This window comes from Panicum virgatum, chromosome 8K, assembly GCF_016808335.1.
Source record: "Panicum virgatum strain AP13 chromosome 8K, P.virgatum_v5, whole genome shotgun sequence".
Lineage (NCBI taxonomy): Eukaryota > Viridiplantae > Streptophyta > Magnoliopsida > Poales > Poaceae > Panicum > Panicum virgatum.
The window spans coordinates 12,729,121-12,873,299 of NC_053143.1; the positions used below are offsets into that span (position 1 = coordinate 12,729,121).

General features: G+C 44.8%; 7 protein-coding genes, 1 long non-coding RNA gene and 1 pseudogene across 9 annotated transcripts; 4 read left to right on the top strand and 5 right to left on the bottom strand.

Annotated features, from left to right (window-relative positions):
* Positions 1-11,708: 11,708 nt before the first annotated feature.
* Positions 11,709-14,329, top strand: LOC120645458. The gene is made up of 8 exons (XM_039922240.1): positions 11,709-11,782; positions 12,263-12,318; positions 12,405-12,563; positions 12,790-13,034; positions 13,123-13,335; positions 13,415-13,507; positions 13,778-13,882; positions 13,967-14,329. The coding sequence occupies exons 1-8, from the start codon at positions 11,709-11,711 to the stop codon at positions 14,327-14,329; spliced, it is 1,308 nt and encodes a 435-aa protein (XP_039778174.1).
* A 14,232-nt stretch (positions 14,330-28,561) lies between these two features.
* On the bottom strand, positions 28,562-43,928 carry LOC120643969 (synaptotagmin-5-like). Its single transcript, XM_039920483.1, has 13 exons — positions 43,513-43,928; positions 40,409-40,513; positions 40,265-40,315; positions 39,969-40,089; positions 38,455-38,576; positions 37,647-37,748; positions 37,493-37,567; positions 37,275-37,354; positions 37,051-37,201; positions 36,756-36,986; positions 29,864-30,136; positions 29,665-29,778; positions 28,562-29,136 (listed from the first exon to the last, which is right to left on the bottom strand). The coding sequence occupies exons 1-13, from the start codon at positions 43,615-43,617 to the stop codon at positions 28,978-28,980; spliced, it is 1,689 nt and encodes a 562-aa protein (XP_039776417.1). The 5' UTR covers positions 43,618-43,928; the 3' UTR covers positions 28,562-28,977.
* A 5,582-nt stretch (positions 43,929-49,510) lies between these two features.
* On the bottom strand, positions 49,511-52,323 carry LOC120643970. 2 transcript variants are annotated; one of them, XR_005663262.1, is made up of 3 exons: positions 52,066-52,323; positions 50,500-50,712; positions 49,511-50,401 (listed from the first exon to the last, which is right to left on the bottom strand). It is a non-coding gene; the product is annotated as an uncharacterized LOC120643970 (long non-coding RNA). The 2 variants fall into 2 exon arrangements; XR_005663263.1 differs by having other exon boundaries at positions 50,500-50,639; positions 52,066-52,322.
* A 3,551-nt stretch (positions 52,324-55,874) lies between these two features.
* LOC120645459 lies at positions 55,875-60,326 on the bottom strand (annotated as a pseudogene).
* A 9,513-nt stretch (positions 60,327-69,839) lies between these two features.
* On the top strand, positions 69,840-70,412 carry LOC120645460 (nascent polypeptide-associated complex subunit alpha, muscle-specific form-like). The gene has a single exon (XM_039922241.1). The coding sequence runs from the start codon at positions 69,840-69,842 to the stop codon at positions 70,410-70,412; it is 573 nt and encodes a 190-aa protein (XP_039778175.1).
* A 3,896-nt stretch (positions 70,413-74,308) lies between these two features.
* Positions 74,309-76,811, bottom strand: LOC120645461 (protein NRT1/ PTR FAMILY 1.1-like). The gene is made up of 5 exons (XM_039922242.1): positions 76,754-76,811; positions 76,133-76,350; positions 75,474-76,030; positions 74,735-75,389; positions 74,309-74,338 (listed from the first exon to the last, which is right to left on the bottom strand). The coding sequence occupies exons 1-5, from the start codon at positions 76,809-76,811 to the stop codon at positions 74,309-74,311; spliced, it is 1,518 nt and encodes a 505-aa protein (XP_039778176.1).
* Positions 76,812-86,319: 9,508 nt separating this feature from the next.
* Positions 86,320-87,393, top strand: LOC120646172 (21.9 kDa heat shock protein-like). Its single transcript, XM_039922864.1, has one exon. It carries the CDS (start codon positions 86,504-86,506, stop codon positions 87,128-87,130), a length of 627 nt encoding a protein of 208 aa, XP_039778798.1. The 5' UTR covers positions 86,320-86,503; the 3' UTR covers positions 87,131-87,393.
* A 20,323-nt stretch (positions 87,394-107,716) lies between these two features.
* LOC120645463 (histone-lysine N-methyltransferase ATXR5-like) lies at positions 107,717-111,268 on the bottom strand. The gene is made up of 4 exons (XM_039922243.1): positions 111,125-111,268; positions 110,844-111,054; positions 110,537-110,629; positions 107,717-107,760 (listed from the first exon to the last, which is right to left on the bottom strand). Exons 1-4 carry the CDS (start codon positions 111,266-111,268, stop codon positions 107,717-107,719), a joined length of 492 nt encoding a protein of 163 aa, XP_039778177.1.
* A 12,451-nt stretch (positions 111,269-123,719) lies between these two features.
* LOC120643971 (AP-2 complex subunit sigma-like) lies at positions 123,720-127,074 on the top strand. The gene is made up of 6 exons (XM_039920485.1): positions 123,720-123,907; positions 124,013-124,111; positions 124,198-124,248; positions 125,721-125,894; positions 126,203-126,262; positions 126,768-127,074. Exons 1-6 carry the CDS (start codon positions 123,905-123,907, stop codon positions 126,807-126,809), a joined length of 429 nt encoding a protein of 142 aa, XP_039776419.1. The 5' UTR covers positions 123,720-123,904; the 3' UTR covers positions 126,810-127,074.
* The last annotated feature ends 17,105 nt before the right edge of the window (positions 127,075-144,179 follow it).

Below are 144,179 nucleotides of genomic sequence, written 5' to 3' on the forward strand. Positions count from 1 at the left end.
GCTGACTGCACCTTTTGTCCCGGTTGGTGTTACCAACCGGGACAAAAAGTCATCTTTTCTCCCGGTTGCCAGACCCGGGACAAAAGAGCACCCCATTTTGTAGTAGTGTAGTTAAGCGTGTTGCACTATCAGCTAGTTAATAAATTCGAGTTCTAATAAATTCCGGCTTTGATATTTCTATTTTTTTTGCAAGAATATTGAATTAAATATTCTGTAGCTAAATGGCAATTAATGGATCTTATGCAACTATGGTGCACCGTTAAACTCCATGCCCATGGGACTGCAACTAGTGCTAGTGCACCCGTTAAACTCGAATCCGCCTGCAATTCATGCTGGGCCTCTTGCATTGTCTTGTAGAAACTGAAATTCAACTGATTAATTATTTGAAATTGAATATATTCTAAATTTTCTTATATTCAAATTAGAGCCAAGTCTGTAATTGTTATTTAGTTGGACAATTCTATAGATTATTTTGATGTCCAGAATCCTATTAACTGAGCGATGTCTATGGACTCTGAAACTCTTTGCTCTAATTATTTGGTGCTTCAATGTAAAAGACCGTTGATTGAGCCAGGCCTTTGTTTGATGTACTACTACTGTTGTGCCCAGCAAGATACAGAAGGTGCAAGTCTGTCTCAAATGTGCTTGTGATGCTGCTAGTGGAGGAAGTGTAGACTGTACAGATGCAGGTCATTTGGAAATGAACACCTTTTTTATACTATTAAGATCTTTTAGAGAAGAGTACATACACTTTATTTGTCTGCTCATGCTGACCCAAATGTCAGTGTAATTCGCTATAAAGACTATGAAATGGGCCTGATGATTGGTATGAAAATGAATTGGGCTTGATATTTGTATGAGAATGATATGGGCCTATTTGTGTTCTTAGATGCATTTTGTAGGCGGGTCAAAAAGTTGTACGGGCCAGACTGGTCAAGAAGTTGCATTTTCATAGGATAAAAATTGGAAGGGGAAAATGACAAACCAGAGGAGCCAGAATCAAGAGATGGAGGTGTAGTAGAATGTAGAAGAAAACGATGGGAAGAAAGTACAGTGAAGTAAGCTTACCACAAAAGCTAGAAGGGGAACGAATGGGGAGAGGGAGGAAGGAAGGCGGAAGGCGGAAGGCGGACCCGGGACGGTAGCCGAGGGAACCTTCTAATGAGCTGGAAATAAACACGGAACTCCGCACTATAGCGACCTTTCTCACATTGCTACGGTGCAAAAGGCTATCTCGAGGCAACTTCCGCATCTTCCTCTCCCTCACCGAGGCACGCGCAGAGCGAGCCAGTCGGCGGCGCCGGCGGGCTGCCCCGCAGGGTGTGCTCGGCAATGTGGAGCAAGCCTGGCAGTGGTGCGTGGATCCGGTGGCTGGGGGTGAGCTTTGCGATGTGACACTACTAAAAAACACACCTTAGGTCTACCAAAAATATCGGTACAAAAATGAATCGATACCCATGCTAACATGGGTACCCTTTCATCTTTCTACCGGTATATTTAGGGTGGAAGAACCTATAAATAAGCCTTAGGTATCGTTGAGATCTGTATATTTTTCTTGCTGGGATGTAATCCTTGTAGACGGATTTCCTTTGTAGTGGATCCCGATGTTGTTGGCTGAAATAACGCTGATAACTTGGTTCACGACCTTTGAGTTTCTTATTATTTACCGTACTGCCCCTGTCTCTGCTTATTTAACCGCTCGGGTAGATCTAGGTTTAGTACGCTTCCTTAGCCTTCTCCGCCGCTGCCAGACTCATCTTCTCTTGCCTCCGAGTGCCACGAGAAACTAGCCACCGCTAGCCCCTAAACCCTAAACCCTAAACCCTAGCCCCCGAGCGTGAAGTAAGGACATCAAATCAAACCGAGGCTCGGGGGCTATTCCATATGGAGTGCAAGTACATTGCGCACCATATCAAAAGAAGAAATTCGGGGCTAGAGCACCTCATAGCCTCGTTGCAGCCAGGGAAGTACTCGGAAGACTACTCGAGGCGCTCAAAGGACTCCAAGCCTGAGCAATGAATTCCAGAATCACTCGAAAGCACTCGATGGACATCTTCAGAAGTACTCAACGCCTGCAAGACTTGACTACGAAGAACTCGGGGGCTTATCAGACCTAGGGCAGCAGGACTGCTCACGGGCGCTGCCCCATGTCTGACACTGAGTTCTTAGAATTCGGTGGGATCCAAACACGGCCTAATTTGTACGACTACTTTGTGCATGCTGCGTGCCTATACGTTAGGTTATACATCACAAGCTAGTGTAGTGTGTATACCTATAAGCCATTTTGACTCTTCTCTATCTTTAAATATAGACCGGCAGTAAACTTGTCGGCTTCTGTTAAAAAATGCCTTTTTGACATCGATCTCTATCGTGTAGTTCAGTATACTTGGATTATGATGTCAGTTTTGTCATGCATAGTTTTTCTTAGCAGTGCACGATTATGGATTGCACTTAAAACATTAAGCAGATGTGCGTGTGTAAATTCAGGAGTCGGAATAAATTAAATCGGTGCTTCGTAAATTCCACGGCCAGCAATGATTGAGGCAACCTTTGTACATGCACCAGATTGACGTCGATTCTTGGTCCTTTGCACAAGATCGGCGGTGCAAGATTAGCTGATTCCGGCAATGTTTGATCTCTCAGACTGCTGGCTGCTGCTTCAAAGGCTCTCGGCGGAAATGTGTGTTCTTTCTCACGAGGAGCCGCACTTTCCCATCTCGTCCTTCTCGCTCTCCGGCCACACCCACAATGAGGAAACGGGCGGAGAAATAAACAATTCTCAGGAGGTACCTTATTTTTCGCATTAGGCGACACATGAAAAAACGATTCAGCGCAATGAGATCGGATGCATGATATGGAGTTTGTTCGCTCAACTCGTTTGGAGGTTACACTGCACCCATGAGGAATCACCCACTAGTACAGAACTGTCCTTTAGTCCCGGTTGCCAACGGCATTTATCCCGGTTTTCCAATCGGGATTGAGCATCCGGGACAAATGTGATTTGTCTATTTGTCCCGGCAGCTCACGACCCGGGACCAATGCTATTTTTTCAAAAAAAAAAAAGAATCCCGCAGGCCCGACCTCGCCCACACGCCAGCTCTCACCTTTCCAAATCTCTCGATGACAAAATCATTCACGAAACAAATCACAATCCAAATCCACAAACAAATCATTCATATAATCTATCCCAAATCATTCACATAATTTCAATCCCGGAATCATTGAAGAAAAAAGAAAGAAAACAAAGAGGGCTACTATGATTGAATCAATCCCAAACTTCATCTTCTCCACGCACGCCGTAGCCCAGCACCGCCTCCGCGAGTCGCCGCTCGCCGCGGCCCTATGCCGTGGCCGCCGTGCGCTCCTCGATGCGGTCCTGAGTCGCCGCCGCGGCCGCTGCTCGCTGCGGCCCCGCGTCGCCGCCGCCTTGCGCCGCGGGAGTAGCTCGCCGCGACCCGAGCCGCCCCCGCCGCCCGCATGCCTAGCTCGCCACTAGCTTGTGCCGCGGGCGCACCTCGCCGTGGCCTGATGCGCCACCACTCGCCGCGGCTCGATCCGGCACAGGTCCGGCCGGCCGCGCCCCTCCTTGGCCCGGATCGACCTCATCCTCCCCAAGCTAGAAGAGAGAGGGAGAGGGGAGGGAAGAAGATAAGGCAGGCGATGAATGGTTGGTTGGCAGAACTCGAGAGGAGAGAGATAAAATAGATGGAGACCAGTCTTTTTGTCCCGGTGATTGGCTGGACCCGAGACAGATGCACTTCTTTTGTCCCGGTTGGTGGCTCCAACCGGGACAAAAGGTGCATGTCTCGATTAGAGCCACCAACCGGGATAAAAGGGGTGCATGTCTCGGTTAGAGCTAGGGCTGGAAAAAAAGCTCGTTAAGATGGCTCGGTGGCTCGTTTCAAAATTGCTCCCATTACGTTCGTTCTTTTTTTTAAATAAAGATTAGTTGATTTGGAACAAAAGTCAATTTTGGCAGGCTCGGCTCGGCTCGGCTCGTTATGCTCGATTTGAAGTTGCATATCAAACAACGCGGGAGACTATAATAAATACGAATATATTGATTTCGAAGAAAGCTCGAAAAAAGTCGAGGCTCGGCTCAATTCCACCCCTAGTTAGAGCCACCACCCTTCGCTGGCCCGGCTAGCCGTTGGACCCGGGATAAAAGCTATCTTTTGTCCCGGGCCCAAAGTCAGCCGGGACAAATGGCCTGAAACAAAGACATGTTCTGTAGTAGTGACCAATATTAAAATAATGGGCTAATAAGACGTTTAGCGGTTAGTTTTCTAGAGTTTAAGATAAGGCTATAGCGGGATATAGCTTCCGCTAACTTTATTTAACAGTTTTGCAAATTACATAATTAAGTTTAGAATTTATATATTCAAAATTTCAAATCAAACAGATACAGGTCACAAAGTTTATCACATCATGCATTGAAATATGTCTAGAATTTCATTCCCTCGTTACTAATGAAATACTAAGTTTTGTAAGTGATGAAGTTCAATACTGTTGAAGATAGCAATGTATATTTGTAAGAAGCTTCTAGAAGATTAAAGAGTATGCATGAACCACGATTGACATGCTTCATGTTAAAATATGGAATACATTGGAAAATAGATATTTGTGTGATTAGATAAGTATGAGAAAAATTCTAGAGTTAGATATTTTGTAGGAAGTGTCTAGAAGATGGACACATAGAAAAACCATATAAGCCATGGATTCCTATTAATAGAGGTGCTCCCCTCCCCTCTTGTCATACTATAACATATTAGCATATGAGATCTCAATTAGAAGATGGTATGGTTGTTATATAAAGTAGTAGTGTTATATTAATAAGGTGGCCACATAAAGAGTGTAAGAGTCTTGTGTTGTACTAAATTATAGTGAAAATTGTAACATGCAAAAGATAACTACGCCACACTTTATTTTGCCTGTCCAGACAAAACAATGTAGATATCTTTCAAACATCTTACCATGTTTCTAACTACAACAATACCACAGTAACTATATGTATTATAATCGCAAAGACATGTGTGCCAGTAACGGGTTCATATAGCGCGCCTTGGCACGGCATTTATGAAGTAGTACTCCTATTTATGAAGTAGTACTCCCCAAATCTGTTGATTTGAAGGTGCCCAAGAGAGAGAGAATGGGGGAAACCCATGCTTGAAGGTGCCCATTAATACCAAATTATTGAAGTGGAGGGACACATCTTTTGTGATCTTTTGCGATTAATATCAAACCATTAATACCAAATCTTTTGTGATCGTTGTGACACATGTTCATCCATGATGAATTGAAGAGCGGTAATTAATGTAATTTAATTTGACAATGACATTTGTGCGTGATAATGACCCCTTACACTGGACAATAATTACCCCGATATGTAATTTGACTCCATTTGATTTTATTCATCTTTTACCTTTACAAGGTTGCGTTGAGTATCAGTTTTTAAAGTGACCCATAGCATGTTTTACTACTCTACTCTCTTTTTCTGCTTTATTAGAGCTTTATTATCCTTTTTCCATCCTCTCCATTTTTTCCCCAATCAGACCAATCAGACCTCAACCTTAGACAGAGAAGATGGTTGGAGTTGATCAAAGACTATGATTTGGAAATTCATTACCACCCTGGAAAGGCTAATGTGGTGGCTGATGCGCTCAGTCGTAAAGCATATTGCCATCACTTAGTCACACAAGCCCCAGAGCTGAGTGAAGAAATGAGGAAGTTGAACCTAAGGGTTGTACGCCGCTCTTGCAACTATAACCTTAGTGTCCATCCTGTCCTGGATGACCAGATAAAGGAAGCTCAGATGGAGGATAAAAGATTGGTATGGATTAAAGATCGCAACAGTGAAGGCAAAGCCCTAGATTTCAGAGTAGATAAAGATGGAGTCTTGTGGTTCAAGAAGGGATTATGTGTGCCTAAGCAAGGTCATTTCCGCAGGACCATCTTGGATGAAGCCCATAACTCAGCCTATTCCATTCACCCTGGCACTACAAAAATGTACCTAGACCTTAAGGAGAAGTATTGGTGGAATGGTATGAAGGGGGATATCGCTCGATTTGTCGCTCATTGTGATGTGTGTAATAGGGTTAAGGCAGAGCATCAGAAGCCCAGTGGATTACTCCAGCCGTTGCCGATCCCAGTATGGAAGTGGGATGAAGTTAGTATGGATTTTATCACCGGTTTACCAAGAACCCAGAGTGGTCATGACTCAGTTTGGGTAATTGTTGATCGACTCACTAAAGTGGCTCACTTCATCCCAGTGCGTACCACTTATGGAGGTGATAGATTAGCCAAATTATATATTGAGCGTATTGTGAAGCTGCATGGAGTACCTAAGAGGATTGTGTCAGATAGAGGAACCCAGTTCACTTCGAGATTCTGGAGCAGGTTACATGAAGCACTTGGTACAAAGTTGGACTTCAGTTCAGCCTATCATCCTCAGACTGATGGCCAGACCGAAAGAGTTAATCAGATCCTTGAAGATATGCTAAGAGCCTGTGTTCTTACTTATGGCAAAAATTGGGAAGACAGTTTGCCATATGCAGAGTTCTCTTACAACAACAGCTACCAGTCAAGCTTAAAGATGTCGCCGTTTGAAGCCCTCTACGGGAGGAAGTGTCGCACACCTCTCATGTGGACCGAAGTCGGTGACCGCATTATTGAGGGCCCAGATTTTATTAAAGAAGCAGAAGACAAGATAGCAGAAATCAGAGAGAATCTAAAGGCAGCTCAATCCCGCCAGAAAAGTTATGCCGATAAAAGAAGACGTACTCTCACCTTCGAAGTTGGAGACTATGTGTACCTTAAAGTTTCCCCAATTCAAGGCACACGCAGATTCCTGGTACGAGGGAAGTTGGCCCCACGTTACATTGGACCTTTCCCAATTATCAAGAAAGTGGGAGCGGTAGCCTATAAACTTCAGTTGCCAGCAGAGATGTCAGATGTACACGATGTATTTCATGTGTCCCAACTCAGAAAGTGCCTGCGAGTACCAGAAGAACAAGTGGCCCCAGAGACAATCGACCTGCAGGATGATCTCAGATATCAAGAGGTACCAGTAAAAATTCCGGACACTGTGACGCGAAGGACCCGCAACTCAGAAGTCAGGATTTGTCGAGTTCAGTGGAGCAGGCATTCGGAAGCAGAAGCAACTTGGGAGAGAGAAGACGCACTCCGAGCCGAGTTTCCCAGTCTCTTTAGTGGTGAAGCTGAATCTCGGGGACGAGATTCAACCTAAGTGGGGTAGGTTTGTAACATCCCAGTTTTCATAACGATTAAGGGGGAGTGTTGAAATTTATAATGCAAACTTCTAGAAGGTTCTATAAAAATAAGGATAAACCATGGCATAATTTTGGTCACCATGACAAGGTTCTAGAATGTTCCACAAGAATCATAAGAAGACAAGAAGCTTGGATATTTTCTTGTCATGGTAAAATTTAGAATTTTCTAGAATTAGATATTTGTAGGGAACTTAGATATTTGTAGGGAACCTCCTAGAGTGTGACAAGTGTCACTCATCCAAGAGGGTATGGGTGCCTATATAAGGAGGGTGCCACCCCTTGCCATGCCATACTACTCCACCCCATCCCACACACATCCAAGGGCATGGTAGAAGTGAGCATAGGTAGAGTGTGCTAGGTGTGTTCCTTTGTTGCTTCAATAAGGTAAGCGTCTTTATCAGTGTTAGTCTCCCGGTTAAATTTAAGTACTTAGTGTATAAGTTGTGATCCATCGAAGGTTGGCTCTGCCACCCGGGATCACAAAAGGGTCTGGGCTTCATCGAAGGTTGGCTCTGCCACCCGGAAGCCAGCTTCATCTGTTGGTAGGCTCTGCCTCCCGGAAGCAAAAGACGGCTCTGCCGTCAAAAGGACCCGGTACACTAAGTAACTAGAAGCTGACCGACTCTGAAGTGAGTTGGTGTAGATCCTCAACTTAGTAGGGCCGCCTCAAATTCCAACAATCACTAAAATAAAACTTATGTTGCAATTAAACTAGCAACGTAAAATAATACTAACGTTATATGAGGTGTTACATAACTACTAGGTAAACTATTTTATACTCTTGTCTTGCATTAGTACATTCGTTCCCTCCAGTAACCATCATACGCATGCTTACACCTACGACAAAAATCATCTCGTTTCCATATAAGTCTCTCAAGTCACCGTACCATGCCATAATTCCCAGACAATCATGACAGCGCCTACCTCCTTTGCCATAACTTCATCATTCCCTGGAAGCCACAGAGTACCCACACCATTGACCATGAAAAGACCCGTCATGGCAGCACTCACCTCGCTAAAAATCGGGGTCGCCACGCACAGTGCCGGCCGAGATTTTTTCCGCCGAACCGCCTCACCCGCTCGCTCTCACTCGCGCACGCGCGACATGCCGGCCCCACGATGGGACCGCGCACTGCCGCCGGCATCACGCCGTGTCGCCCACTCCCGCGTCCCTACCTCCACTACAACCAAAGGTGTGGTCCATGACGGATTCTGGGTGACGGTTCTAAGAAACGTCACTATATGATATAATATGTGACGATTCTCTAGTTACTGTCATGGATTAGGGATAGGCTCATTTTGCCTCCACCAATGGGCCTTTGTTTTGTGACAGAATTTTTGTGACCGTCGTAACATGCAGCATAAAACGTCATGAATTGGCTGAAATAATTGTGATGAATATAATTCGTCATTTTGTAGTGCTGTCATGCAAAAAAACGGGCCCAATAATCAGTTATGGGCCAACCAGGACAACCTTGGCCCATGTATGCTGAGTATAAATCTCAAAAAAACTGGCTATAGTGCGCCAAGGATGGTTCGAACCCAGAACCTTGAGGTTCTCGCACTGACTTTTTAGCACCACGCTACTGCTTCAGTTTTGATTGAAGTGGATACATTTTTATAATAACTAATACGTAGGTTTTTGTACTCAACTCGGGGCTGGGCAAAAATCTATTGCACCCCCAAATCATCCCGTGCGTCCGCCACTATTCCGTCGCAAATCCAATCGAGCGCGCGAGCGCTAGCGAGCTTCTCGGCGATCGATTAGACCGCGAGAACGTGCGTGGGCCATACAGGTGCTTTTTTTTCCCCTTTCGTTTTCCTTTTGCACACGTGAAGCGTCTCTTCCCGGATTAACCGGCTTCGTTTTCCTTTTCCATACCTTCTTTATATTGTGTTTCCAATATGGTCTTCTAACAAATATTTCATACAATAATTTGTATAGCGAATTTATGCATCAAAGTTGTGTGAGAAATGTTTCCGATAATATTCATGTGGAAGTTACGTTTAAAACTATCCTTAGGTAAGTAGGGTAAAAAATTATGCGTAAAAGTTGTACGTGTCATCGAAGTTGTGCTAAAAAAGCTATCACACAAAAAGTTGATTGGAAAAAATTATAGGTAAAAGTTATGTATATTGTAAAAGATGTGCTGAAAAGTTATCATAACTAGTTACACTGAAAAAATACCATCTTATATCTGATATCTATCTAGAAGAAGTTATACGTGCATATATCTAAAAGTAGGAAGTCGTGTAGAAGGAAACTTTCCAAAAAAAAAGACAAATCGCATGCTGTCTGATCGAGCGCTAGCAAGGCTCCTGGCGCGCGCACGCCGATTAGCACAGCCCCTATTCCGTCGTCCGAGCAGCCACCCCCGACGGCAAATCGAGCTGCGCCGCTGGCCGCCCCCGACGGTGAATCGAGCTTCGCCGCTGGCCGCCCCCGACGGCGAATCGAGCTTCTGAACTGTTGTCCTTCTGAAACAAAACTGAAACCAACTTGCTGAATTATGTCAGCCATTCATGCATTCAGAGACAAAGTCACATTTAAGCAGACAATTTATATTGTAGGAAATTGTGAACTAAATTTCCTTGCAGAGGTGCTGGATAAGGCGACCAGCTGAGGTGCTGACTGATAGGCCGTGGCACCCTTTTTCTTTTTCTTTTACAAATTTTCATCCTTTTTTGGATAAATTTCGTGGAAAAACAAATTCATATCCATTTAAAATCTCTAATAATTAAGTAGATCAAATTAAAAGTAAATGCAATTCAACCATATATAGTTTGTGGCATAATGTTTGAAAATATCTTATACTTACAATGCAAGTAGGGTTGAAAACGGTCGGAAAAAATCCCGTCCCGTCCCATACTGTATTCCCATTTAGTCCCGTTCATTTTTGTATTTCTCAGTATTTCCGGAAAAATACAGTAACGGTATGGAAAATGGGACGGGGTTTCCGGGAACGGGAACAGAAACTGCTGAGCTATAAAGAAATATTGTAATATCAGTATGCACAAGCCATGGAGCTTGGTGATCGAACTTTGAAATTGTGCTTGTCAGCTTGTGTCATTGTGTGACTTGTGTGATTTTATCTTAAATTGTATTGTGAATTGTGATTGATATTCTGGTTAACTTTTCGGTTACCGCCCGTTTCCGTTGAGTTTCCGGTAAACTATAATGGTAACGGAAACAGTTTAGGGTGTTTCCCGCCCGTTCCCGTTCGTTTTCATCCCTAAATGCAAGAGAAATTGATGGTGTAAAAAAGTATTAGTATTTTCGTGGAAACATTTTCCTTCTATCATTTTCCTTCTATCATATTTTAATTATTTCAACTTTTATAATATAGATAGATATAGATATGCCCATTATAACGAAGTATTGAATTATACATATACAAATACTGTGAACAAAATGTACCCATGTACAAGTATTTTTTTTTTACCAATTTACGGTGTCACAAATAATATTATGTAGTCTAGCACAATGCTGTTCTAGAAGTTTCAGATGTGCCCCCCAATGCAAAACATGCGCGGCAAGCCAAAACATTCGCAACCGCGAGTCTAACCCCAATTTTCGACCCACTGGCGCGAAGCCTAAAAAAGCCCATGGTAAACTTGACCAAACTACCCAGCCACGATTCTCATATTCACGATCCTGCTGCATATCGACATGCACCCTTGCGAAGGTTACCTTAGTAATTTTCCATGGTAGCCACCAAATATCAGGGTCTCCCCCCGCCACCCCCTGCATAGAGCCAGGAAATCCCCCAAATCCATCTCAAACCCTAGGCTTGTCCTCCATTCGGCCGCCACCTCCTTCCTCATCTCCTCTGCCTTCCGCGGCGCCGTCGAACCTCTACTGCACCAGCGCACCACATCATCACCGAATCACATCGAGCAGACGCAAGTTCTCGTGATGCCAATTACAGGTGGACCGAGGAATGGCCACAGACGCAAGTTTGTAGGTACTGGGCTTCCTAACCTTTCTAGCTTTTGACTATTACTTATTGCTGTGCATGTGCTTCTTGGTAAAATATTCCGTGATTCTGTGCATGTGCGTCAGTAAGTCCAGTCTAGAGAGCATGAGTTCTCGAATATTCCTGTGTCAATTTGGTATTATCTGTCAATTTGCTAAGCTTCCTGTGCTGTTTGACAGATTATTTGTAAGCTTGTGGTTGCACAACATTAAATCGTGTGATGTTAATTTATTTTGCTAAGAACTGAAGTCCTGTTCAACGAATAGTAATTTGTCTATCATATTTTCACTTCACTTAGAAATGAATCTGTATGAAGCGTTGCGTCTACAACAATGTATGCGGAATGGTTCAAGGCTGCAACAGCTTGGACTTCCTGTTCCAGCCACCATGCTTGGAGAAAATGGAGGCATTCCTCCTTACAAGAATTTGCCAAAGCGTAGTAATGGCCAAGACTCTGATTCTGATTACGATCCTGACCAGTGTGAAGGCGATTTGTGTGCTGCTAACAAAGCTAAGGTGCTAATTCCTCTATCTTGTGAGGGCTTAACATGTTACTTGTTTGCTAATGCAATTTAATTCTGTGCAAGCCTTGTTGATCGATCTATGTTTGCATTTATTTGTAGGAAGCATTGAAGGTCTCAAACAAGACTTGCAAGGAAACCAGTAGCAAAAGTTCTGCTGACATGCAGGGGCGGAGCCAGAAAGTCATTTTTTCCATTGTTAGGGGGGGCCAACCATACAAATTTATATAAAAATTTAACCAAAATTTAAATTTCTAGTGTAAATTTTTGGATCATAGGGGGGGCCAGGCCCCTGCCCGCCCCCCCCCCCCTCCCTCCGCCCCTGCTGACATGGCTCCTGGTGGGGTGAAGCCTCGGCCTAAGAAGACAGTTGTTGCAGATCAGCAAACAACTGGAGGACTAAAAGGCCTAAGAGAAGCTTGGCAGCAAGTGACATTCCTGTGCCAACTCCAACTCCATCCGTTTCTCGTGCCAGGCAAGATGAAGAAAATGTTGGCAACTTTGATGACCACCTACATCCCTTTGTTCAAGGCAAGTTCTACAACCATGCTTGTTACCAATTTTATGTTTGCTTTGACTGGATGATTAGCACATTTTTACTGTCTGCCTATTTTTAGATGATAGTTTTGACCAGCTTAACAGCAACATCTCTGTTGTCAATGGAAGTGATGGCATTGACAACCAGCAATGTAATGGTACTTCCCTACCTGATGGGCACAACCTGGTGGCTATCGAAGTAGATCATTCTGCCCAACCTGATGCCAATGACACTGAAGGCATGTTTTTGCACTCCATTCCTGTTATCCATATTCTTTGAGTTCCATAGTGTTTGTTTGATGCATCCAAAATATGTCATGTTAATTGAATGTGCTGTGCTATATAGTAATAGTGTCTTTTCACTTTAATAACCTGATTATCTTGTCAAGTAGCCTTTTCATTATCACCATGGATCCAAGTTGTTTTCATCTGACTAGTTCCTATTTTGTGTACATGCACAACCAGAAGAGGAGCCATGCATAAGGGGGTCTAATATGGGAAAAGCTCTCGAAAGGTTGTCACGGGCTCGGCGTGGCAAACTGGCAGTAGTCATTACTGAAGGGAAGAAAAGGCCAGTAGTACCTCTTGTTGCGGCAAAGTTTGCAACTGAATGCAATATTGCAGTGAGGAACGATATTCCTATATTGAAGAACTGGAAGGAATACAAGAAGCAACCTGGGCTCCTAAGAATATTGATGGGGAGACTTAAGGTAAGTGCATACTCAATTCCTTTGCACCTTGAATGTTTCTTTATTTAAAAATATTGAAGTTCATGTGAATGCTCTTTCATTTGAATAGATAAAGTTTGATATCGATATTAATGCTGCTCCTGTTAAAAAGGCTTGCTATGAGATGATGAAATCCGCAGTTCGCCAACAACGTTACAAGCTGAAGAAAAAGTACTTTAATCCTTACCCACTCCACTTAGTCACCAAAACTTCTCCTGTCAAGTCTATGACTGATACACAGTGGAATGATCTTGTGGAATTCTGGAAGACTCCCCAAAAAATTGTATGTTCTATGCTGAAAGCCTGAAAGTCAATATATTGCCTTCAAAGTTTATTTGACATGTATGCTGTTCTTGGTGTAGGAAGCTTGCGAAACAAACAAAACCAACCGAGGCAACATTAAGTACCATCAAACAACTGGCTCTCGCAGCTACGAGGTCCACTTGGAAAATTTGGTAAGTTACATATGTCATTGTGCAACCATATAGTGTGATGAAGTAGTCAATATTTCAGTTGCACATGTTTTTTTCAAATTTTAGCAAATGAAAAAATCAATATGATCATAAGGCCATGATCTGTTTCCAATTTATGCAGAATATTACTACATCTTGCACATATAATGAATGCCCTTTATGATGAAGTGCACGTGCATGTTGTTTCTTCATTTTCTCTTCTATGAAGTGTTGTGAACATGTGAGTTAACTGCACCTATGTATTGTTTCCAGGGAGACAAGTACAAAGATCAGGAACTTGATGCACTGGATTTATTCAAGGAGTGCCACTACAGCAACAAAAAAAATGGCTATACAGTTGTTGTCCAGTCTGCTATTGTAAGAAAGTTTTCAAACAAAGCTTATTGCAATGCTAACTTTTTACTATATCTAATAAACTATATTTGTTGCCTACACTGCTAGACTCAAATGGAAACCAGGATCGCCGAACCTGCAGAAGAACAAGAAACAAGGTCTGTGACAGAGGTCGTGGCAGGCGTGCTTGCTCAGAACACTAAGAAGAACACATTTCTGCAAAATGTGGGGATCCACAACAACCAACCTACATCTGGTGAACAAAACCTTCAAGCTGAACTATTGGCACAAAGGGAAAATGCTGAGCTTCGATTGCTGGTCAACTCTCAGCGAGAACAGATGCATGAGTTGTCCACGAAGCTACAAGAAACAGAGCAAGCAAGGACTAGGGACCGTGTAGAGATGGCAAAGAAGCAAGCAGAGACTGATGCAAAACTTGAACTTGTGTTAAGTATGCTTCAGCGGCATTAGTCTACGGGGTAAGCTGGTCTCGGTCTCTTAGAAATATAGTTTCTGTGAAGCTATGCTAGCTAAGATGGAACCTATCTTTTGCGACTTCATTTGTTTTGCGGTTGCTGCCCTGTTGAGGTCATCCTTTTGCTGCTGCAAACTGCATGCATTCTGTGTTTCAACAGAATGCAAGCATTTTGCTGTTACTCCAGGGCTGGAGGGGTTGAAGTGTCTAGTGCAAACTGTGATTTGCTTGTGGACAAGAACTTGTGTTGTATCTGATGTGCAATTTGAAATCTGATGTGCTATTTGATCAGAACATATGTTTATGTTTATTTGCTGAATGTTGTATTTGAATCTGTCATGTTGACAAATCTGGGATGATTGTGCTTTTCTACTGTGGGTTGGGCTTCGTAGATGGGCTGTATTTATTTTCCTGGGCTGAAATGATCAGGCGAAAAATTATGGGCCATTTATTGTTGGCTGAATATTAAAGGCTGTTGTTATATGGATCCAAAAATTAATATGCCAAATTTAGCCTGCTACATTCTTGGGTTGGATTTGCTTTTATTGCTTGCATTAACTTGGCCCAAAGGAATAAAGACCGAAAGCTGTAGATAGGCCATATTTGGGCTGCCATGTAAATGGGCTCCATCTTAGTTGGCAAACACATCAGCAGGTTGTGACAATCAATTTCGTCACAAACCATCGGGCTTGAGTTGGGCCTGGGTCATGCAAAGTGGGCTTGAAGGATTTTATGACGATAGAAGAACATCATAGATAGCTGCGAATCTATGACATTTTTAGAGATTCGTCATCCCAGTTGATCTATGACGCGAGATACATGACAGTTTCAAATTTCGTCATAGATTCTGTTTTATGACAGTTTTTGGGATATTGTGACGAATTGTTTCTGTCATGTATCTCAACTATTCTTGTAGTGCTCGCCCACGCCGCTGCAGCGCCCTCGCCGGCTTTGCCGCCTCGGCGCTCACGCCTTCAGTGCTGCCACTGTTCGCGTTGACGGCGAGCTACCGCAGCCCACGCCGTCGCCGTCCTTGCGCGACGCCGCTGCTGCTCTCCTCGCCTATAAAAGGAGCAAGGCCGTGACGAGCCCCGTCACCAGCCCAAGCGCACCGAGCCGCTTCGCTCCACCAGCTGAACCACTCCTCCCGAGCCCAACTCACTCACGAAACGAAGCTCCAATAATTGATCCTCTTCCTCGAGCTGTTCCACGCCAAGGTGAGATGGCAGGCAGCTCCCCCGACCATTAACTCCACTAATAAAGGCCCAAAACACCCCCAGGCCGTGAGCACTTAATCCAAATCATTCTACCAATCAATACTGTAAACTCAAAATCTCCTTCATATCAACTCCTTTTCACGTAACTCTTTTTCCTCCTATTTTCATCTCCATTTGAGCTTATTGCTTGCTTGTGTTTGTTTGCCGGTTGTGCCGTTCTCGCCCGTAGATCACGGAGTGACCGAGGAGGAGCCCGCCAAGGAGCCAGAAGACCCGTACCACGAGCAGGAAGCCGCCGCCGACGACGCGTACGCAAGCGAAGGCAAGTTTCATCGACCCCTACGTGAGCGGTTGCATCCATGTGAGGACGTTTAGCTGTAGCCTGGGTCTAGGATCGATTACATATACCAGTACTTGAGTGATTGAGTGTGCTCATGCATGCATCTGAGTAGTCATGCATATCCAGAACTGAGAATATGATACGAAGGGATCTGGCTGAGGCCAGGGCAGCTGGGTATGCTGGAGCCGGCGCTACCATGGTGGTAGACTGGCAGGTGAGTGCTACCGTGGTGGTAGGCTCGAGTTGACATGTTGAGGGATGGTTGCTGCCCTGGTGAACCATAAGGACCGAGTTGTTTTGACATCTCACCTAGCTTGCTTTAGTACGACCACAGGTTCCGGTATGGGCCGGACTTAGCCTAATCCCACTGGTTAGCCTGACGGTCGCAGGGATGGTTTACGGGTATAGACCATTGGGGTCAGGGCCCGAGGGTTTGTGCGGCCGGGCTGGGGCGTGACCACGGCTGGGTGTCGGCTATGTCGGTTGTCCGTTCGGGCAGCCGAGCGTGTGGGTACAGTGTACGACCTCTGCAGAGTGTATAATCCATTCGAATGGTCCGTGTCCACGGTATGGACAGGCTACGGTGTGGTCCTGACAACTAGTGAGCTACCTATTGTGAGTTGTGTCGGGAAGAGTTGCATACCATTAGCTGCATTATTAGTAGAATGTGCTTATTATGCGTCGTGCATGTCATTTCCCCTCCCGTAGGGTGAGGTGGAGCTTGCTGAGTACTTTTGTACTCACCCCTGTTGATCTTTCTCCAGAGGATCCTGACTTTGTGCCAGAAGACTACGAGTAGATCGTGTCCGCACCCAAGCTGATCGAGTGGAGCCGTGATGGATGAAGAGCTAGTCCTTCATGTCGCTATGCTAGTTGTTATCCTATGGTTGTTCTGTGTAGCTTTGTGTTGTCACTTTACTCCTCATGTACGTGTTAAATAAAGCTCTGTATGACTCTGGACTCCACTTGATGTAACATGTATTATGCCGGAGACCTTATTCGGTAATTAATACATGGTTTAGCCTTGATCTTCGGGTCGGGGCGCTTCAGGTGGTATCAGAGCCATGCTTGGCTGTAGGACGCGAACCGGTAGTAAACGATGACCGTAGGAGCCGTAGGATGGTCAATCCTTGAAAATATATTACTCCTTAAACTTTGTCCTTGTTATGCTAACCCTACCCTTGAAAATCAGATGGCGGATGACTGGACCACCACCTACTGCATCAACGAAGATGGATTCCCCAGAGTGCTTTATGCTGCCACAGTGCGACTTGGTATTCCGGAACGACCGGAGTACATGGGTCGCGAGTTCATGGAGCATGGCACCGAAAGCTGTGAGGTCACCATCCATATTGGCGCCAGTGATAAGTACTTAGAGATGCAACCCTGGAGCGTCACCGCCACCGGAGCCCGTATGCCTGACACCATTCAACTTGCAGCTCGCAAGGCGCTGCGGTACCTGTGCCAGATGTTTGAATGGCACTTGGGTTCCACTCCCATGAAGTACTTTCCACCGCTGGACCGTAGCCGTCCTGCTTGGGCGGCGAGGATCCGCAACCTGGAGAGCCCCACAGGGACAGAGAAGAACCCCACAGTTGTCGCTATGTCTGGCTATTTGCTTAGCCTCGACGATTTGTGCGACCAACTGCATCAGCGTGTGAGAGATTTAATCCAGCGTGCTGAGGAAGCGGAGTCCCGTTGGCGTAGGACTAAACTGGCCGTAGCCCAGGCAGAAGCCCGAGCAGCCGGAGTTGAAAGCCGCCTTGCCATGGCCGAAGAGAACCTTAGGGAGCAGGCAGATCGCCACAGTCAGCTCCTTAGGGGTGTCTACCTAGTGGACCGTGCCAAGCGCAAGGAACGCCATCCCAGGACTGCCGCGGAGCTGCCAATCCTAGAGGGAATTCTGCTATGTTCCTCGTCCCAACCACGCAGGAGGATTTGTGAATCAGTGCCGCCCACGCCTCCCGCATCTCCCCGAGATCCCGGAAACAGTGACCCCGAAGACCGTGTTTTAGGGTTCAGTAGTCGAGTCGTCCCGGCCGACCCTTAAAAGTCGAGCCGCATTATTGTAATCCGTCATGTCATGTACCCCTGCTTGTTTGAATGAATGCTTGTTTGGTGCTTGAATGATTTGTTTGTGTGCATTGTGCGGTACAAAATATTTTATATATACAAATATACCCCAGCATTATGCTAGGGGAGTCACCTAATCTTGCCCTCCTTGACCGTAGATGTCTCGTCGCTCGAGCCGAGTCCAGGGACTCCATGCTCAGGAAGACGGTGACGAGGTCAACCCGAGAAACCAAGCCCCTCTGAATGTAGCCTCGGAAGCACTAGAAAATGGACAACTACCGCCGCTACCTCCCCGTGCCCCAGCACCCATTGACATGGCAGCCATACTGCAGCAGCAGAACCAACTCCTTCAAGTTCTTGTGACCACTCTCACAGCTCAAGCTCAAGGCAATCTTGGCAACAATAGACCTGCAATGCATCATAATGGCAATGGCAGTAGAATTGCAGATTTCAACCGCCTGCAGCCACCTAAGTTTGGAGGATCTGATAACCCGATGGAGGCAGATGATTGGCTACGAGAAATTGAAATGAAGCTTGAAGTGGTCCATGCAGATGATAGAGATAAGGTTTTGCTCGTAGTACAGCAGTTAAAGGGACCAGCCCTTGCTTGGTGGCAGAGTTACCGGGAAATAAATGAAAACGCTAATGAGATGGTATGGGCTGACTTTGTCAAGATCTTCAGAGAACATCACATTCCCAGCAGTGTTATGAAGCTCAAGAGGGATGAGTTCAGAAAGCTTCGTCAAGGTGGTATGACTGTGATAGAGTATCTTCATAAGTTCACAGAGTTGTCTCGTTATGCACCAGAGGATATCAATGATGACGAGAAGAAGCAAGAAGCCTTTCTTGGTGGGCTTAACCCTGAAATCAGGACCTTGGTTGAAGTCACCACCCACAGTGACTTTAATGCTATGGTCAACAGGGCCATCACCACTGAGAGGAACAGAAAGGCAGAACTCAGTGAACGCAAACGTCGGTTTGAAAGCAAGAAGCCCCAGCAGTTGGAGAAGTTCCAGAGGACCCAGTATCCGGCTCACTCAGGTCCAAGGAGCCAGGGTGCCTTTTCATTCAAAGCGCAGCCCGGTTCTTTCCAGAAGCCCACTCAGTCAGCTCCTGTTATGAAGACCCAGAGTACCTTCCGCACCCAACAGACTGGCGGAAGTCAAGTAACCAATGTGAAGACCTGTTTCCACTGCCGCGAAGCCGGACACTACAAGGCCAACTGTCCGTATCTCAATCAACCCGCTCCTTCTGTTTTCTCCAACTCTGTTCAAGGACCAAAGCAGCCAACTGGAGCCAACCGTGCAACACCAGCTAAGAGCCAGCAACAGTCCTTCGGCAAGGCAAAAGTGAATCATGTGAATGCTGAAGAAGCAGAGGATGCACCAGGAGTGATTCTCGGTGAGTTTCTGGTCCAATCAGCTCTAGCCTCAGTGCTTTTTGATTCTGGAGCATCGCATTCCTTTATATCCTCCCACTTTGTGGAAAAGCATGATATACCTACTATAGCCCTTAAGAGGCCACTAATGACCCGTTCCCCTGGAGGTCATATACCTTGCCACTTAGGTGTTTTAGATATCCCTATAAACCTAAGTGGGGTAGTATTCCTTGCCGACCTAGTAGTCCTTACTTCCAAAGGGATAGATGTCATACTCGGTATGGACTGGCTCACCAAGCACCGCGGAAACATAGCCTGTGCTGAGAGAGCAGTGACAGTCACCAACCGCCAAGGGTTAACAGTCACATGCCAAATCCAGCCTAGCCTGTCAGACTCCATGGTGAACCACATCCAAGCAGAATCCCCAGAAGATGTGCCAGTAGTTCGGGAATTCGCAGATGTGTTCCCAGATGAATTACCCGGTATGCCTCCAGAAAGAGATGTAGAGTTCACTATTGACTTAGTCCCTGGAACTAAGCCTATAGCAAAGAATGCCTATCGGTTAGCAGCCCCAGAGCTTGCCGAGTTGAAGAAGCAGCTTGAAGAGCTTCAACAAAAGGGATTTATTAGACCCGCTGCTTCTCCTTGGGGAGCCCCAGTGCTCTTTGTGAAGAAGAAAGATGGAAGCATGAGACTTTGTGTGGACTACCGTGATCTGAATGCAGTCACCATCAAGAACAAGTACCCTCTGCCTCGGATTGATGACCTGTTTGATCAGCTGAAGGGAGCTAAGTTCTTCTCCAAGATAGATCTAAGGTCAGGTTATCATCAGCTCAGAGTTCGACAAGAGGACATATCTAAGACAGCCTTTAGGACCCGTTATGGCCAGTATGAGTTCACAGTGATGCCTTTTGGTCTGACCAATGCCCCTGCCTTTTTCATGACCCTCATGAATAAGGTGTTTATGGAGGAGTTAGATCGGTTTGTTGTGGTATTCATAGACGACATACTGGTCTACTCTAAGAGTGCTGAGGAGCATGGACAACATCTCAGAATTGTGCTGGGAAAGCTCAGAAAACACCAGTTGTATGCCAAGTTTAGCAAGTGTGAATTCTGGCTGCAGAGAGTCAGTTTTCTGGGTCATGTCTTAACAGCTGAAGGTGTTGAAGTGGACCCAGAAAAGGTCAAGGCAGTATCAGAATGGAAGCAGCCAACCTCAGCCTCGGAGATCAGGAGTTTCTTGGGATTAGCCGGCTATTACCGAAGATTCATCGAAGGTTTCTCTAAGATAGCCCGGCCTATGACTGAGTTACTTCGGAAGGACACGAAGTTTGTTTGGTCTGAAGCTTGCGAGAGAAATTTTCAAGAGTTGAAGAGGCGACTAACTTCTGCCCCAGTGCTAGTCTTGCCAGATAATCAGAAGAGCTTTGTCGTTTATTGCGACGCATCCCGACAAGGATTGGGTTGTGTGCTTATGCAAGAAGGAAGAGTTGTAGCTTATGCCTCAAGACAGTTGAGAGCACATGAGCAGAACTACCCCACCCATGACTTGGAGTTAGCTGCAGTGGTGCATGCCCTCAAGATTTGGAGACATTATCTGATTGGGAATAAGTGTGAAATCTACACGGATCACAAGAGCCTGAAGTATATTTTCACCCAATCAGACCTCAACCTTAGACAGAGAAGATGGTTGGAGTTGATCAAAGACTATGATTTGGAAATTCATTACCACCCTGGAAAGGCTAATGTGGTGGCTGATGCGCTCAGTCGTAAAGCATATTGCCATCACTTAGTCACACAAGCCCCAGAGCTGAGTGAAGAAATGAGGAAGTTGAACCTAAGGGTTGTACGCCACTCTTGCAACTATAACCTTAGTGTCCATCCTGTCCTGGATGACCAGATAAAGGAAGCTCAGATGGAGGATAAAAGATTGGTATGGATTAAAGATCGCAACAGTGAAGGCAAAGCCCCAGATTTCAGAGTAGATAAAGATGGAGTCTTGTGGTTCAAGAAGGGATTATGTGTGCCTAAGCAAGGTCATTTCCGTAGGACCATCTTGGATGAAGCCCATAACTCAGCCTATTCCATTCACCCTGGCACTACAAAAATGTACCTAGACCTTAAGGAGAAGTATTGGTGGAATGGTATGAAGGGGGATATCGCTCGATTTGTCGCTCATTGTGATGTGTGTAATAGGGTTAAGGCAGAGCATCAGAAGCCCAGTGGATTACTCCAGCCGTTGCCGATCCCAGTATGGAAGTGGGATGAAGTTAGTATGGATTTTATCACCGGTTTACCAAGAACCCAGAGTGGTCATGACTCAGTTTGGGTAATTGTTGATCGACTCACTAAAGTGGCTCACTTCATCCCAGTGCGTACCACTTATGGAGGTGATAGATTAGCCAAATTATATATTGAGCGTATTGTGAAGCTGCATGGAGTACCTAAGAGGATTGTGTCAGATAGAGGAACCCAGTTCACTTCGAGATTCTGGAGCAGGTTACATGAAGCACTTGGTACAAAGTTGGACTTCAGTTCAGCCTATCATCCTCAGACTGATGGCCAGACCGAAAGAGTTAATCAGATCCTTGAAGATATGCTAAGAGCCTGTGTTCTTACTTATGGCAAAAATTGGGAAGACAATTTGCCATATGCAGAGTTCTCTTACAACAACAGCTACCAGTCAAGCTTAAAGATGTCGCCGTTTGAAGCCCTCTACGGGAGGAAGTGTCGCACACCTCTCATGTGGACCGAAGTCGGTGACCGCATTATTGAGGGCCCAGATTTTATTAAAGAAGCAGAAGACAAGATAGCAGAAATCAGAGAGAATCTAAAGGCAGCTCAATCCCGCCAGAAAAGTTATGCCGATAAAAGAAGACGTACTCTCACCTTCGAAGTTGGAGACTATGTGTACCTTAAAGTTTCCCCAATTCGCGGCACACGCAGATTCCTGGTACGAGGGAAGTTGGCCCCACGTTACATTGGACCTTTCCCAATTATCAAGAAAGTGGGAGCGGTAGCCTATAAACTTCAGTTGCCAGCAGAGATGTCAGATGTACACGATGTATTTCATGTGTCCCAACTCAGAAAGTGCCTGCGAGTACCAGAAGAACAAGTGGCCCCAGAGACAATCGACCTGCAGGATGATCTCAGATATCAAGAGGTACCAGTAAAAATTCTGGACACTGTGACACGAAGGACCCGCAACTCAGAAGTCAGGATTTGCCGAGTTCAGTGGAGCAGGCATTCGGAAGCAGAAGCAACTTGGGAGAGAGAAGACGCACTCCGAGCCGAGTTTCCCAGTCTCTTTAGTGGTGAAGCTGAATCTCGGGGACGAGATTCAACCTAAGTGGGGTAGGTTTGTAACATCCCAGTTTTCATAACGATTAAGGGGGAGTGTTGAAATTTATAATGCAAACTTCTAGAAGGTTCTATAAAAATAAGGATAAACCATGGCATAATTTTGGTCACCATGACAAGGTTCTAGAATGTTCCACAAGAATCATAAGAAGACAAGAAGCTTGGATATTTTCTTGTCATGGTAAAATTTAGAATTTTCTAGAATTAGATATTTGTAGGGAACTTAGATATTTGTAGGGAACCTCCTAGAGTGTGACAAGTGTCACTCATCCAAGAGGGTATGGGTGCCTATATAAGGAGGGTGCCACCCCTTGCCATGCCATACTACTCCACCCCATCCCACACACATCCAAGGGCATGGTAGAAGTGAGCATAGGTAGAGTGTGCTAGGTGTGTTCCTTTGTTGCTTCAATAAGGTAAGCGTCTTTATCAGTGTTAGTCTCCCGGTTAAATTTAAGTACTTAGTGTATAAGTTGTGATCCATCGAAGGTTGGCTCTGCCACCCGGGATCACAAAAGGGTCTGGGCTTCATCGAAGGTTGGCTCTGCCACCCGGAAGCCAGCTTCATCTGTTGGTAGGCTCTGCCTCCCGGAAGCAAAAGACGGCTCTGCCGTCAAAAGGACCCGGTACACTAAGTAACTAGAAGCTGACCGACTCTGAAGTGAGTTGGTGTAGATCCTCAACTTAGTAGGGCCGCCTCAAATTCCAACAATCACTAAAATAAAACTTATGTTGCAATTAAACTAGCAACGTAAAATAATACTAACGTTATATGAGGTGTTACATAACTACTAGGTAAACTATTTTATACTCTTGCCTTGCATTAGTACATTCGTTCCCTCCAGTAACCATCATACGCATGCTTACACCTACGACAAAAATCATCTCGTTTCCATATAAGTCTCTCAAGTCACCGTACCATGCCATAATTCCCAGACAATCATGACAGCGCCTACCTCCTTTGCCATAACTTCATCATTCCCTGGAAGCCACAGAGTACCCACACCATTGACCATGAAAAGACCCGTCATGGCAGCACTCACCTCGCTAAAAATCGGGGTCGCCACGCACAGTGCCGGCCGAGATTTTTTCCGCCGAACCGCCTCACCCGCTCGCTCTCACTCGCGCACGCGCGACATGCCGGCCCCACGATGGGACCGCGCACTGCCGCCGGCATCACGCCGTGTCGCCCACTCCCGCGTCCCTACCTCGCCCACGCCGCTGCAGCGCCCTCGCCGGCTTTGCCGCCTCGGCGCTCACGCCTTCAGTGCTGCCACTGTTCGCGTTGACGGCGAGCTACCGCAGCCCACGCCGTCGCCGTCCTTGCGCGACGCCGCTGCTGCTCTCCTCGCCTATAAAAGGAGCAAGGCCGTGACGAGCCCCGTCACCAGCCCAAGCGCACCGAGCCGCTTCGCTCCACCAGCTGAACCACTCCTCCCGAGCCCAACTCACTCACGAAACGAAGCTCCAATAATTGATCCTCTTCCTCGAGCTGTTCCACGCCAAGGTGAGATGGCAGGCAGCTCCCCCGACCATTAACTCCACTAATAAAGGCCCAAAACACCCCCAGGCCGTGAGCACTTAATCCAAATCATTCTACCAATCAATACTGTAAACTCAAAATCTCCTTCATATCAACTCCTTTTCACGTAACTCTTTTTCCTCCTATTTTCATCTCCATTTGAGCTTATTGCTTGCTTGTGTTTGTTTGCCGGTTGTGCCGTTCTCGCCCGTAGATCACGGAGTGACCGAGGAGGAGCCCGCCAAGGAGCCAGAAGACCCGTACCACGAGCAGGAAGCCGCCGCCGACGACGCGTACGCAAGCGAAGGCAAGTTTCATCGACCCCTACGTGAGCGGTTGCATCCATGTGAGGACGTTTAGCTGTAGCCTGGGTCTAGGATCGATTACATATACCAGTACTTGAGTGATTGAGTGTGCTCATGCATGCATCTGAGTAGTCATGCATATCCAGAACTGAGAATATGATACGAAGGGATCTGGCTGAGGCCAGGGCAGCTGGGTATGCTGGAGCCGGCGCTACCATGGTGGTAGACTGGCAGGTGAGTGCTACCGTGGTGGTAGGCTCGAGTTGACATGTTGAGGGATGGTTGCTGCCCTGGTGAACCATAAGGACCGAGTTGTTTTGACATCTCACCTAGCTTGCTTTAGTACGACCACAGGTTCCGGTATGGGCCGGACTTAGCCTAATCCCACTGGTTAGCCTGACGGTCGCAGGGATGGTTTACGGGTATAGACCATTGGGGTCAGGGCCCGAGGGTTTGTGCGGCCGGGCTGGGGCGTGACCACGGCTGGGTGTCGGCTATGTCGGTTGTCCGTTCGGGCAGCCGAGCGTGTGGGTACAGTGTACGACCTCTGCAGAGTGTATAATCCATTCGAATGGTCCGTGTCCACGGTATGGACAGGCTACGGTGTGGTCCTGACAACTAGTGAGCTACCTATTGTGAGTTGTGTCGGGAAGAGTTGCATACCATTAGCTGCATTATTAGTAGAATGTGCTTATTATGCGTCGTGCATGTCATTTCCCCTCCCGTAGGGTGAGGTGGAGCTTGCTGAGTACTTTTGTACTCACCCCTGTTGATCTTTCTCCAGAGGATCCTGACTTTGTGCCAGAAGACTACGAGTAGATCGTGTCCGCACCCAAGCTGATCGAGTGGAGCCGTGATGGATGAAGAGCTAGTCCTGCATGTCGCTATGCTAGTTGTTATCCTATGGTTGTTCTGTGTAGCTTTGTGTTGTCACTTTACTCCTCATGTACGTGTTAAATAAAGCTCTGTATGACTCTGGACTCCACTTGATGTAACATGTATTATGCCGGAGACCTTATTCGGTAATTAATACATGGTTTAGCCTTGATCTTCGGGTCGGGGCGCTTCAAATGGGTCGAATAATCCTCCTTCTGGAATGCAGCATGCGAGTCATGAATTCATGACAATGCTTTTCTTATTAGGCTGACCACCATGGATGGTTTTCCTTTTACTATAAAAGTCAGAAAATGCAATTAAAGTGTCAGAGCCTTTGTTTGACAAAACATAATGCAGTAGTCCAAATTCTAATAAAACCCATGCTTGATAAGTGCAAATAAAGATGAGTTTTAAATATCAAAATAATTTAAAAATTTATTTGTTTGCTGTGTATCAGAGATAAACATAGAATAAACAAAGATGAAGGGGCATGGCAAAAGCTTTGTACGGAAGAAGAATCGAAGTTCTTGCAAGCTATCTAGCTAATGAAGCACGCCTGTAAATTACTGTAGATAACAATCATAAATTATTTTATGTATAATGGATGGCATGCCTTTGGCGTGAAATTTATTCTAAGCATTGAACAAAAAAAAACACATGAATCACCCAATACTAAGTTTTGTAAATGATGAAGTTCAATACTGTTGAAGATAGCAATGCATATTTGTAAAAAGCTTCTAGAAGATTAAAGAGTATGTATGAACCATGGTTGCCATGCTTCATGGTAAAATATGGAATACTTTGGAAAATAGATATTTGTGTGATTAGATAAGTATAAGAAAAATTCTAGAGTTAGATATTTTGTAGGAAGTGTTTAGAAGATGGACACGTGGAAAAACCATATAAGCCATGGAGTCCTATTAATAGGGGTGCTCCCCTCCCCTCTTGTCATACTATAACATATTAGCATATGAGATCTCAATTAGAAGATGGTATGGTTGTCATATAAAGTAGTAGTGTTATATTAATAAGGTGGCCACATAAAGAGTGTAAGAGTTTTGTGTTGTACTAAGTTATGGTGAAATTTTTTTCTCTTAGTGAACTCTTCTACCTCCTCTTGGACTCTTCTACCTCTGGCTCTTCTTTCCTCTCTTCCTCTTCGCCCCCTCTGACGTGGGGGTGGGGGTAGTGGCTGACGTGGGGGTGGGTCAAGACTTGGCGAAGATGAATTGCCGTGAGGATAGCCTTGAACTCACGGCCAGAACATTCTCTTGCATGCCGAACATCTTGCAAAATAATTCCTCTGGCTCTTCCTTGTGTCTAACCAGTTGCAAAAAACACTAGAGCATTTGTTAATCTATTCAATCCAGTGGCAATCTTGACAAGGTAGTTGCAGCTGACTGTAAAATAGTCCGTTAAAGTTGGCACAAATTTTCTATAACGTTCCATTTCATAAGACTCAATTGAATCACATGTAGCATAGGCGAAGACAAAGCGAGTTGCGTAATGATCAAGTGGAACACTCATGAAGCATCGTGAATTATCCAACACAATATCATCTTCAATCAGGTCAATAGCATCACATTCACTATAGAAATTGATAGACAACACAGAAAATGACTCATGTATCCTAAGAACCGTAGGCCCCAAGCAAAAAGAACATTCACGTTGTGCTCACGACCCTGAACAAACTCAGATGAGGTTATAATCAAGGTTTTGTTACCAGATCATAGGATGACTTTAGATTTAATCACACAGCCAGTGCAATAGGCATCGAGATCTGTATTATCCCTAATAAGGACAAACGAGTGCATACATCTATCAAGAGCTTCTTCAGCAACAGGTTGCATATTCTTTTCCTGAAAAATTGTTTATATTTAATTACATAGGAGATTCAAAGGCACAACATATCAGATCTACATGATTCAATACATCAACACGGGCAACCATATAACCGAACGAATCGCACCAAGCATAAAGTTAAAGGACACAGCATATAAGATCTACATGATTCAAAATATTTTTTAGAAAGGACCAGCATGCAAAAACGACAAAACCAGGGGGTTCCGTGTAAGATTCCAGGGGTTTTATTGGAAAAGGGATGGTCAGAGGTCTCGTGGACTGAGTTCACCATGGACCGTGAGAGTGGTCAGAGGTTTCGTGTGGCTCGTTTGGGTTATGCGCACGCCAAATGGCGCTCGCGACGCGACAGCACAGCCTGGGCAATGGCGCAGGGCGATGGTGGCGCCGGCGCATAGCTATAAGGCGCGCTCCAGCCATGGCAAGGCTACGCGCGTGTGTGAGCTGCCAGTGTGCGGTGGCAAGGTCCCTACAAGAAAACTCGGCACGAAGGCCAGCGCACAGATAGGACGGTGGCGTCTAAACTATTGTGGGTTCATTGGCGAGACAAACCTGCGCCGGACAGCAAGAAAAGGCTGCACGACGCTCACTGAGGACTTACGGGCGTTCTAAGCGGCGCAGGACGAGTTGAGGCAGCGGCTCGACTTGGGCTCGATGTAGGCGAAGAAGAGCCGCGACAGGGTACAAAGCTTCGGCGACGTCCCCCGGCGCGGTGACAGCTCGACTTGGGCTCGATGTAGGTGAAGAAGAGCCGAGACAGGGTACAAAGCTTCGGCGACGTCCTCCGGCGCGACGATGGCTCGACTTGGGCCCGATGTAGGCGAAGAAGAGCCGCGATAGGGTACAAAGCTTCGGCGACATCCTCCGGCGTGGACTTGGTGAAGAGCAAGTAGAGCACGGCTGGGGGCGACACCTTCCTTTCCCTCGGACGGCCTCCTTCGAGGAGGGAGGACTGGGAGATGTGGGGATTTATGGTGGCGGGGGATGGGTAGGGGAAGGAGGCGAGGCAACATAAACCCTAGGCGGGCTTATATAAAGGTGTGTGAGGGTTTTGTTTTTGCCGAACAGAAATGCCCCTGAAGAGACTGCCTGGGCTGTTTTCTTTGCTTCTGGGCTATGTATGCGTGTTGTGGGTTCTGGCCCAGTACTCTTTCCATTCACTAACTCAATTATCATGACACGAAGCTCTACATTTCTGCAGCATTGATCTTGTTGTTAATTGTGGGACATATCGCTTCAAGTGCATTGCAAACTGTTGATAAAATTCTGCCTAATGCGTAAACGATTTTTTCACACATTTTTGGCAATGCTACTCCATCCCCTTCAAGACTAAAATTCTGCATAATGCACAAACAATTTCTGCCTAATGCATAACCAGGAACAAAATCAAACGTAAGAACTAACTTTTGCGCACATTTTTTTTTAATACGCACAAAAGCAGCATACAAGGCTTAGTTCATTGACACCACATTTAACAACTGACTATGCTAAGGATCAGTCTACATAAATGAACATTGGATCTAACACAAGTCACCCGTGTCAAGTACTACTTCTCATCGGGTTCATGCATCTCCATCGTCTAGGGGAAACTATAGAAGGTCGATCTGTTCTTTGATTTTAACCGTGTGGCTCCAAGTTTGTGGATTTGCTGTACAGGCCCATCGTAGGGGATGATGTGTTTATCTTCCTTTCCATTTAAGGTATATTCATATTTCACTGGTCCCGTTCACGATCACGGTAGATTGGCTGTGGCATCCACTTAAAGTGCAAGTTCAGCTTTCCAGATTTGGAACCTTGCAAGACAAAGGTATCTTGGAACTGGCCTTCCAGTAGAACTCTTGTGAGGGTCAAGATGCACCTCCCTACGTAATCCTGCAACATAAACAGGTAATATTAGAACATGAGAATTACAGGACCAAGCACCAAGTTTGAGATCCAACGAGCAATTATATTCCATCTAAACAGGTAAGTCAGCGATTTCACATTCAACTGTACAATGAGCACCACGGAATGAAAAATCAGTAGCAATAGGTCTTCGACTAGTACAATCAGTCACTGTTTATCTAAAAAAGTATAATCGGTCAGTAAAGCACTAAACTGGCCATTTGTTGCATATTTGACAGAATATTTGAAGGATTAATCAAAGAAAAACTAAGCAAGGTTAACAAGACAGAATCTGCATAAACAGCAATAAATATGTCAAGTAGTCTCTACAGTGTTTTTCTGACTTGGAAAACCAGGATATTTATCTAGTTTAGAACACCAAAAACAAACATCATTACCCTTAAATGTAAAAAAGATGAACACAGGGCAAATTGGCAAAAACATATTAAAACCATAAAGAATCAAGGCAGGGAGTTCAAGTGATACAAAAAATATGAAAGATGAGATCGAGTGCACCTTTCCAAATGTATCATGGTCCCATAGTTCCACCATGAGCAAATCATGCAGTGCATCTTCTACCACAAAATCAAATGTCTGGTTCCATATTGGATATAGCGTGTCTGTCACAACCTGCAAGGATATTACACTGTGTCACTGTGTCAAGGTGGAAAAGTATATGGACAAGCAGAACTCTCAGATGGAGAAAGATAATAACCCTTGTCTTCTTTTTAGTTTCTCCCTTCTTTAAGTACAGGACAACAAATGGGTCAGCCTTGCCACCAATGTCCATTGGTGGCAAGTCCTCTGCAGATATAACTGTTACAGAAAAAACTCCTCTCATAATAACATTTTTCCTCTGGTTAATATCATATCCATTAGATTCAGTCTTGAGAACTTTCTCCAAAGAAGTCAGTTGAATCTGATTAGCAAAAGGATTGGAAACCCCTTCATGTTTAGCGTAAGGGTAGTAGAGAAGCTCCAGGTGAACCTGAGAATAAGCAAACATGCAAAATCATTAGCTTCCCTGCAAGAAAAAATTGAGAATGCCACTGTTACGTCTTATCAAAGTTTTATTCAAAGTTCAATAACTATATAAAAAGAAAGAACATATATATTACTGAAACTACAATTCTATTTATTTTCCATTTATCACGGCTATATCCAACAATGTTGTTTCTGTTGGCACTCCCTCACCCACACACAACATCCTCTTGCTTGCAGGTGGAGGAAGAAGATGAGAGGAAGGACTCAGGAAGAGCACACGAAGTGGAGCTGCTTAATCTGTGAGCTGCAGCTGCTATCTCCTTTTATAAACACAAGTAGTCAAGGTGAGCATTTACAAGATAAGGCGCTATACTGTTATGCAGCCTCTACCACTACTAGCTGCAGCCTTGACTGAGCCGGAGCAAGAGCCCCTACCGGCGTAGAACCTAGACAAGCTAGAGCATGGGTAATTATCTAATAATTCTTTTCCTAATTGCACTGCTCTTGCTTGATCTCCTCAACTCCAATCTTGGTCCTCAACTCTGTAAGTCGAACGCGCCCAAGTGGCTTGGTGAGGATGTCCCCGAGCTGTCGAGCTGTTTCGACATACTCAAGCTTGATCTGTCCACCGTCGACGCAATCACGGATGAAGTGATACTTGGTGTCGATGTGCTTGCTCCGGTCGTGGTGGACGGGGTTCTTTGCTAAGGCGATGGCGGACTGGTTGTCCACCATCAGGACGGGTGCCCGAGCTTCTTCTCCGGTGAGCTCTGCTAGCAGCCGCCCCAGCCAAACTCCCTGGCAACATGCCGTCGCCGCCACAATGTACTCTGCCTCGCAATTGCTCAGCGCGACGACCTTCTGTTTCATCGATTGCCAGGAGATCGGACACGCTTCAAGGAAGAAGAGCACACCAGTCGTGCTCCTTCGTCCATCAACGTTACCCGCCATGTCGCTATCGCTGAACCCAATCAGCTCCAGCTCTCCTCTGCTCCTCCTTGGGTAGACGAGCCCGTAGTCGCGCGTCCCTGCCACATAGCGGAGCAGATGCTTGACCGCGGCGAGGTGATCCTTCCGCGACTCCGCCATGATCCGGCTCACGTACCCCACATCGAACCTGATGTCGGCCGCGTGTGCGTGAGGTAACGCAGTGCGCCGACGATGCTCCGGTAGCTCGTGGCATCCACCAAGGGGGCAGTGCTGTCCTTTGACAGCTTCACCTTCTCCTCCATGGGCGTCTGGCACGCCCTGCACTCGCCCAATCCGCTCCGCTCTAGCAGCTTCCTCGCGTAGGCGCTCTGGCGGAGCGTGATGGCATTCCCGGTCTGCTCCACCTCAATGCCGAGGTAGTAGGTGAGCAGACCGAGGTCTGACATGTGGAACATTGACTTCATCTTCTCCTTGAACGCGTCGATGTCCCGCTGCTCAGCTCCGGTGACGATGAGGTCGTCGACATACACGCCGACGATCACCAGGCCTCCCTTCGACCGCCGTGTGTAGAGGGCGTGCTCGGTGGCGCACTTAGTGAAGCCGAGCGATGCGAGGCTGGCGTCGAGCTTGATGTTCCACGCGCGTGGTGCCTGACGCAGCCCATACAGGGCCTTGCGCAGGCGGAGCACCCTGTGCTCCTCGCCGGTGATGACAAATCCCGGCGGCTGCTGCACGCACACCTCCTCGGCGAGCTCTCCGTTGAGGAATGCCGATTTCACGTCCAGGTGATAGACCTTCCAGCACCTCACTACCGCCAGCGCCAACAGCAAGCGCACGGACTCCATGCGCGCCACCGGCGCAAACACTTTCTCGAAGTCGATGCCCTCACGCTGCACGAATCCCTTAGCGACAAACCGCGCCTTGTGCCGCACCACCTCGCCGCGCTTGTTCTGCTTCACCTTGAACACCCACTTGAGCCCAATCGGCCGGCAACCGGCCGGCGGATCCACCAGCTCCCAGGTACGATTCTCCTCCACCGCCGCCATCATGCCTCCTTCTCTGCTGCGGCGAAGCTTGGCGGTTCCTCTGCGCTGCCCAGATGCAGCTCGAGGTCGTCCAGCTCGCGAGCCGCCAGCCCTGGCGGACTCGTGCCGATGAGGTCGTCCACCATGAGAAATCGAAGGGGCTCGCCGGAGTAATCGGCGTCGATGTTCGAGGAGGCGCTCGGCGGAGGCGTGACGAAGCGAATCGACGAAGCGGTGCTCGTTGCGGCGGAGATCGGAGTCCCCTGCCCCACTCTCGAGGGTGTCACCTGCGCCTCGCTCGAGGGTGTCACCTGTGCCGCTCTCGAGGGTGCCCCCTGCGCCTCGCTCGAGGGTGCCCCCTGTGCCGCTCTCGAGGGTGTCCCCTGCGACTCGCTCGAGGGTGCCCCCTATGTCGCACTCGAGAGTGTCCCCTGCGATTCGCTCGAGGGTGTTGCTTCCCCTTCGTCGTGAGCCAGCTCCCCCGCACCGAAGTACACCATGTACTCGACGGTGAAAGAGCTGCTCAGGCCGCCTGGCGTCGCTTCCCCAACGCCAGACTCCCAGCCCCAGCACGCCGCCTCGTCGAAGACGACGTCGCGGGACACGACCACCTTGCTGCTGGCCGGGTCGTAGAGCCGATAAGCCTTGCTCCCGCGCTCGTACCCTAGGATCACCATGGGAGTGCTCCTGTCTTCCAGCTTGGCGAGGTTGGGCTTCGTCTTCTTCACATGCCCGATGCAGCCGAATGTCCTGATGAAGGACACGTCCGGCTTCCTCCCGTGCCAAGTCTCGAATGGCGTCGTGCCCTTCAGGCTCTTGGTGGGCGCGCGGTTCAGGATGAACACCGCCATGCTCACCAACTCGCCCCAGAACGCCGCCGACATCTTCTTGGCCTTCAGCAAGCTCCTAGCCATGCCGACCACCGTCTGATTCCTCCTCTCCACGACGCCGTTCTGCTACGGCGAGTACGGCGCCGTGAGGTGGCGTTCAACGCCCTGTCCCGCGCAGTAGAGGCCGACTCGACCGAGGTGAACTCGCCGCCGCGATCCGTCCGCAGCACGCGCAGCATCTTCCCCGTCTCCGTCTCCACCTGCGCCTGGAACTCCTTGATCACCGCTGGCGCCTCATCCTTGCTCGACAGCAGGTGCAGCCACATGCAACGGCTGCAGTCGTCCACCAGGAGCAAAAAATAGCATTGTCCGCCGTGCGTTGCCGGCGTGATTGGCCCGCAGAGGTCGCCGTGGACGAGCTCGAGGGTGTTGCCAGCGCGGTAGCTCGCCTTCTTCGGGAACGGCAGCCTCCTCTGCTTCCCGGCAAGGCAGCTGTCGCACAGCTCGCCGGCATGCTCGATCAGTGGCAGCCCTCGCACCATGCCTTGCCGCGCCATTCTGGCCAGAGCATCGAAGCTCAAATGGCCGAAGCGCGCGTGCCAGCACCACGCCGCATCGTCGCATCCGGAGCACGCCGCCGTCAATCAGCACCTGGCAGCCTCGTTCGTGGAGCTGGCCAATGCTGACGATATTGCTCCGGAGCTTGGGGATGTAGTACACATCCGTCAGCGCCTTGTGCTCGCCATTCTTGCACTAGAACACGACCGTGCCACGCCCCTGGATGTCGACGCCGGAGTTGTCCCTGAACTTTACGGTGCCGACGACTCCGGTGTCGAGCTCGGAGAAGACCGCGCAGTTCCCGGTCATGTGGTTGCTCGCGCCGGTGTCGAGGTACCACATCTCCTCTACCTCCACCTCTGCTCGCCCGAGGTTGACCCGCGAGCGCGACTCGTCGAGCTCGACGTGCCCGCCGCGGTCCTCTGCCTCGATGTTGATGGCGCAGATCTGCGCCATGAGCAGCGCAGGCTCTTCCTCGTCATCCTGGGCGAGATGCGCCCGCTCCTGGCGCCGCGGCTCCTTGCAGTCGCGGGCCCAGTGCCCGATCTTGCCGCAATTGCGGCAACGATCCTTGTCGGTGGCACGATCTCCGCCGTCCTTGCCGGCGCCCTCCGCCTTCCGCCGTGGCTTGCCGTGCCGCCTGCCGCGCGCGCCGCCTCCGCCGCCGCTGCGCGAAATAGAGCCCTCCCCCTGCTTCCTCTCGCGCAGGCGCGCTGCCCACTGCTCCTCCGTGAGCAGTAGCTGGCCGCCGGCAGTCATGCGGGTGGGGGCCTCCGCGCGGTCCTCGACCTCCTTGAGCCGCCCGATGACGTCCTCGATCGAGGCGTGCTCATGTCGAGCAGTGTCTCGATTGAGCGCAATCTGCGCGAACCGGGGCGGCACGACCCACAGGTACTTGGCCACCGCCTCCTCCTCGCCGATGTCGACGCCGACCTACGCTAGCTAGCTCACCAGAGAAGTGAGCCTCAGCGCGAAGTCCTCGATGGCTTCGCCATCGCGGAACGCGATAGCCTCGTACTCCTGCCTGAGCTGCTGCGCCTTCGCCTTGCGCACGCGGTCGCCGCCTAGCCGCATCGTCTCCAGGCTTTCCCATGCCTCCTTGGCGGAGTCCTTGGCGCCGAGCGAGACGACGTACTCTGCCGGCACGGACTTGAGGATAGCCTCCATGGCCGACTGGTCATCTTCTTCGTCGGCGGTGCCCACAATCACCGCCGCCCACATGCGCCTCGCCTTGAGCATCACCTTCATCAGCACCACCCACTCGGCGTAGTTCGTGCACGTGAGCATGGGGTACTGCGAGCCGCCGACGTCCCGCACCGTCTTCTTCACGACGTACGTCGTCTGGCGCCCACGGCCACGCTCCTGAGAACGCCCGCACACATGCTCACGATCCAGAGAAGCCATGGCCACCAAGCTCGAACACTCAAGCTCTGAATACCACTTGTTGGCACTCCCTCAAACACAACACCCTCTTGCTTGCAGGTGGAGGGAAAAGATGAGAGGAATAAGGACTCTGGAAGAGCACACGAAGTGGAGCTGCTTAATCTGTGAGCTGCAACTGCTCTCTCCTTTTATAGACACAAGTAGTCAAGGTGAGCATTTACAAAGTAAGGCGCTATAGTGTTATGCAGCCTCTACCACTACTAGCTACTGCTGCTACTACTAGTCACTACTGCTACCATGCTGCCAATTGCAGCTGCTACTATACACAATAGTATTTGCCGCCCAACATTGAAGAGGCAGCCTTGACTGAGCAGGAGCAAGAGCCCCTACCGGCGTAGAACCTAGACAAGCTAGAGCATGAGTAATTATCTAACAGTTTCATCCCATGATCTTGGAACATTGTGACCCAAGCTAGCCTTAGTATTTTAGCACATGGCGCTAATATCTCCATCATGTTAGCGGAAAAAATGGAGTTTTAAAGGCTAGTTGCACTTGGTAGTGTGATAGGACTGTTAGTATGAATTGGCCTTGGTCCATCGTAGGACTGTTTTTGGCATTTTGATGGCCTTGTTCACTTGCTTATATAGCTCCCTATAAACCATTACAATGCAAGTCTAGGTGCCTAAACTAGTTAAGTGTGCCACTCCACCCAATCATCATAAAGTATCTTCCTATCTTAGCATATCAGTGCAGTCTAGAAACCTTTGAAGATGCATATAACATCGAACACATGTACAAAGCCTAAGTGACAACACTATTTTTAGTGTGCATAACAGTCAAAACACTTTGCCTAGTTTGAAGGTGGCTGTAAGGATCCAAACTCCAAAGGGGCCCTACTAGCCCAGCAAGCCCTATGGGCCAAGAAGGGCCCAGGCGGCTGCCTCCTACCTTGAAGAGTATGTTAGGGTTTAGGAAGAGTCTAGAAATTAGATTACTTACGAGTCAAGTCGAGTCTCCTCTATTTAATAGAGGCCCCATGTATCCAATTAAATCAAGAAAGAAGGGAAGGGGTTAACCCTAAAGCTCTCAGCCTTCAGCTCCTCCTCCCCCTCCTGTGCGCTTCTCTCCTTGCGCAGCTGCCACAATGGCCGCTGACCATCCCTCTCTCCCTCCTCTCAAGTAAAGTCCCTAATAGTGGCGTCATAAGGAGATTGTAAACAAAGCTGGTGGTGGCCTCGACAATCTCAGCCTGTCTACCCATCTCAGAAGCTTTCAGGTAAGTGCTAGCCAAAAGTTCGACTGGATTCGGGAGTACTATCATCATTTGTCCAGTTTTGAAATGGAAAGGTAATATACTAAGTAGGAGCAGTGTTGTTTTGTAAATCTTATGGCGACTGGTGATGGAGGATCCCGACGGCGGCGCGGGTGTCCTGGCGGGCGGGCGGAGTCCAGGGGCGGTGCTCCTGGTGGAAGATCCCGGCGCAGATCCGCACCAGTCGGGAGGTGGCGGAAATTGCAGCAAATATTAACGGATCGAAGATGAAGAAGCTCCGATGTTCAAGAACGAAGAACACGAGGAGAGCTTCAATGGAGATCCGAAAAAGAAGGTGCAAGTGCAACACCAGGATTTCGAATTACGAAGAGGAGGAAGTCCTAACCCTAATTGTGGCTGTGATACCATGTTATGAATAGCACTTGTATTCATTATGAGGGCTCTAGGCCCGAATATATACATGTACAGGTATTAGGAAATATGCACAAAACCCCTTATACAACGGGGAAACTACAAAAGATACATATACATCTAACAGCGCCTAGTATATCCATTCATTGAGAACTCACATATAAGTAACCTGTATCAAAACTAGGAAAAGATATGATAAATTCATGAACTGACCTGACCACGAGGTTTTTTGTCCCGTTGAATTTCCAAGTCCTTCACAAGATCTAACCATAAATCCTTCACTTTTCCTGGCTGTAGATCGGCTAAGTCTACCCGAACACAACCAATGATCTCTGATGGTTGGAGCCCTTCGTCATCATAGATTTTTATAGTCAGGTGCTGTGTAGATATGTCCTCGACCTCAAATTCATAGTGCTCATTCCAGATGGGGTTCAAATCATTGTTCTGCAGAAGAAAAAAGTCAGGATGCCATTCATCTGCCTTAAATAAGACAAATCAATCCACTTACAATTGTTTTGCTTTTTTTTGTTTTCTCGTGCAATGGACGTATGTATAACACAGCGAAAGGGTCCGACTTTCCCACGAGATCCTTGTTCTTCAGGTCCCTAGCTTCCACAAGTTTCACTTCTAATACCCCAACAGGTCTCAGCTCCAAATCACTGAAAAAATGGGTACTCTGAATAATCTGAAGACAAACATACATACTTCCAGATTATTTGTGATGTGAATTACCTATAGTCTCCAGGTACAATTGGAACAATAATGCGATTCGGCCATGTCAGTGTATCCTCAATAGTATCACGTATTGTCCCCTGAATTGATCAACAAATATATTTGGCAATGTTAGTATATCCTGAATAGTGTTACGTATTGTCCCTTGAATTGTTCAATGAATGTAATTTGTGCAGAATTATATACTAAAATGATAGCAGACGACATATTAAAACAACCTCAATTGCATCAGAGATTCCTGGAATAGCAGTCATTTCGCCGCCAATAACCTTGAGGGTAAATTCCACCTTGCTCTGCACTCAAACTAATGCCAATCATGCAATCTACTAGAGTCATTTCTAAGAGGATTACATCTGAAAGAAATGGTGCTACCTTATCCCTTAAAGAACAGCAAACAGCTCCAAAACACGGGAATTCAGCCACCAGAGGTTTGAATACAAGGCGAAGTACTCCTGTGAATCCAATATTTTTCACCTAAACATGGAAAAATTCTCAAGCATATACTTGGTACTCTATATAATTATACCATGATCAAAAAATGTTTTCCACAGAACGTCAAGCATAGCCCAACTGCGCATCTCAGACAATTGTGACAACATTTTCACTTGCATGAACCGCAAATGGAAACCAAATGTAATATGCGAAGACTAGAGAAGAAACCGAACAAGAGGCACCAACAAAACAAAACAGCCATTCTGATCAATTAGAGCACCACATATGTTTTTAGTTTTCAGATCACGTTTGTATGAGCACAACTGTTTCCTGCTTTTTTTCACAGGAACTGTAGGTCCGTGGCAAAAGAAAAAACAAACATGAAGAACTACATGTCATTGCATTAAGAAGAATGTGTTAAAGAGGACTTCAGTGCATTTGCATCCATTACAAAAAATGACTACCGTTACCTCTAAGTAGCTAACTTCTACTGACTTCAAGGGCCACCAAACCTTTGGCCGGTCTGTGTAAAAAATAACCACAGCACGTAAACCTTTAGCTAACATTGAGTTTTAAGGGGGTGTCAAGTATATCAAGGCCCATCTATATTGGAGGCCCATATGGCCCATGAGGACTCTGTACATATCTATCTCCCCTAGCGGGACATCTCAGACTCTGAAATCCTAAGGTTAGTAACAGAAAGGACCATAATTATGTACCCTTCTCATGCTATATCTACTGTAAATACCTGTACAGGAAGAGAAATTCCAAGTGTTGTTTGGATGTCAAGTACTATATTGGGATTGCCATCCCATTGCAACTCAAGTTCCATGGTGATTGCAGAATCATCACTCTCCAAGATTTCAACTCCTGAAAAATATCATCTGTCAGTAATCAAGAAAGAAAATTGAGGAATATCTCCTGCTGCTAAAACTGGTAATACAGACTACAGAGAAATATCCAGATTGACGAGCAGAAATAATTATCTAACACAACCAGACAATAGGTAGGACCACAGAAAAAAAAGCAATAAAACATTTCAATATTGATATTTGATATGTTCCTGAGAGTAGTCGATTTTTTGTTTATGTAAACCATCTCTCATATTGGTCCCCGTATGAGAGATGGCAGTTGTATGGGGACTATTTTTCTCTCTCTAGTTCAATGACACGCAGCTCTCATGCGCTTGTTCCTGAGAGCACCGTCTCAGTCTCAGTCTCAGTCTCTCAGAAGTATCAAAATAGCTGTAGAGAATGTGGCTGTCATATGCATGGATACAAAAACACTCGATCATCGGGGGAAAAGACTGTCCCCATGGCTTTGCACTAAGAAGCTGATCTTCCTGGCTTGATCAAACAGGCCCCGAAGGCCGGCTGCCTGGACGTGGCACATGCCCAGGACATGTGGGCCAAAGTAGTTACACGTATAACTCAGAACGGCCGATGAGGAACCTTTTTTTTTTAATCCAGACCCATTTAATTTCCTCCCATGGGGAGTTCTCTGACCTGCTGGATGCAAGTCAGGTGCTTTAACCACTAGGCTAGAGGCCTTTCACACATTCAATGACACATGCTGGTGTAGGGAATAGGGAATAGTGATTGAAAGGGGCTTTTGAAGGAGGGTGGTGTGACCGGTCAATGGTAGCCTACTGGAGGAAGGAGGCAGAGGATGAGGTACTGTTCACATAAACAGTATTGGTAGGCAGGGGACAGGGTGAGGTAAACCTGTTTCTTTTGCTTGATTGATAATGCCTCGTTGCCTCCTTGGTTTTTGTATCTATAGCAAAGGGGGGTAAGTGAATGAAGAAGGGTAAAACCCAGACTCGTGATACCATCTAGAGTAGAGAGATAGAAAGAGATGGGAAACACGACACACCCTTAGGGTTGGATCACCATTAATTATATAGCCATACATGCTTGGGTTGCAAGTCATGTACAACAACTATATGTCCCTATTTCCCTAATATATATGAAACGATGCTTGGCCAATTGTCCAGAGGTCTGATTGACAAATAATACTTGACTTAAAGCATTCTTATATATTTGTCAAAATGTAGAGTATTGATTAAGAAAACAGGTCAGTCTATCTGCTCCAGCTTACTGCTTACAGTTCAAAAAATAATTAAAAATAGGTACTGGACAAAGAAGATAGTTTGTACAATAGTACATACAAGAAAGCACGAGTACTAAACCGAAGGCCACAGATAAAAATTAAAAACAATGAAAAAAATCCATAGTTCTGTAAAGACTAAAGAGGTCATACCAGTAAACTGAGGGGCAACAGTACCAAGCGTCAACTTTGAGAAATGGAGGGAAGCCAAAATGAATGACTTGTACTGCTCAAAAACAGGTTCCACGGAAGCTTTAATCAGCTCTGATGCAGCCTACAACAATCACATTTGCCTTCATTATGCCTTCCATTACCAATAACTAAATTCATTCAAGAGTTAAATAATTCAGCTGACATCAAAAGTGTGGAATTGAAGAACATAAAGGTTAGTACAGATTTGAAAAATCAGAGCACCCATTGTGACTGATAGATCCTGTAAAAGTTGGTACCTCATTGACAAATGGAAAGATTTTTACTAACTCTTGGTTCAGCCATTTCAGCTGTACAGATTAAAAATCAGAGTATCAGTATCAATAAGCATCAATAGTACTGAAGAACATAAAGGTTGGCAGCAAGAATTAGTAAAAACTCAACTTCTGCTTTTGTGTGAATGAAACCCATGATGGATAGAACTCAGGTGGGATGAGTTTCCTCAAATCCTGTACATTCAACTTTGAGAAAGATGCAACTATAGCAGCCTGTGGAAATAAATTAAATCAGGCATAAAATATATATGGCAGTTTCTAAAACATGCATGGTAATGGTAAGAATAAGTGGATAGCAGTACTCCATTCATCCTCACATTAGTATTTTCTAGGAAGACATATTTGTAAAGAAACAACAGTTATGGCGTTATTCTAGGATTCCAATATAAAATCCTACATCATCAGTGTTAATTAAGTAGGAGTAATGGGTAAAAAGTGCCAAAAGGTAATTAATAAAAAGAAAATTGATAGCATGGCTAAATGACTGCTGACTGCCTTTTGAGGCATAGCACCAATGCTTGTGCAGAAAATGAGAACTTAATGCAGGGGTAGAATCGAAAATATAATTAGTTCTTAATATGTGTGCATGAGGCATTGGCAACACTAAATTAAGAGCAATGTGAAAAACAAATATACAAAGGTAACATAAAGTGACTGCTTGACATAATGAGCACGATATATGCCATTAACTTCGTAGGTGACAAAAAATTCAGTTAAGCATGAAACCACTAAGACAGAGATGTTTGAAGCTTTTCTTTCAGAGGGGCAATCAAAGACCCATGAAAAACAGCTCTGTCACACAATAACATACATAAGTAACTTCTCAACATTCAGATGTCCCCAAGATTTAACATATACAGAAAGGGTCAGCCTGGCACAGTGGTAAAGTATCTCTAATTGTGGCCTGGAGGTCTGATTCAAAGTAGCCTCCTTGCAAAACTAAGCAAAATTCCATTCCCTGGGCCCCACCTTGTGTGGGAGGTTCAACACTAGGAACGCGCTTTGTTTCAGTTGTATTGATATAAATCACTGAAAATATGCAACACAGAGGTGTATTCCATGATCAATCTTGCAACAAATCTCATATTGTCAATTCAGGCAATCTTTTTAGATACTAATGGCCAATGATAAATGATTTTGAGTTGGCATATAGTCCAGGATAACTTAGATATGAAATTTGAAGACGTTAATGCTAGCATTTTAGATGCTGGCTATGGATTACTCCAAGAATGCACAGCTGAATTTTTCTAATTAGTACAAAACATAGTTTACAATGTATTATTTTCTTAGGACTTGTTCTGTTCTGTTCAGAATACATGAGCGATGACCTCATGACAAGTATTTTGTGCACTTGAGGAATTTGAAATGATTTCAAGATTTCTAGACAACATATTCCTTCTTTGGATGTTCAGTTAAGTAGATAATTTCTACATTTGTTTCGCAATGAGCTAAGCAATCATATGTTTTCTGCAAATTTTGGGCCCACCCATTGCTTGTAGATTGAGTTTGAAACCATTCATTGAATCCGAATACAATTTTTTTTGGCATAATGCTATGTGTTCTGTGTTCCGCTTAAATAAGAGGTAATTTCAGAAGGTGCATTCAGGTGATAAAAGAAACAATAGATCTAAATAAAATCCATCTCATTGAAATTCATGTAATGGAGAAAAGGATGACATATGCATTTGTTGAACAATCTTTTGTCAGGGTTCATTTGCCAACTATAGTATCCAAATCCATGCCAAAAGCGATGAAGATTCCTCTTGAAAATCCAACTTATTCCACAGGTACGGGACATGTATACATATTGCATACTAAGCCTAAGCCATATAGTCTACAGAGCATCCTCATACATTTTTCTCAGGAAAGAATAATAATCAAATTCTTGATTTTACATGAGGCATTAGTTTTCTTAGGCGTCGGTGCGTAAACACAATTATCATTGAAATATGACACAAACATGTCTATGTGCACATCTAATTTCCTGAGATTAGCACAATAGACTACTCGACATGCATAATTTCAGCTGCCATAACAAGCAACGTTAGAACCATTAATTATCACTTTAAGAAAGAGAATATCCAAGTGGAAATGTGCATACTTGATTACTTGGTTTGAAAATGAGAACATGGGCTACAGAAAATGGTGGAATCATCAAACCTTTCAGGTAACACTCAAAACCAGCTAAACTTTTTGGGTGCTCAAAGAGCACAAACCACTGCGGCAGTAAGGCGTCTATTAGGCCCAAACAAACATTGTACTTTTACATTAGTTTACAGTTCAGACATTGATGTTATTCTTTTTTTCCTTAGTTTTTGTACCCAAATTTTCAACCATAATGTTAAAGTTTCATATATTTTTCTCCATAATTTAAGTTTTTCAGTGGTGAACAAAAATCTTAACGTGGTCTAATTTTTTTCAAGAAAAAGGATATTTCAAATCCTGACGAGGGCAGGCCACGTGTACTTTTTTAGCATATGGACAATAACACTTGATATAGGCCATGCGAACAAACAGGCAAACCAAAGAAGCCTACTGCATCTAAACATACAATCCATTTGTTTGTTTTTTCGTCCATGCAAGCAAACCAAGCATATTACAAGGGGCAAAAGGAGATAAACAAACTTCAAAACAAAATAAAATCATATTCACCACGGTTACATTCTAATAGCTGTGTCCAATCCTTTACCAGTGATCATGTAACTTTTTTCAGCACGACAACCCCTCTGTTCTACTCAATCAAAAGTACGGGTTGTTTGTATTTTCTCTCTATTAATATAAAATACACAACTATCTGCATGTTCAAGGAAAGAAAACTGAAAGTGCAATTAATCACAACATAAGGGTCAGAATCACGTGGAGCTGAAAAGACAATCAGTATCATCAACCCACAGTGCAGTACAAGAAAACAATAAAGACCAATCGACCTCTCAAAGAGCAGCTGATTGCATGATTCCACCATGCCGGCGAATTTCATGAAAGAGACTCCCAATTGGGAACGGTAAGCAAAGTTTTGCCAATCCTAGCAATAATTATATGCATATACAGATGCCCCAGAGAGACAGCTCCTCAGAAAGGCACCTCCAGAAATCCAGGAACCACATCACCAGCCGACACCCACGAAATCGAACCGAACCGAACCAAATTAGCGCTCGCAACGCAACGATGAATCGGAGAACGACGGCGGGGGGAAATGGATCGCGGGCTCGTACCAGCTCGCGGCGCTGCTCCGCGCGGGCGTTCTCGAGGCGCGCGAACGCCATCACCACGGCCACGCCCACCACCAGGCCCAGGAAAGCGCCGAATAGAAACGCCATGGCGCAGGCGCCGCCCTCCTCCGCGGGGCGGAGACAATGGCGGTGCTTATGTCAGATTGTTATTAGGCCTATCTATCCCAACAGCTTAGCGAAGGGGAGGGATTGCGCTTGCGCGGATGCAGGAAGGAGGGGCGCGAGCGGTGGTGAATCGGCTCGTGCCCGCGCGAGGTCAGCGACGGCGGCGGCGTTGCGATTGCGAGCTGGAATCGGGAAGCGGGGGAAGGGGAGGGAGGCCGCGGATGGCCGGACGGGGGCCGCCGGGGCGCGGGGGAGGCAACGAGAGGCCAGCGGCCAGCCTCGGCTCGTCTTCCTTTTCCTCTTTTTGATTTCCCGGATTATTTATTTGCCATTAGGTTTGCGTAAGGATGAGGGTGTCGGTGAAGCCGAGCGCACGTGGCACGTTGGGACGGTATGGGGATTTCGCGTTTATTATTTGCCGCTTTAGTTCGTTGCTTCCATGCTTGAAGGCTAAGGAATATGTACAAAATGAAAATCCAAATATCCGTGTAAAAGTAGCAAAATATGTTGCTAACTCCTTTTCAAATTGTAATTCGTTTGACTTTGTTTACTGAAACCTTCACCACTCGTCTTATTCAAAAAATCGTGCACAATTTCATATTTTTGTTTTGATTTGCTTGATTAATAAATATTTTTTAAATAACTTAAATTTAATTATATTTGTATAATTTTTTCTGAATAAGACGAGTCAAACTTATGGAAGAAAAGTCAAACGAACTATAATTTGGAATAGAGAGAGTAAAATACTAATTAAATTATTTTAAAAAAATTGTGAAACACAATACAGACGCATACGTTCACGCATACTCTACCCTATGAACATAAGCATGCAACCCTACCCCTATGAACACCTCCGAGAAACTGAGCCGACAGATACTCGAAATTAACTGAAGCCGGCAGATACTATCCAGCACGTCACCTAGCACTCAAAGAATAGTGCTAGTTAAATCTTGAAATAAATCAAAAAAATGCAAGCGTCAGTGTCAAATCGAGAACTTAACCTTGGTGAGCATGTTCCACCACAAGGAGCCTTACCAGTTGAGCAAGATTTTTGCACGCTTTTTGGTTAATTAACTTCTAATTGGAGAGGGTGAAAATACAAAGTGAAACCCGGCCAAAACCGATCTCCACGTGAAAACCTTCACCGAGCAAAAACAACCCCCAGCGTGAAAACCACTTTTCTACTCTTATTTTGGGGCTTGAAAATGGATCTCTACTTATTTTAAAAAAAAGGATCTCTAATCTCAAATTTCGTGTCCAAACCATGCATTTGCTTATGGTGTTTGCACAATCTTACCGTTAGTTAACAGTTTTGACACGTGAAGTGATTTAGTACCTCCACTTTGTAGATGCAGACTGCAGAGCAACAGCCTCCTATACCTTCTACCGCACCACTTGTAGACCCATCATCAAATTAAATTGGATATGAGATATTATCATGTACAGAAAACTTCTGAATTTTATGTAAGCTGAGAAGACTAAGGGGGCGACATAATTAGTTTGCCATGGCAGTGGCTTAGTGGGCCTCTTTCCCGGATGGCCTCCGGAACAGGAGTGGTTCTCTGACTTTGAAAATCTTAAGTCCTGGTCACTTTTCCAACATCAGGTATTTTCTGAAGGGGCATTGGTTACCTCTGCAGGCAGGACTTCTTCAGGCGGGGCTAGGGGCAGATCGGGGGGGGGGGGGGGGGGGGGGGGGATTCTCTGCACCGCACCTCTGGGGCGACACCGCCTAGGATGCCAACGCGTGACCAATCAAGTCACGCTCATCTGTGCATTGTTAGGAGCCGCCGCACACGCACCGTACAGGCTGAGCCGAGGGGAGCCCTTGTGTCCCGAGCCGCTACGTTTGGAAGCCGTTGCAGAAACAATCAAATCAAGCCACGATCTTTTTGCTCAGCGGACGTCGTGCTCGTGCTGCTCGAGTCTAACCAGATCTAGCTGCAGTTGCAAATTACAGACCGTAGTTTCAGTTGGATTTAGTGTTTACCTTTTCTTCCTAGGAAACATGCTAAACTGATCGAGTTAGCATCTATATGCAACTTCACACTACAATACTGCATGCCTGCTCTGCTATTAGGATTTTATTCTAAACATTAGAATATGTTTTCGTTCTGTATTCCCACACCGTGGACCTCAGTCTCGTATTTTTTCCTGGCCTTCGATAGTCCAATTCGTGGCACAAAGTATCTTCGAAAGTATTGGTGTTCACCTAAATTTTAACACACTGAAATTTGAGGGTAAGTATTCGCCAAGCTCCGGAAAGTCAACCAAGCGTGCCAGTCAATTTGACCTGTAATTGATAAGGGATGAAACAAAGTCAAATTCGAAAGCGTTTCGGCTGATATTCCGAATATCGGATTTTTTTCATTTTTATATTTAAAAAAAAATTCAAAAATATATGGCGGTTTCGAAAAATTTCAAAACTATACCCCTGTCGCCCCCTGCCTGGGCGTCAGGGGGCCTGTCGCCCACTGGATGGGCGACAGGACCTAAATGTAAAAAAAATTACATTTAGGTCCTGGCACCCGGGACGCATTAAACAGCAAACTTGTAAAATCGATATAAAATCGTAGAAAAATCAGAAAAATACAAACTCAACTGTTCTGGATTCTATGAAACAAGATCTACAACTTTTGTTATATAAAGTTTTTCATTTGATCAATGTATCTTGCTCTATTTTAAATACTATTTTAATGCACTTTTATTTAAATCTCAAGATCCATCCTTTGGATGCATGTCATCTTTGGCCAGAGTGTTGCATATGGTAAGCATAGGCTTGTACAAAATTGGTAGATCCAGAAAACATTTCTAGAATAAGTTTTTAAATTAAATCTTGCAATATGTCTAGTTCAAATGGGTTATTTATCCATGCTGCTATACTGAGTTTTAGAAGCCATAACTTTTACAGTACCATTATTTTATTTCCTAAGAGTTATAAAAAAAGTTTGGTAAATTTTAGATAAGCACAACTAGACCAAATGAATTATTTCAAATTTTTCTAGGTACAAGAACTATTTTTCTTGATTTAGTGCATTTACCTTAGTCATAATTCATTTGGTCTAGTTGTGCTTATCTAAAATTTACCAAACTTTTTTTATAACTCTTAGGAAATAAAATAATGGTACTGTAAAAGTTATGGCTTCTAAAACTCAGTATAGCAGCATGGATAAATAACCCATTTGAACTAGACATATTGCAAGATTTAATTTAAAAACTTATTCTAGAAATGTTTTCTGGATCTACCAATTTTGTACAAGCCTATGCTTACCATATGCAACACTCTGGCCAAAGATGACATGCATCCAAAGGATGGATCTTGAGATTTAAATAAAAGTGCATTAAACTAGTATTTAAAATAGAGCAAGATACATTGATCAAATGAAAAACTTTATATAACAAAAGTTGTAGATCTTGTTTCATAGAATCCAGAACAGTTGAGTTTGTATTTTTCCGATTTTTCTATAATTTTATATCGATTTTACAAGTTTGCTGTTTAATGTGTCCCGGGTGCCAGGACCTAAATGTATTTTTTTTACATTTAGGTCCTGTCGCCCATCCAGTGGGCGACAGGCCCCCTGTCGCCCAGGCAGGGGGCGACAGGGGTATAGTTTTGAAATTTTTCGAAACCGCCATATATTTTTGAAATTTTAATTTTTTTTAAATACAAAAATGAAAAAAAAGCCCCGAATATCTCTCACACAGACGTACCGGCAGACTCTGCCGATACAAAAGACGACAAAAGAATATGGAATGCAAGCTTGTGGTAAACAAACGCGTCGGCAGAATCAGCCGATGCAGAAAACGACAAGATCAGCTTGGGGTAGCCGATTGCACGTGTATAACAAGATCTAAACTACGAATGTGTAACTCAAATGATGCAAACTTAAAACAGATCTAAACCGGCTTTTAAGATAACAAAGTGTTATTATAAACTTAAAGCCGATCTAATATGCTTCTAAGCAGATAGATGTGATAATGACCAAAAACATAGAAAAAATTTATAAATCTAGACGAGAAAACAGGGATGCGCCCGAGATCAAAGCCTTGATAAACTCGATAACTTTTGAATAAATTTGAATGAAGCCACAACAGTACGCCTGGTAGCTAAAGCTCAAATATACTCGGTAAAATAAAAATTCACCAGCAAACCAAGTCACTCGAATGTGAGACGTCATTGATCAACTTGAAAGAACTCGTCGAAAAAAAAGAAAGACCAAGTCACCAAAAAAGTGCAAAGGAATTGTAAAGTGTTTGTTGTATTGGATGTATATTAAGTTTTTTCGGTCCCGTACAACTGATATTTATAGTCTACGCTAACAAGTTCTAACCGATCACAGCAAGCATATTACTTGACTAAAAAAAGACTTTCTAAAAATAAACTATTTAAATATTACAACCAAATTATCAAAATCCTTGTAGAGCTTGGATTTCCTTTTCTTCCTCTGATTCATTGGCAACCTCTTCATCGGCCGATCACCAAAACCGCGTGGATCAGCATCTTCACGGAATATTCATTCTACCTCATCGGCTGCACTTCATCGGCCGATTCTGATTCTGTGCACCTTTTAGTTTCTTTCAAATCGGCCACTTTCCCTTCTCAAAATCACCTTTCTTGACACGTGTCAAAAAACAATGTTAATAATTAGCTTGACCGCTCAAAATTGTTGCGGAAACCATGGACAACTAGCATGACTCATGAGCATCCACAAGTGCTGGCTTCATCGCTCAGGCTCGGCTCTGCGGAACGGCGGAAGCTGTCGAGCTGTGTGATTGTGTAACCGATGACAGAATCGCGCCAAGCTTGTGCAGATGGGCGGACCTGCTTTCCGATTGGACAAGCAGGACACGCGTCATCATCCTGGGCGGTGTCGCACCAGAGGCACGGTGCGGCACCGCCGCAGAGGACTTTTTTCCGGGGGGTTCTCAAAACCTCTCCAAACATTATGGATACTGAGATTTATACATGATGATAAATTAAAAATGCATAAATAATTGTGAGAAGTTTTTAGAAGATTAGAGAGTATACATGAACTATGATTACCATGCTTTATGATGAAATATAGAATACTCTAGAAATTAGATATTTGTATGATTTGATTGGTATGAGGAAAATTCTAAAATTAATTTATAAAAAAAATATGTAGAGGATGAACACATGCCAAAATCATATGAGCCATGAAGTCCTATAAATAGGGGTGCTTTCCTCCCATCTTGGCATACCGTGGCATAAGAGGTCTCAAATAAGAGATAGCAAGATTGTTATGGTATGGTAGCTACATAGTGCAAGGGTCTTGTGTTATATTAAGTTATAGTGAATAAAAAGTTAAGTTCTCTTATAGAGTTAGTTAGAGTTGTCAATTTTCTCCACACATGGTATTTACAAAACCGCTAAATAGGTTAGATAGATTATAGCCCACTATAGCCTTTCTTAACCTCTATAAACAGCAACCGCTAAATGCCTTAGTTTGCTATTTTAAATATTGGTCAGATCTAATTCCATCAAACCCAACAGGTTGATGGTGGCAACGTCGTCAAGGCCCCTTTCAAGACGTGAGCACCCACCAACCTATTCCCACCAAACCATACTCAATTAGAGCACAAAAAAACTGAGTTTAAACAAAAAAAACTGCATACAAGATGCATGTCTACAGTGCAGCAGTGATGAAACCTGCTGGGATTTGCTCCCGATCTTTCGATGAGAGTGGGGGATAACTCGATTTGAGGAGGATCGACGTTGTGCTACCCAACTACAACACCACAAGGGCCGTGCTGCGCCTTAGCGACAGTTACACCGCCTCCAATTTGTGTTGTTCTTGCTGTGCCAAGAACAACCTTGAACCTGCAAGCAAATCGAAGAATAAGCAAGAATAAGTAGACAAGCAAACAGCACACAGATCTTGCCCAAAGGATGAATCTGATACACACAAGTTTGGGGTTCTGAATCAAGCAAACGGGTGGTCTAATCGACACACGCGCTCACCAGGAAGTAGCAGAAGCTAAACTTACAACAAAACAGAACCCAAGTGTTTTCTGGTGGCTGCTACTTGTTTATATAGGTGGGAGAGCTGCCAGGGGGTGCTGAGATCAAAACCCTAACTTAAAATGGGCCCCTAGTGGGAGGTACAAGTGACTCAGCCCATGTCTGGAAGTCTGACTGTCATTTTGGCGATTAATCTTAGCTCCGGATGAATCTGATGATGAGGTTTGATCCATCTGAAAGTAGACCTCAAGAGCTTCTCAACGAGTACTCATTTACCTCAATCAACCTTCCGAAGTGAAGAGTTATGCTCGATGGAAACTTCTGCTGTGTGGGACGTCCGAAACGGGATGAACAGCTCCGTCCGCTCCTCCTCTATTTCTGCTACGCGAAAGGTCCAAAACGGAATAAAGAGGTCCATTCGCCGCTCCTCCATTGTTGCTACACGAAAGGTCGGAAACAGAATGAGCAGCTCTGTTTGCTCCGCAAATGATGTCGTGGTCGAATTCAGTCCATGCAGATGACCTTCCATTCTTATCCTCTCCATCATTCCTAAGAAAAACAAGAGCACACACGTTTCCATTGTCTAAATATAATGGACAAGAACATAAGAATGAATTTACCTGAGAATTAAGCATGTAAGCTTGGTCACTAGTCATATAAGCTTGCTGTCCATTAGGTGTGGTTGTATCTATTGCAGGGATGTCCACATCAAGCAGCAACCTCCTCTATGGTCATGGGATTGACAGTTGCATCTAACTCCGCGTCGCTGAGAGTGGGTCTAGCCTAGAAAATGAGAATTGATTCTTCTTCTTGATATAGTTAAAAAAACAAATCAAAGTTGAGAAAAGTTGTCACTATTTGAGAGTGAGTCTCATTAGTACCTAACCCAGGCTGATCCTGTAGTATTGCTTCATCACCTGCAGATTGTGTCATTGGAGGCTGCATTACTGTACGCCCCCTGACCAGTGATTAGCATGCCAATGGCGCCTCCTGCATTCACAATTGGACATCCTGACATCCCCTGCATTGCAACAATGTCCATGTGATGATTGGAGATATTCACTCCATTCTGTATTGGTCCATGTTATGTTTGCCTTCAAAAGAAAAAACAAATATACAGAAGGCATAAGACAAGGCTGGTAAATTCAATCCAACGAAGAAACAAAGTGGCACACAAACAAGATTGAAATGAAACTGTTGGGTGAAAGATCAGAGAAGCGTTTCATGGCCATCTGGATACCAGTGAACAAGCTCTCTGGATTAGGAAATCCGACACCAATTATGACAGCATCATCCATAACTGGAGCAAAGTTCAGAGACTGCACGTTCCTGAGTGCTGGAACACTGAGTATGGCAACGTCTATGTGCCGGTGCTTGTGTAGCACAACGCTGATTGGGCACTCGACCCGCACGTACAGCCTATCATCCGCGGCCAGATTGATATCCTGAACGACATGGCTGCCGGTGAGGACAATAGTTCCAGCATTGTTGCTCCTGATGACAAACCCTATTCCAAAGCTGAAACTTGGTTTCCTGTTGTTCAATATGCGAACCCCCAGTGCGAAACGAAGACTACCGGTAAGGCGGTACGAATCTTCCTCAGGAGGACCTGGACCACATTGTTCCTTACGTCCCTCACGAACTCCTCAACCTGCAGATTGGGGTTTATCTTGGACATTCTACTAAAACAAGACCTGTTAGAATGAATTGAACTCTGTGAAACTCCGAGAGAACAGGTCGTGGGGAGAGTCTCACGACTATCGCGATCTGATCAAGGTGCCTAACCAATTTGGTTAGGGTCCCCCGTCGCCCAGTGCTAAAATAAAAGGCAGGGGCCCGAGCTATCAAAGGTCACGACCACCACCAAACTTCATGATAAACCCAGACCCCTCTACATACTCAGTCCCAACCCGATCCGAGGACAGGAAGTCCGTCGCCATCGCCACTGCAGGAATGACGCTCGGCGTTCCGCAAGTTTTCAGCACGACTGCATCGAGCAGGCACGGGGACTTCATTGATGCCTTTATCAAGCAATCTCGTGACCATCAATGGTAATGCATCTACCATAGCTCTTAGGTTTAGGTGTTCTAGTGTGTGGATTACCGATCTACTCATGTCCTAGTTCATGCACATCTCACATTTGGTATCTAGAGCCAAATGTTAAGCAGTCTAGTTCTCACCCTAATCAGTCATGATAGATGCAAATGCTCGTGTTTTAGTATAAGATTAGACCCAAGTTTATGCAATTCGTTCATGATCAATGATGTTTATGTCTTGGTTAATGATAATTAAGCGTATTTGAGCCTCTGTCAATCCAATTGCTAATGTCCATGGCTCAAACTAGGATTATACTACCTCTGAGCCCGGACTAGAACGCAATCGACGCAAATCACCCTAATCTCGAATCGACCCCAAAATCCCGAGCGTCAAGATGATTTGAGGTTTACCCGTGATGTGCCTCGCCGGGACTAATGGAGGCTTCTACACCGACAAGATAGCCGACTCGCCACCACCAACGCGTGCGCGCAGCACAGCTTCACTCCAGGCCGCGCGCAAGGCATCGCACAAAGCCCTTGGCTGCACGCGCTCGCCGGCGAAGGCACCCACCCGGCGAAGGCACCCGCGGCGGCGCGAAAACGCCGGCGCAGTTAATCACCGCCCGCTCTGTCTCACGCGAGAAAAACAGAGGCGAAATGGGTAGGGTTTGGGACGGCCGGCAGAGAAGGGATCAGGCAGGGTGATTGTGAATCGTCCGATGGGACGGACGACTGAGATTAGTTTGGCAAAAGGAGAGATGGGCTAGGCCGGCGAGTCCGATGGGCCTGTGGGCCAAGCTTGGCTTGCACACAGTTTTGGGCCGCGGCTCCATTAATGGGCCGTTTCTAGGCCTAGGCTGAACCTAAGCTAACCTCGGCCCGCGGCCGTTTATTACCTTTTCTTTTATTGTTCCAGGTGCAATTCATGTATTAGTGTATTATTCCATATTTATGATGTAATTTGCACTATTCGAAATTATAGTAAATGTCCAAAATTATGTTAAGTAATTATGGTGTTATTTTAGCTGCATATGTTATATCTCTGATTAAAATTGATATTTTAATCAGTGATTTTTTTTTGTAAATTTTCATTCAATTGTTGTTTAATGTTTTACCTTTATGTTCCTCCGTGCAAACTTATGTTTGATGCCATATTTTTTAATGAATTTTGCACCTTTTAAATAATGTTAATGTCCAAATTTCATTTTATTGTTTCCACTGCTTGTTTATGGTCTATCTCTAATTATAATGGAACCAACCAGAAATTATAGTTAGAGATTCTCATGTTAATTTAAATTGTTTTTATTCCAGTGGAATTTTAAGATCAATAGTTGCACATGAGTTGTTTACGAATTTTTGCAGTATTGCTGAATAATGTTGGATGTCCATAATTATGCAATTTTTTTGTCTCTAATTAAAATGGAAACAACGAGAAATTTTAATCAGTGACTCTAATTAGTGACTCTTATGTATGTTTTTGCTGTCATGTTCGGCTCATGATTATAATTCTGACCAACATTGTTTTATAATCACGTGTCATTAAAGTTATTGGGCTAAGGTATAAGTTCTAAAGCTTCCGCTATATAATTAAGATTTATTCTCCGATTAATTTGATTAGAGAATTTTATGTGGCATGCGTTTGTCTTTCAGGCCAAAGTTGATTGACAAATATTTTCCACAAAATTATGATATTGTTTTATTTTATTTTTTGCCCAACGGTGATACATAGATTAACTCATGCACTATTATGATATACTTTATGGTTCTAACATTGATCCCTTGTGTGTAATCCTCATCAAGGAACTTATTAATGACAAGTATGGGGCCTACAAGGATGAGGGAATACTTCAAGGAAAAGATGAATACCGCAACACTGGAGAGACACCCATATGTTGTTTTCTTGGTAAAAGTGGGCATTTTATTTCAAATTACTCGAAAAGAAAGGAATTAAAGAGAAGATATTAGGAAACTGAGGATGAGCCTATAGGACTAGGTCATTATTTTCAAATCATGATTTTATTTTTTAGCTTATGTACTCTTTACCATATAAAGCTTAATTTCTGTTTCCTTGATGATGACGATGATTCTTATTGTAATTTTTAATTTAATTTAAGCATTATGTTTTAAGTTATTATGGTTGTGATCATGCCCAAGACATGACAATACACACGTGTAATCCTTGTTGGACTATTAAAGTTTATGAAAGTACCTATTAGACTATATTAGCCAACTCTGGATATGGTTAGTTTAGGATTGATTTTAATCGCGGGATAACCTTCCTTATCTCTAGGAGAGGCTACTTGCCCTCCAAGCCATGCACTCCTATATATACCGCCCAAGGGGCTCAATGCAATACATCGACCACATTATACGCATCCTACTTTACTACATGGTATCACGAGTTAGGGTTTCGACCTAGGCTTCCGCTTCCGCAGCCCCCGCCGCGCCACCCTTGGGGAGATCCATCTCCGCCGGAGGTAGCGCCCTCGTAGGATGCCCGGCGGATCCCTCTAATCCGCCGTGCCTGTCGCCGTCAAGCACAGCAAGGAGACCTACCTTGCCGCCAGGATCCGTTGCTGCTGCCACCTCCGCGCGGGTGGCTGCCGTAGGGCGCGCAGATGGGGGCCGCCGGGCGCAGCGCCGTGGGAGCTGCCGAGCGCGTGGATGGGGCCGCCCCCTCCGCACGGGTGGGCGCCACCCGCATCCAGGGCCGCTCCGCCCACGTCGGTCCCCACATCCGTTCGGGCGGCTGCCACGCTTGGCACCACCATGGGCGACCACCGCCTCGGCTGCTGCCGCTAGGCGCCGCCGTGGGCGACCTCTTCCTCCGCGGAGGAGCCGTCGGGCGCTGCCCACTACCTCCGTGCGGGTGGCCGCCGTCGGGTGCTGCTGGATTGCCCTGCTCTTTCTGTCTCTCTCTCGTTGCGTTGCGGGAGGAGATAAGGGTGAGGGTGAGAGGGGCTAATCGCTAGGTGCACCCATGTTGTACTCATGGTCCTCCTGCTGCTGCTATTTTTCTTTTCCCGATCTAAGATCGGTTTGCGTCGCCTTGCAGTTCGTCGCCGTTCATCGTCGACACTCCCGAAGGACGAGGTTGTTGCTGCGCCCTCCAGACTGTAGTGACGACGTTCGTGATCAACCCACCCTACCGGTGTTGTCGCCTTTTAAAGCAGTGGCGCCACTCACCGCCGGGCTTCGTCAAGCAGGCGCTCATTCCACCTTCGCGCCTCCGGCCGTTCTCGCGCGGACATCGCCGCCGATGTTCCTGAAGGAAGACGTCGTCGCGCACCCCTGATCTGAGCGCGACACTTGCTGCAACCTGCACCGTCGCCACCCGTGTCCTGAGTGTGACCTAAGTCGCAAACCGCTCCGTCTACCATCATCATCCGCCGCACCGTCCTGCTGCTGTCTTCGGCAAGAAGTTGATGAGTTTGTGTACTCGAACACCTCGACGACGCTTCGACCCGCACCCCTTCCACGGATTCGACCACGTCCACCTCGACTTCGGCTACTACGGCACTAAAGGGCTATCATCTGCATGAGTCTCCAGTCAAACTTTCGCACTGGCATTCCGACTGCAGGGGGGATACGTCTCCATTATTCTCCAGTCTGACTGTTCGTATTGCTACCGCTACAACTGCGGGGGATGTTAGAGTATATTAGGCAACTATGGATATGGTTAGTTTAGGATTGATTGTAATTCCGGGATAACCTTCCTTATCTCTAGGAGAGACTACTTGCCCTCCAAGCCATGTACTCCTATATATACCGCCCAAGGGGCTCAATGCAATACATCAACCACATTATACGCATCCTACTTTCCTGGTACCTAATCTAAAAGCAAACAATTAATGAGATCTTGTCAAATGCTACTCAAAGCACCTTTGTGATATAAAATAAAGTTCTGTTTCGTGTAATGCATGTTGACTCTATAATAGCCCTAAGACAGCCTCACCAAAATTAGAGATCATAGAAAATTCAAGTGAGGCTGTTATGGTTGCCATTTGCCAAACCATTCAAATATCAACACTAATGTTGCTGGGTAAGCAAAGCATAATACAACTGCAAAAGCTGACACACGATTCAGGCCTATGTCAAAACTCATAACCAGTAAAAGGAACACAATATTTCTCCCAGATTCAAACCGGGCAAATACAAGATGCAACCTTCATCCTTCTAAACAGTGGTCACCTCCAAAAACAAGTCACAAGAAAGATCACCTAGGCCTTTTTCTTAGATGATTTCTTGAAAGGTTTCTTCTGGGGCTTGAGCTTATCACATTTCGAGGACATCTCTGTGTCTTTCCTTCTTTGCTTTTCCTTCTTCACCTTGTACATTGGGATTGCCTGCTTACAAAAATGTTCACAGATGCTTTTAGCCAACAAAACAGAACAAGCAGTGCCAATGATGGTGGGCAAAACACAATTTAATGTACTCCATTGAGTCCTGGAACTTGCCTCGCCAACATCAACCTGCTGTTTCCCCATCCCCTTCCCTTCAGCAACTAGGAGAAACTGCAGAACGATGATTCAGCTAGCGCACAAATTCAGCCTACAAAGGCAGACTCAGATATCAAAGCCATTAAGATATAAAAACCTTTCTATGTTTGCCAGGATGCTTTGGAGGTTTCTCGCCAGGCAACTTTTCAAACTTCCCACCACTTGCTGTTGCAGATGAAGCCATGCCAGCAACATTATCAATATCCTCTTTTTTAGATTTTTTGGGAAGATCAGCTTTAGTTCCTGTGATGGGCAAGGACTTTGCAGCAAGTTGTATACGACTGCACACAAGATATATTGGAGAGCTGTTAGATGACTATACGAAAAGAAATTCATAGGAGGCAGGGGTAAGCAGTAGGTGAGTGAAGGATTACAACCTTGGCAAAGCACCGACTTTTGCAGCTTTCTTTAAGTTATCTAGTCTGTTTTTTCCTTGCTTTTCTACCCGCTTCTTCTGCATTCTTTCTGTGAAAGTATCAACAAGGTTTAAGATACATGCACATCTGGAAAAAGAATCATTAATAATAAGAAAATGTTTGTCAGATTTAGGTCCTAAACTTGTAAAGCATTGCGTATGAAAAATGCTGCAAAATTTGCTGGACAGAGCCAACTAACTTATAGCAGATGAATATGATAGCTGCAATACTGGATCAGGGAGAGACTAGTTAACAGTCAACAGGATTGTTGACGAAAAGTTCATGAAGACAAACTACTAACCATCATTGGGGATTGTGAGACCAAGGAGCTTGACTTTCCGTCCCATAAAGTAACTGTATTGAAGCTGGCCAAAATCATCAAAAGCTAACTTATCATCATCATCAGATTCAACATCTTCAGGACGGCACCAGCGTGGCTTGGGCACAGGCCACCTACAGTGTTTCAATGAAATAATTCATATATCCAAAACTTAACTTCAGCCTAATAAATAGCAACATGGATTGGAATACCAACCTGTTAACCTTATCTTTGACATCTCTAGGCATTTTTCAGAAACAAGCACCAGAGGCATTGCCAATATCTCCACCAGATTCACTGTCAGATTATGCTTCAGCAAGCTTCTTAAAATACTCCAAAAAAGAACAATGCTAAAATACTGACATGAACAATGTTAATACCTTCTTGTGGCAAACGATGCTAGAATCTTGCAGATCTCTCCCCATAACAGGAAAGGAGTTCCTATTCTCGTGTCATAGAAGTTCATGCCAATAACATTGGCATCAAGATTAACAAGAGGGCCTCCAATCCCAGCCTAGCAAGTTCACATAAATAAGTTGTGACTTATATTCAAAACATTGCTAGCTAATTCATTCCAAGGCAACTATATCTTTATTCAAAAACATGAAGCAATATCTTGTTTTTGAAATTTAAAGCTTTGACAATTGATTAATCCAATATTATCTAGGTTTTATCGAACGATACCTTTAGATTCATATTCCAAAGTACTTTACCATGAATATATTTTAATTGTAAGCAAAATAATGACGGGAATTTGCAGTCAAAGCTCTCTATTAGACAATAAAAATTACACCTAATAAAAAAACAGAGTTATGAAAATAAAAGAAGGCAATACCTTAGTGATTTTACATGTGGAACGCGCGAGGAACTCACAGTCAAGTGTGCCCGACCAAGGAACTAGACAACCACTAGCAGCCATTAACGTGCCAGTTTTGAAGCGACGCCCTACAGCCACTACATCATCAATTGACTCCGAATCAAAGCTCATATTTAATGGACGACGAGCACGGTACTCGACACTGACTAGAGCAATGTTGTAATGTAGATTACAATGCTCTAATTTCCCTTGTTTGCATTCATTCTTAAGCAACACTCCAATCTGCAAATAATACAGTGATCAGACTTAAACAGCACCTTAGAAGAACATCAGGCACAAATCAATGAACACCAACCCTCAAGTTATCAACAATCTTGTTCTCATCACCAGAATCTCTAACCAAGCTCGCTGATGTCAAAATCATTGCAGATCCATTCCATTCAATAAAAAAAACCAGTGCATGCAAAAAACCTTTTCCCTCCTGCATGCCATGATTCTGGTTACCAGCTAGTTGTAATCGAAACAGAGATGATTTAGTAAATGTCACATCGTTGTACACTCACCATTGAATGAAGCCAGTGCGACAACATTACGATCTATGGTAGCAGCTCTTTTGCCCAATTTACTCCAGACACCTTTACCATGTAAGTCACCGAAACATTTTTCAAAAGAATTAACCAAGATCATGCCAGCTGGATAAATACATTGTAGAATAAGTTGTTAGTGGTACATGAGAGCTGTAAAAGATCAGCAAATTTTAGAAGCACAGACTCACCTCCTGACATGGAGGAAGGTAAAATTGGGTAACCCATGGAGTCTAAATCTAACTGTTCCTGGTTGAGAAAATCTCCATGTACTGGTGCAACAAGGTCAAGTGATTAGCACTGACATACTATACACAGAAAGTAAATTCACTCTGCGCATAAAGATAGCATGTAACATTAGTTATATCATGATAACAGCCTGAGCAACAATTAGCATTAGAAGTCAGCGTGCATTACACATAGTGTATGTATGTTAACTAATAAGATCCAACAATATGAGAGTATAAATGAAAGGGCCGGACTAGTTTATTATGTACATTAGTAAATGCTAAACTTGGACAGCTTCTAAATAGGTAACGAACTGCAACAATTTGCATAGTAATACAATGTTAAGCAGTTTTGAGGAGTGTCTCTGTGCTCACATTCTGGATGGCCGTTAGATTTCTCACCTATGGGTCTTGCTTCAGGCCTGCAGAACATAAGAATGAGTAGTTGACTACTAATCAAAAAGTAGAATTATGGATCAAACCAGTGCACTTATACGCAAAATGGTGCCAAAAACTATGTGGGTTATTGCATACACATGTCGTGTGGATTATTGCATACACATGTTGTGTTGCCATGCAAAAGGGCTTACATTATAAGCTCTTTTAGGAGAAGAGCTAAGGTAGAGTAGAGTATCAACGGCATGCATTAGATAGACATACCTGTAAACCTTCATTTTTTTTATTGTGCAAGATCAGTCTTCTTTTTCACGAATGTCAAGAGAGTTGTGCCCCATGGTAGAAAATTGGCTCTTTTATTGGTCAAAAAAAGGTTCATGCCAACCATATTCCCATCAACAGAAAGATGCGGCCCACCTTCCCAAGGCTAATAAACAAAACAAGCAACACAGTTTACATTTGAACAAAATGAAGTTGTACAGAACAAGAGTTAAATTTACAAGAAATCATTTCTGTTGCCTCCATGCATAACAGAAATAGAATGAAATGGTCGTATCATCATGCAAGTGTACCTCTGAGATTTTAGAACAAAGATCTTTATCATCCTCAGATACCCTTGAATCGCCATTCAATTCTACAATCTTGACCACTATATTGCCAGAGGTGTCACGCCCTACAGCTAATACCTCACCATGGGGCAGACTTTCCAGTGCACTTTGGAAAGGTCCAACCTGAACATCACGGACACCAGAGACTTGGACAACAGCAAAGTCATTATCCAAATCACATGCAGATATATACCCATCATACAGTTCGGTGCCGTCAAGGCGCACTTGAATCTAAAAAATGACAAAGCAAGAAATGAGCACACAATGATCAGAAGTTAACAGATTAGTAATGGATGACCGTCAGCACCAACCTTTAAGTCATTATGGTGTTCGGTCGTAGCACTAAGAGCTCTAGACAGAGTTGCAGTCAAAAACTTTGTAAGAAACTGGTGTTCCATAGCTATGCCTGAGCATGAAAATAAGATTCTGTCTCCTACAGAAGATCGCAAGTTAAATCAGTTATAACTGGTGTCATTTCAATACGTACTTGTTAGAAAACTGAGAAGACTAAGCGTATATAATCACCATTGAACAAAATAATAGAAGAGACACTTTTAGACAAATATGATTTATGCCGATCACTGAGTCCAGTCCAAACATCTTGCTTACAGTCCGAAAGGTCACCTAGTTTAAGAAAATAAAGCATTAAGGCAGCTGTGAATAATCATATAAACTGTGAAAACGCCAGGGTGTAGCAGAAAAGAGGAAAAGATCTAGCAGACCTGAGATCACTCATTCTTGAAGGCATAACTGTTCTTACGAAAGCTGCTAGGTAGATCACCACCGCACCTCTTAGTTTTCCGCATATTTCTCAAGACTAAAGCAGAACTTTATTTTAGAAATAAAAACAAACGGGCAAAATGTGGGGGTCATAAGCAATGGAGCAACAATATAAAACTATAACCGAGCAACTAATCAGGAATGCGAACAATGGCTTTATGTCCGGGTTGCCTGAAACACCAAGAAGGTAGCCAAAAAGCATAATTTCTTCTTAGCAGTAGCAGAGCTTGCATCTAAATTGCGCATGTCCAACAAGTAGATAGATTAATTGTTCATAAATCATAGGTGTCACTGTACATGTCTTATGGAGTTTACAAAAAACGTGTGTGACATGATGTTCTGCCACTGTTAGCTCAACTATCAGCTATAGCATGGAGTGCTGTCATGACAAGGACAGTGCAATGTTACATGCCTATTCCTTAGGTTGTGTCAAGGGCCAAGTATGTTCCCCAAACATACATTTATGATATCATCTTGGAGCAGATGCTGTTGCCACAAACACAACAGAAAGAAAAGAGTTCACTTACCTCGTATTTTTTTTGGGGGGGGGGGGGGGGGGGGGTTGCAGGTTAGTCACTAGTCAAACCTAGCTCCACCTTCCAATTGGAAGGTATGAAACATGTTCTCTTCTACCACTTAGATCGGGCATAAAAGCACCAAAGAAGCAGTCAAGCTCTTTATAATTACAAAAAGGAACACTATGGAACTAATCTGGAACTGCACAATATTCCATGTTATACTTTAAGGCTGTGTTTAGTTTGTGAAAAAGTGTGTTTTGGTACTGTAACACATTTCGTTGTTATTAGACAATTAATGTCCAATCATGAACTAATTAGGCTTAAAAGCTTTATCTCATATGAATCAGTTATACTGTGTAATTAGTTATTTTTTCAACTACATTTAATGCTCCATGTATGTGTTTGAAGATTTAATGTGACGGATACTGTAGAAACTTTTTTTTTGCCAACTAAACAGGGCCTAAGATAACTTGGTGGTATTTTTTTCAGAATTCCACGTGTTGCTGTTACTCTAGTAGCGCTGCTCTCGTTGATTAGAAATGGTAATAGATTCTTTTAAGGGGGTTTCTAAAGAAGACGAAGACGAAGAGTACACGACCAAGAAAAAGAACACCACTACAACCTCATACCACAAGAGGTTGGGCACAAAACTGGACCCTCATCCACCTCAAGAACATCAGATCTAGGGTTTAAGGTGCCTGAAGTCATACGAGAGGGATGCAGTACCTGGTTCCGGCCTTAGAAGGCGCGAAGCAGGGCGCCGCGGCAATCCTTGCAAGATCGCCCGGCTGTTGCTGGCGAGAAATTTCGAGATTTGACATCGAATTCGCAGGTCTCACCTCTTTTGACATTAAATTCGCAAGCCTTTCAAAATATAACACTGGATGTGCGAATTCTTTTGAAACAAGAGATTTCGACTCTTTTTCTCGATTTAGCGAATTTTGTTGATGTTTTCATTTTCCTGAGCACATGAAGTCTCCATTTTACCCCTGATCCGGATCGAATCCTTCTCTCCCGTGCGCTCTCTCTCTCTGCTTCTCCAATTCATCCAGTTCATCCCGCCACCCCTGCAGGCGTGCAGGCTGCTCGCCGCGGAGCGCCGCCCGCGGCTGGAGCACCGGCGCCGGCAGGAGGGCCGCGGCGCCCTCGTGGCGGGCTCGAGCGGGCAGGCCGCGGCGCCACTGCGCCGGGCGGTCCGGCCGCGGCGTTCCTGCCATGATCTCTCCGGCGGCGGCTAGCTTGGAGTGGGCGCTCCGGCGACGGGGGGCCTGCAGCGGGCGGGCTTTCCGGCAATGGGGACAGATCAAGAGGCAGACTGAGCACAGGAGAGAAGAACGAGACTGCAGAAAACATTCGATCCAATCCTTTCTAAAGACAGGAGCTGCTAGGCGCCGGGCGGCAAGCCGCCCTGCTCGTCCCCTCCCCTGGTCGTGGAACACATCGTCCGGTTCGAGCTGCTGGAGGCCATGCCGAGGCACACCGTGAGGCACGCCAGTGAGGTTCGAGCTCCTTGATGTTCTTCAGCTTGGGCGCCCAGCACAGGACCCGACGAGCAAAACAGGGAAATTGAAATATTTGCCACCCTTACCAGTATTCGTCGTTCAGTTGCCACTCTTATATTGGAGCTAACAAATTTGCCACGGTTTTAGATGTCTAATTTTTGCCATTTTGACCTCGTGACAGGCCACTTCAGCATGCCAGCATCACCAAGCTATGGGAAAAGACACGGCTGCCCCTTCCAGGGAAATACCCTGCCACTCACTGACAGATAGGTCCCACCTGTCAGCTCCTTCTCCCAGCTCTAGCATGTTCCCTGGACCATGGGATGGAGGGCCGATGCCCGTCGGGCCTCCTCGGCGGAGGACCGGCGAGCCCACGTGCTCTGCCCCGGCCTGCTCGCCACCTCCGACGACCACCGGCGCTGCAGCTCGTGCCCACTCAGCAGCTTCTTCTGCAGGTGGAGCGTCAAGTCCCTGTTGACCCAACTCTTCACTGCTAGAAAACTGGACATTAGTACTGGACAAGAACCCCTAGTTAGTACCGGTTTCCTGCCCGGTACCGGCCGATCGGTACATTTAGTACCGGTCGGTCTGACCGGTACCAAATGACATAATCTAGTACCGGTCACTAACACCGACCGGTACTAAAGATATTTTTGTAAAAAAAAATCAAATTGCTTCTCCGGTTCCTCATCCTTTCTCTCTCCTCTTTTTTTTCTTTCCACCATCGTGCTCCATATTTCTTCTCTGTTTTCAAGAACAGACTTCTGTTCTTCACAAACAGAGAAAAAGCAGTGGGAAGAAAAGAAGTCTGCTCGTGAAGAAAAAAAATAAGCAGAAAGGAAGGAGTGAGGAGCCGGAAAAGCTTCACTTAAGTTACAACATTAAAGTCAAGATTACAAAGACAAAAAATTATAATAAAAATTATACAACACAAGAGATTCAATAAGAAGAGATTCAACATTCAGCTGATACCTAAAAATGAAAAAAAAATCATGAGCCGGGCGGTGGTGCAGGCCGTAAGCCCTCGCCCTGCCGTAGAGAGCCGGCGCCGGGGCGTCCGCTGCCGCTGCTGACCGCGCCCGCTTGTGGCTCTGCCACCGTGGGCCGGCCGCGCCCGTCGGAATACCTCCGCCACCCCGCCTCGAGCCGCTCCCTCCGGCGTGCCCTCTGACGTAGGCGCCGGGCCGCGCCACTGGCGCGAGGCTCCACAGCCGAGGCCTGGCCGCGCGGCCCGCGAGCCTCCGCCGCCGGGGCCGGACCGCACCCGCCGGTGCGGGGCTCCGCCGCCCAAGCCGCGCAGCGCCGTCCCTGTGCCTCCGCCATTGGGACCGGGTCGCGTGCGCCTCCGCCGCCACGGCAGGGCAGCGCCACCCCCTGCCTCCACCGCCGGGGCCGAGCAGCACCAGTGCACGCGCGCATCTCCGCCGCCATGCCGTGGCCGGCCGGGGGGCGCCACGCCTCATATCTACCCCTGGACGAGAGAGGAGAGAAGGGAGAAGGAAAGAGCAAGAGAAGAAAGAAGAGATGAGGAAAAAATGGAGAAGGGAAGGGAATAGATAAGGCTGGTGCTCGCCGCTCGTCCATTCTGATATTTTTCCGCGTTGTCAGGTTAATACCGGACGGAGGCTCTGTTCGGTACTAATAGAATATTTTTTGTACCGGGTAGTGTCTCTACTCGGTATTAAATATTTTGGGTGTTATTTAGTACCGGCTGGAACCACCAGCCGGTACTAAATGGTTATCTCTCGACGTCAGTAGTGTTTTTTAGTATCGATTCGTTGTTCTAGTCGGTACTAAATAGTCCTATGGGTACTGTGTTGCAGAACCGGTACTAAATGCACTTTTTAGTACCGGGTAAAAGACAACCGATACTAACTAACAAGGATGAATGTGCTGTTTTCTGGTAGTGGCTGTTGCCGCCATTGGTCGCTAGTCACGGCATGGATTTGAATCACTGCAGTCTGCAGCTGCCCGAGAATTAACTATGCAACGAATTTGAACACTATTCTTCTCGGGCTAATCAAAGCTTTGAATCGAAGCTCTTAGTAGCAATGGATAATTTTTAAATTCCATCAGACCAACGCCCCGGGACCGGTCCATAGAGGTGACGGAGTGGCTGGCGCTGGAGGAGCTGTTCTCGAACCCGCACCCTCCGGGGTTGCCGCCGGCACTGCCCTTGCAGAGCGCGGACGCCGTCTTCAGGTTCGCCACGATGTCTGCCATGGCCGGCCAGTTCTTGCCCTCCAGCTAGGCGCAGTGCACCGCTGTGTAGACCATCAACTCGGCCTCGTGCTTCGCAGGCTCCAGGGCGCGCGGGTCCAGCACCTGGCAGCTCGCCGATGAAGATACACTACTACAAAAAAGAATTTGTAGCAACGCCTCGTTTTTTAGGGGCGGATCAAAAAGTCACCCACCTCTATAAATGGAGCGAGAGTACTGTAGAAATGTTCCGCCCCTAAAGATGACATCTGTACGGCGGCTAACAACCTCTGCCGCCCCTGAAAATGGGAGCCATTTTCTAGGGCGGGTGGTGGGGTCAGCCGCCCCTACAAACAATTATTTTTAGGGGCGGCTCACCCCCCACCCGCCCCTGAAAATGTCATTTTTAGGGAATGACATTTTCAGGGGCGGGTGGGGGTGAGCCGCCCCTAGAAATAACTACTTGTAGGGGCGGCTGACCCCCCACCTGCCCCTAAAAGAGTATATAAAAATCTGGGTGCTTCTTCTTCCTCCCGACCCTCCATTATTGTCTCGGGAGAGGTGCTCCCCAAGATAAAAAAAGGAAAAAAGGGGCGGGAGAGATTTTCAACTCGATTTTCTTGAAGTTTGGGGCCCAAGGAGGTAGGTTGACGCTAATATCTTGTCTTTCCTAAACTCTTTTGTTAGATTTGTGGCTCAAATGGTGCTCTCTTTCCCTCTAACTAGCTCTAGATCTTTATGGTGTGGATTAGCCATTTTAGACACCATTTGCCTCAAACTTTTGGATGTAGTTGTGCTATTTTAGATGGAGAACAAGATTATCTAATCATTAGTATTGGATCTACATTTTGTAGCCTCATTTCTAAGTAAAGTACTCACTAGATCTATAGAGGAGAGAGAAGAAGATTTGTTTTTTCCCCTATTTTCACTCACATGCATGATAGTTTTTTTGCAAGAAATTGTGTTACAATAATATGTTTGGTTTTATTTTCTTATTTAGTACTATCTAAATTACATTTTATTAATATCTACACTTATAGATTAGTATGTATATTTGCAATGTCATTTATGGTTATTATACTTTGGAGAAATGAATTTATGTTTTTTCTAATTATTTACGTAAGTAGTTGCTTTTTTAATTCATTTGAATTATTTGTTACTGTTCAAAGATGGATAGGACATGGATGTACACTGTAAAAAGGACAGACGCCTATTTTCGTGCAGAGCTTAACAAATTCATTCAAGTTGCCGAGAACAATGCAAGAAATAAGAAGACACAGCTGATGCATTGCCCATGCAATGACTGCCAGAATTTGAGAGTATTCAGCGACCCAACTACAATCAGATCGCATGTGATTGTGGGAGATTTTGTCAAGGATTACACGGTCTGGAAGAAACATGGCGAGACGGATGCTCCACCTCAGACGGATAATCCACTTGTTGAAATCGTACAAGGCGAGGATTTTAACAGATTGGTTTATTCTTATTTTCATGGCGACGGAGATGATGACGGTGTCGACGACAATGATGATGATGCTGATGATGATGGTGGTGGTGGTATTGGTGGATCCCATGGAGATGACGTCGACTGTCCCATGGATGGTGATAGTAGTGATGATGAACTTGACGATGGTGATTTTCTCGACCAGTTGTTGCGCCACACTAAAGCGGAGATATTGGTTGCTATTGCCCGGGGGTTAGCAAACTTCGAGACGTTTTTCTTGAGCCTCTGATGCAAGAGATTTTCTCAGCCAGTTGTTGCGCCACACTAAAGTGTAACTGATAATGTACAACTTGCCTACATGGCTGTGTCTGAAGAGGAAGTATCTTTTGCTATCCGTGCTTATACAGGGCCCCAAGCATCCTGGCATTGATATAGACGTTTTTCTTGAGCCTCTGATGCAAGAGATGGAAACTTTATGGAAGGAGGGTATCGATATATATGATGGTTTTGCACGACAGCCCTTTAATCTTAGAGCTATTATATTCGTCACTATCCATGATTATCAGGCATTGTTTGTCCTGTCAGGACAGATCAAAGGAAGGACGGGATGCACGGTGTGCGTGGATGACACCGTATCGTCTGTCCTTGAGGGTTCTCGGAAGGTAGTTTACCTTGGATATAGACGTTTCTTGGTTGAGGGGCATAGGTACCGAAGTAAGAAGTTCTATAATCATTTTGATGGCAACCCTGAATTCCGTTCTACTCCAAAAAGACGAGACGGGCATTATGTTTTCAATATGGTCCGAAACGTGAAGATCATTTATGGGAAGAAGAAGGAAGATGGGAAGAAGAGAAAGAGAGATAAGGCACCTATCAAAGGCGTACCATTCAAGAAACATTCCATTTTCTACAAGTACTTGCTGTATTGGGCAAATCTTGAGGTCCGCCATGCAATCGATGGTATGCACAATGTGTTTGGTAACACAATTGGGCTCCTCCTGGAGACATCTGCCAAAACAAGGGATACGTACAAGTCACGACAGGACTTGGTAGCCATGAAGATAAGAAAAGATCTTCACCCTGTTGAAAAAGGGAATGGTAGATACGAACTTCCCCTAGCTAGCTACAACTTGACACGTGATGAGAAAAAGGCAATGTGCGAGAGCTTAAGAGGGATCAGAGTCCCTAGTCGTTTCACGTCCAACATAAGGAAACTAGTGTCGATGAAAGATTTGTCACTATGCGGCTATAACTGTCATGATTGTCATGTGTTGCTGACGTTGTTTCTCCCGATTGCAATCAGAGCAATCAAGCTAGTATATGTAAGGATGGTAATCACTCGGTTGTGTTACTTCTTCAATAGGATTTCACAAAAGGTGATAGATGAAGACGAGTTGCAGGATCTCAAAGAATTCATTGCAGAAACTATGGCATAGCTCGAGATGTGCTTCCCACCGGGGTTTTTTGACATAACCGAACACCTAATGATTCACATGGTCGACCAGATACGGGCACTTGGTTCACTTTACCTTAATGAAATGTGGACGTATGAGCGTTTTATGTCCATCCTCAACTGATACGTACTGAATCGTGCTCATCCTGAGGGGTCCATGATAGAGGGATACAGTACCGAGGAAGTCATTGAGTCTTGCCTAGGTTACCTAAAGGATAACGTGTCCCTTGGTTTGCCAATTCCATGCTTTTTGGGGAGGTTGGAAGGTGTGGGCACGGTTGGGAGAAAAATCTTCATCAACAAAGATTTCAAAGGTGTGCAACAAGCACATTATAGCATCTTGCAGCACCTCACGATAATGACACCTTTAGTCAATCAACACTTGAGCATGATTCGTGCAGAAAGTAATGGTCGCTCGGCTGATTGGATCATGAGAGAACACAAGCGTCGACTGACTGCATGGTTGAAGGACCTACATCTACCAGATGGGGAGTCCGTGGAGGAACAAACAATCAAAAGATTGGCAGCGGGTCCATCTAGCCAGGTCACATCATGGCAAGAGTACGATATTAATGGATATCTATTCTATACTGTCGCTAAGGACAAGAAGACCGTGTCCCAGAACAGTGGTGTTCGTATTGAAGCCTTAGACGAGAGAACAGGACAAAATACAACATATTTTGGTGTCATAGAAGATATATGGGAAGTGCACTATAGTTCCAATATACAAATCCCGGTCTTTCGGTGTCGTTGGGTCAAACATCCGAAAGGTGTTGAGGTGGATGGATATGGACTCACGATTGTAGACCTCAACAATATTGGATATAAAGACGACCAATGGGTACTTGCTTCATAAGTCGCACAGGTACTCTACGTAGCTGATCCCGCAAAGAAGACAAAACACGTTGTTGTCCCTGGAAAACAAGATATCATAGGAGTTGAGGGAATCGATGATGTGGAAGAATACAATCAGTATGATCAAATGAACCTCTTCACAGTCCTTCCACAGAAGATTAAAATTATAGAAGCGGGCATCAGAAAAGATGAGAAGCCTTGGGTGTGCAAAGATGGTGAATCGAGAGTTGTTACCGCTTAAATATATCGTGCATTCCTGTATTAATGTGCGAAAGTGATTGTAATTTGTTTATGGTAATACAATTGTTCAAACATTAGCCTAATTTTGCATTAGATTTTGAGATTGTTGTTTATGAGATTCTGAATCAAAGTTAGCCTTAAAATGTATGGGATAGTAGTGTGACATATGACTATTTTTATCATGTGTTTTTCTATTTTTTGGATTAAAATAATTACCGGAATGTTTTTTGAAAATAATTTATAGAGGCGGGCCATCCCCCACCCGCCCCTACAAATCGATTTGTAGGGCGGGTGACTCCCCCGTCTGCCCCTACAAATGGTTTTCAAAATAATTCCGGTAATTCTTTTAATTCAAAAGGAGCTGCAAAACATTTCAAAAAATTTGAAATTTTTACCATTGCCAATTGGTGAGCTGTAGAACACGTGAAAAATATAATTAATACAATTCAACATGTTTAGTGTTCAAGAGTGTTCAAAACACAAAGTTTGCCTTAAGTTATATAAGATGTAAGTATGACATAGCCATACTTTGTTGTTTCAACACTTCTATTCAATATATTCACTGAAATGTGATTTAGATATTTTTCATATGTTACACAAGTGACAATAACTCTATGGTAAAATTTTCACAATTTTTTTATTTATTTTACTATTTTATTTGCATTATTACAATTTTCAGCCATAAATGGAAAACCATTTGTAGGGGCGGGCCGGGCCGTCACCCGCCCTAAAAATCGATTTGTAGGGGCGGGTGACGCCCCGGCCCGCCCCTACAAATGGTTTTCAAAATAATTTTGTAATTCTTTTAATTCAAAAGGAGCTGCAAAACGTTTCAAAAAAATTTGAAATTTTTACCATTGCCAATTAGTGAGCTATAGAACACGTGAAAAATATAATTAATACAATTCAACATGTTTAGTGTTCAAGAGTCTTCAAAACACAAAATTTGCCTTAAGTTATATGAGATATAAGTATGACATAGCGATACTCACTTCTATTCAATATATTCACTGAAATGTGTTTTAGATATTTTTCTTATGTTACACAAGTGACAATAACTCTTTGGTAAAATTTTCACAATTTTTTTATTTGCTTTACTATTTTATTTGTATTATTACAATTTTCAGCCATAAATGGAAAACCATTTGTAGGGGCGGGCCGGGGCGCCACCCGCCCCTACAAATGGTTCTATATAAATATCTCCCCCGCCGGGACTTAGAAACATTTTCGGATCGAGCGAGCGGGACGCCGTCAAGCTGCCGAAATTTTTTGTGCCTCTCCTCCATTGCCGTGCCTCCTGCCCGCCCCGCCGCCGCCCGTCTCCGCCGATGCCGAAGCCTCCGCGGCCGCACCTCCCTCCCTGCGCCTTGGAGCCTACCCGCGGCGGCCCCTCCTCGACCGGCAGCGCCTTCCGCGCGGCGGCCCCCTCCCCAACCGGCGGCGCCTCCGCGGCGGCCCCTTCCTCGACGGGCGGCCCCCTCTTCTTCCTCGCGCTTGAGGTCCTCCGCCCCTCCCCGAACTCGGCCGAGCCCTACCCCGGCCGAATCGGGGCTTGCGCCGCTGAAGCCACCTGTGCTCCTCCGCCGGAGCGCGGCCCGTTCGTCGATCTCCGTTCTCCTGCCGCCCTCCGTCAAATCGAGCCCACATTGAGCTTCCCCGTAACCTCCTCTTCCTCCCCAACCCATTCCCCCTGTGTTCTTGCTTCGCCGCCACCGGGGCGCAGCCGCTGCTGCTCACCGCTGCGCGTCCCCACCGCGGGCCGCCCCACCGCCTTCTTGCCTCTCTCACCTTCTCGCCTCCCTACCCTGCATCGGCCGAACTCCACCGCCGTCGTGCCTGGTCGTGGCCATGGCCATGCCCATGGTGTGCGGGAGCTGGGGCTGGGCTGGGCCACTCACTGACCAGTGGGGCCCAGCTAGCAGCCCCTGTTTAGGGTTTTCTAAAAATAATTAATTCAGTTCAATTAAGTCATGTGCTCATGATATTTGTATAATGTGCATTTGTATTATTTCTATTCAAGATAATTGTAATTTGAAAGCCATATGCTCATGATATTTGTATAATGTGCATTTGTATTATTTTTATTCAAGATAATTGTAATTTAAAAGCCATATGCTCATGATATAGTAATGTACACTCTAATATTATTTATTTATTTATTTTTAAGTATTGTAATTTGAATGGCTTATACTTTATATATATTCTGTAGCATTTCTCATTTATGGTTTAATTGTAATTTGAATCATATTGTACTTTATATATTTTTTTTGTAGTAATATTGAATCATATTGTACTTATGAAGTCTGCATTTGTAGCATTTCTATTCAAGTAATTATATATTAAATGTGAAATGTTCGTGATCCGTGTAGAAGTCATAGATGGATCCTGCGTCGTCATCCTCCCTTCGAAGGGATGACGCAGAGATGCAAAACGAGCTTCAAGAAATTGCATCCCAAATGGAGTTGGAGACCCAAGCTGACGTCGATGTCCAATCCGCGACGGACGAGTCTGAAAGTGGGGACGAGGGTGGCCCTAGGGTTGGACAAGGGGCTTGGGTGGATGGCAGGTGGCAGGATCCGCTCGATCCACACCCATTTCCGCAAAGAGAACATCATTCAATGGAGGCGCTTGATCCGGATTACGAACCGGAACAACAGGTAATGAAAACACGACAAATTAGAATGAAGCAATTCCATACATTTCCATATAATTTTTTTTACTATCACTAGCACTTGCATAATTTTACCATGATTTCCATAATTGTAGATTCATCCTGAAGAACACGGTAGCCAGTTCCACGAGAAACAACTTCTAATTATAGTTGACGATTTGTGCCGTTTCATTATGCATGAAGTGGTCAATGCGAGGGGCAAATTTTTCCATGAAGTACAAGATTTGGCAACCGAAGATAAATACATTGGGCTTCGTGAATGGGAGAACCAACAGCACCGTGCCGCCACTAGTAGCGGTCCTAGGGAGGATTAGGAGAAAAACATGTATTCAATATACACTTTAACAATTTGTACTGTAATGATGTTTAGTTTTCATATAATTTAATTTTGTATGCGTAAGAATTTTTATTTACTAAATATATTCTATGTTTCGATCGCCTACTACATTGAATGAATTGAATTGGCTTGAATGCAAATTGGCGGCAAATTGCAAAAAATAGCGAAAACATAATTGAAACTTTCAAATTTGAAAAATTATTGGCGGGAAAATCATTTGTAGGGGCGGTCCACAAGCCCACCCGCCCCTACAAATGGACCTACAAATGGATTTTAAGGAGGTCTGAAAATCCATTTGTAGGGGCGGGTGGGCTTGTGGACCGCCCCTGCAAATGAATTTCCAGGGGCGGTTGAGGGGGTGGCCCGCCCCTGGAAATGAATTTTTAGGGGCGAGTTCATTTTCCATCCCTAAAAAAGAGGTATTTTTAGCAGCGAGAACTAGCCACGGATTTTCTACCCGCCCCTAAAAATAGCGTTTTACCCGCCCCTACAAATCTTTATTGTAGTAGTGATAGAAAAGGAAGACACGAGGTGGAAGAAGGAAATGATAGGTGGGACCTACCTGGTAGTGAGAGGCGAGGTATTCTCTTTGGAAGGGGCAGCGGAGTCTTTTCCCATAGTCTGGCCACGCTGGCACGCTGAGGTGGCCTGCCACGTGGTCGGAAATGGCAAAAATTAGACGTCCGAAACTGTAGCGGTGGCAAATTTGTTAGTTCCAATATAAGAGTGGCAACTGGACGACGACCACTGGTAAGGGTGGCAAATATTTAAATTTCCCAGCAAAACACGGGAAACACGGGCGAGAGAAGGAGGGGACGGAGGAATCAAAGTGGGATCCAATCCATCTTGGCAGGGGTAAAATGGGTAGTTTAGGTGCCCAATAAAAAAACAGAAAAGAAATTTGCGAAACCAAGAAAAGAAATCAGAATTTCTTATTTCGAAACAATTCGCACGCCTTGTGTTATATTTTGAAAGGCTTGCGAATTTCATTTTAAAAAATGTCAAATATCGTCGGCGCCGCGCGCGCGAGAGAGGGGGTCACGCACACGCACCTGAGCTGTTCGATTCCTATCCAACCATCAGTCCAGCCAACCCGGGGCCTGTTCTCGGCCTACGACCCATATCAGCCCAGCCAGCGACTCCTTCCTTTCCGTGGCTGCTCGCGACGCCGTTCCCCTTGGCAACCGGCCGCCACCGCGACGCTCGGAGTTCCTCGCCGGAGCTACCCTCGCCTCCCTGATCCGGCGGCGTTCCTCACCTCGGCGTCGGAGACCTCGGCCATCTGCAGCATCCGGCGCTCCTCCTCCAACTCCTCCCGCATCCGCAGCGGCGCAGCAGCTCCACCTCCGCCAAGACTGCGCCGGGTGTCGCCGAGCTCGCGCTCCAGCTTGGCGTTGGCGGGCTCCAGCAGGAGGCGGTGCCAGCGCTCCTCCCTGAGGGCGGCGACGGCCTCCAGCGTCCGGCGCCTATCGTCGGCCATCCTCCATGACGCGCCGCTCCTCCTCCAGCTCGCAGATGTGGCAGCACGTCTTCTCCGGCTCCGCCTCCATCACGAGCATCATCACATCTGGCTTCGTGGTCGCAGCCGGCTTCGTGGCTTCGTCGGTGGACTGAAAGACTCGGAGGGGAGACTGCAATGTCTGAAAATTGTTCCAAGTGCTGCACGTCTTTGTTATGCAACAACCATCATACATATATTTACAATCAGCACATATGTAGAATTTATTATCCTCATAAAAAATGGTGCAAACCCGGAATAAGTAAGGGGAACTTAGTTGCGAACCCGTGCATTTGCACGGGCAGCAATAGAAGCTTCGTTAATAGAGTGCACTCAATATAGTTCTTATAATATTCTCACCCAAAGCTGGTGATAAAAATAAGAAAATGTGCACCCTGATTAAAGGAAATAACCAAAACAAATTCCATTTTTTACTTCACCTCCCATTGTTGGCAAAATATCCAAATTGACGATCCATAGTATGATGAACTGAAATTATCTTTCACATTTTTAAAGTAAGAACAAAAATCAAGCTACTAAACTGTTTTTAAGGAAATCTTGCACAGCCCAGACAGAGCTTGTGATGCTACAATCTTCACGCTCCGTTTGGTTAGCTTGAAGGACTGACAAATAGTAAAAAGGAAAGAAGGGCGGTCACGAATGATCAAAAGGATGGATTGTAGTAGGGGTTGAGAAGGTATAAACTGAGGGACAAGAGATTTTGATGGGGCTGTAGATCCAAGGGTCACCAGTGAATAGGTAGAGGTAGATCCATGAGAGGATGGAGACATGACACTAGTATGTTGATCCCATATATTGGTTCCTTGCTGTCACGTAATGTGTGAGTGAGTCAATGCAAACTAGGATGATTTTGACATCTAGTGGTACATTTAGCATCTTTGGGGGCAAGGATAAACATCTTAAATAACATAATTTTTTTTTCACACATACCCATCTTAGTGTATACTCCCTCCATTCCGAGAACAAGTCATTCTAGGAATTATAGGATAAATTAATAAGAAGGTAAATGATTACCCCTTTTTATTATCAATATTTATCTTTGATTGACTGCTGCGTGTTTGCATGCACAGATGCACATATGGAATGGAGGTAGAATGACTAATTTTTTTAGGACAACTTTTGAATCCTAGAATGACTTGTTTTGTTGGATGCCAGTGTTGATCAGCCTGAGATTTTCTTCCATGAAGGAGACTCCATTGACACTGCATGATATAGTTAACCATTGGTTTGGTCTTCACTTTTGCACACGGTAATCAAGCCTTAGAAGTGATTAAGTAAGACACTTAACAAGTAGTACATGCTGACACAGTGAAATGAACCAACATGAAAAACAAATAAGGTAATGTAACTCATGATTATGCGAGACTCATAAAAAAATGAAGGATTAATAGTTCTACTAATAAACAACCAGGTTACATTTATTGGTAAAAATATGCTACAACAACCACGACATGATCCATTGTAGAAAGCCCTATATTCATGTCGTATCGGCTTCAACTTCATGAGGTTCAACAAGTTGGTTTGGTGCTGATTCGTCAAACCAATAACAACAGGCAACAAAATAGATGAAACCTCCCATACCAAGCAGTGCAAGAAGAAAATAGTAGTAATCATAGTGTCCTTGGTTAAGGTTATCAGGTAGCCAACCTATTCTTCCACCTCTAGCCGTGATCACTTTGACAAGCTTGACAATTACCGTACCTACAATGTTGGCTACTCCTATTGCTAGGGGAAGGAGGGCCATTGCTAAGCTACTCATTGTCTTCGGTAGCACCGCATAGTAAAATTCCATCTGTCCTATGGATCCAAATGCACTGGTGAGACCAGCAAAAACACACTGAGGTGCTAGCCACAATGCTGACATATTCACAATTCCATCAGTGTTACCTTCCAAACCCTGCTTTATTGCTTGCTTCCTCCGAATAGACTCTACTATTGATGCCGCAAGAGCAGATGCAATAGAAAACAGCACACCAATGCCCATTCTCTGCTTATGACTGAGCACTAGCACTTTCCCTGTGATCTTTTGAAGGAATAGCATCATGAATCTGTCGAAGCACCCTGACCACAATGTAAAAGTAATTACTTCAAAGATTGGAATGGAACCAGCAGGCATTCGGAACTTTGTGGTACCAACATGACGGTCCATGGTGTCTGCCTGTAGCACCCTAAAGGAAGCCTGTTGTATCAACAAACTGGTAATCATGGCCGACCACAAAGGGATGATACTTAGTGTACGCTTGAGGTCTTCGACTTGCTCAACTGTACATACATTCGACGAATTGGTGTTGAGAACTTCGATGTTAGAACTATCTGCATGCGCCCTCAGCACACATGCTCTGTTCAGGAACCTGTAAGTTTTGAACTAATGATTAATTTAAGAATAACAAGTGTGTGCTTACAAGATGAAACAGGCATTTGTAGGTGATCAATACCTCATTTTGCTTGATGGGACTATCTCCAGTTCTCCAGTGTTGTGGTATTGCATACCGTTACCTGCTTCAGGAAATTGAATGTGTCGATTCCTTATAGCAGTGAATATCACTTGCACTAAGCTAAGCCATGTGTTTTTCTGTGGATTCATCTTGATGTAAATAGGAGATGTTACAATGTTTAAAAATGTAGCAAATGCCATTATAGCTACGGAAATGGCAAAACCAATCTTCCAGCCTAGTCTGTCTTGCAAGTATACGATGAGAGTTATAGAAATAATTGCTGAGCCACCCATTGATACATAATACAAGCTAAATAAAACTTTGAGTGCACGGTCTTTTCTAGCACCACTCCAGTGAGCAAACTGGTCCACACCAAAAGGAAGGCTGCAAGGACGAACGCCACTTGCGCCAATTGATAAGAAAACTAAGGAAGTTAGCAAGACAAAATGCTGTAATGTTGTCGGTGATTGACAACTCTGGCTATTCTGATCTTTATTTCCACAATCTTCTGCGACCAATATTGGAACCATTGTTGTCAACCACAGAAGAACAGCTCCCTAGATAGGAAACCAACACAAAATCAAATAATGTGTACTACATCTGGAACTACTTTCAAATTAAAAAAATTTCTTGTAGATTGGTAAGTAACTAAATCTTACAATTGTGCACGCAATAAGTGTGACTGAGATTGTGAGAAAGCGGCCCCATAGCGCATCAGACAGAATAGCCCCAAAGATAGGTAAGAAATTTGTGGCTGCTTGGTAGGCAAATACAATCACTGCACTAGCTGCAGCTCCCATATGGTACTCTTTGGTCAAGTATATAATAATATTTGCGCTGACAGCCGTGTTCACAATCCTTTCACATCCTTCACTAACTGAAAATAAGGACATAGAGTCAAACCGTACATTAATATCATTATATGAAAAAATGAGTGGCGTCTATACAGCTGGGTGTATGCTTGGAATAAAATATTTAGCTGTCAAAGCACAAGATAAGCTATGTTGCACGGATACGGATACGTGTATCGGTATCGGAAGAATACGGATACGCGGATACGACAATTTCCTAAACAATCTGATACACAGATATGTTTACTATTTAAATAATAATAATAATAATAATAATAATAATAATAATAATAATAATAATAATAATAATAATGCTCATCTGACTACCATTGTCTTAGGAAAGCCCACGGCCCATCTAAGCACCATATGTGTACCAGTGCCCTGCCCAATCGACTGCCAGCCCATCCGTGTCTAGTTCAGCTCTCGCACAGGCGCACAGCTGCTTCCGCTCCCCGCAACCCATCCCCATCTGCTCCACCGCCCGCATCCCCGTCCGCCCTCTGCTCCATGGCACACCACCTCCGCTCGCAGCGTCGGAGCGTCGATTCGGCAGCCACGGAACTCGAATCGACGGCAGCAGAGGTCGATCCGGCGGTTGCGGACATCAAATCGGCGGCGGCAAAGGTCGAATCCCGCGGTGGTGGAGCTCCAATCAGCGAAGGCGGAGGTCCGCGGTGCTTCAATCGGGGGCGGCGGAGCCTGAATCGACGGCAGTTCGGCGGCCGACGCAAGCACGCGAGCTGGCGAGCAACCTTGCCCGCACAGGACTCTCCTTCTGCTCCCCTTCGTGTTGCACGGCCTCCACTCTGTTCGTGGCTGGGCATATCCGCAGCCCAGGTTGGACGTTTGCTGGATTGGATACGTATCTTCTATGTATCGGAATTTTGTTTTATTTTTTTTACGATACTCCATGGATACGTGTCCACCGCGTATCCGATGCGTATCCATATCGGATACGTATCCGATACGGGATACGCCCCCTCCCTGGCGTATCGGGGTAACATAGAAGATAAGTGTCAACATGTTATCAATGTTCTGTATTGAAATCATTGGAAAAAAATATAAGGAGCATATAGATCTAAGTTTCATAATCCATTAGAGAGAAAAAAAAACATTACCAATGATGAATGGGATAGTTTGAAGACCGCCTCTTTTGGACTGATGAACTTGTTCTTCCCTATGAGCACACTCCATCTTTCACAACAATGAGCTCTGTGGTGTTCGCGAATGTTCAGAGAAGTTGTTATATATAGAATATCAAATATCTAAACAATTTTAAATTTTGAACAATGTGACAAATCCATGAAATCCAGAAGATAGAAAAAGAATCCAGAAGATATATTGCAATAGATACCAGAAGATAACGAAATATCACTAAAGGTAATGATGCACACAGGATGCCATCTGTACATACTACTCCAATTAAATGATTTCTTCATCAACAATAATTTAAAGCAAAATCTGGCTGTAGGAAGATAAGCATGACATGATATTTGGAGATCAAGAACCCAAAATAAAAAAATAGCACATTAGTTTATATATTTCTATATCTACCCATCTAGTTTTTAGTCAGGAAGCAAGATGTCAACTTTTCTCTAGTGATCAAATCGAGAATACATATGAATTATTTTAGATATATAGCAATAGATACTAGAAGATAATGAAACATCACTAATTGTAATCATGCACACAGCCATCTGTACATACTCCAATTAAATGATTTCTTGATCAACAATAATTTAAAGCAAAATCTTCCTGTAGGAAGATAAGCATGACATGATCTTTGGAGATCAAGCACCCAAGATTAAAAATAGCATTTGAGTTTATAGGTTTCTATATCTAACTATTTAGTTTTTAGTCAGGAAGCAAGATGTTAACTTTTCTCTAGTGATCAATTTGAGAATTCAAATGAATTATTTCAAAATACTGGAAAGAGTTCAAGCAAACTATATATGTTGTGTACGAGCAATCACATTCTCCATTCTAGCTCCTTGATGTGAGGTTTGCTATTAGTAGAGATAACTTGCTGCAATTACATTGTAGCCAACTACTACAAAAACAATTTGTAGCAATGCCCTGATTTTTTCAGGGGCGGACCAAAATATCACCCGTTCCTACAAAGGGAACAAGGTTACTGTAGCTAATGAACCGCCCCTGGAAATCTATTCATAGGGGCCCTCGCCCGCCCCTGAGTATGTTGCCCATTGGTACGGGCAGGTAAGGGGGTGCCCGCCCCTACAAATGAATTTCAGGGGTGGTTCACCTTGTCCCCACCTGCCCCTAAAAATAGCCGTCAAAAGCTATAGACTCCCTTCTTCCTCCTCATGACAAGACATTGTTTGTTTAGGGGAGGAGCTCGCCGAAAATCCAAAAAAAAAAGGAAAAAAAAGGGTGGGGGGGGGGGGAGGTTTTGAACTGGATTTCCTTCGATTTGGGGAGGGGGGGCTCTAGGAGGTAAGTTGATGCTAACCCATTTCATTTCTTTGCTCTTTTGTTAGTTTTAAGGCTCAAATGGAGCTCTCTTTGCTTCTACCATACCCCAGTGGCTACGACACCCTCGCTCACTAGCGTAATCGGGGTCTTCTCGCTCGCAGCCTAATTCTACTTTCTTAATGACATGAAGGTTCGCCCCGCGCCCCACGATCACAAAAACTCAAACGCTTTGCCACCGCGGCCGAACTCAAAAGCTTAAATTCAGTTACAAGTCACAAGATCATTGGGCACCACGACCCGAAGTGTGTCGACTGAATATTTAAATCAATCATTTTCACAAGTTCTTTGAGAGGACATCCACCTCATCTTTGTAGCTAGAGATCTAGATCTCCACGGTGTTTATTTACCATTTGAGGCACCATTTTTCTCAAACTTTTGGATGAAGTTGTGCTATTTTAGTAGAACAAGATTATGTAATCATGTGGATTCAATCTATAAGTTTTAGTCTCATTCCTAAGTAAATAGTTTCCTAGATCTATGGAGAAGAGAGAAGAAGATTTGTTTTTTTTCTATCTTTATACACATGCATGATAGATTGTTTTCCCAAGATTTAGTGGCACAATAATAGGTTGGGTTTTGATTTTTTTATTTACTACTAGTTAAATTGACTTTTTTAACATCTACACATATATAGAAGCATATATTTATGTCCATTTAGAAATCCATTCCTTTTGGGAAAATGATTGATTTGTTTTTTCTATCTTTAAACACTTGCATGATAGATTTTTGTCCAAGATTTAGTGGTAAATAATAGGTTGGGTTTTTTCAACATCTACGAATATATAGAAGTATATATTTATGTTCATTTAGGGCTCCATTTCCTTTGACAAAAAGATTTGATTTATTTTTTTATATCTTTACACATATGCATGATAGAGTTTTTTCCAAGATTCAGTGGTACAATAATAGTTTGGGTTTGATTTTTTTATTTATTACCTGTTAAATTGACTTTTTTCAACATCTATGCATATATAGAAGTATGCATTTATGGCCATTTATGGATTTTCTTCGAGAAAAGGTTTTGATTTATTTTTTCTATATTTATATAAAAGCATGATTGTTTTAACTTATTTATTTAGAGGTGGATATGACATGGATGTACAATTCAAGAAGGACAAATGCCTATTTTTGCGGAGAGTTCAATGACTTCATTCAAGTTGCGAAGAACCACACAAGAAATGAGAAGACACAGATGATACATTGCCCATGGAAAGCCTACAGGAATTTGAGAATATTCAATGATCCAACTACAATCAGATCGCATGTATTGGTGAGTGGTTTTGTTAAGGACTACATAATCTGGAAGTATCACGGCGAGACGAATGCTCCCTCTCCAATGAAAATCCACTAGATGAAATCATACAAATGAGCAGTTTGACTGAATGTTTGATGCTTATGATGATTTTGATGATGGTGGAGGTGATGATGATGATGGGGTTGGTGCATTCCTAGGTGATGATGTCTATGATGGGCCCTTTGAGGGTGATAGTAGTGACAATGAACTTGACAATGGTAATTTTCTGAGCCAGTTGTTGTGCCAACACCAAAGTGGAACTATTGGTTGGTAGAGCCAAGGGGTTAGCAAACTTTGAGATGGTGAGAAAATTGGTAGAGGAAAATGTATACTTGAACTGGACCATGCTTCACTTCATACTTGTGTTGTTGAATCTGAAGGTTAAGCATAGTTGGTCAGATGATAGTTTCAACAATCTACTGCTTATCTTGGCTTGGTTGCTTCCAAAGGCAAATAAAGTTCCAGCGAACACATGCCAAGCAAAGAAGCTTGGTAGCCCATTCACAATTGGTGTGGAAAGAACTATTCGTGCATGTCCAAATAATTATATTTTGTATCGTGGGGATATTTTCAATGACTTTCACAAATGCCATGTATGTCCTGCAAGTCAGTACAAAAAACAATGCTAGTTACTGTGGTGGTGACAATCAAGGTCCAACTAGTGGGAATAAAAGGAAGAGGAAGGGTACTGCGAGGAATAGTGTTGCCTATGTTGTTCTAGCAAACACTACTTTAGGAATTTCTGAGAAGAAGAGCCGAATTTCTGCCATGGTTATTTGGTACTTACCCATTTCAGATCACCAGATGTGTTTCTTCTCAAACCCAAAAGATGCTGAACTAATGTGATGGTGGGCTTGAGATAAGCACAAGAAGGGCGACGGAAAGCTTATGCTCGCCAGTGGAAGAAGTTCTATGAGAAGTATTATTTGGAATTTGGAAAGAACCTGATAAATGTTCGCTTTGCATTGAGTACGGATGGAACAAATCTGTTTGGTGATTGAACTTGCACCCACACCACATGGCCCATGATATTGACGGGCACTTGGTCCACTTTACCTACACGAATTGGGGATGTATGAGTGTTTCATGTTCATTCTCAACCGGTATATACTAAATCGTGCTTATCGTGAGGGGTCCATGATAGAGGGATACAATACCAAGGAAATCATCTAGTGTTGCCTAGGTTACGTAAAGGATAAAGTGGACCTTGGTTTGCCTATTCCATGCTTTTTGGGCAGGTTGGAAGGTGTGGGCACAATTGGGAGTAAATTGCACCCATCATACATCAACTTGTGCGGTTGTATCACTCTAGTCCAACAAATTGTAAAACGCACGAATATATGCATGAACTTGTCAAAAGTGTGCATCTACGGTCACATGTACACCACAGAGCGTATTTAGATCACAAGCTTTAATGTGGAGAAGAGGGAGAGCCCTAATGCAAAATATCTCTTGGCTGACGTTGGTCTCTGCCATGTGATGATGCTTGTGCTACCTAGTTCGATCCGTCGATAGCTTGTTAAACATGATCATAAATTTGTTGTTTGCTTTTGTGACCACTCTTGATAGTGTGACATCAAAATTTAATATTCTAAATTCTCGAGGCCTAGAATATTATAAGCAAATGCACAATGAGTTGAAAAAAAACAAACAAGAATATTGTAGACCGAACAAACACTAGTGACAGTACTAGAGATTCATGCATAGTCCATAACAATCACATGATAAAAAAAGATTGTTTCAAAAAAAAAGACTCTCGTAATGGTACGGGTGCCTGCCTTGGCGTGTAACATATCCTGTAGCAAAAATAAATTAGATACTACTGGCATTCACTTTGGCACTATTAAAATGAGTTAGTGCAAGTAAAAAGGTACTAACCTCATTCATCAAATCGAAGACCATGCTCTCCAGATGTTTACTCGAATCATTTGAAGGCCACCGATCGATTAAAGGGGAACACATATTTGCATTATGGCCCTCCCTCTTCTCCACATTAAAATTTGTGACCTAAATACGTTATGTGGTGTATGTGTGACCGTAGATACACACTTTTGACAAGTTCATGCATCAGCTTGCGCATTTTACAATTTATTGGACTAGAGTGATACAACCACACAAGTTGATGTATGATGTGCAACAAGCACATTATTTTAAAGATGTGCAACAAGCACATTATATCACCTTGCAGCACCTCACCATAATGACACATTTAGTCAATGAACACTTGAGCATGATTGGTGTAGAAAGTAATGGTTGCTCGGATGATTGGATCATGAGAGAGCACAAGCGCCGACTGACTGCTTGGTTGAATGACTTGGATCTACCAGATGGAGATACCATTCATCAGCAAACAATCAAAAGATTGGCAGCTGGCACATCTAGCAAGATCACATCATGGCAAGGGTATGATATTAGTGGATATCTATTTTATATCATTGTATAAAGGACAAGAAAACCATATCTAAGAACAGTGGAGTTTGTGCTGAGGCCTTAGATGAGAGAACAAGCCAAAGTACAGCATATTATGGTGTCATAGATGATATATGTGAAGTGTACTACGGTTCGAATAAACAAATTTGGGTCTTTTGGTGTAGTTGGGTCAAACATCCAAAAGGTGTTGAGGTGGATGGCTATGGGCTTACAATTGTTGACCTCAACAATGTTGGTTACAAACATGACCCATATGTACTTGTTTCATAGGTTGCACATGTACTGCATGTAGCTGATTCTCCAAAGAAGATAAAATATATTGTCGTCCCTGGAAAACAAGATATCATAGGAGTTGATGGTATCAACGATGTGGAAGAATATAACTAGTATGATGAAATGAACCTTTTCACAGACCTACTACAGAATTTGAGGATTATAGAACCAAGCATAAGAAAAGATGACAAGCCATTAGCATGCAAGGATGGAGAATCGAGAATTGTTACCATTTAAATATTTAGCTAGTAAAATATTTTTTGATTCATGTAATCATCTCTCTAAAATCTCATGCATCCATGTATTCTGAATGAATTATATATATGAGATGTATTAATGTGCGAAAGTGTTTGGCTGTGTCAAACCTCACTGTAGTGTCACTTGGACTTGAAATATGCTTGTTATATATTTTTTAGTTCTATAAGTCAAAATAGCCTTAGGGTAGAAAATTTAATTTTATGTTAATACATATGACACAAAATAAATGTATAGGCATATTTTATTTTTGTTATGGTTTAATTTTCTTTAAGCTTGTTGTAGTTGTATTTAATAACACACTCACACATTATAAAAAATTTAAAGTAAGAAAAATTATTATATAAACTGAAATATGCTTGTCAAGCATATTTATTTTCTATTTCTATGTCACAATAGCCTTACAGAATAAATTTTACACTTTTCTGATGTGTTTTGCTATTTTTATATTTTCAACAAAATTTTATCAGAATTAAAAGATCATTTTCAAGGGAGGGTGAAGCCCTGTCCCTACAAATAATTCAGATTTATTCCAAAAATTCATTTAATACAAAAAATAGCAAAACATAATAAAGAAATGAAATTCCTACCATAATCATATTGTGACCTATAGAACTAAGAAAAAATATGACAAATATATTTCAATATATATAATGAATAAGAGTATGAAAACACAAAGTGAGCCTTGAGTTGTATGAGATAGTAGTGTAGGTTAGCTATATATTGTGGTTTTGAGACTTTTAACCTTTATATACATTGAAATGCGATTTTGATAATATTTTTGAATTGTACAAGTCACAATAGGCTTTTGTACAAATTTCATTCATGTATTTTGCCATTTTTAATGAAATGAATTTTAAAGTTAAATAAAACATTCGTAGAGCAGGGTTGGGGCGTCACCCGCCCATGAAAATCCATCTGTAGGGGCAGGTGCGGCCCCCTCCTGCCGATACAAATGATTTTCAAATATTTTTATGAAATTAATTTAATTCAAAGAAAATAGGAAAACACCAAGAAAAGTGAATTTTGTACCCTAAACATAGTGTGACCTAAAGAATTAGAAAAAAATATGACTAATGTATATACATAATGATAAAGAGTGTGGAAAACACAAATTGAGCCTTGAGTTGCATGAGATAGTGGTGTACACTGTTAGCAATTATATATACATACTAAAATACAATTTTGATATTTTTGAAATCCTACAAGTCAACATAGGCTGGTTTGATTGAATTTACAGCAGCATGGCCCATCCACCAATCCAATTTTAGCCAAATACTCCCTCCATCCCAAATTGGCTCTCTTGATTTATAGGTTTTGCTATCCACCAATCCACCCGATCCCTTGGATTGTGTCTCCCGTGGATTGAACCCTCAACTTGCCAAACGAAGCCGAAGACATGTTTGGCTATGCATTTCCACAAAAACAAGAAGAAAAAAAATCCACTTTAAAATGACTACATGATGGGAGGAATCACGAAATGCAAGAAAAAGCTCACAGTACCGACTAAAATATGCTTGTCAAGCATATTTGTTTTCTATTTCTATGTCACAATAGCCTTACAGAATAAATTTTACACTTTTCTGATGTGTTTTGCTATTTTTATAATATAAACAAAATTAAAAAATATTTTCCACTCGTCCCTACAAATATTTCAGATTTATTCCAAAAAATTATTTAATACAAAAAATAGCAAAACATAAAAAAGAAATGAAATTCCTACCGTAATCATATTGTGACCTATAGAACTAAGAAAAAATATGACAAATATATTTTAATATATATAATGATTAAGAGTATGAAAACATAAAGTGAGCCTTAAGTTGTATGAGATAGTAGTGTGGGTTAGCTATATATTGTGGTTTCGAGACTTTTAACCTTTACTAGCATTTTGCCCGTGGGTTGTTACGGATAATATAAATTTTACCCATAAATATATGGGCCCAATAATTTTTTGGTGAAAACTCCATGTATAACATGTATGACCGCGTGAGGTATTAATCCTCCAGTTTTTGATTGTATTGGGATTCGTATTGATTTGTTCGGGTTCCTATTAGGATTATGATTGATTTATTTGGATTCCGATTAGGATTCTGGTTGATGGACTATGGGCCCACCTGTTAACAAACATAGGCGGACCAAACAACAAACGTACCAAACTAAAAATTTGGATGGAAACCTTACTTGCTTTAGTAATAGGTATAGATATACATTGAAATGGGATTTTGATTATATTTTTGAATTCTACGGGTCACAATAGGCTTTTGTACAAATTTCATTCATGTATTTTTCCATTCTTTCTCGCCCATGGAAATCCATCTGTAGGGGTAGGTGCGGCCCCCACCCACCGATACAAATAATTTTCAAATATTTTTAGGAAATTCATTTAATTCAAAGAAAATAGGAAAACACATCAAGAAAAGTGAAGTTTATACCCTAAACATATTGTGGTCTAAAGAAATTAGAAAAAAAATATGACTAAGTATTTCAATATACATAATGATAAAGAGTGTGGAAAACACAAATTGAGCCTTGAGTTGCATGAGATAGTGGTGTACACTGTTAGCAATTATATATACATACTAAAATACAATTTTGATATTTTTGAAATCCTACAAGTCAAAATAGGCTGGTTTGATTGAATTTACAGCAGCATGGCCCATCCACCAATCCAATTTTAGCCAAATACTCCCTCCATCCCAAATTGGCTCTCTTGATTTATAGGTTTTGCTATCCACCAATCCACCCGATCCCTTGGATTGTGTCTCCCGTGGATTGAACCCTCAACTTGCCAAACGAAGCCGAAGACATGTTTGGCTATGCATTTCCACAAAAACAAGAAGAAAAAAAATCCACTTTAAAATGACTACATGATGGGAGGAATCACGAAATGCAAGAAAAAGCTCACAGTACCGGCGAACGTGGAGAATAGCCTTCTATCTCTCATCATGAAATTGTTCCCTATGAGCATTGGTCCTTTAAGTGTTATATTATCTTAAATAAATTCTTAATGATTGCTTGTTTCCAAGATTATTTTTAGAAAAGGTATTAGAGTCGCATTATCCGACATGTATGGCCCATGAAACCAGAAGGCCCAGTTTCCCCTTGTTCAAACATACAAAGGTCGGCCTGCACGAGCCAAGAAGGCCGGCCCAACCCAACCCAGCCCAAGGACGCTTCCAGAGCCTCCAGGAGCTCTCCGCTACCACCGACATGCCCTCCGTCGTCAACAACCAGAAGAGCCTAGAAAACGTCTCGATCGGCAGGTCGAGCTCACCCCTCGTCTCCCACGTCGCGCCTATAAATTGCTCGCGATCCATTCCCTTGGCACAGCATCTGTCCACACGAGCACGAGCTAGAGATTTTTGCAAAGCAATCAACCAAGCGCGCGAGCGATTGAGCACTTCCGATCCATCAAGCTGATAATAATAGCAATGGCTGCTGCATCAAGGAAGGCGCCGGCTTCCGGAGCCGCCGTCCTCGCGTCGGCGACGGTGGTGGTGGCGCTGCTGGCGCAGGCCGTGCCCGCCGCGGCGCTGGTGCCGTACGGGCGCGGGCTGGCGTGGGACCTGCTCGACGACCCGTTCCGGGTGCTCGAGCAGTCGCCGTTCTCGGCCGTCTCGGCGGCGCCGAGCAGGGTGGCGGGCGGCGCCGAGGCGGCGGGGGTGGCCCTGGCGCGGTGCGACTGGAAGGAGACCCCCGACGCGCACGTCATCTCGGTGGACGTGCCCGGGGTGCGGCGGGAGGACGTGAGGGTCGAGGTTGAGGAGGGCAGCCGGGTGCTCCGCGTGTCCGGCGAGCGGCGGGCGGAGGAGGAGAAGGAGGGCGAGCGGTGGCACCGCGCCGAGCGCGCCGCGGGCCGGTTCTGGCGCCGGTTCCGGATGCCCGCCGGCGCCGACGTCGACCGCGTCGCGGCCAGGCTGGAGGCCGGCGTGCTCACCGTCACCGTGCCCAAGGTCGCCGGGCACCGCGGGCGGGAGCCGCGCGTCATCAGCATCGCCGGCGGCGACGAGGGCGGCGACGAGGCGACGGAGGTCAGGGCGTCCAAGGCCGAGATGTGATCGTGAATTCCTGACGAGGCGTGTGTTCGCGACTTGGCGTTGACCGTAGTGTGTGTTTGTTGCGTACGATCGTGTTGTCCAATGTCCAGCATCTTCTCGTACCAACCCTTGGATCAAAGCCCTAATGAATAGTCCAAGCCAGAATCTCCAAGTTGGATGATATTTTATTCATCAAAAGTTCTGGTTCTATAACAATTTCTGGTTCTATAATGAGGAAAGATATAAACAATATCTTAAAATTGCTGAGAATATCTAAAGGTTAGTTAAATTCTACTTTTCATATTATCATTTAACTATCCAAAATGTTAGCTAAACTCTGTTATGATGGTCTACCTGCAGAAACTAGTCGGGTTTTTTTATTATTTATTTTTTCTCACAAAATACTATTGAATCAGTCGAAATAAGTTAAGCAGTTTCTAAACTAGCCGAACATGTACTGTCCAAAAGATTAGTCACCAAACTCTATTTTTTCTGTCCCCGCCGCCCATTCCCCACCGTCTACCGCCCCCTTCCCACTGCCCTTCCCTGCTGTCGCTCCTTGGCGCTGCTGTGTGCGTGGCTCACGGCCGCAGCTATGCTCGGCATACCTTTCTCACCTCTTACTCCCTTCCTAGACATTCCGGATCACAACTCAAACCACGGGAACAAGTTACTCACCGGAGAGCTGCTATGCTCGGCATGATGGCAGCCTGAAGATGAGGGAAACCACAAGCTCGGAACTCTGGTGATGGATTTGGGTTGGGATCTGCTCAAATGGGATCACAGTTGCTCATTGACGGTGGTGGATCAAGGAATCGGCGAGTGATGTTATGAGGACGACGAATTTGGCAAAGAACAGTGAGCTCGGTAAGGGGGATGAACGACGCGAGGAAGGAGATAATCTGCTCCTGGACTAGTATTTATTCAGATTATCTTTGCCCTCAATCTCCAGCCTCCTGCTTGTATGTGGATTGGCTGCATATTTGACGCATGGATACCTTGAATTTGGCTGCCATCTCTCCTCTCCCCCCCTCCCGTCGTGCTGCCGCATCCGCGTGCCGCGCTAGAGAGTTGGTCGGCATCAACGAACTAGAGGCCACTATATTGCTCACACAATTTTGTGTATATGCCAAAATTTGTGTCGAGCGTGCATTTGTGTATGTGTGTGTGTGTGAAATTTGAAGGTCCAGGGAAGTAGCACACACACAAATTCCAGCGGCATACACACAAATAGCAACATTCAGGCGCAAAACTATGTACTCTGAATTGTGCACGTAAAAGATTTTGAAAAGTAAATAAGTAAGTGCCATGAGTTCGAGAAAGTACCCTTAACGGGAATAAAAAACCACAAGGAGTGGAGGGCATTGGCCTCTTCATAGCATGGTTGAGCATAGTTCCATTGTTTCTTTATCTTCTTTGTGAAGAACCTTGAAAGTTGAATGTGAAATTAGTTTAGAACACTAAATTGTTATAATACTATTTTGGGTAAAAAGATTATCTAACCTCAATACAACCATCCTCGAATTTCGCCTAATTGGAAGATCTAGCAGCCATGTGATTCATTGCAGTGAATTAACCTTCGCGTTACTAGTGATTCATGGCACCAATAATTGACTCTCATCAAAACCATTAAGAGTGTCCATGTTCACTGAACCCAAGGCACCTCTACACCCTATATAAGAGACGCCTATCCTCTTGTCACTACACAACTAAACACCTTATGTACTCATGCTAAGGAGACCTCTCCCTTTTTCCCTCGGTTTTCTTCTGCTCTTAGCATCTCCATTGATAGCGCAACCGTTCCCGCTGAAGGTCTTGCACTGGCAATCAGGTTTTTCGGGAGCTTCTTCACGAGACTCCTCGCTTGCTGCCCGAATGATTACTTCGTCTACATCCCGGTGGAAGAACAACTACTTCACTCGTCCATTGTAGTCACAATATAGCTTTTCACCACATGCTATATCACAGTAGGCCACCAACAATACATGGCTCTCCCCATCAATGTCATATTGTACACATTTGATATTTTGCTTCTTTTTTCCATCCCTTCAACAATTTAAGAGTTTTAAACTTAGAAACAGTACAGCACCACATCCTTTATTTAAGGTGAGAACACATGAATACCAACAGAAACTCAACTACCCACGGTGTGTGGTTATTGATGTCGCTCCTAAAGTGAGAAATATTTCCATAATTATCTAGGCAAATGACCAGCCTCTGGGAAGGATCAGTTGTCAAAAGGAGTGTCATAAGACAGTCACAATCACCATTTTCTCTGTTCTCTAAACAATCATCATCCCCAACAAATTCAGCTTTGAAGGTCATATCCTTATAATATTGGCATCAGCCTGGATAGTGAAACTAAAAATAGGTATTTATAAGTGTTATTTCTGTGTTGTCAAATCTATATAAAAATATGTGTAATCCATAGGGTCCGCTATTTTGCTCACAGAATTTTGTGTATGCAACTGAAATTTGTGTGTGTGTGTGTGTGTGTGTGTGTGTGTGTGTGTGTGTGTGTGTGTGTGTGTGTGTGTGTGTGTGTGTGTGTGTGTGTGTGTGTGTGTGTGTGTGTGTGACACTAGAAGGTCCAGCAAAGTAGCACACACAAAAATTCCAGCAGCATATGCACAAATAGCAACTTTGAGGCGCAAAACTATGAACCCTGAATTGTGCATGAAAAAGATTTCAAAAAATAAATAAGTAAGTGCCATGAGTTCGAGAAAGTGCCCTGGACAAGTATAAAAAACCACAAGAAGTGGAGGGCATTGGTCTCTTTTGTAGCAAGGTTGAGCACAGTTCCATGGTTTCTTTATCATCTTTGTGAAGAACCTTGAAAGTTGAATGCAAAATTAGGTCAGAATTCTAAATTGTTATAATACTATTTTGGATAAAAATATTTGCTAACCAGAATACCACCTTCCTCAATTCTTGCCTGATTGGAAGATCTAGGAGCTATGTGATTCATGGCAGTGAATTAACCTTCGCGTTACTAGTGATTCATGGCACCAGTAATTGACTCTCATCAAAACCATTAGAGTGTCCACGCTCGTTGGACCTGAGGCACCTCCACATCTTATATAAGAGACGCCCCTCTAGTCACTACACAACTCAACACCTTATGTTCTCCTGCTAAGGAAATCTCTCCCTTTATCCATCGGTTTCCTTCTGATCTTAGCATTTCCATCGCTAGAGCAACCCTACATGCTAAAGGACTTGCACGGGTGCCTGGCAATCAGGTTTTTGGGGAGCTTCTTCATGCAATTGCTCGCTTGCTCCCCGAACGACTACTTCATCTCCATCCCAGTGGAAGAACGACAACTTCCTAGTCCATGTAGCTGTGTTCCCCAAGTGAACATGAATATCATCAAGACTACTTTCCAACAGCCATCTAAGTGCAACGACATAGTTCGGCTACATCGAAAAGCCCGGACCGAGACACACTCTCCTGTTCTGGGAACAATGCAACCCAACATTGGTCTTGCCTCGGGGTGAACTCTAGACCTTGCCTGGTTAGTTAGTGAAATTAAAATGATCATAAACACATGCTTTGTCATCACAAGATCACTAATTTGCATCATGGAATTGCTAGTAACATTCAGAATTAAACTATGCCGAAATTTCCTAAATTATCTAACAAGTTAGAGGAAATTAATAGTGGGATATGCATTCTCTTGTCCATTATGGTCACTATATAGCTTTTGATCACATGCTATATCACGGTAGGCCACCAATAATATATGGCTCTCCTCATCAATGTCATACCACACACATTTGACATTTTGCTTCTTCTTTCCATCCTTCATTTAAGGTGAGAACACTAGAATACCAACAGAAATATAACTACTTACGGTATGTGCTTATCGATGCCACTCATAAAGCGAGAAATACACGTTTATCAGGGCAAATGACCAGCCTCTATGAAGGATCAGCTGTCAAAAGGAGTGTCATAAGACAACCACAATCGTCATTTTCTCTGTTCTCCAAATAATCAACATCCCCAGCAAATTGAGCTATGAAAGTTATATCCTTAATATTTGCATCAGCCTGCACAGTGAAACTTAAAAAGGTATTTATAAGTGATATTTCTGTGTAGTCAAATCCAAATAAAATTGTGTGTAGTCCATAGAGTTCACTATTTGTCTCAGACACTTTTGCGTATATACCACTGAAATTTGTGTCTTTGCACGCGCTCGTGTGTGTATGTGTGTGTGACACTAGAAGGTGCAGGGAAGTAGCAAACAAAAATTTCAGTAGCATACACATAAATAGCAATTTTTAGGCACAAAACTATGAACTATGAATAGTGTACGGAAAAGATTTCAAAAAGTAAATAAGTAAACACCATGAGTCCAAGAAAGTACCCTTAACAAGAATCAAAAACCACAAGAAGTGGAGGGCATTGTCCTCTTTGTGGCATGGATGAGCACATTTCCATGGTTTCTTTATCTTCTTCGTGAAGAACCTTGAAAATTGAACTCAAAATTATGTCAAAACACTAAATCATTATAATATTATATTGGGTAAAACAATTTGCTAACACGGATACCACCTTCCTCAAATCTCGCCTGATTGGTGTAGGAAATATGCCCTAGAGGCAATCATAGAGATGATCATATTTTCTTGTATTCATGATTAATAAAGTGTTCATTGAATATCCATAAAAGGCGACTTGTATTGATTAATGATTATGTGAATTGTTTGTAAAACTCTTTACTTGTATGGATATTCTAAAGATGTTCCTAGTCGGATTTCATGCATGGACACACATGAATATTAGACTAGCACATGTATTAGTTGATGACTATGTTTCACAGGCCATGGACATGGAGATGTCAAACTAATAGTGTGAAATCATGTAGGACATGAGTCCGAACTGACCCAACACAAGATATGGTGATTTTTCATTACACAATATGTATATTGTGTCCTTAGACCTGAGATTGTCGCATGTACTCAAGATGTGAATTGACTTACTTAGGAGCCATCAAACGCTACTCCGTAACTGGGTAGTTATAAAGGTGGTTTTCGGGTTTGCCAAGAAGCATGCTGTGAGACATGAACAGTCAAGATGGGATTTGCCCCTCTCTACTTGAGAGAGATATCTCTGGGCCCCTCGAGTGATTCAGATCAAGAAGTGCATGGCCATGGGAAGGTTAAGAGTAACCAAGGATCTGAATCATGGCATCGAGAAAGAGAGATCAGCTTAGAGCAAGACCAAATATTGTGAGGCAAATGGAACAACATGTACATGACATTGTGACGGCTCGTCTGATATGATCTTTGTGTGCGTATAGGAGTTAACATGTCTTGCTAGAGGCCGCTGTCTACTATTGGGCCGTGTAAGAGTACTCGGGCCATGTCTATTCGCATGTGAGCCCATAGGGTCACACACTTATGGGAAAAAAGCCTGATAAGGATGAGATCCAAGTTAGACTGGGTTTTGGTGCACTAATGGGCCTCGTCAGGCCCAAAAGGGGCGCCTAAGGTGGGGCCCAAGGGGAGCCCACCTAGGAGGCACCCCTAGAGGCTATAAAAGCAAGGGGGCGCCCAAGGGGTCTAACCCTTGCCCCACTCCTTGGTCGCCACCCCCTCTTGCTAGCCGCCCCTCCTACGCGCCGAAGCCCTAGGTCGCTCTCGCGGATCTAGTAGTCCAGAGCGCGACGTTTCTTCCCGTACGTGTGGATACCTTGGAGGTGCCGCATCTGCTGCATAAGGAAGAGCCGCACGTGGGGAGGTTCTCGTAACTGCACTACCGTCTTCCATCTACACTACCCCGACGCGGTACAGATGTTCCGCACCCGCGCGTCTAGCGGTAATCCCGTGATCTATAACAGCAGTAGTTCTTGGGTATGGGTAGAAAATTTTGTTTTTCGGTGCCCATTTCCCTACAATGGTATCAGAGTCGATGCTGCTGGTTAAAGGTTTGTGGAGCATGCATATGGAGATTATGCATGGCGTAGATAAAACCCTAATCCTTGTTTCATATCCTCGCTACGATGGTCGTGTGATCAATTACTCATACCGGTCGGGTATCCGCCATCTGAGTTAAGTGACACACATAAACCCAGTCACATCATGAGGAGATCAATGAGATGCACAAGGCAGATTGGATCTGCTCACCGAGTTGTGATAGAGAGGCAAAAATATGTTGTTCGGTAAAACAGTCATAACTTTTGCATACGAACTCGGATTGAGGCGATTTTCATATGAAAATTCATCTACAGAAAATTTTGCATGTGATGCAGACTGCCAAGTGCAGTTTTGCCAAATTTAGATTTGCGAAATTTGGCCAGGAAGATCGAGTTTTGGCGATTTAAGTTTGGACGTCGGAAGCAATTAACTCTGTTTTGCAGGATTTTGTGATCGGTATGGCCCCTATATGTATGAAATGCATGTGTGTAATTGTTTCATGACCTACGTGTTGTGAGTATGACAATTCGGCAGTAGCCATATGAATTGTTACATTTGATGTAATGGCCTGCGTGCCAACTTGTGATGATCCGTACCAACAATGTAACTAGATTAAGGTAGTTATAGTTCTTAGAGGCTTCATCACATGGAGGATGGTGCACATAAGTCATGGAGATGGAGATCAACATGGTTAATAGGTTCTATGGAGATGGAGATCACCAAAAGAACATGGGTTATACTGATTCACAACCATGTGCTTGCCGTTCTTGTCGTTTTACTTCAATATGCGATAAAGAGTTTTATGCATACGGTAGAAGTAGAATGATTGATCCCTCACAAATTTTAAGTTATCATGCCCTACCAACTAAACTTTGCACTGTCCCATATCATGTACGATTGGTGGTGGGTCTATGAAATTAGAGCGCCACCAGTTTTCCTTGGCTAGACATGTTTGTATCAGATATTTACACGCATAAAGGTTTGTTAGCTTGTCAAGGTTATCTTAACGGTTAAGGACCTTGGGGAATAAAGGTTGGGAGCCGAGACATAGAGATGTCACTCAACAACAAGAGTCATATGTGATATGATTAGCAAAGAGTTGCTTACCGATCTATCTAGTCTTATAGAGTGATGCTAAAGCTCACTAGTCGACTTGATAGTTGTGGATCTTGAATCGCTAAGAATCAATAGAGGGATATTGATTTTAGTGGGAGTAAATTCTGTTAATTGCTTAATGTCATTTACTCCATCATGAATACGTTTGTCTTAGTATTTTGCATTATTATTTTGTTATAGATCATGGTCCGCAATGACACCCAATCCTTTTCATTGTGTTTGGTCCTTGAGAAGGACAAACTAAATGGGACTAACTATGCGGATTGGATCCGCAACCTGAGAATTGTTCTCAGGGTAGAGAAAAAGGAAGATGTTCTGGATACCCCATTACCAGAAGAGCCTGCTGATGATGCACCTGCTGAGGGAAAGACTGCTTACAGAAAGGCTTGAGACAACAACCTTGAAGTAAGCTGCCTTATGCTCGCTTGTATGGAACCTGACATACAGATGCAGTTCGAGACAAACCATAAGGCACACGATATGGTCGTGGCGCTTTAGGACATGTTTCAAACTCAGGCCAGGACTGAAAGGTTCAATGTGTCCAAGGCCTTTGTCGAGAGCAAGCTGGCAGAAGGCACTGCAATGGGTTCGCATGTAATCAAGATGGTTGGTTACACGCAGAGGTTGGAGAAGCTGGGCTTCCCACTTGGCCAAGAGTTGGCCACTGATTTCATTCTCGCCTCTTTACCGCCAAGTTATGGGAACTTCATCTCGAACTACCATATGCATGGGGCTGAAAAGGGCCTGACTAGACTGTGTGGCATGCTCAAGACAGCAGAGAGTGATATCAAGAAAAGCACAAGCGGCGGCCATGCGATGGCTGTCCAGAACAAGCCTGCTTTCAAGAAGAAAGGTTCTTCTTGGAAGAAGAAGGGAAAGGCTAAGGTTGCGAATCCTAAGCCAAACCCTGCACCCAAGACTAAACCTAGACCAGCTGCAGAAAATAAGTGCTTTCATTGTCACGAGAAGGGACACTGGAAGAGGAATTCCAAGCTATACCTCGCCTCGTTGAAGAATCGTTCTTCCACCTCAGGTACGTTTGTTATTCATATTACAGAAATATTTCTCGGTGATTCTTATGTTAATTCTTGGGTATTTGATATCGGATCAGTTGCTCACATATGCAATTCGATGCAGGGACTAACAAAGAGTAGAAGCGTTAGAAGAGGAGAAGTTGACTTCTGTGTCGGCAATAATGCAAGAGTTGCTGTTGTGGCCGTCGGGATGATGCAACTTCACCTACCGTCAGAATTTGTCTTGGAGCTTAGTAATTGTTATTTTGTTCCTAGTTTGAGTCGAAACATTCTGTCTCCTTCATGTTTGATGAAGGATGGATATTCTTTTGCGAGTGAAAATAATGGTTGTGCTATCTCTAAGAATAATATGTTTGTGGCTTTTGCGTCCATTGTGAATGGGCTATTTGTTTTAAATTTTGATGATTCACCTGTCTGTAATATTAATGCTAAAAGACCTCGGCTTCCTAATTTGAATTCTACCTACATGTGGCATTGTCGTCTCGGTCATATAAGCGAGAAACACATGAAGAAGCTCCATTTGGATGGACTTCTAACTTCGTTTGATTTTGAGTCATACGAGACATGCAAAGCTTGTTTGCTAGGCAAGATGACCAAGACGCCATTCACAGGTTTTTCAGAGAGAGCATCGGACTTACTGGAACTCATACATACTGATATGTGTGGACCAATGAGCTCGACAGCTAGAGGTGAATTCCAATACTTCATAACTTTCACTGATGACTTGAGTAGATATGCCTATATCTACTTGATGAAGCATAAGTCTGAAACCTTTGAAAAGTTTAAAGAATTTCAGAGTGAAGTTGAAAATCAGTGTAGCAAGAAAATTAAAGCTTTACGATCTGATCGTGGAGGCGAATATTTGAGCCACGAGTTTAGTAGTAATCTAAAGTGTTGCGGAATTGTTCCACAACTTATGCCGCCTGGAATACCTCAGAGAAACGGTGTGTCTGAGCGACGTAATCGAACTCTGTTGCAAATGGTTCGATCAATGATGAGCCAATCGGACCTACCGTTATCGTTTTGCGGTTACGCTCTAGAAACAGCAGCTTTCACATTAAACAGGGTACTGTCTAAATCTGTAGTTAAGACACCATATGAGATGTGGACTGGGAAGAGTCCCAGTTTGTCTTTTCTAAAAATTTGGGGCTGTGAAGCATTTATCAAATGTCTGCAGTCTGACAAGCTTGCACCCAAATCGGATAAGTGCATTTTCGTGGGATACCCAAAGGAAACTTTAGGGTACTACTTCTACAACCGACCTGAGGGCAAAGTGTTTGTCGTTCGAAACGGTGTTTTTCTAGAGAAAGAGTTTCTCAAAGGAGAGAAAAGTGGAAGAACGGTGCAACTCAAAGAAGTTCGAGATGAGCCAATAGGTTCAGACTCTACAAGTGAAGTGACACTAATGTAGCTAAACAAGTTGAGGCGCCTATGGCAAGGGATGCACCGCCACAACCACGAAGGTCAGCAAGGCTCCGCTAAGCGCGGAAACTATTATTGTTAGACAATGATGAGCCTGCGACATATGCAGAAGCAACGATAGACCCTGACTCCGTGAAGTGGCAAGAAGCCATGGAATTCGAAATAGAATCCATGAGAGAAAATCAAGTTTGGAACTTGATTGACCCACCTGATGGTGTCAAAACCATAGAGTGCAAGTGGATCTATAAAAAGATGAAAGATATAGATCGAAATGTTCACATCCACAAAACTCGACTTGTTGCAAAAGGTTTTCGACAAGTTCAAGGAGTTGACTATGATGAGACGTTCTTGGCCATAGCGATACTTAAATATGTTCGGATTATTCTAGCTATTGCTGCATATTTCGATTACGAGATATGGCATATGGATGTCAAAACAGCTTTCCTTAATGGACATCTGACCGAGGACATGTATATGATGCAGCCCGAGGGTTTTGTCGATCCAAGCAATGCTGGAAAGATATGCAAGCTTCGTAAATCCATTTATGGATTGAAGCAAGCATCTCGGAGTTGGAACATTCATTTTGATGAAGTAGTCAAAGGGTTTGACTTCATTAAAAACAAAGAAGAGGCTTGTGTTTACAAGAAGGAAAGTGGGAGCTCCGTTGCATTTCTAATCCTGTATGTGGATGACATATTGCCGATTGGAAATGGTATTCCTATGCTTGAGTCCGTAAAGACTTCACTGAAAAATAGTTTTTCAATGAAAGATTTAGGGGAGACAGCATACATTCTGGGCATCAAGATCTATAGAGATAGATCAAGGAGGCTTATAGGATTAAGCCAGGATACTTATATCGACAATGTGTTGAAACGGTTCAACATGGAAGAGGCGAAGAAAGGGTTCTTGCCTATGTCACACGGCATACATCTTAGTAAGAGTCAGTGTCCTACGACAACTGATGAGCGGGATCGCATGAGCAAAGTTTCATATGCTTCGGCAATTGGATCTATTATGTATGCAATGATAAGTACCCATCCAAATGTTTCTTAAGCTTTAAGCATTACAAGCAGGTACCAGTCTGATCCGGGTGAGAGTCACTGGACAGCTATGAAGAACATTCTTAAGTACTTGAGAAGAACTAAGAATGTGTTTTTGGTCTATGGAGGTGAGGAAGAGCTCGTTGTAACGGGTTACACCGACGCTAGCTTCCAAACTGACAAAGATGATTCAAAGTCCCAATCAGGTTACGTGTTTATAATAAATGGTGGTGCTGTTAGCTGGAAGAGTTCCAAGCAGGAGATGTTGGCCGATTCTACGATAGAAGCCGAATACATTACAGCTTCGGAAGCTACGAAGGAAGGTGTTTGGATAAGGAAGTTCCTTATTCAGCTTGGTGTGTTTCCGAATGCATCCAGTCCACTGGATCTTTACTGTAACAACAGTGGGGCTATTGCGCAAGAAAAGGAGCCACAGAATCACCAGAAGAGCAAACACATTATACGGCGATTCCAACTGATTCGAGAGTTCATCGAACGGGGTGAGATCAAGATATGCAAAATACACACAGATTTGAATGTTTCAGATCCGTTGACAAAACCACTCCCACAGCCTAAGCATGAGGCGCACACAAGAGCCATCGGTATTAGATACATTCTAGATTGACTCTAGTGCAAGTGGGAGACTGTAGGAAATATGCCCTAGAGGAAATCATAGAGATGATCATATTTCTTTGTATTCATGATTAATAAAGTGTTCATTGAATATCCATGAAAGGCGACTTGTATTGATTAATGATTATGTGAATTGTTTGTGAAACTCTTTACTTGTTTGGATATTCTAAAGATGTTCCTAGTCGGAGTTCATGCATGGACACACATGAATATTAGACTAGCACATGTATTAGTTGATGACTATGTTTCACAGGTCATGGACATGAAGATATCAAACTAATAGTGTGAACTCATGTAGGACATGAGTTCGAACTGACCCAACACAAGAGATGATGATTTCTCATTACACAATATATACGTTGTGTCCTTAGACCTGAGATTGTCCATTGAAGTCACAACATAGCTTTTCACCACATGCTATATCATGGTAGGCCACCAACAATATATGGCTCTCCCCATCAATGTCATACCGCACACATTTGACATTTTGCTTCTTCTTTCCATCCTTTCATGGATTTAAGAGTTTTAAACATAGAAACAACACAATACCACATCCTTTATTTAATGTGAGAACACTAGAATACCAACAGATATATAACTACTTACGGTGTGTGGTTATCGATGCCGCTCATAAAGCGAGAAATATTTCTCAGGCCAAATGACCAGCCTCTGTGAAGGATGTGTCGTAAGACAGTCACAATCGCCATTTTCTGTGTTCTCCAAATAATCAACATCCCCAGCAAATTGAGCTATGAAAGTCATATCCTTAATATTTGTATTAACCTGCACAGTGAAACTTAAAAAGGTATTTATAAGTGTTATTTCTATGTAGTCAAATCTAAATAAAATTGTATGTACTCCATAGAGTCCACTATGTGTCTCAGACACACTACTAGAATTCCCCAATTTCTCTACAGTTTCTTTCATTCTCTAGAAAAATTTGAAGCATCGTAGCAAAGATATCTTTCCCTACAAATTAGATTTAAGAATTGTACGGAAGCTACTGCTTTCCCTGAAAATTTACTGCTTTCCAAGGTATAATTTTAGGAGATGGCTCCAACCTATGACACATAAAAGCTCTCGTGGCATATATCTTTTGGAATCTCCACCAAATCATAGGGAATCTTTCATTGACCAAAAATTTCAAGGCCACCAAAAACGCTAGCTCCCATTTGAAAAGTTGCAGCCAATCCGAGCTCCCTCTCTCCATGTGCCCGTGCCTCTCTTTTCCCCTTTCTTCTCTCAAATCTAGGTGCGAGGTGGAGGGTCCCTGGGCAGAGCGCATCCCTACTGAGCATGTGCAGCTTCAATGATGTCTGAGCGCATCCAGACCGTGCCACCTTCAGCTTTGGTGGGCTAGAATCAGAGGCATGTTGGCCGGATAAGATCGGTGCACACTACAATCGAGGCGAGCTCGTGGAAGCTGCTGCTTGCCGAGTGGATCCAATAGTCGGTAGGTGCAGGTTCCATTGATCTGACCCCGGCGGTTGCATGCCAGTAGATTAGCACGGGGTCATGCCACGACCCGGTGCCTATTCTGTTGAGAACTTTTGGTACCAGATCGTGGCACGACCCGGTACCAAAGGCCCTCCTTGGGCTCGGTACAAGCCAAGAGTACCAGCTACTGTTGTAGCCGGTAGGAGCTGGTACTTTTGGCCTGGATCTTTGGCCTATTTCCAGTAGAGGGGTCATTTGGAACATGTACGATTCTGTAGCAGTAAAATTCTGTGATATCAAATTACTTTTGATGAATACTATTGGGACATATGATTGAGAACCGATAGTTCATGTGTTGAATGGAATACAATTTTCATACTACTATTTCCTATAGCATTGTCCTAATATCAGCACTAGTATTTTTTGCATGTAATCAGTAGCACCGAAATTACTATCACTACCGGAAACAACTTATATGCCGAGTGCTAGTGGCACTCGGCAACAAAGCAATAAAAGCACCCAGCAAAGCTTTTGCCGAGTGCCACCCTCTGCATATATAGCTCATTCGGCCTTGATTTAGACGAAAAACAACTCTTTGCCGAGCGCTGAAACTGACCCTTGGCAAAAAAAAAGCCACACTAACGGCCCCAAGACAATGATGGAGTCTTTGCCGAGTGCCGTGACGGGAAACACTAAGCAAAAATAAACACTTTGCCGAGTGTCATGGCAAATGCACTCGGCAAAGATTAACACTTTGCCAAGTTCCATGGCAAATGTATTCAGCAAAGACTAACACTTTGCCGAGTGCATTTCCCTTGCACTCGGCAACTATAGCGACGCTAGGCAAAGTGTCACCCAAAATGTACAGAAATGGTGTTTTGCCAAGTGTTTTTACTTTGACACTTGGCAAAGGCTTTCTTTGCCGAGTGTAACACTCAGCAAAGTGACCAAACCGGTTGCGCTAGCAATGGATATGATGCTAAGAGCAGAAGAAATCCGAGGCAGAAAGGGAGAGGTCTCCTTAATTAGCAGGAGTACGCATGGTGTTGAGTTGTGTAGTGACCAGAGGAGGGGCGGCTCTTAAATAGGGTGTGGAGGTGCCTCAGGTTCAACGAATGTGGACACTCTATGGTTTTGATGAGAGTCAATTACTGGTGCCATGAATCACTAGTAACGCGAAGGTTAATTCACTACTATGAATCACATGGCTCCAAGATGTTCCAATCAGGAGAGATTTGAGAAAGGTGGTATCCAGGTTAGCAAATCTTATTACCCAAAATAGTATTATAATGTTTTAGTGTCCTGATCTAATTTCACATTCAACTTTCAAGTTCTTCACAAGGAAGTTAAAGAAATCATGGAAGTGTGCTCAACAATGCCACAAAGAGGCCAATGCCCTCCACTTCTTGTGGTTTTTGATTCCCGTTGGGAACTTTCTCGAACTCATGGCACTTACTTATTTACGTTTTGAAATCTTTTCTGTGAACAATTCAGAATTCATAGTTTTGCGCCTGAAAGTTTCTATTTGGGCGTATCCTGCTGGAATTTGTGTGTGTTATTACTTCCCTGTACCTTCCAGTGCCACACACACACTTCACACACGCGCGCGCACAGACACAAATTTCTGTGGCATATACACAAAATTGTGTGAGCAAAATAGTGGACTCTATGGAGTACACACATTTTTATTTAGATTTGACTACATAGAAATAACACTTATAAATACCTATTTTCAGTTTTACTGTGCAGGCTGATGCCAATATTAAGGATATGACCTTCACAGCTGAATTTGTTGGGGATGTTGATTATTTCGAGAATAGAGAAAAAGGCGATTGTGACAATCTTATGACACCCCTTTTGATAACTGATCCTTCCCAGAGGCTAGTCATTTGCCCCAATAAATGTGGAAATATTTCTGGCTTTATGAGTGGCATCAATGACCACACACCGTAAGTAATTGAGTTTCTGTTGGTATTCTAGTGTTCTCACATTAAATAAAGGATGTGGTATTGTGTTGTTTCTATGTTTAAAACTCTTAAATCGATGGAAGGATGGAAAGAAGAAGCAAAATGTCAAATGTGTGTCGTATGACATTGATGGGGAGAGCCATGTATTGTTGGTGGCCTACCGTGATATAGCATGTGGTGAAAAGCTATATTGTGACTACAATGGATAAGAGAATATGGCATATCCCACTCATCATTTCCTCTAACTTGTTAGATAATTTTGCAAATTTCATCATAGTTTAATTCTGATTGTTATTAGCAATTCCATGATGCAAATTAGTGATCTTGTGATGACAAAGCATGTGTTTATGTTCATTTTAATTTCTTTAACTAACACAAACAAAAGAATAAACCAGGCAAGGTCTAGAGTGCACCCGAGGCAAGACCAGTGCCTTGCCTCAGGCACTTGTTGCGTCGTTCCCAGAACAAGACATTGTGTCGGTCTGGGCTGCTCGATGTAGCCTTCGCAGTGCAAATAGCTATCACGAAGTCATCATGATGATCTTGATGTTCACTTGGGGAACTTAGCTATGGCGACCTGGAGGTAGTCTTTAACATCCCGTATTTTTACGGAATGTTATATTCTCCAAAAATGTGAGTTTCAAAATTTTTGTGGTAATGCTGTAGTAAATCCACCTAAGTAGTATTTCTATCTCTCTAAATTCTTAGTAAATTAAAACTTTGAACTAAACTAAGGATATTATTTTTGTTAGTGTGCTATATTTGGAGTTGGAGTTTATTTTGGATCTACCTTGTTTCCATTTGATTTGAATGTTTTTGTTTGAATTGTGTGGGTTTTAATTTGAATTATGCCAATTCAAATTAAAACCAACAGCTAACCTCTAACAGGCCAAAACCCTTGGACCAACCCAACCCAAACTCTATCACCTACCCAGCCTGGCCCAAACCGCACAGCCACCCCGGTCTACCCTGCGTCCTGGCCCGATCTGCCTCGGCCCGTTACCCCGCGCGCCTGTGTGGCCCGAGCTGCGAGCCAGCCGGCCCAGCCCAACACCACACGCCTTTCCCCCTTTTCGCCTTGAGTCGCTGCCCTGTGGGCCCGACGTGTGATCCTCCACCTTTACCCCTTTCCAGCTGCCCCGCCGCGGCCCTCTGCTTTGCGCCGCGCCGCGCGGACGCCTCCTCCGCTCCGCGCCAAGCCGTTCAACGGCCGCGCCTGCCACACCTGCTTCGCTGACGCCACCCTCTGCCCCGCTTGCCGGCCACGACCACCCCGCGACCCCGAACGCGAAGCGGAGAAGCCCACGGACGCCTCCTCCGCTCCGCGCCAAGCCGTTCAACGGCCGCGCCTGCCACACCTGCCTCGCTGACGCCACGCTCTGCCCCGCTTGCCGGCCATGACCACCCCGCGACCCCGAACGCGAAGCGGAGAAGCCCGGATGGCCGCCACGTACCCCTCCGCGCGCACCCCCTATCCCAGCGTCAATCCTTGGTGTTCGCGCCCAATCGACCGCCCGCACCAAGCCGATCCCTAACCCGACCGCCTATAAGAGCCCCCACAACCGCAGCCAAACCCTAGCTACCTCCCCTCTTCCCCAATCGACCGCCGCCGCCGCCGCGCCAGAGAAACAGAGGAAGGGAGTGAAAAGAGGGAGATGGAGAGGAGGACGAGCTGGACCTGAGCATGCCAAGGAAGAAGGGAGGAGGAGAAGGAGCTCGACGTCGCCGCCCGAGCCGAGCATCGCTGTGACCAGGAGGAGCCGACACCGCGCCGCCTGAGCCAAGGACGCCGCCGGAGTTCTTCACCATGCCGGCGCCCGTATGCCTACACCGGAGCCCCAGCTCGGCATGGCACAGCTCCGCGTCAACGGTGCATCACCTTGCCACCGCTCCACGCCCTTCTCCCTCGATCCCGCCAGTGAGCCATCGTTGCGCCGCCCCTTTTTCACCCCGGTTCTGTTGCTTGCCGCCATCCCAAGCCACCCGCACCCGGCTTTGCCGTCGAACGCCGCCGCCTTGGCCTTGTCCAACCGAGCTCTGCATCGCTGCTGCAGCCATGACCCGCGGACCTGCGTCGCCAAGATCCCGCGTGCGTGAGGGTACCGCTTGCTGTCGAGAGGCCGAAAGGCCCTACCTTGGGCCTTGCCGCGCACCCTCTCTACACCAGCAAGCGGCTCCGCCGCCCCACGGCCGCACCCTCACCACACCGGTGCCACGCCGCATCACGCCACCCTGCCTCGCCGGAACCGCGTAGACGCACCACGCCGCCGCGAGCCCGTACCCGGCCTCACCTCGCTGCCGACCTAGCCACCTGACCCCGTCGAGCCGCCATGCTTGAACCCGGCGCCGCCGTCGCCGTCACGCCGCGGCCTGGGAAGCCAACAGCCGCACGCGCTTGCCGTCGCCCGTTCCGCCTCGCCTTGGCCGCGCTCGGTACACACTCCATCGTCCCTGTCCTCCTCTAGCCTGACCTCGCCGCTGCGGCCCCGGATCCCGGGATTCCGCGCATGCGCGTTCCCGAGCAGCCTAGTGCCTTCACCACCGTGAACCGTGCCCAGCCCTGCCGCCCGAGCTCGCCGCCGCCTCGCCCATGCATGGCTGCCTCGCCATGGCCACAACGCGCCACGCCGCGAGCGCGCACACCCCCACGCCCAGGAGGCGCCCCTACTCACAAATCGCGCACACCTCCAACCACATGAGCCTGAGCCGCACCGGATCGATCCCAGTCACACCGGATCCGCTAGTCAATGACATACGGGGCCTAGCTGCAAGAGAGAGGAAGAAGACGCTGACACGTGGGATCGGGACATCAGTGAGAGGAAAGGGAAGAAAGAAAAGAAAAGAAAAGAAGAAGAAGAAGAAGAAGAAGAAGAAGAAGAAGAAGAAGAAGAAGAAGAAGAAGAAGAAGAAGAAGAAGAAGGGCCAGATTCGGCCCGAGAAGAAGAAGAGTCCAGTTTCCCTTTGAAGCCCGCTGACCCTTTTTCCTTTTTCTTTACCTTTTTACACAACACCTGACACATGGGCCCCGCCCATCAACCTCACTGTCTCGCTGACGCGTGGGACCCAGCTGACCCTGGATGTGGACCCGCGCTGACCGTTGACTTGGTCAATGTTGACCAAGTCAACACTGACGTCAGCATCTGCTGACCTCGTGCTGACGTCAGCAGGACACGTGGCACTCTCTGGTGCTGCCACGTGTCAGCCTGAGTGCTTTTCTTTTTCCGAAAACCTTTTATTAATTTCAAAAATTAGTTTAAGCTTCAAAAATTCGTAATAAATCAACCGGAGCTCCGAAAATTATGGAACCAGTTTCATAATTCTTCTAAAATCATGACCTATGTGTTAGAATAGGATTTGTTGTGTGGTTGGATCTTATTTGAGCAGTTTTAGTGTATTTTTGCACTCTAGTCCTTATAGTTATACATAATTACGAATAGGTCCCTAAGAGAAGAAGCTGATTGATGCCCTAGTCACCCAGAAGACCCAGAAGGACGTCCCGGACTACGAGAAGCCCCCAAGACCCTGGAGGACTATGACGAGTTACCAGATTCACGCCCATCTATGACTTGAATTCCTATATGGAGTACACACATAATAAAAATTTGAGTGACATCCACACAAAATTGTGTGAGCAAAACAATTAACTATATGGAGTACACACACATTATATGTATTATTCGATTACATAGAAACAATATTTAATATAAAGATATGTAGCTCTCATGCGTGTTCCAGAAAAAAAGAAATAATACTTATTTCTGATGACAATACATTTTCCCTAGTCTATTACCACCGGTTCCAATACGACCTCACGGTGATAATAGACATCACTGCCAGATCCTGTTATGACCCAACAGTGATAGGTTCGACAAGCATCACCGCTGGTCATATTACGAACTTGCGGTGATAAGAGAACACACTGATTAATCTCCCACCATCTCCCCCTTCCCCTCTCTCTTAGTCTCTTATCCACTCCCGGTCCTTCTCTTTCACCCTTCCACGAGCTCTCCTCTTCCCCAAGAGCTGTCACCCATCCCCGCCCCTCCCCTCCTCCCAGCCACCGTCTCCCTTCCCATCCTCCTTTCCCCTCCTCTCCTACAAGCCGAGGCTGCCATTTGTCCCCTCCTCCCAACCTCTCCTCCTCTCCTAGCGGCGCGTGGGGTCATGTGTGAGCAGTGAGGATCTGTATAGGCGTAGCCACAGGGTGCAACACGGAGGGGCTGCACAAGTGCGTTGTGATGTGGCGGCGCAGCGCACGGCACATTGGCAGAGCGGTGCGGTGTTGACGCTCCATACGGTCCCATTTTGAACACCATTTTGACCCTAAAATTATGAGAACTAGCATCATGCCCGCATATTTATCCAAAATAATGCCAATTCCAGATATCCCCTACAAACTATTGGTGTGTTGGAATTTGGGCAAAAATGCAGGTTAAATGCACCTCAGAAGAAAAGGTGCCAAATGTTGACCAATCAGAGCGTGCTATTCAGCCCCCCTAATCAAAGGGCATGCTATACAAAAACAATTAACCGAGGTGGGCAAAAACAATTAACCGAAGCGTTTTCTGCAACCGCCTCAGATGCAACGTCACGGTAAATAACTTCTTTTCAAAGGCGGTTGCGCTTGCTCGCCTCGGTTAATCAAACAAAAAATAAAAAAGAGCCCGAGCCCACTGAGCCCATCACGGGCCTGCCAAGCCCATCGCCGCCGCTGTAGTGGGCTCCGCCCCAGTCGCCGCCACAGGCTGCCACCACTGTGCGCTCTGCCCCAGCCACCGCGGCACGGCGCGGCCGGCTGACCACCCACGCCGCCACATGAGGGAGAATGGAGGCGGCCCCTCCATGCGACAGCATGGCCAAAAGGAGCCCGGAGGGATGATAGAGATGGTAGCTGCGGGAGTGAGGGAGGGATTGAAGTGATTTAGGGCGTGTTTGTTTCCGCTTTATGCGGCGCGTTTGAGCTAAAAACGCGGAATAAACCAACCAAACAGCCGGCGTTCGACGCGCGTTCGAGAACCACGCATCGAAGAATAAGCGGCAGCTTCAACGTGCAGACGCAAAATCGCGAGAAGCGAGCTTCCAGCCGCGTTTTGCTTATACGCAGCGCGCATATGCCCGCCACGGTTTCAAACAGGGCCTTAGGGTTTGAAGTTACTTTTATATGTTGGAGGTGTTAGTGGGCTGATGTGGGCTAGTGTGGGCTGGCGTCTGCGCCTGATTTACCGAGGTGGTTGTATTGCAAAACAACCACCTCGGTTAATATTAATTAACCGAGGCGGTTATTTAAAAATGACCGCTTCGGTTAATCTATTTTGCAAGGCGGTTTTCTATAACCGTCTCGGTTAATAAAAAGTGAATGCTTCGGTTAATGCTGGCCATTAACCGAGGCAGTTATTTTTTCTGCTGCCTCTGAGGACTTTTTTAAAGGTCACGGTTTATGTTTTTTTTTTTGTAGTAGTGGGGCCTATAACTGGGGCACTGTTGACAGCTCTTACATGTCAAATCTACACTGTTAGCTCCTACATGGACGCATAAAAGACGAGAATCAACATTAGTCGTAACAGTTATTACTAACAAATTCCACAAAGTGTTGCTATGCAGGTCACTTATTCTTAGAGATGAGAAGGAAACACACCTCAAGAGCAAGGGAAACACACTCTCAATCAGGGAAACACCATTTCAACGAATTAGGCACGAGCATGAGGATCCATAGGTCCACTAGAGCAAGCAAACCGACTTAAGACAGTCGGGGCACTGACCACCGACCTAGAGGCCAACTTACCAGTCATTCAGAGAAGACTGAGATCGGTTGGTGGCACTGGGAGGTCGGCAGAACCAAAGGTTCGGCCGAATCGACCCTGGGACATGTCCTCTCCATCTTGCATGTGGCATCACCTCATTGGCCCCCAATGGTGGTTCAAGGCGCAAGCACTCCAATTCCCAATCGAAGCACCCTTGGCCAATAAAGGAGGGTGTAAGAATGAAGACACACTTCACACTTGCACATTTGCACTCTCCTATCCCATTCCGAGCTCTAGGCTCACTCTAGAGGGTTAGCGCTGCCTCATTGTAAGGATTCATGCTGTCCACTGTATATTCAAAAAAAAGGCACCGCAATCGTCAACAAAATCAGGAATGCTCTCATCTTCTTCTTTATTATTCTCCAGCATAATTCCCCTTTCTCCATGCTCGGTCCAAACATTGTAGTTGGGTATAAAGCCATTTTGGAACAAGTGACTGTAGATGATTCTTGTTGAGGAGTAATCCTTCTCATTCCTACAAATTCGGCATGGACAGCGAAAGAAACCATCATGCTTGTGTTTCTTAGACTCATCGATTAATTTGTGCACGCCATTAATAAACTTCGTGGAATGCTGGTTGGCGTCCATTGCTGATTCATCTGGAAAAAAAAAGAGTAAATCTACTAGCATGAATAACTAAAATGTAAGAAATATCCATCACAAAACAAGAATTAATTAAAATTCAATATAATTATTTTGACACTCTTAGACAACCTTTTTTGCGTATATATACCACTGAAATTTGTGTCTTTGCGTGCGCGTGTGTGTCTGTGTGTGTGACACTGGAAGGTCCAGGGAAGTTGCACACACAAAAATTTCAGCAGCATACACATCTACAAGATATTGTGCCTTCTATGACAATTTTCTAGATTATGACGCATCTTCTGTGACAGTAGCAGGGAAGGGGTACAACGACAAGAAAAATATTATAATTGTCACAATCCAGTGTGGATTATGACAACCTGGATTGTGACAATTACATCCTTTTTCTTGTCATTGTACCCCTTCCCGGACTATATGCTACTGGCATAGAAGGTGCGTCATAATCCAACAAATTTCTCATAGAAGGCCCAATCTCTTGTAGTATCAATAGCAACTTTTAGGCACAAAACTATGAACTATGAATAGTGTACGGAAAAGATTTCAAAAAGTAAATAAGTAAGCGCCATCTCTACTACTAAAAAATGGTAGGCAGGTTCCCTGTGGTTCAAAGTTTCATAGGGAAACTTTCCCTAGGGTTTTCCATCAGAACCATAGGTCAATCTTTGTTTCCATTGAATTTTTTCCTAGGAGTCATTCCCTACCAAATTTCCTAGTAAAATGCTTTCTCTAGGATTTTTTTGATTATTTCCCTAGAGCTGGCTCTAGGGAAATATGTTGATTCCAGTAGTGTGAAAGTGGCATTTCTAGGGGCCGGTGCTGGCGCCACAAGCCCCTGGAAACGGTGGCCATATCTTGGGGCGACTGATGGCGTCATCCACTCCTAAAAATACATTTTTTGGGATGAATGATGGCCTGACCCACTCTAAACAAAAATGATTTTCGGGGGCGGGGACGGCATGACCCTCCCCTACAAATGGTCCCATGCAAATAAATTCAAAACTTTTTATATGATGTTGGATGATGTCAAACTTTATATCAAAATTGTAGAGGTTGACAAGGCCCAAAATTTTGAGGATGATAACATTTTCATTTAAGGACATTTAATAGTCATATGAGACCTTTTAGAATCACAAGATCATTTAATAGTTGTGCCCTACACATGACTATGACTATATATTAAATCATACAACTGAAGTCATACTTTGATGTTTCTACTCTCTTAACCTTTATATATACTGAAATGTTTCTAGTCAAGTCATTTTGAAATAGTTGTGCCCTAAAATACTGCAGTATAGAAGTTTTACCTTTTGGATTTGTTTCGCTATATTTAAAGATTTAAATGAATTTTCAGAATAACATAGAAAAATATTTTAAGGGGTGGGTGGTGGCGTCACCGACCCATAAAAATAGATTTCTAGGTGCGGGTGATGGCGTCAACGGCTCCTATAAATCGATCTTAAAATTAATATAAAAGCGTATCATACCTCATAGAGTGATAAGTGACTATATAGTGTGGTGGAGAGAAGGGTACGCGTGAGACTTTAGGTAAGTGGTTGATGAAAAAATTGTATCTCTATAGTAGAGAGGCTTGTGGTGGTGGCTGGTTGGCTGGTAGGCTATGATATTTTTTTTGGTTGTTACTTTGATGTTTTCGGATTTTTCAATTTTTTCCTAAAAATTGATTTGCAGGGAGGGTCATGCTATGATTCGCTCCAAATAATCAGTTTGTAGGGGCGAGTCATGCCCTAGAAATGGATTTACAGGGGTGGGCATATTATCCTCTCTTGCAAACGGCTATTTGTAGCTGCGAAAAGCAGGGGCGGATACCACACCTCCCCTACAAAAATGGTGTTTTGTCCGCCCTAAAAATTGATTTTTAGAAGTGCTAGTCCCGGTTAGCCACTGATACGAGCAAAAACCTATGGCTTCCTTTGGCACCAGTACAGAACATACCCACATCGGATATCAGTTAATTGCTACATGCATAAATGATTGATTTGTTCGAACCGCACTTTGTATTAATTACTACTTCCAGCCATGGTGTAAGTGAATAGGTCACAATTCAACGTAGCCATATCAATGTTTGTAGCCTACATTTCCTACTGGTAGGGGATCGGTTGATATTTGCAGTGCATCGATCAGCTAGCCGTATGCAGTCAATACAAGTGCCGAATGAAACAAAAAAAAAAACACCAAATAGACAAGGAAGACAAATTAGTAGGAACGTTTGGTCCCACAAGGTAGCCTCGAACCTGTACCAATGCCATTTTGTGCAAAGAAATTTACAATGCAAAACAACAGCTTTGAAAGCTCAAAAACACTGAAGGAAACGAATTCAACAGTAGCCATGCTGTTGTTCCATCAATCACCATGCAAGCAATGGAAACAAAAGGTCTCACACATTTCACATGATATTAGGCACTGGAGCACGTTGCTTCCTGGAACTGGAAGGAATAATTACCTTGGGAGAGCCTACATTTCGCGGGCTCGCCATCCTGCTCATCGTTCTGAATCCGAAAGAAATCGATGATCTTGGCCTCCTCCATTGGAAAGCCTATGATTCAATGCAGAAAGAAGCAGGAAAAACAGTGAGAGGGTGAGGATATACAGAACAAGGCAAACAATCTAAACGAAATCGACAGAAGGAAGCATAAAAACATTGAGAAGGTGAGATAGCATAGCAAGTCAACAATCTAAAGAAATGAAAAATGAGCAACGGGAGAGAGGAGAATGTGGAGATGGAGGTCGCGAGAAGCGCACTGCCTCACTTTTGAAGCGCTTGACGGGCGGGCCGGCGCAGTCGGGGCAGAACCATGGGCCGATGGGGACCATGGCGGCGATCGGGAGGAGGCAGAAGGTGTAGCGGCCGCGGTCGCAGCGGTCGCAGAGCAGCAGCTCGTCGTCGCGGTCGCCGGAGCCGCAGGTGTCGCACACGGCGGCAGCGTAGCCGGTCTCGTGCTGCGCCCTGCGCGCGGGCGACTGGGCGCGAGCGGCGCATGACGTCGGCCAAGGTGGAGTAGCGGCGCGGCGTCGGGGGCAGCCTGTTTACGCGATCACCCGAGCGGCGAGTGACGTCGGTCATGGAACAGTAGCGGAGCGGCATCGGGAGCTCTCGCAGCCGCAGCATCGGTGCAATGCGCTCGCGCTCTACCTCCGGCGAGGTCGAGGACGACGACGGCGCGTGGCTGCCCATGGCTGCGGAGAGGCGGGGGGGCAAGGGGACGGAGGTCTCGGTCGAGAGAGGAAGGAGATGGCGGCCGGAGTGGAGGCGTGAATTGGGGCCCTACGTCGTCATGTAGGAGGGTGAGGTGACCGTTGCTACTTCTCACCGCATGCAGCTAGCCGCCGCGGACACTGGTTTTCTTATTCTTGCCTATTTTGTTTTCGTTTCTCGTGTTTCTTTCTTAACACACATCTTCTTTGTGTTCAAGTTTTCAGATTGTCTTGCCTTTTATATGGCACATCTTACGAATTCGCGGTTATGTATGTTATGTCTTTATTGCTTTTTTTAGAATTTGTTTGGTTAGCTTATTGTTTGAGCGTGTACATACTCCGGGTAATTTTGTTTGATGTTTTCGACAGCTGGGTATGTACAGCTAACAAACTCTCAGTATTTGAATCAACTCTCGATCCAAATATATTTCATATATATGGAATCTTGTTTCTGACCGAATCAACAATATCAGACTAACTTTTAATTGGAGCACTAACTTTTGCGACAAACTAATGAGTAGCACAGTTTGCACATCAAATCGCCAATGCTCCCATAGCAGCACATGCTCATGGTTTTTGGTTCGAGTCGACTTTTGATTGTTGGTAGCTAAACAATGGAGCATCATGTGAATTGGTAATACAGAAACTGTTTACTTTTGCTGTCAATTACTTTTTCTCGATCTCTTGCGGTAACAAAACACAATAGAACACGTACCATTTCACTCACTCTATGTCATGCAGAAAATCATTGCCTCAGAAATACTTCGTCCTCTTGTGGAGTTGAAGAACTGGATGCGAGGCTTCAGGAAGATGATGCAAGAGCAGCCTGCCAGAGAATTCCTTCTTTTTTTTTTTGTCTTGCGTGCTCCTTTGGTAGGGACAGTACTACAAGAGAAATGGTCATTAGTACTGGGCGGGAACCCCGGTTAGTACCAGCTCCCCACCCGGTACCGTCTGGTCGGTACTAAGTGCTCGTGAACTTAGATACCGATCAAGCCATCCGGTACTAAATGGCGCATTTAGTGCCGGTTGGTAACACCAACAGTTGGTGTTACGAACCGGTACTAAGTTTTTTTTGTTTGCATGTCTCATTTCTTTTCTTTTTTAGTTTTAATTAACTTGTATTCATATTTGTAGCTGTTCGCATATTTATATTCGTATCTAGCATTTGTATTGTATCTAGCAAAGCAAAGATTATATATATTATATTTATATACACTTGAAATATTACAATTACTTCTAATAATAATGCACTTGGGATCAAAAAATATTGCAAGTAGCCATCCATAAGTTGTTTCCTGCAACTACTTCAAATAATACTAGTTTTTATCGTCATCCCTGTCTGGATCAAGTTGACCCACGCTTATCCTTTGATCTGCATGAAATTCTCCCTTGGGATTTATGATCTCATCCAGCAGGAATCCACATATTGCTTCTTGAATTGTCATGATTATTTCCAGTTTGACGAGGTCCTCCTTCATTTTCCAAATCTATCATATGCAAGGTCCTCTTTCATAGAGCAAGATGCAGTGAAACCTGTTGATACACATATATAGAAGAAATGTTGTAAACTTATTATCAAAATGAAGGGATGAAAAAAGAGTCGAAGGACTCACTTGAAGTTGTATGGCAATAGAATGAATGTACAAGCATGTTGGCTATACAAGGCCCTGAATATATTATTCTCGGTCTGATTTGGCCATTTGATTAAACTATTCTTGTTTATAATATGCAGGTTCATGAAGCTGACATTATAAATCCCCTTTCTTTGCCATTCTTTTTGCCTCATCCTACATAATAGAAAACAAAAGAGGGGATGAGAAAGTACAGACGTAGTAAAGCTAGAGTATAGAAATGAGGGAAACACTTACATAACAAATACACTGATGAGGGATTTGTCTAGGGCATCTTGAGGGTATAGAAACCAAAGACTAATAAATTTGATTCATACATCCGCTGTCCCCTGATATAAGTACCTATCTTGAACTCGAGCTGCGAACATTACAAATTCATCTACAGGTTGCTTCATGTACCATTGATGCAACTCACGTATTCTCATTGGTAGCATCCTCAGCAACTTTGGCCACACAAGAGATTCCCCCATTACAAATGGTTTTCTGCTTGCCCCTAGGTGAATCAGGATTTCTTCATCCCCTCGAAGTTGAGCTTTTGTGAGTTTTGAAGTAACCACAAAGTCGGCAGTAGCTTCATCCTCTTTTGACAACACCTTGAGAGGAGTTATCGGTTGGTTAGGTTGTTCTCCGAGCTGAGGAATTTGGTTGTAATGATGGTTACTCTTCTTCTCATCATAAGATTCTGTGACAGATCAGTTGTATAGTCCGACAGGGCTTCTTTATTCGTAGGTTGGCACATGATTCTTAGAAAGAATATCTTCCCGACTGGATCCATTGGATGCTTCAGCTCAGGCTTCTTTGGCGCGAAGTAATCAGTAACCTGCTTTCTCACACTCGCTTGCAATTCCTCGTCGATCATTTCGTTTGCTAACTTCTTAGGTGCAGGCTTCTCTTTCTTCTTAGGTGGGTTCTTCTTCAACCTAGGAGGTGGCGGTGCCGGGAACCAAACCTTTGCTTTCTTCTTCATCGGAGTTGGAGGTTGAGGTTGCGGAGGCGATGGACTAAAGTTGGGGTCCCTTGGAGCGGCCGGTGATGAGGGACTAATGCTGGGGTTCTGTTGGAACGTTGCTAGGACCCATTTGTGAGGCCGATGATGGTCGTTCCATGCTGGGGTACCTTTGTCCGGCCGGTGACTGCTGACTGATGTTGGGGTCCCTTTCTACGGCTGGTGACCTCTGAGCTGATATTGCGGAATCTGTGGTTTCTTGCAAAAATCCTATGTACCGCTTGTTCCGAAAGACCCTGTCCTAGTTCCTCTTCTCCATCGCCTTCAGGGATCTTGAGGTCGAGGTCTTCCCATCTTTTCTCAACTTGGTCAACCATAACTCGAGCATATCCTTTGAGATAGGCATGCCATGAATTGTCCCACCTTGAAAAGGTTCTTCGGAAATAAGGGGTCCTCACAGTGATGTCGTCCATGGGGTAACATTGTGGGTCATCCGCAACCATTTTGGTTCATTCTCCGGCTAGGTGCTCCATGAAAGCAATGCTGCTGTTGACACCGTTTTTTGACACCTGTCAAAGAACATAATTTTAATAAAGGGAAGGTGGCCGATTTGAAAGAAACCAAAATATGTACAAGGTTGGAACCGGCCGATGGAGTCCGTCCGATGGACCAGAGGAATATGCCTTGAAGATGCTGGTTCGCTCGCTTTGGTGCTCGGCCGATAAAGAGTTGCCGATGAGTCAAGAAGGGGAAAGAAGTCCGGATTTTATGAAGATTCTGATGATTCAGTTGCAATATTTTAGTATAGTTTAAATTAGGAAGTATTTACTTTTTAGTCAAGTAATGTCTGCCGTAATCGGCTAGGACTCGATAGCGCTAGGCTATATATATCAGTTGTAAGGGACCAGAAAAACTTGATACACATCCAATACAACAATACTTTACAATTCCCTTTGCACTTTTTCGGCGACTTCGCCTTTTCTTTTCTTTTTTCGACACGTTCTTTCAAGTTGATCAAGGACACCTCATATTTGAGCGACTTGGTTTGCTGGTGAGTTTTCGTTTTACCGAGTATATTTGAGCTTTAGCTACCGGGCGTATCGCTGTTGTCGTGGGCTTTTTAGGGTACCCACAGCCGGGTGGCAGAATGCACCCGCCTAATCCCAGAGGGGGAGTACTCGGGAGAGTGCTAAGTGATTAGGCCGATCTCGCTTGGGGGCAAGAATGCAAGAACACTCGGGTTTAGAGTGGTTCGGGCCGCCGGAGCGTAATACCCTACATCCACTGTGAGATGTATTGCTCTTAGTATGAATGAGCCTATCCTCTGCCCAGCTGGGGCCTCCCCCATTCTCTAGCGGGTGTCCCCCTTTTATAGTGCAAGGAGGACGCGTAAACAGGTGTTGGACCCCGACAGATGGGCCCAACAAGGATGTATATTTTACTATAAAAAAGACACTGATGGTGCTACAGTGGTTGAGAATCTCTTCCCGGATACGCTTCATTGCACTGTAGACTCTCTAACCGAAGGGAGTCTTCACTTGTCCCATCGGCGAGGCGCCCGTTGAGGCAGTGTAGGTTGCGGCGTAGACTGTTGGGTCTACCGCGTAGGCGTTATGATACTCCATTGTCGAGCTGTCATGTCTATCTGGCGTAACAGACTAACGCGCGTGGCGTGGGCGGCGCCAGCGGTTGTACTGTGCGCCTTGGTAACACGCAATCAGCAGTACAGTCTGACAAAAGTCTCCTCAGGCTCTACTGTGGCAGAGCGCACTTAACGTCTCCCGCATTGAAAGCGGTAGGTGGGAGAGCCTTCCCGAGGAAGCTAGGTGGCCGCGCGCGTGCCTGCACCTGCGGACATGTGGCGGCTCTGGACCCAGTTAGGTGGGGTGTTTGTTCCCTCCCCGCTGAGGGGTCCGGATAGTATATGGGGGTCCGGGACCCGGCGAGGGTTCGGCACTCCCTGGGAGGTCCGGGGCCCCTTGCTGTTTTGGCTGAGGGCTACCTCCTCCGGGACATGTGGCGTCACCGGACCCTCCCCCAAGCGGGGAGCGGGTCCGGGCCGTTTGCCGGGAGAGTATGGCTCCGGACCACAGGGGTCCGGCTGCTCAGCCGTCAGGGCGTAGTTAAGGATAACTACGAGACTCTTGCCTAGACACAGCAAGAGGGGGTACCATAGTCCTGGGGTACCGACAGCTGTGGCTTCATTCAAATCTATTCAAAAGTTATCGAGTTTATCTAGGCTTTGATCTCGGTCGCATCGCTGTTTTCTCGTCTATATTTATTCACAAATTATCGATATCGGCTAGATTTATAGGTTTTTTCCTATGCTTTTTGGTCATTATCACATATATTTGCTAAAAACATATTAGATCGGCTTTAGGTTTTACAGTAACACTTTTGTTATCTTAAGAGCCGGTTTAGATTTGTTTTTAGTTTACATCATCTGAGTTACACATTCGTAGCTTAGATCTTGTTATACGCGTACAAAACGGCTGTCTTAAGCTGATTTTGTCGTTTAGTGCATCGGCTGATCCTGTCGACACGCTCGTTCATTACACGCTCGCATTTAATATCCTTTTGTCGTCTTCGGTATCGGTAGAGCCTGCCGATATGCCTATGTGAGAGATATTCGGAATCCCAGCTGATACGCTCTCGAATTTGACTTTGTTTTATCCCTTGTCAATTATAGGTCAAATTGACTGGCACGCTTGGTTGACTTTCCGGAGCTTGGCGAACACTTGCCCTCGGATTCCAGTGTGTTGATTTTTGCGTCAACACATCTTTTGGCATGCCTGGTGGGACTTTCCGGAGCTTGGCAAACACTTGCCCTCGGATTTCAGTGTGTTGATTTTTGCGTCAACACATCTTTTTGCACGCCTGGTGGGACAGAAAGCTTCAACATGGTCGAACTCACTAATAAATCTGAACTCAATGAAGAAAACCACATTCCTGTTCATGAAGACAAGCTCAAAGAAGAACAAAAGAAGGAATATGAGGAGCTGGTGGAGAAGTTTAAATGTGAATGCCTCAAGTCGTACAGCGTCACTAGGTCTGGTGAAGTAATCAAGAAGTTTAAGCTTTCATCTTTCCAGCCATTGGCAGAGGCTCAGCGTGAAAACAAGATGATGGACGTAGTTGGCCAAGCTGTGGCATAGGCTTTCATCAAGAGTGCAACAGTTATGGGCAACACAGTACACAACGCAGTGGTAAAAACTTTTGCTGAAGGCACGTTTCCAGGATGTATGGGTCCTTGCTATATACAGCCAGATCAGATGCAATATGTTCCCTTGGAAGTGTCTATGGCAGCAGCTCTATCGGCTCAAAACAGCCAGGCAGAAACGAGTAACAGTCAAGCGCCACCACAAACTACAACTACAGCATCTACGGCTACAACAGCTCATGTCTATACGACTACTCCGCCTATCCCTACAGCTGTGTCGGATGGATCTACATCTGGATTCCCTAAGGGATGGGATCCGATGACTGGGTATGGTATGCATCCAGATTTCTTTATCACACCATCCAAGACACAGTTTAGTCCATCGGCTACTCAGCCGATGATCTCTCAGCCTAATCCATCGGCTACTTAGCCGATGGGCTCGCAACAAGATGCATTGGTAAGACATCCAAATGCACAAGGTACATGGAGCCCGCAGATAGCTGCGCAATCTAATGCATCGGCGTTACCGTCGTTGACCCCGCAGCAGCGTCTTGCTATCCTGCTCCAGCCCCAGTCTCCTTCAGAAGTGTTGATTTCGCAATCTCCTCATCATAAGGGGGTTAACTGGGTTTTCCACAATTAGGCAACTGGACAGATACAGTGTGTCAGCATACCATACATTAATTCTACTGATCAGCAGTCAGCTAGTCCATCGGTTCCACAGCCAACAATGGCTCAGCAGACACCCGATCAGATGGCTCAACAGGCACACCAAATGCCATCAGCTGGATTGCCGATGATGCCCACGTCACCACAACCTGCGAGGATGATGAACTCAGCAAACATGGCTTCTCCTCAGCAAATGCCAGCTGCTGATCAGCAGGTTGACTGGAACTCTAAGATAGCTGAAGTGATGAGGGAACAGTTTGGCTTAAGGCCAAAACAACAGTCCGTCATGTACAAGACTCCCTATCCTCCGGCTTATAGTCAGATTCCTCTCCCACACAAGTACAAAATGCCTGACTTCACTAAGTTCTCAGGGCAGGGAGAAGTTTCTACAATAGAACATGTCAACAGGTTCCTTCTACAGTTGGGAGAAGCGGGTAACCATGACGCACTCAGAGTTCGGTTGTTCTCATTGTCCCTATCTGGATCGGCCTTTGCTTGGTTCACCACTTCGCCAGCAAACTCCATATTATATTGGGCCGATCTAGAAAGATAATTTCATCAGTTCTTCTTCTCTAGAGTTACTGAATTAAAGTTGACCGATTTGATTGGTTTGAGACAGAGAAATGATGAATCGGTCACTTCCTTTATCCAATGGTTCAGAGATGTCAAGAATCGATGCTACAGTCTAGTTCTGTCCGATCAGCAGTTGGCCGATGCAGCATTTAATAGACTCTTGCCACATATTAAAGACAAGTATGCATCGCAAGAGTTTGAGAGCATCAGCCAGATCGTGAGTCGGACGATAGGAGAGACTCGATCCTATGAGTCCAAGAAGCCTTTTCAGAAGAAGATAAATTATGTGGAGTATTCTGCTAGTGATGATTCTGAAGGGAAACAGGAAACGGTCATATCGGCTGAGTGGATCCAAAACAGCAAGAAGCTGGTGATGTGTCCATTTGGGAAGAAAGAACCTGAATCTTATGGGTTTGACATCACCAAAGCCGATAAGATCTTTGACTTATTGTTGTCGGAAGGGTTGATCAAGCTAAAGCCATATCACAAGATTCCGTCGGAGGACGAGCTCAAGAATATGAAGTATTACAAGTGGCATAATGCCACATCGCATGATACAAACGAATGCAAAGTCTTCCGGCAGCAAATTCAGATGGCTTTCGAGCAAGGGAAGCTAAAGTTCGAAACTCCTAAGAAGACTATGAAGATCGACCAGCATCCATTTGCTATAAATATGGTGGATGTGGCCAGGGATAAGGGTGTTCCTTCTCAAGCCAAGATTCTGACATCATCATCGCCCAAGAAGTCTGGGACTGTTGACCCCAAAGCGCAGATAATGGCTGATGAAGTCAAAGGGTAGACGTGTTACATCTCAAATGCTGTTGAGCAAGTTTCAACGTGATCGTGAAAGGCAGCAGCGCAGAGAAGAAGAGGCACATCGTGAGAAAGATCATTGGAGGTGTCCTTTCTTTGTCTACTGTTGGGAAGAAGGGTTGACATTGCCATCGACATATGATTGTCCCGAGTGCAATGGTCAAGGCAGCCGATCATATAAAAGGCCACATCATGTTGATGAACCATATCAATGTGAGTGTACTCATGTGCATGATCGGCTAGGAAAAAGAGTATCAGTGCATGATCGACTGGGGGGTAGGACCATGCTACGTGATCCTGTTGGGAAGAGAGTGCCCGCACATGATCGGCTAGAATAGATGGCCGATGATAGGGTGCAAGATGATCAGCCGATGCGAAGAGATCTAGAGCGTGAACCTGAGGAAGCGACGTGTTCAGAGGCTACGGCAGCTGGAGATTTGACCAGGTCAACCTCAGTGGTGTCCAAGAGATTTGACCAGGTCTCAGAAGCGACGTGTTCAGAGGCTACGGCAGCTGGAGATCATAGAGGAAGTGCAAGAGCAGACTCTAAACAAGAAGGGAGCCAAGACACAAGTCTAGCGTGTTAAGGCTAAGGCCGATGATGAGTCGTCCAGTAACAGTTCCGCACCGATCCAAGCAGTTGGTTCTTCAGAAAGTTCCTAATGGATGAGTTCCTAGAAGAAAAAGAGAAGTTGGGGCATAGATTTACGTTGGCCGATTTACTAGAAGAAATTGATATTGGAGATGGTGATAGACCGAGGCCGATATTTATTAGTGCCAACTTGGATCCTAAATACAAGCAAGAATTGAAGAGTTTGTTGAGAGAGTACAAGGATTACTTTGCTTGGGAATACTATGAGATGTCTGGTTTGGATAAATCTATTGTGGAGCATTGTTTACCTATAAAACCGGGATATCGGCCATATCAGCAAGGAGCAAGGCGATGCAATCCTAAGATTTTACCAGATATAAAGGCCGAGATTACACGGTTGATCGAAGCTAATTTTATTCGGCAGTGTCATTATGCCGAGTGGATTTCTAATGTGGTTCCTATTTACAAGAAGATTGGCAAATTATGAGTGTGCATTGATTTCAGGAATCTCAACAAGGCTATGCCGATGGACGGTTATCCCATGCCAATAGCTGATATGTTGGTAGATGCTGCTGCTGGGCACAAGGTGATCAGTTTTGTGGATGGCAATGCTGGATACAATCAGATTTTTATGGCAGAAAAAGACATCCACAAGACCGTGTTCAGATGTCCAGGACATCTTGGTTTGTTCGAGTGGGTAGTTATGACCTTCGGACTGAAAAATGCCGGTGCCACATATCAAAGAGCCATGAATTATATTTTTCATGAACTCATCAGCAAGATTGTGGAGATATATATTGATGATGTGGTTGTAAAGTCAAAAGGGCACCAAGAGCATTTGGCCGATTTGCGTAGAGCTTTGGAATGCATGAGGAGGCACCGTTTGAAGATGAATCCAAATAAGTGTGCCTTTGGTGTGTCGGCTGGCCAATTCTTGGGTTTTATGGTGCATGAGCGAGGGATCGAGATTAGTCAGAAGACTATATCAGCTATTGACAAAGTTGAAGCCCCTACGACAAAGGTTTTACTTCAGTCATTGATCGGCAAGATTAATTTTATTCGGAGATTTATATCTAATCTCTCCGGAAAAATTCAGCCATTCAGTCTTTTACTGAAGTTGAAGGCCGATCAGGAGTTTGTATGGGGAGAGGAACACCAGAAGGCATTCGATGAGATCAAACATTATTTGGTAAATCCTCCAGTATTGGTTCCTCCCCAAAAGCACAAGCCATTTAAATTATATTTATCGACTGATGAGCTTGCTATCAGATCGGCCCTTATTCAAGAATTTGAAGGAAAAGAAAGAGCTATATATTTTATGAGTAGAAGGTTGCTGGATGCTGAAACCAGGTATTCTCCTGTCGAGAGATTGTGTCTTTGTTTATATTTTTCCTGCACTAAGCTTAGGCATTATTTGTTATTGGCTGAATGTGTTGTCGTGAGCAAAGATGATGTCATTAGATGCATGCTCTCGCTGCCAATTTTGAATGGGAGAATAGGAAAATGGATTTTGGCCTTGTCAGAATTTGAATTGAGATATGAGTCGGCTAAAGCAGTTAAGGGTCAAGCCGTAGTCGATTTTTTTATACAGCATTGTGGACCAGAGCTAAGCATGCTAGATCTTGTTCCTTGGACTTTATTCTTTGATGGATCTTCATGTGGGAATGGTTCTGGAATTGGTGTGGTGCTAATTTCCCCTCGGGGGGCAAATTGAGTTTTCATTTCCAATTGAGGCATCTGCATCCAATAATCAAGCTGAATATCGCGCTATTCTCAAAGGCATTCAATTACTTCGAGAGATTGAAGCCGATGCAGTTGAAATTTTTTGGGACTCTATGCTAGTGGTTAATCAGTTAATTGGAGAATATGAATGCAAAGATGATATTTTATGTTTATATCATGAAGAGTGTCTCCGATTGCTGAAAGAATTCAAAAAGGTGATCATTGAACATGTTCCAAAATTTCATAATAGTGATGCAAATCGGCTGGATCAGCATGCTTCAGGGTATCAGCTGATGGAAGGGGGGATGGCCTTGGAAGTAGCGGCCGATGATTGGAGAAAAGAGATTGTTGATTACTTGAAAGATCCCTCCAAAAAAGTAGACAGAAAGATCAGATTCCAAGCAATCAAGCTGATTTTGTCGTTTAGTGCATCGGCTGATCCTGCCGACGTGCTCGCATTTAATATCCTTTTGTCGTCTTCTGTATCGGCAGAGCTTGCCGATACGCCTGTGTGAGAGATATTTGGAATCCTAACCGATACGCTCTCAAATTTGACTTTGTTTTATCCCTTGTCAATTACAGATCAAATTGATTGGCATGCTTGGTTGACTTTCCGGAGCTTGGCGAACACTTGCCCTCAGATTCCAGTGTGTTGATTTTTGCATCAACACATCTTTTGGCACGCCTGGTGGGACTTTCCGGAGCTTGGCGAACACTTGCCCTCGAATTCCACTGTGTTGATTTTTGCGTCAACAGCTGCTACAGCGTTGAGAGCGGGGGCTGTTACCAAATGAGCAGCTGATTTGGCTGCATCTTGTTGTTGTTGGCTAGCTGCCATTACACCTTCAATTGAAGCTACCCATTCTTCTAGGGAACACATCTTCTCTTCCTGTTCAGCCTTCATTCTGCATCGGCTTTAATAAGTCTTGGTGTCAACACCAATTTCCTACAATTTTTGTACATTTTCAAAAACAAAATTGATATTTTTGTACATTTTGAAATTGAAATAAATATTTTTTTACAGTTTCTACAATTTTCAACAATTTCCTACAATTTCCAACAATTTTGTACATTTTTATTCAATTTTGTACATTTTTATTCAATTTTGTAAAATTGCTATTATTTTCTACAATTTTCAACAATTTCTTAAACTTTCCTACAATTTTCCAACGTTTCCTACAATTTTTTGTAGTTTCTCTGCAATTTTCTTTAATTTCCTATCATTATTTCCTAGCATTCAGAATATAATACATACATAGGCACCAGAGGCCATAATTGGTTCATATAATATAATTTCAATACATACAACACATATTTATGTGCAATGTGATATACAGTTTTCTACAATGAGCCATGATTGGCCGTTCATTGCGCCACAGATTCCTACATGTTCCAAAACCCCCCATCATACACTCAAATTCGGCGAGGTGCTTAGCAGCGGTGGCGGTGGCGAGGCCTGGAGAGAAGAATGAGGGAGGGCATCACATTAGGTCAAGGTTAGGACTGAGCATTAATTTTAGGAGAATGCGAGCAATCAAGATCTATCTTTAAGAAACCTGGATTCAAATGCACATAATATATAAATGTTCGGGGAAGGTGAACTTCATTATACTTTTCGCTAAAACAAGACTTTTGTATGTGAATAATGAATTCACTGGAGTTTTCTCAAAGCACTCGGGATACTTCTCGAGTATCTCTTACTATACTCGGGTGTTAAGGAAAAGACCATTTTGCCCCTGACCCGTATGTCACTGCCCACCTCTGGTTTTCTGGCTAGAATAGAGTGATGACATAAGGGCAACTCCAGTAGCGAGTCGACCCGTCACCTGACAAAGCAGCCATGCAAGCATTCGCTTGAGTCGAATCTTTGCCCAAACCAAGCCATGGGTTCCACTCTCTAATAAAAAAAACTTAGAACAACAGGCCTGTCATCAGCCAAAGCAAGAGCTGAATCATTTTTTATTCGTGAGCTGAACGGAGGGAGAGAGAAGAATGGATTGCGGATGGGACTGATTCACTTTTTTATTCGGGAAGATTGGACTCCCAATTACGGTTCGACTCTTCTCTCTCTTCGATGGTCTGGGTTCTGCACTGGTTGATTCGACCCATAGGTACGCCAGCTCGGATGAGGATTCGCTTTCAATCTCTTACCGGAGAAGCCCTAATGTTTTTGTAATTGTTGTTGTCGTCGTGTTATTTTGGAAATACCAGAAAAGCTGTATTAAAAAAGAAAACAAAATTCTTTTACTTCAAGGTTCTGCTCGTGTGCTCCATTTTCTAGTTTCTTTGCAAATCATAGAAATTTTACTTTCACAAGGGGGATATATGCTAAAATCGGAAGCCGCGGATGGCCACAGGCTGCAGACTTCAGACTTCTCAACCGCGGCTTCCCTCGTCTGACCGTCAGCGCCGAAGGGGAAAACGGAGCGGTTCTTGTTTCTCCCCCCAGCGCAAGCAGGTGGCGGAATCAACCCAAAGCCTTGCCGGGTTTCCGACCTGATCACGACATGGTAACTCGCGCCCAATCGATTCGAGTGCTCGCTGGATCCCCACGGTTGTCTTCCAATCGGATCTGACTAAAACTTCCTTCTTTTCCTTGGCATGGGGCGGTGCAGATCCGGTTCATCCTGCTGCAGAACCGGCAGGGGAAGACGCGGCTGGCCAAGTACTACGTCCCGCTCGAGGATTCGGAGAAGCACAAGGTCGAGTACGAGGTGAGATGCGTGGATCAGAGCTGCTTTCGATCCCGTTCTTGATTTTGTGTTGGAGTTTCCTGATTCGGTTTCTTGCTGGCCCGCAGGTGCACCGGCTGGTCGTCAATCGGGACCCCAAGTTCACCAATTTCGTCGAGGTAACTCTGGTTCTTGGATTTTTACAAATTCTTCTTATGGTGATAATTGAGCATGGTTAGGAGGGTTGTGGCTTGTGGGAGGTGGACGAAATGCGAGTTTGGGAATAAATGGGTGTTCATTTCCATTGATGACACTAACAACTGAGTAGATTGTGTGGGTTGTTGATCAAGAATTAAAGACTTAGGTTGTTGATACTGAGTGAATATGTGACCTATCTGAGTGACTGAATGACATATCCTGTATGAATAGTTTCTTTTCTCTCAGCATTTCAATTTCTTGGGGGAAATTATGTTAAGGCTGTCAGCTAATAGGTTGATCTGTGGATATATATGTCTAGTTATCCAACATAACGTACTATGGTTCTGTTGGTTTGCCATGTGACTTGGGATAGTCCAGGTTAATCTCTGAGACTCACCACTAGTCTTATTGCTATTGACCATTGTATTTTTGAATGCCAATGAAGCAACTAGATCTAGATCTTCGTCAATACAAGCTATATATACAGGGTTATACTTGTGAAATTACTTTTCATTCTTTTTAGAATTTTTCATATTAGTATGAGGCATATTAATATGAGGGAGGATGGTGGGAGAGTACATGGAGCCTATCCTTCTGTCTGATTTAAAAGAGTGAGATATAAATTCAAGTCATACGCAGAAACATACAAATCCTTTTCATTGATTGTTGGAAGATTTGTCACTGGGTTCAATATTTTGCAAACAAAAATGCAATCCAGGCCATATTTAGTCCAATGCGAAGCTCAGGTTTGCATATAAACACTAGAATTTTTTATGACTGGCATAGATTACTGTAACTATGACCCTGTTGGTTCAATTATTTGTTCATGTAGCCAGGTTGCCTTTCAAACCTCCATTTTGTAATTATGAACCTGTTGGTTCAACTTGTTTGTTCATGTAGCAGGTTTGGCATTTGTTGCTACTTGGTGGTGTGCCCACAAAATGTTTTGTGTGTGTGGCCTAGTATTTGTACTCTTTAGGGAACTTACTTCGTTTCTTTCTGCCCTGCGTGGCAGTGTAATGCCGATGGACATTTTGATGGTGGTTCCCCTTTGGTAGTCTGTCCTAGGAACCCTGGGACTTTGGTGGATCAGCAAGGCTTTCTCACAATCTGAAATTCAGGCTGAGGGAATGCCTGTCGTCTGTCTGATCACCCCTTCTTCCCTTTTTCTCCGGTCGTGTCTGGTTCTGTAAGACAAATGGTATTTCCGTTCTAGTAATGGGAATGGGGGGAGCCTCGGTTCAAAAAAAAAAAGTAGCAGGTTTGGCTTGAATCCCCCAGTACCTTGACTAGTTTTATACTACCTTGTAATGCACCCTGGATACATGTTAAATGGAAAGTATAAAATCAATCTCCGACTGAAGTATTTGCTGTACCTTTACTGATCCGTGTAGGCCTTGAATTATTCAATTACTTTATTTTCTCCTACTAATCTAGAAATTTTCTTATGCAGTTTCGCACACACAAAGTTATCTACAGAAGATATGCAGGGCTGTTTTTTTCAATTTGTGTGGACATAACTGACAATGAGTTGGCATACTTGGAATGCATTCACTTGTTTGTCGAGATATTGGACCATTTCTTTAGCAATGTTTGTGAGCTTGACTTAGTGTTTAATTTTCACAAGGTAACAGATCTTTCTTTTTCTTGTTTACCCAGTAAAGTTCTTTGTTTGTGGCACAGCACATATATGATCCTTGATGCCGATGGTCCCTTTATGTGTATTAAATGAAACACGTCATTGGACTGACCAGTGGACTTGTTTATACTCTTTCTGCTTCACCGTTTTCTATGATCAAAACAATACATATGTAGCCTTTGTTACACGACATAGCATTGCAAGTATTAGTTTTTTGAACCTGAACATACTTAACTTTGTGAACCTCGGTTTTATGATTCTACGAACTCTTATTTTTTGTTCTTTTTATCCTGAAGGTTTATCTGATATTAGATGAATTTATTCTTGCTGGAGAGCTGCAAGAAACAAGCAAAAAGGTATACATCATCCCCCTTCTCTTCTTAGAGTATGTGCCGCCACAAGTAATAGCACCTGCCTCACATACTTGTATGGCTCTGCTTGTAAATTTATCTGATTTTGCTCTGATTTGGAAAGTTTCTTTGAACTGGCTTTTGACTTTATTTCATAGGTTATTGCATTTGACTAGCATATGTCAATAATTTCTTGACATGTAATCTTCTTATCAGCATCCTTTCACATGCACCTTATTTAGTTGTGACAATTTTGCATGTAGCATGACAGAACTAAATACTGTCGCACTCGCACATGCCCAGTGTTAATTATGATTATTTTTCACTTTTCTTCATATCTGTTGTTAATTAGGTGGCAAGTTTCACATTGTAACCTAAGATGTGATAACCAACTTGTATTATAATCTTGATTCACCTGTCCAACGCCCCACCCAAGATTCCAAGTGCGGGCTTTCGTGTTAAAGCATAAAAAATGATTTAATGGTAATTAATACCCCTTTCACTTCTGCAGGCGATAATTGAGCGAATGGGTGAACTGGAGAAGCTGGATTGAGGATGAGAGGGAAGAGGCAGCTGCTCATGTGCGCCGCCATTTGTACAATAATTTGTAGGTGCTGTGCATTTAATTTTGATGTTCTTCATTTCGGATATCACTTGTTGACCTGGTGAGTGGCCCATGCTGTCACTTTTGTCTTGAGGATTGTTCACCGATGCTAGCATATTTTGCATATATGAACGATGTGCCATATAAATTGGATCATTTGAGTCGGATCAACCGAAATGCCACATATGAATGCTTGACTCTGCATTATTTAGCATATTTGATGATGTGCCATGACCCTTTGCTCTGATCTTCCACACATGCAAGGGTTTGATGTACACGGTTTGGGCTGCAAATGGAATAAGAGATTTTTTTTTTGTTGGTAGCTGAGAACTAGTGTATCCATACGACACGCTTACATCGTCACTCTACAGCTGAAGATAGCTCAGCTAGTTGGGATCAATCACAGAATCGGATCAGATCGATGTGGTTTTACTGATTAACTATATTACAGTCAATGAGAGTAATCGATCTACTTTCATGGATGCAAAGTGGCAAGACTTTCGACGATGGAAAGAAAAACACGCGAAAAGGATGAGCTGAAGACACTAGAAAATTGTGATCATCGGACCAACCTTCCAAACGAAAGGACGTACAAATCTTTTTTTTTTTTGAGATAGAAAGGACGTACAAATCTGCTTGGGCTGCAAAAACAAGCCGGTCAAATTAAATATTGGGCTGCACATCGATAAACAAAAAAAGTAGCGCGATGATTCTGCTTGGGCCTGAGCTGGGGAATTTGCAATCCGAATAAATAAGGGCTGTCCCAATAACGTTCAGCAGGGCTGCTGTTGGCCCATCTCAAGAAGCAAGCCCCTAGCTAGTTGCCTACCAAATGAGGATCCGGCCGGTTCATTCATGAGGTCGAGATCCTTGATTTACAGCACCTGCTGCAGAAACCTCCGTGGCTCCGCTGCGTGCTCGAGAAATTGTCCACGGCAAATTTTAGACACACGATAAATACGTCATTTTTCGTAATGCTAGCAATACTACTGGTAAATGACACGATAGAGCCCGTTGAAGGTCTACAATTTTCATGACCTAACACAATTTGAGATTTCATTGCTTCATTTATTTTGTCTTTGTTTGGTTTTCTACGTTAGTTTTTTGTGTCAAACCTTCAAATATTTGTTCCATGGCCCAATAATCCCCTCACTTGGTACATACAATGGATGCAATCCATGTGCGTGAACTCATCGGTCATGTTTTTTTTCTTTCTGTTTTTTTCTTCTAATAATATGTCATAACTTATTTGGTAATTGGTCATGGATCTGAATAATGGAATTTGTAAATTTAGTAGATTGAGATTGCAGAGGAGAAAAACTTCCTTGTTATATTATAATGAAATATAAGAGTACTTTATATAAAGTTTTAGCATTTGCAGTTATATTACAATGGAACATAGGACATTGTACCAAAGAGTTCTAGCATTTGTTGAGATAGCAGCTATCAGCTTCATAGTCTAAGATAGAAATCTAAACCATATGGTTATTCTAGGGAAGCAAAAGAGTTTTGCAAGGGGCCTGTTTTAGTTCACAAAAGGAGGGAAGATGTCCTGTAACATTATAATGTAAGAAGCATCAGTACTATAATTAAGTTAGAGATATTTAGATATTGTGGGAACAATAAAATCTGAATTTGGTGACTTAGCAGTTGATGTAGAAACTTACCAGGAAGTTAGGGTCCCTGTGAGATTTGGTGTTTTCTTCAGTTTTTCAAGGATCTGTAACGTTGCAAGGGGCTTCACGAGAAGGACCTGTAGATCAGTCTTTTTCTAACCATGTACTACTGATGAGATTTAAAGGATCGGTTTTTGACCTAGAGGTATTTCAATTGAGCACGTCTACTCCTAAGAGCAACTCCAGTAGAGTGACTAAAATTTATTTTAGTCACCCACTTTTCAAGTTTAGTCACCCAAAATATAGTCTCTACTCCAGCAGCACCGACTAAATAGACTAAAAAATGGTGGGCCTTACTTTTAGTAGCCTAAGTAGAGGATGACCAAATTGAGGGGGTGGGAGAGGAAATTTAGTCACCTCCTCATTTTAGTCACCGAAACAGAGGCCCTGCTGGAGATGGAAATTTGAGCAAAATGACTAAAATATGAATTTAGTCATCCAAATAAAGGCCCTACTGGAGTTGCTCTAATGTAGAGTCTATACGTGTCTTTTGGCATATTATTTTGCTTTGCCGCAACCAACACACAGCTATTGTTTATGCGACTTTATGTAACTGTAATCAAAGCAAATTGCTTTCACTGATGAAAACAATTAGATATATGGATTGATTATATGCACGAACGCATAAGCCAAAATTATAATTTTTTTTCTTCGGTTCTCCTCTATTTCCCCTAGAAATAGATAATTTTATGGTTAGGATTGCAACCCAAACGCCGACGCTAATGTCCCCGCCGCTGGTCACTGCTCACCGGACATAACCCCCCCCCCCCCCCGGTCGGCGTCGGTGTCAACTCGCTCTCCACCGGCCAACCCGCCACAACCGTCGGGCTGCCGCTGCACCGCCCCAAGCCCCCTTCTCTATGGGTCTGGTGGCCATTGGAGCTCCGGAACCCTGAACCCTAAGGTCCCTCGCCGCCCTCCATCACCCCAGCCGCCATCGGCGGTTGCTCCCCCTACCTCCCACCCACCGAATCCCGGCTACCCCTCTCCAAACTCCGGCACCAACCACCATCGCGAGTTTGAGGTCGAAGAAGCACAGTGCGCGGGCCCACCTGCAGTGAGTGCCACCCCTTCTGCGACAGCTCACGCTCTAGCGGCGCACGCGAGAAATAGACTTTCCGGATTTTTAAGCATTTTCTCTAAAATGCCACTTAGCTTGCTGTGTATAGGCGTTAATGCAAAAACGCCTTCAAATAAATGATATTGAGGCATTTTGGAAAAACGCCTTTAGCAGAACGCCTCCGAATGGGTTCCGTACGTGCCCTAGTGTACGTGTAACGCGCACACGCATACAAGCCGAGAAAGACGGCACGAAATCATTTGCAGCTCCTGATTTCTCGTCAGGATATAGAAAGCCAGCAAGCTGCCATCACGCGATCGCGGTCACATCGTATCAATCCTGTTTCCTCTCAACCCTCTTTGTTGTCTCTCAGATCCAATCTCTGCAGACGCCTTCTCTTCGGCGGCGGGATTGCGAGGAGACGCAAGAACAGATCGAGACAAGGCGGCCATGGCGCCGAGCGACGGCGAGGAGGACCTCATCAGCGCGCTCCCGGACGACGTCCTCCACCACGTCCTGTCCTTCCTGCCCTCCGACGACGCCGTGCGGACGAGCTTGCTCGCCCGGCGCGGAGGAGTCTATTTATCGCTTTATGCGATTAGTTCTGATTGCGTCGTAGAACCAGCCGGACAAGAGTCGCAAAAAAAACAGCCGGACGGGCATGCGTGCCGCCCGCGCGCCGGCGCGCCGCGCGGGGGTAGCGCGGATTGGAGGCCTATTAAGGTGCGTGAAACCTAAACGCTAATTAGTTTCCTTTCTTTCTTTTTTCTTTGTTTGTTTTTTTTTCTTGGTTTCTTTCTTCACCCATTAACCGGGTCGTAGAGGCGGGTGCGGCAGCTCACGTGTCTTGATTCCCGTGTACTTCAAACTAAAAAATGTTCTATCTTACAAACGGGTTATCCAAATTACATTTCGATTGCACTGTTGTGTTTTTTACGATGAGATCTTCAAAACTAGACCACACTTGATTATATTAGGATGATATTTTTTAAAAAACATTTTTATTTATTCTGAAAAAATTTATATCTTGAGAATAATTTTTATCTTGTTTCGAAACATTTTATTTAGTTTTGGAATAATTTCTATTTTTCAGAAATTTTTTATTTTGTTTCGGAACATTTTATTTTGTTCTGAAACAATTTACATCTCTGGAATCTTTTAACTCTGACGGACTTGTGCGATGGTATAATAACTAGTTGCACGAGCTATGAATAGACACCCCATTAACTGTACGCATGCCTGCCTATCACCCAGATATGAGTATCACAAACAAACACATGATGTAGTCGCTCTCTTTTTCTTCAACCATTACTGCTCGTCCATGGATTAAATTTTTCTGCCAAAGAATCAACTTCTAATCTTTCATTGAGTAAACATTTAGAAATGTTAGTAAGCATTTCATAATATTCTGAGTTTCTGAGTCATTTCAGGTTTGTTTGAAAAACATTTTTAGAGTATTCCGCAAAAATGTTTAGCAAAAATTTTCCACCAAATGTTTACCAAACACTTTAGAATGTTTCAAGAATTACATATTTGTTTAGAATGTTTACATAATGCAGAGAACATTTCAGAATGTTCCAAAAATTTCAAAAAATCTAGTTTTTAGAATGTTCCAAACATTTCAAATAGTTCCCATTATTCAAAATAGGTAGAACATTTCATCATGTTCCGATTTCTGAATACCTCGGTCCTAGAAAACTTTAGCAAACATTTCAAAATGTTACAAACAATTCAGAATGTTTCAAACATTTCTACATTGTTCCAAATATTTAAAAATCCTAATTCTAAGCCATCCCGAAAAGTTCCAAACGTTATAAAAATTCTACTAACAATTCAGAATGTTCCAAACATGTTCTTAGCCATTACTAAATGTTTGGAACATTTCATAATGTTCCAAAATAGAAGGCGGAGGAATAGAAAAGAGTCATCAAAGAGAAAAAGTCGACACGCTAAGTATAGGCCATCCGCTTGATAGGCCTTAACGAACCGAATAGCCGGGGAGGAGAGCTCGAAACACTTTATACGATGAGATGGGGAGGGCACAGCCGCGTGCGTTAAATAGACGCGACTGCAGCAGGGACCCACATGTCACAGGAGAGAACGGTAGCACATGCAACGACTACAAACAGTTTTCAAATATGAATTCCAATACGAATACAAAAGTATTGTTGTACTTTAAAATTATTTTGGAACATATACAAATATTCCATGGAAAAATTGTTTTGAACAAAAGAAACACTAAAAAAATGTAGATTGTTCTGAGAACAAAAATGAAATGTTCTCAAAACAAAATGAAAAAGTATTATGGAACATAACAAAATGAAGTGTTCCCAAAACAAATGAAGATGTTCTAAGAAAAAGTATTCTGAATTAAGAAACAATAATTGTTTTGAGAACAAAATAAAATGTTTTAAGAAAAAACATTTTGAAATAAACGTTCTGGAACAAATAAAAATATTCTATTGAAAATATGATCTAGATTTGATGAACTGGAACATATAGGCACACCAGAAATTTTATTGGACTAATTGGTATAGAAAATATGAGTTTCATATTTGAACTTGAATTTGCACGAAATTATTCTACATATCCGGGTGATGTTTTCTGCGTGGCATCAGAAACACGTATGCATGTGTAATAATAGACCGTAATGGACCTTCGGAGAAAAAAAAAAGAGATATAACAGCAGCACAGACTTGCAGCGGGTGTGAACAGGTTCTGCGACAGCTCATCAGGCACTCACGCGCGCGATGAATAGAATCGCCCCCGGCGCTGGCTCCACCTCTGGAAGTCCGCGCGCGCCATCCGCGTCACCCCGCGCCCGGCCTGCACGTGGCCATGGACGGTGTCGACGCTGACCAACTTCATGAACCACCTGCTGCTCCTCCGAGTCGCCGGCGCCGCGCCCTTGGATGAGTGCGACTTCCTCGCCGGCCAGCTGCACGACGACTACGACGACAGGGACGAGAAGCTGTCCAGCAATTACAGGCACAAGCTAGACGACGAGCTGAACCAGACGGCCAGGCTGTGGATCCGCCACGCCTTGACAATCTGCCAGGCTCTGGTGCTCCGAGTCTGCCTCCAAGCGAGGCGGCGCTTGTGCCTAGACAACGCGCACTTGGCCTCGCAGCGCCTGACGACGGTGGAGCTCACGGATGCGACGTTCGAGGATTCCGACTCCTGTATAGATTTCTCGAGATGCCCGGTGTTGGAGGATCTGACCATGAGTTCCTGCAGAATTTATGCAAACAGAATTTGCTCTCGGTCATTGTCCCGTCTGAGCATTGATGGCTGTGCTTTCCATTGGACAACCAGAACAAGGATTTCCACACCTCGCCTCATTTCACTGCGGTTAGAGGTTAGTTGTGGCAGGGCTCCTTTTCTTGAGAACATGCCTCTATTAGCAGCAGCAAATGTCAGGATCGACGACGGTAGCAGGGATAGTTGCTATTGTATCAATGAGGACGGAAGCGGAGTGTACCTTGAAAACTTGTCTAGTTGTGATAGTTGCTATGGTACTGATGATGGAAGCAGTGTTCTTCTTGAAGGCTTGTCAGGCGCCACGGATTTAGAGTTGACCAGTGATCCTCGTGTGGTATGTTTTCTCTTCGCTTTAAATCCATGTCTCTGAATGTTGCTTACCATGTGCTCACATTGCATATTTAATTTGTGTGATCAGTAGAAGTGGATAACTCAAGTTCTTCAAATGAGATCAGCAATTTTTCGGAAAAAAAATGAGATCAGAAATTTAGCATTCTCAGTTTTTCCCCATGTATGTAGTGTATAATATCAGTAGTTACACTTAAATTAGTAAATTCCATGCATTTTATTTCACTAAATGAATTTAAAACCAACATGCAGACTAAACTTGTAACTTTGGCACACACATTTCTATAGCTCAATTGAGATTTTAATTAGACAAATGGAACCCAAAAATAGGACAAAGTGTTGATATGGTGGATCTAATGGTCATTATGCATACATATAACATGCAACAAATCTGTTTTAGTAACTGCATTTGATGAATATTATGTTTGAGTGATTTAGATCTGTTTTAAAAAATGCTGCTGAATATGCAAAATTATGTCCGAGGGATTGTTCTCACCTGAAGCATTAGAGAACACATACATTATATTAGCTAGGCCATAATTTGGTCAAAAAACATACAGTGAAATCTAACGAGATGGATCTGTTGAAATCAATTGAGGATTTACAACGGAAAGGTGCCCTACATTAGAAAAAAAAATATAACACTTGTTTGTTAATGGATGATCCAACTTACTAGTATTATGCAAATTGTTTATCACTACCAGAAAACCGAGCATATACCGAGTGTCTTTTACCGAGTGTTTTAGCTCGGGCACACGGCAAAAAATTGATTTGCCGAGAGCCTCTTTTTACACTCGGCAAACGGTTGATTTGCCGAGCGTTTTTTTTTCTTTACACACGGTAAAGAAAGAAAATAGAAATAACGCCGTGGGTTAGACCTGACCGACGCTTGACTACCTCTCCCGCAACAACCTCTCCCTCTCCCTTATCTCTCTCCCACCCGCACTATCTCTCTCTCTCTCTCGCTTTTCTCTCTCCCTCCCTCACTCACTTCATGGCCGGCCCGGTGGCGACCACCAGCGCCGGCCGGACCCAGCGGCGGCGCGGCCTCCAGCACCGGCCGACGGGGGCCACCAGCGACGGCGGCGGCGCGGGTGGATCCGGCCCCGGCGGATCCATCCCCTGCGGGTGGTGGCGCGGGCGGATCCAGCCCCGGCGCGGACGGATCCAACCCCAGCGGGCAGCGGCGCGGGTGGATCCGGCCCCGGCGCAGGCGAATCCTGGCGGCGACCTCCCCTTCCTTCACGGCGGCCTCCTCCCCTCCCTCCGCGGCCACGGCGGCGCGGGCAGATTCCGCGGCGGCGGCGGCCTCCTCTTCCTCCGCGCGGCCTCCTCCCCTCACTCCGCGATCACGGCGGCGCGGGCAGATACCGCGGCGGCGGCGGCCTCCCCTTCCTCCGTGCGGCCTCCTCCCCTCCCTCCGCGGCCACGGCGGCGCGGGCGGATCCCGCGGCAGTGGCGGCGGCCTACCCTTCCTCCGCGCAGCCTCCTCCCCTCCCTCCGCGGCCACAGTGGCGCGGGCGGATTCCGGCGGCGCCGGTGTCCTCCCCTCCCTCCGCGGCCACGAGCGGATCTGGCGGGCGGTGACGCGAGCGGATCCAGCGGCGGCGGCATCTTCCCCTCCCTCTGCAGTGGCCTCCTCCCCTCCCTCCGCAGCCACGGCGAACGGCGGATCCGGCCCCTCCCCTCCCACCAGATGCGGCGGCGGCCGTGGTGGTGGCAGCGGGCGGCCTGGCGGCGGGCCAATTTTTTTTGTTTCTTCCGAAAAATATTTGCCGAGTGCCCAGTGGAGCACACGGCAAATCCTTTGCCGTGTGCCCGAGAAACGATACACGGCAAACAGCCTCTTTGCCGGCCGGCGTATGCCGTGTGCTGTTTGCCGTGTGTAACACACGGTAAATGAGTGGCTTCCCGTAGTGTATGCATACATTCGCATTTTTTCCTCCTTGTATATATACTTTCTATTATTGAAATCCAGACAACATACCACCTAAACCTTAGGATTCAGAATAGCGACCAAGTTTGTATTCTGATAGTCCAACAGCAGGAAATAATGTGTATGAGTTACAAATTTATCTCCACTTTCTCCAAATAAACATGACTAACCTATGCATGGTCCGACATATTCAGCTCAATATTATTGTACTGATCATGTTGTGCTTGGTCCAATTTATCTTGAGAAAGGATTGCAAGTCCCGCACCACATTCAATAAGCTAAAGACTCTGTTACTCAATGAGTGGTGTATGGCAGTTGACTTTGGTGCATTAGTTTATTTTCTCCGGTGCGCTCCAGTTCTGGAGAAGCTTACCCTCACTAGTACATAACTGCCCTTTAGTCCCGGTTGCCAACGGGCATTTATCCCGGTTTTCCAACCGGGATTGAGCATCTGGGGCAAATGTGCTTTGTCCATTTGTCCCGGCAGCTCACGACCCGGGACCAATGCTATTTTTCCAAAAATAAAAAAAAGAATCCCGCAGGCCCGACCTCGCCCACACGCCGGCTCTCTCCTTTCCAAATCTCTCGATGACAAAATCATTCACGAAACCAATCACAATCGAAATCCACAAACAAATCATTCATATAATCTATCCCAAATCATTCACATAATTTCAATCCCAGAATCATTGAAGAAAAAAGAAAGAGAACAAAGAGGGCTACTATGATTGAATCAATCCCAAACTTCATCTTCTCCACGCACGCCGTAGCCCAGCGCCGCCTCCGCGCGTCGCCGCTCGCCGCGGCCCTACGCCGTGGCCGCCGTGAGCTCCTCGCCGGGTCCCGCGCCGCCGTGTCCAGCTCCTCGATGCGGCCCTGCGTCGCCGCCGCGGCCGCTGCTCGCTGCGGCCCCGCGTCACCGCCGCCTTGCGCCGCGGGTGCACCTCGCCGGGGCCTGATGCACCACCACTCGCCACGGCTCGATCCGGCACAGGTCCGGCCAGCCGCGCCCCTCCTTGGCCCGGATCGACCTCATCCCCAAGCTAGAAGAGAGAGGGAGAAGATAAGGCAGGCAATGAATGGTTGGTTGTCAGAACTCGAGAGGAGAGAGATAAAATAGATGGAGACCAGTCTTTTGTCCCGGTGATTGGCTGGACCCGGGACAGATGCACTTCTTTTGTCCCGGTTGGTGGCTCCAACAAAGACAAAAGGTGCATGTCCCGGTTAGAGCCACCAACTGGGATAAAAGGGGGTCCTTTTGTCCCGGTTGGTGCCTCCAATCGGGTCAAAAGGCCTCTATCCCCTTCGCTGGCCCGGCTAGCCGTTGGACCCGGGATAAAAGCTATCTTTTGTCCCGGGCCCAAAGGCAGCCGGGACAAATGGCCTGAAACAAAAGCATGTTCTGTAGTAGTGCCTGCATGTTGGACACTGTGAGGTATGGATGATCCAATATGATAATTTGTATTCTTGTTCAACTCGCCACGTTTTGTTAAAGTATTTTGTTCTCTACAGACACGTCATCCTGTGGTTAAAACCGACGGCCCAGCGGAACAATTATCCTTGGCATCAAAACACCTCATGTTAGTCGAGATAAAATGCCGTGAGCAAAATGAGCTGGTTAAAAAGCTTTTAATGCTGCTGACCAGCAATGGAAATCCACTTGAGAAAATCCGCGTTGAACAGAATTTCTTTCCTCCTGATTGTTAGTAAATTTCTCCTTTCCACATTTCTATCACTACTACAGAACAGTCCTTTGTTACAGGCCATTTGTCCCGGCTGTTTTTGGGCCCGGGACAAAATGTGGCTTTTGTCTCGGGTCCAACGGCTAGCCGGGCCAGCGGGGGGATAGGGGCCCCTTTTGTCCCGGTTGGTAACACCAACCCGGACTAAAGGGTGACCCTTTTGTCCCGGTTGGTGGCTCCACCCAGGACAAAAGGGGCATTTTGTCCCGGTTGGTGTTACCAACCCGGATCAAAGGCCCCTCCACGTGATAGTTCAAAATGAAGTTATTCTATACTGTGTCGCATGTACTACTTAGGTGAGTTGGTAAGAGAACCATACACTAGGCAAGAGGTCTTGGGATCAAATCCCGCGGGGTGCAAAAAAATTTTAACGTCAGGGACATTTTGTCCCGGTTCTGCCACCCGGGAGGCTTTTGTCCCGGAAGCCATGTCCCGGTTCCAAAACCGGGACAAAAGCCAGTTTGGAACCGGGACAAAAGGCCGAATCTGTAGTAGTGTATGCTTTTACATAGCTGCATTGTCTGATGTTCAGGTACCAAAAAAAATCATAACCTTATGCCTACACCCTCTCTGGTTATCTGTTGTTTATTGCACTTTATTTGTTTACAGTGTCTGGTTATGATTCAAATTCGGATTATGGAGATGAATGGTGACGGATACAATATATCCTGATGGCCCTGTTATGACCGGCGTCCAGTACCAGCGTCGCAAGCAACCCTGGCTGAAGCCCACGTCAAGTTCATCCAGTTAGTTACCCCCCCCCCCCCCCCCCCCCCCCCCCCCAAAAAAAGGTTCATCCAGTTATAGTTGGGATTCATTCAGTTTGTTTCTTTACCTTATGTTCAACGCTAGGACTGTTAGCTCATGAGATAAGTTTGTTAGATTAAGTTTGAGTTTGTTAGCAGATTGGATTGCGGCTATATATAGCCAAGACTTGTTAATTATTCTTTAAGCTAGAATCAACTCATCGTTGCTTCCTGCACTCCGTGTGCCCTCAAGTATATATAGCTCCTTCTCGTCACCGGGCATTCAAGCCCCGGCCACCAATGATATAGTCCACCGTTATAGCCTCCGATCCGTAGCTACTCGGGTTCTATCAATCTGGTATTAGACATACCAGGCTCGACCGCACCTAGGCGCTCAACACCCTGACAAAGATGATCGCCGCTACAGAATCCGGCTCTTTTTCGAGTCCCAAATGCTTTGTCGAGTACAATTTTTCGTGCACTCGGTAAAGAGCCTCTATGCCGAGTGTCGTGCAAAAAACACTCGGCCAAAAAAACATTCAGGGAGTGATTTTTTGGCACTCAGTAAAGAAACTCTTTGCTAAGTGTTCTTTTTTCTTGGCACTCGGCAAACAAATTATTTTTTTTCTATCCTTCAAACTTTTTCTACTCTCCAGGCACAACATTTGGGGTAATCCATGTAAAGTTTGGTACATTTTTATATTTGTTTTCTATATTTAATTAGTTAATTGCTTTTCAAGCATTTTTTGAATCAAGTCACATTTGAAAATGAGTAGAAAAATGATATTCATGTTATTCAGCCCAGTTTGAGGCTAAACAATTTTGATGTTTTGTGTTTTTTCATCCAGGGCATTTGCAAATTTTGAAATGAAATTTCAAACATCTTGTTCAGAAAACACGACCAAGAATGTATGCCCGAATGGTTTTTAAATTAAGAAAAAGCAAAAGAAGTCTGAAAATCATGAGATTTGTCATGATGCGATGGTATCATACGTGTTGTGATAAAAAATTAGGAAGGTTTCACATATTTTATCCATACAATGTTTAATCGATCCATTTCAGAGGAAGAAACGTTACGTTCAAAAGGGATTCGATAAGATTTGGAGTCAAATTTTGCAAATGACCTATGATGGAAACCCTCAAAACATCAAAGTTATAGATCTCGAGAAGTTATGAAACTTTATAGTTCACAACTTTTTCATTTGAATTCATTTAGGCTCCCAAAATTGTGTTTGAATTTCTCAAATTTTAAATTCAAATTTTACAAATGACCTCGGATGAAAAAACTCAAAACATCAAAGTTGTAGGTGTTGAAAAGATATGAAACTTTGTAGTTCAAAACGTTTTCATTTGAAATCATTTAAGACCTCAAATAGTTATTTTAATACGAGCCGAGTATAGAATAAGAAAAACTAGTAACGTAATCTAACATAAAGATTAGTGTGGTGTAATGGTTAGAGGAGAGAACACGGGAACCCGAGGCCGTGAGTTCTAATCCCACTGGACGCAGCACAAGGAAGTGTGGAGCTAGGTTAGCGCTAGCTAGTGGGGTCCTCCTTGAATTAAAATATTTTTTCCTATTTTTAATTTAAAATGGATTTTTATTTTCCTGGAATTTTTCTTTGCCGAGTGTTTTTAGCACTCAATCCCACTGGACGCGAAGCACAAGGCAATTGTGGAGGTAGGTTAGTGCTAGCTAGTGGGGTCCTCCTTGAATTAAAATGACGGCTCGCGACTCGGGCGCAGCGGCAGGGGGTGCGGTACGCCCACCCGCGTCGACCTCCTGGCCCTCCTCGTCGTGGTGCTCTGCTCCGCTTGCTACTGCCTGGCTTATGGCACAACAGCCATGGCCGGCCGGCGGTGGGGGCGGCGATGGGGCCCGGGGGCAGTGGAAGCTGGCGAGCTGGCCGGCGGTGAGGGGAAGGGGCGCGCGCCGCGCGAGTTGGAGAGGGGCAGCCGGACGGCGGGGTGGGTAGCCAGGGAGGGGTCGAGGAGGCCAGGCGGCGCGGTGGGGAATGGGGAGGGGGCGCTAGCTGCTGGCCGTTGGGAGGGGAGAGAGCTGCGTGGGTGGGGTGGGGAGGTGGGCTAGGTTTACAATGATGGGCCGTCAATTTGGGCCATTTGGGCTTTTGTGGGTTAATTTGCATATAGGCTTGGTTCTTCGGTTAACTGAGTCTAAGAACCGAACCGAACTGAACCGCAAATTTTAGTTCTTGAGAATCGGGAACCCAACATGGAACCAAAATTCTCGGTTTCGGCTCTTTCGGTTCTGGTTCTCGGCTATTTCGGTTCAGTCCTCGGTTCTCGGTTAAATTTTCCCAGCCCGACCAATACACCAGATCCAGTTTCCACCACCCCCTCCCTGACTCCGCCCTTGTTCCAGCGTCGCCTCCACCACCGGCATCGCTGTGGCACAAACAGTGGTGCCTCCGGTGGGGGACGTTGATATCTCACGCTTCCACAAGCTGGACTTCCCAACCTACGATAACAAAGAGGACCCGTTGTGCTGGTTGAAAGGCTGTGAGCAGTTCTTCTGCGGCCATGCACCTTGGAGATGGACAAGGTGTACCTAGCGACCTACCACATCCTGGGCACTGCGTGTCCATGGTACTATATGCTGAAGCGCGACTCTGCCATGGCATCGTGGGAGTGCTTCAAGGAGTTGTGCAACCAGCACTTCTGGACGGCCATGTAGGAGTACCAGGAGTGCTTCCTCCCTCTCCTATGCCACACCGACCTCTTGGCCCTATCCTAACAAGTGCAGCTATTCACCGTGGGCCTTCTAGGCCAGATAGGCATCGACATCGAGCTCCATAACCCTAATGAGGACGATGGCGAGCTGGACACTGCTTCAAAGCACGACATCACATCGCCAGGGGCCTTGTTGCACGCACTTACTGGCATCCGCACGGAGGACACCATGCAGCTGCACGTCATCATCAATGGCATTCTCCTCCTTGCACTACTCGACACCGTCTCAACACACAACTTCATCGACAGGTCCATGGCGAACCCCATCCAGTTGGGCGCACAGCCCAGCCGTGGCCTCCACATCACGGTGGAGGAATGTTGACAAGGTGTCCTGTCAAGGACATGCACGTGACATGGTCATTTGCATTGGCCTAGAAGACTTTAAGGTTGGCTACTATGTCATCCCTCTTGGTGGCTACGATGTCATCTTGGCTACAACCCCTTGACGTGCCATCCCGCATCTGGGGAGACATCGCCATGGATTTTGTGGAGGGACTACCCAAGGTGCATAGTAAATTAGTCATCCTCGTCGTCGTCGACCGATTTTCCAAATTCAGCACTTCATCGCCCTCAGTCATCCATACACGGTGGCATCTGTGGCACGGGAATTCTTCGATGGGATCGTGCACTTCCACGGGTTCCCTTCCTCCATCGTGAGTGATAGAGACCCGTTTTCACCAGTAACATGTGGCGGACCTGTTCAAGACGGTGGGCATCAAACTTTGCATGAGCATGGCTTTTCAACCCTAGACGACAGACGGCCAGTCCGAGATCGTTAACAAGACGATTGTCATGTACCTACGCTGCATCACCGGTGATCACCTGCGTGCATGGCTTGAGTGGTTGCGGTGGGAGGAATACATCTATAACACGTCCTACCACATTGCACTCCAGGCGACACCATTCCAAGTGGTATATGGGCCCAAGCCCCCGGCAATCACGCCATACTCGCTCGGTGCGGCAAAGACACAGACCATGGATGACATGCACCAGAACACGACCTGTTCCTCACCGAGATACGTGACCATTTGCTCCAGGCACAACAATATGCCAAGCGCTACTACGACGCACACCATCGGGAGCTCGAGTTCGGCGTTGGCGACTGGGTCTGGCTCCGGCTGCTCCACCGCCCGGCGTCACCCTAGCATCGCGCCCAGCCGGCATGCTCAGTCCTTTCTATGCCGAACCATTATTCCAGGTGCAGAAACACATTGGGGCGGTAGCCTACCATCTCGAACTGCTCATCGGTGCACGCTTGCATGATGTCTTCCATGTGGGGTTCATTAAGCCATTTCATGGGACCCCACCGGTGACGCTATCTGTGCCAACCATGGAAAATGGCCACCTCCTACCTAGGTTCAGTTTAGGGATTCGGACTGAATGGACCGAATTTCACCGAATTTGTCCAATTCGGTAAAGCTCGAGATAAAATTAAACCGGCCAAAAAATTCAGCCTAGTTTAAATTTTTAGCCAAGCCCAATGTCTACAACAGCCAATAAGTATCTCTCCTGACTATAAAAGCGTGAAGCCCATCCTGAAACCCTAGCAAATTAATTTTCTTTCAGCTCTCCACTTTGTTGGTGGCAGCCAAAGAGCAGCAGAGGCGCGAAAGCCAAATCTCCTTGTCGGACTCTTCCCAGATCCGCTCCTCTTCTTCCTAGATCAGGCACAAACCATCTCCATCCATTCCCGTCCATCTCTCCACTCCAATCTGCAGCACGTAGCTACTTCTCTATTTTTTAACCGTGTTGTGCAGATCAATTGAGTCCGTAATCAGGTCATCGTGCTTGGCGCTGGGCCCTGCTGCTCATGGAGGCCTCATGTCTAGCCGGTCCGGTATCGGGCGTTAGAAACCGGCCCAAATTTCAAATTTTAAATTGAATTTCAAAAAAATGGAAAAAATCCCAAAAAATCCTAAAAATACTTCAAGGTTGCGACGAATCTAATGGTGTCAAATTTTCTCAAAATTCGTTCATTTAGTATAGTTTGCGGGGATTTAAGTTAATCAAAAAGAAAAAGAAAAAATGGGCCGGCACCCATAAGGCCCACCAGTCGAACCGGTCAAACCAGTCGGTAAACCGGTCAAACCGGCCGGTAGTAAACCGGTGCACGGAGCTTTTGAATTTGGATTTGCATTCAAACCGGTCAAACCGACCGGTTAAACTGGTAAAACGGCCGGTAAACCGGCCGGTAAACCGGTCGGAACCGGTTGAACGGGAGCTTTGAATTTATTTGAATTTTGATTGAATTTCAACCGGTTTCCACCGGTTTACCGGTTCCAACCCGGTCTGGTAAACCGGAACCGGTGGCCGGCTGGTTGGGTTAACCATGTATAGTCGGTTGGTCAGCGGTCGGGTACGGCGCGGGTCGCTAGTAGTCATGTCGTTGGACACGTCGGAGTTGGTGACAATGCGTCGTCTAGAGCTGCAACACCACGGCCAAAGAGTACTTGTTAGGGCTCAATATATAGGACTCTAAACAATCTCTCTCAAAAAATCAGTTGTTATGTTTTGTCAAAATTTTGGTTCAAATTTGTCCAAATTTAGTCAGATTTTGGTCAAAGTTCAAATTGTTTGACTGGTCAACTCAAGTGAAATTCGGACCGAATTTTCCAAAGTTCATCCAATTTGGTGGGCTCCAAAATTGTTTAGCTTTCGAATCCCAAAACCTTTCCTCCTACTGGTGCCGACTCATGTGCTACGCGCGCCCGGAGTACTACCATGGCGTCTGGCTGGTGCTGGTGTAATGGGGACCTGAGAGACGCTCGAGTAGTTCAGATCTAAAAAAAAAGAGTCACTCCCAGATGGGTACGCTTGGGGTCAAATCTAACATCTACTCCTTCTGCGTCATGTTGCTGCAGATCATCACAGATTCACAGCCAAAGTCGCCCCATGGGGCTCACGCACCATGTAGCGCCATGGACCGCGCTGTAGGACCATGCTCGACCCAGATTGGCCCCTCCAAGGAGGTGCAGTGCCTCGCCAAGATGGCGCTCCACTGCTGCCAGCTACGATGCAAGGACAGTCCGGACCTCGGCACCGTTGTGCTCCCAGAGCTCAATTGTCTGTGCATGCGCGTGCTCGAAGAGGACATGTAGTAATGCAGCGCCATCAGGGGCAGTGGCAGCATGTAAGCTCGCCATTCTACAGTAACATCTCGCGATCACCTCTGCTCTCCGCAGTCGATCGATCTGAAGCCACCATCTATCAATTGACATTTGATTGCAAATTCAAATTCGTAGGAGATGATTACCGATTCATCGCAGTATCCAAGATCAGTGTTTAGCTCGATTCCATAGGGAAAAATAATTCATATAGTTTTGTTCTCAATTATCGGTAGTAGTATGTTCCTAATGCATTGGATTTATGTCGACCTACAAGCTACAAGATAGTAGTGATATTTAGCATGCTATATATATTTTAAATTTTATTTTGAATATTACTTTAATTAATATTTAATTTAATATATTTTTGAGTTGAAATCTAATTAGATTTCTAAAATTACATGTGTCTCGCACGTGTGTCTATGCAAATTATCTTTCAGGAAGAATCAACTTATCGTTGCTTCCTGCACTCCGTGTGCCCTTGTTCCTCGTCGCGGGGCATTCAAGCCTTGGCCACCATAGTCCACCATGTTATTGCCTCCGGAGCTACTCGGGTTCTATCATCCCCATTTTGATGGAACCGAACTTAGTGTACAGGGATTATTTCACTTTACAAGCAAACGTCGATTATCCTGGTACAATATTGTTGAGGATCCAACATATTGACGGGACACAACTCTTAATCTTTCAAAGAA

What these genes read in the sequence shown, in the direction of transcription:
- LOC120645458 (XM_039922240.1), top strand. Translation starts at nt 11,709, where the DNA reads ATGGCCAAGACTCTGATTCTGATTACGATCCTGACCAGTGTGAAGGCG. An exon ending in GGAAGACTCCCCAAAAAATT is followed by an intron (nt 13,336 to 13,414) that starts GTATGTTCTATG and finishes TTCTTGGTGTAG; the next exon opens with GAAGCTTGCGAAACAAACAA. An exon ending in TTGTTGTCCAGTCTGCTATT is followed by an intron (nt 13,883 to 13,966) that starts GTAAGAAAGTTT and finishes CTACACTGCTAG; the next exon opens with ACTCAAATGGAAACCAGGAT.
- LOC120643969 (XM_039920483.1), bottom strand. Translation starts at nt 43,617, where the DNA reads ATGGCGTTTCTATTCGGCGCTTTCCTGGGCCTGGTGGTGGGCGTGGCC. An exon ending in CGGAGCAGCGCCGCGAGCTG is followed by an intron (nt 40,514 to 43,512) that starts GTACGAGCCCGC and finishes TTATTTCCACAG; the next exon opens with GCTGCTATAGTTGCATCTTT. An exon ending in ATTGTACCTGGAGACTATAG is followed by an intron (nt 37,202 to 37,274) that starts GTAATTCACATC and finishes CCATTTTTTCAG; the next exon opens with TGATTTGGAGCTGAGACCTG.
- LOC120645460 (XM_039922241.1), top strand. Translation starts at nt 69,840, where the DNA reads ATGCCGAAGCCTCCGCGGCCGCACCTCCCTCCCTGCGCCTTGGAGCCT.
- LOC120645461 (XM_039922242.1), bottom strand. Translation starts at nt 76,811, where the DNA reads ATGCGGGCGGTGGAGCAGATGGGGATGGGTTGCGGGGAGCGGAAGCAG. An exon ending in CACTTATTGCGTGCACAATT is followed by an intron (nt 76,031 to 76,132) that starts GTAAGATTTAGT and finishes TTTCCTATCTAG; the next exon opens with GGAGCTGTTCTTCTGTGGTT. An exon ending in TAGCCAACATTGTAGGTACG is followed by an intron (nt 74,339 to 74,734) that starts GTAATTGTCAAG and finishes TCACTGTGTCAG; the next exon opens with CATGTACTACTTGTTAAGTG.
- LOC120646172 (XM_039922864.1), top strand. Translation starts at nt 86,504, where the DNA reads ATGGCTGCTGCATCAAGGAAGGCGCCGGCTTCCGGAGCCGCCGTCCTC.
- LOC120645463 (XM_039922243.1), bottom strand. Translation starts at nt 111,268, where the DNA reads ATGGGCAGCCACGCGCCGTCGTCGTCCTCGACCTCGCCGGAGGTAGAG. An exon ending in CTCGCCGCTCGGGTGATCGC is followed by an intron (nt 111,055 to 111,124) that starts GTAAACAGGCTG and finishes GCTCGCGCCCAG; the next exon opens with TCGCCCGCGCGCAGGGCGCA. An exon ending in GCCCGTCAAGCGCTTCAAAA is followed by an intron (nt 110,630 to 110,843) that starts GTGAGGCAGTGC and finishes ATTGAATCATAG; the next exon opens with GCTTTCCAATGGAGGAGGCC.
- LOC120643971 (XM_039920485.1), top strand. An exon ending in TAGTGTTTAATTTTCACAAG is followed by an intron (nt 125,895 to 126,202) that starts GTAACAGATCTT and finishes TTTATCCTGAAG; the next exon opens with GTTTATCTGATATTAGATGA. An exon ending in TGCAAGAAACAAGCAAAAAG is followed by an intron (nt 126,263 to 126,767) that starts GTATACATCATC and finishes TCACTTCTGCAG; the next exon opens with GCGATAATTGAGCGAATGGG.